The 144,179-nt window shown below is 38.8% G+C and overlaps 2 protein-coding genes across 2 annotated transcripts; both read right to left on the reverse strand.

Moving 5' to 3' along the window:
* Nucleotides 1–4,188: 4,188 nt before the first annotated feature.
* OTOGL (otogelin like) lies at nucleotides 4,189–102,083 on the reverse strand. Its single transcript, XM_075090822.1, is given in 58 exon segments — nucleotides 4,189–6,981; nucleotides 9,468–9,547; nucleotides 11,686–11,757; nucleotides 13,481–13,526; nucleotides 15,508–15,627; nucleotides 16,451–16,555; nucleotides 16,880–17,058; nucleotides 18,008–18,071; nucleotides 19,062–19,102; nucleotides 19,191–19,295; nucleotides 20,572–20,673; nucleotides 21,199–21,306; nucleotides 21,597–21,701; nucleotides 22,136–22,348; nucleotides 22,846–23,031; nucleotides 23,364–23,505; nucleotides 25,347–25,561; nucleotides 27,875–28,064; nucleotides 28,728–28,820; nucleotides 28,951–28,974; nucleotides 30,339–30,481; nucleotides 31,365–31,542; nucleotides 32,185–35,066; nucleotides 35,958–36,037; nucleotides 37,254–37,371; nucleotides 37,992–38,270; nucleotides 39,867–40,034; nucleotides 43,935–43,961; nucleotides 44,518–44,674; nucleotides 47,442–47,558; nucleotides 49,766–49,885; nucleotides 51,575–51,721; nucleotides 52,193–52,327; nucleotides 65,990–66,128; nucleotides 67,326–67,433; nucleotides 70,077–70,239; nucleotides 70,941–70,993; nucleotides 72,124–72,198; nucleotides 73,313–73,478; nucleotides 74,262–74,471; nucleotides 76,277–76,401; nucleotides 77,316–77,493; nucleotides 79,146–79,269; nucleotides 80,849–80,994; nucleotides 82,395–82,441; nucleotides 82,694–82,802; nucleotides 83,520–83,645; nucleotides 84,287–84,393; nucleotides 86,650–86,756; nucleotides 87,355–87,485; nucleotides 90,250–90,455; nucleotides 91,652–91,773; nucleotides 95,007–95,161; nucleotides 95,860–95,958; nucleotides 97,650–97,710; nucleotides 99,809–99,857; nucleotides 100,953–100,992; nucleotides 102,005–102,083. Coding segments are annotated over 58 exon segments (9,867 nt in total). The 3' UTR covers nucleotides 4,189–6,780.
* Nucleotides 102,084–108,065: 5,982 nt separating this feature from the next.
* Nucleotides 108,066–111,471, reverse strand: RPS16 (ribosomal protein S16). The gene is made up of 6 exons (XM_075080739.1): nucleotides 111,373–111,471; nucleotides 111,225–111,280; nucleotides 110,420–110,521; nucleotides 109,570–109,666; nucleotides 108,398–108,445; nucleotides 108,066–108,263 (listed from the first exon to the last, which is right to left on the reverse strand). Exons 2-6 carry the CDS (start codon nucleotides 111,270–111,272, stop codon nucleotides 108,118–108,120), a joined length of 441 nt encoding a protein of 146 aa, XP_074936840.1. The 5' UTR covers nucleotides 111,273–111,280; nucleotides 111,373–111,471; the 3' UTR covers nucleotides 108,066–108,117.
* Nucleotides 111,472–144,179: the final 32,708 nt, after the last annotated feature.

A 144,179-nucleotide genomic window follows, 5' to 3' on the forward strand; every position in this document is an offset into this window, starting at 1 on the left:
CTGTTGCACTTCGTGGTGCAGCAACCTCGTCCGACCCGCTCCGATGCCCGATTTCAGTGGTCTGTGGAATATGGACCCGTCTGAAATTCGCTACAAGCAGATGCTCCTCGACTCTTCTTACGTGTAATAGCTGTGTCTTCGGGGCTGCATGAATAAACGTGTGCAGAACATGAAAGTGGCTTTCCGGAGTACTGGCTTTAACTTGCCTTGGGAAAATTATTTCCAGTTGGGCGTTACAGAGTTTCAGCATATGCCTTTGGGAAGGGTTAGTAACAAATAAAATCAAAGCAATTAGCATGAAGTGCTGTGTTTTAACTACGAGACTCCTAACATACATTTTTGCATTCAAGATTTTACATCAGGGTTAAAAAGGTTACAGGGGAAAAGGGTTAAATCAGACCGCCTAGGAATAAAGCTTGGCTGAGAGATGAAGTTGGCCTCAGAGCCCGTACAACTTCTCGCCAGCCTGACACCAGTTTCCCACTGCTGAAGTCACTGTAAAGGTCCTAATTTACCTCTTTGGGATAGAATTTTTCCTTGGGGAAGAATTTCTGATTCTCCTTGTCGAGCTGTTGGCCTCTGTACAGAGGTCCCACACACGGTTACCAGTGCAAGCATCGATACACACAGAAGAGACAAGAATTTGTTACAGTAGGACCACCGATTTATTTCCCAAAGGCTACTGAACAAGAACTTGGCTAAGACAAGAATTTTGAGTGACATATGCCTTTGGCCAGATTCAAAGTAGTGCATTCAGAGGTAAACTTATCTCAATATAATTCCCAGTGCCCTAACTTTCCCCAAATTACCCTTTTTAATAGAAAATCAGTTCTCTGCTATGCTCTTTGAAATGAAATCAGATTAATAAACTGAGAAAAATTGTTTACTCATTATTTCCAAAGTGATTATGGAATAAATAAAAACTAGTACCACTGTATATATGCACCATAAAAATGAGCAACACTCATATTATTTACTGTGTATTTTCATAGGTGCTATCACATAATATATTGTTTCTGTCTTGAGCTAGTATCTTGTTCTTCAATGGGTTGTTCCTTATTTTTCCTAAAACGTGTATGCAACTGAACTTTGAATCATGAAATAAAGAATACAGTTCTTAATTATAGCTTTATTTAGAACTTCTAGTAAACAAGGCGGGATTAATCTCACCAGAAAAATACCATTTCGGAGCTATTCTGTTACCCAGGCTGAAAGGCAAGTGCAGTAAATCAAAAGCTGCTGCAATGAAACCCCTGATGTCAAAACAGTGAGTCAGTCTCTCTCTCTCTGAGAAACACACACGCACACAGAGCATACATGGATGTAGCACCTGGATGCTATTTTAGCTGTAAATGCCACAAGTTAGCTGATGCCTATTCAGCTGTTTCACGAAGCAGACATCTCTCCCCCACCCCCTGCCCCGGCACGTTATAATCACCGAGCACAAAGGGAGGCTTTATTAATGTGGTGATATTCAAGACAACAGCAGGAGCCCTCTCTTTTTTAACCTCATTAAATTAAGTGTGTGGCGCATTCCACCTTAATCAAAAGAACACTCCCCAAAACATAACTACTTTCCTTTTATTCAGCATTTCTAGTGATTAAGTTCTAACATCATTAACTATTGGCTTTCTCCAGAACGCAACATTAGTACAGAAGAAGCTCTTTAAGTTCCACCCATTCTTCATACAAAAACTACTGTGAAGGTAGAAACCACATGTATAAGGCCTTTTTTTTCAGACTGTCTCCTTCGAGTGAGATTCCCAAATCTCTGATTTTAGGCAATCTTTTACCACTGATTACACTGATTTTACCACTGATGACTACCTCATTGGTCTATATGTGGAATTATTTTTCAAAATAGGCAAAAAAAGCTGTTCTGAAGTGGTCAGTATGTGGCTGCCAAGAACTAGGCCATGAATCGTATTTGCAGTTGCTACGGTTCATTGTTCTTCAGCTCTGAATCTGCCCTTCTCCCTTAAACTGTGGTGACTCGTTAATGATAATGGATAGATAATTTTTCAAGCTTCGTTGTTCTATAGGCAGCTGCTCATTCCACTGCGTATTTCAAGAATGGTTAGAGAAACTGAAAATGTAGTACACAGTGTTACATATAGACCCTCTACATCATAACCTTTCCTCAATAAAAGCCTTTTTTAATTCTGTATTTATGTTCTGAAGTCTATCCCTTGAAAGATTATTTACGTTCAGCCCGTGAATGTTTGGGGTTTTTTTAAATATATTCCCCAGAATGGTTGGGAATGTGAAATCCAACCTAGTATCCAGAATGCAGTACCAGTATCCCACTGTGACTATAAAAGCTTTCTGTTGGTGTTCTGGCCTTCATGCTGCCCCTCTACTATCACTACATTTCTGTGCTTACGTGTTACAACTCATTTATATTTTGTCCCTGGTACTAGAACACACGTCTGTGGGATGTTTCCATAGGACATAGATCTTTTGGACTCGATGATCTTAAAGGTCTTTTCCAACCTAAATGAGTCTATGATTTCATACATGATGACACCAGCAGCATAATGTCCAAGTAACCTCTGGAAAAGGATTTGATGGGACAGAACTTGAAAAAATTAGTTCAAGTCAATGTTTCCCACTGCCACAGTATTCCTGATTGGTACCTACACATTGATTTGGCAGCAAGTTTTTACACAAAGTTGAACCTCTGTAGTATTTGGAAATTGGATTTGTCCCTTAAATTCTTACAAAAGGAAAGGTGGAAGAAAAACAGATGGAAAGAGCTATACAGAACCGATGCATAATTATTAAAACAATATCCAGGCCCAGTAAGCTGAGTTTATCAGCAGTGCTGAAGGTCAAGAGAAAAAAATTGGATTTGCGTCAGGAAAAATGGAGTGTGAAGGAAAAGGGAAAGGAGCCACATCTGATGCAGGATTTTTGTGACTGCTTAAGCACTGTGAACAGCACAGTGACTATTTGTCACCCTGGAGCGTGGTCTTGTAAACGCCTCCGCCTGTTAGTATAGCATGTGGTTTGTAACTGTTCAAACACCATACATCAGGCCTCATCCTGCTCTCAAAACTCGTAACAAAGACTTTGGTGCAAATGGCTTTTTTACCAATACACAGGTGCATGTATTTGGGAAGGTGTCTGCCTGCAATGTGGAAAAGTAGGAAATCATGCATATGTATTAAGTTTTACTTTCGATTTTTAGCATACAGATTTGGCTAGCTAAAAATGAGACTATTAGACTATAGACTATAGCTGTACTCTAGGTCTTGGATGTTATTAATGAAAACACACAGTAAGCGGTTTAAACACAATATTAAAAGCTGTGCTTCAAGTTCTAATTGTGTATTGGGGTGGGGATTGGTCTTAACAAATGACCCGGTAATAAGGCAATGTATTTATAGAAGTCAAATATTATAAATAACATGGCCAAAGCTTTACTATTTTATAGAGGCATATTCAGTTACAATCTGAGTCTAAGGACAGAGATATATTTACATTAATGCCTAAAAAATCTGCTTATCTTTATGGGTAAGCCTTTATATTGTGGAGTTCCTTTTGCAGGCACAGGTGGGTAGAAGAGAGAGCAGGGGAAATGTAGGCATGAAGGAGGGGTGCAACCAGCTATGAGTGGGGGAAATGGCAGGGCTGCAGCGTAAGGAGTGTGCTCCGTCATGTGCACAGCTTCTCCCGAGTCCCTCACATTTTCCAGTGGCAGCGTGGGAGTTTGAGAGAGGAATGCATTCCTAGCCTCTCTTTTAGGGGAGTAGAAATTATTTGAGTCCTAGTTTCAGAGGCGGTAGAAGGAAGGGAGCTCTTATAATCACTAATAAACAAACTAATTAATTTTGGTATTTAACTAGGTTAGGTCTGAGTTGGAGCAGTTTTCCAAACCAGCTCACAAGACGCCTGCACAGACAGGGTTACACACGGCTGGAGGCTGGGGGTTGAGGCAGGAATGCAGAGTTGAAGAGAGATCAGGAAACCGAGGCAGAACCACGAGCTGCATCTAAATTTACGTTTAAGTTACAGGCTGAGGGAATATTTGGAGCAGAAGGGTCGTGCCGTGCTGCAGGCTCATTCAAACCTTCTGTCCATTGCAAGGCCTGCGAGGGGTAGTTCACATATAAAGCATACCACATTATGCCAATGGCAGCTTCCTGGAGGTAATGGGGGTGGGATGGCTGTCCAGAAAATGGTTCACAAGTTTTAACAGATGTTCGCTTTCTGACCAGGCCAAACCAGTCTGAATTTGAAGTTTAATTGTAAAATGGAAGACAGTCTTAGTCCATATCCAGCTCCACTGAAGATGTAAGATTTTGCTGTAGGCTTCAGGGAGGATCCTGACATAGTTCCTATTGACTGTTGCACCTAAACTAAATTGGGTAAGTGGGAGGAACATTTCTGAGTACCATGTTTCCTATTGCAGGTTATCATGGAGTTAACTTTAACCATAACTGCTTTTAATGTCCACGTTTGTCTAAGATTTTGCATTATCAGTCATCTTTAATGACACAGGTAAATTAATTGCATCGACACTGATTTATTAGCATTCTGCCAAACAATGTTTATTAATTTCTCTTTAACTACAAATACAATTCTAAATCTTACAAAAGCACATTGCTTATAAAAAGCACGGCCATTTAATCAAAACACATCAAGTGTTCGGTCATTATATGGAAAAATGCTATCTTGTAGGAGCTTCCTTAAGTAATTTATCAAATGCTAAGTTCATTAAGAAGTTTTGGGCCAAACTCTGTTGATGCAAATATAGGATTCGGGTCCCTGTGTTAATAAATCAAAAGGCCCCAAGGTTGTACTTTCCGTTTAAAAGAACTTGTCCTTTTAATTTGCTGTATGACTACACAAACTTTATGGCTATGACTATGATTTAATTTCCATTTCTGGCCTGCAGGAAAAGTTTCTGTACACAAATGCCAGCAGCAATATCAGAGAATATTTTGGTTCTAGGCCCTAGGATATAACAACTTGAAATATCTGCCATACAAATCATAAAAACGTGCAAACAAAGCATATGCTTTCTCAGAACAGCACTTTATTTTGATCACTAAGTGATCACTGTTTCTTTATAATGGTTAAATATTCTACTGATAATACAATGGATTGCTCTTTAATTTTTAAACCGAGTTACTATTTTTAAGGAGGTGGACGAGTAGATGACAGTCTTGTTAGTAAAGACAGATTTCACTGTATATACTGTTTTTCTCTATAAGCCATCAAACTGAACACAGCAGAAGTATAAAGCTTTGTCACACGAAGTAGCAAAATAGCCTTGGATTTTAAGTTTCTTTAAATTTTATATTGCTTATTTTTCATTGTATAAGCCACTGTGATAATCCAGTCTTCTTGTAATTAAATGATGAGAGCTTGAAATAAATTATTTGTCAAAAAGTTTTCAGACTTTCAGACAAGATTTTTAATTCTGAAACAATTTCCATGATAAGGGAAATACTGGCCACACTGAGGTCAATGACAGAAACTCCCACTGTCATCATTTAAACCAGTTTCATTCAGTGAGTTTATAAAGCAAAATAATCTACTAAAAACAAGCTTAAAATCGTATCCTTAGTTATTAAGATAAGACTAGTATGTTTAGTAAAAGGGAGAGCATTTCCAGCTTAACATGCTGAATCGTGGACATTCACAGCCTGATTGGACATGAATAATGAATAGTTCACTTAAGCCCTGCAAAACATATATTTTACCTGGATTTTTTCCCTGGACTCAAAAACGATTAATCATAAATTCAGCCAATAGTCCAAATCTCAATATTTAAAAACAAACAAACAATTTTTATGTATTTTAGAAAAATATACTGAACAGAAATCTTCAAACTGGAAAACAAAGGAAGAAACCCATTATGAATAGTTAAAATGTGCAGTATGCTGGTTTTTTAAATAAATATATATATACATAGAATCTTATTCTACAGCTACTAGACAGGCAATTTCTTATTTGTGAAAACTGAAAAATGCATATAAAATAGAATCCTTCCTATCAGAAACAGCTTTTCGATATTTTTAATAAAGGCACAAATGCTTAAATTCTTCAGCCTTTGCCTAGTCATGCTTCATATAGTATATATATCAAAAATAAGTGTCAAAGGTTTAAAGACATTATTATGATTCCTCTATATGATCTGGAGATTTACTACAGGTACTTACAGACCACAGTCATGGTGTTTCTCAGTGACTTACAAGATAAGCAGAGTCCAGTCATTGACAACAGCTTAATGGACAAAAGATAGATCTTTCAGCGAAATAAAAAATATTTCAGTTGAACCCACTATTTTTGTAATAAATTAATTCAGTCATTCTCAAAACCCTAATATGCTTCTTTTCCAGTTAAATATGGGATCAGTGATGGTTCTTAACTGAAAGTTTCTAAGTAAAAGGAAAAGAACCACTGAGAAATTCTGAACTCTGATAGGTAGCCACAATCCAAAATTTTAAAACACTGGAAATGGATGTTAACCAGCTTTCAACAGCTCATCAGAAAGCTACTGAGTAGAAATAAAGGATGGCTAAATTATACCTTGTTCAAATGGCTTTAATTTTCTTTCTATACATGCCATTATTTGAAAAGAAAATTTGAGGAACAGCAAACAAGATCGTCTGTCCTAAATTTGTGAAAAGTTACATTGTAAAGCATAATTAAGGACTTTCTTTTTTTTTTTCCCTGCAAATTATTATAGCCATCCAAGGTCAACAAATAGAGTCTGGTGAAATGAAACTCATTTGAATTCCTCATATTAAATCGTATCCACAGTAATGTTCAGTTCCATTGGCATGAGCAGTCAATAGGCTCTTGAATGACGTACATAATTTCAGTGCCATTTCCTGAGCAGCGTAGTGGCACAGTCAGATTACGTGTTCCATTTTCTCGACAACATTTACAGAATCTTAAATGGCTATCAATATTGACATTGAAAATTGTTGCAGATGGGCATTTTCCGTCACAAGAAGCCACTTTTATCTGTGAGTAAAAGAAGAACTGAAGTTAGACATCTCAGATTCTGTTATAAAAATATTACATTTCAAACTTCTATGTGATTAAAACCCATTTTTACATTTGAAAAGGACTCTGGTCTTAAAAATTATTTTGTCTTCTAAAATTCATTCATGCTAATACTTTAATACTTCTTTATTAATTAACCTTTTTTTTGTTGTTTAATCATGTATACTCTCTTCACCTTGAGCAAAACGTTGTGCTGCGGATACTAAAATCGAATCCCTAGTTTAATACTTCAAAACAGCATAGATAAATTCACGTTCTTTTCATGTTCACTGCTGAAAAGTTAAATTCTTTTAAGCAAAACAAAGGAAAGTCTGTCCTTCTCCTTGAAGGCTCAAGAGGAAAAGCATATCCGTGCAAAAGCTTTTCCCTTTCTTATTCATACTGTTTGTGAGTAAGTGCACACCAGTATGAGCTGTGTTACCGCTGTAAAAAATATATTTCAAAAGTAGGTGCAGTAACAAACCAGCAAAGGCAGAGACTGGCTGTAAAATTATTTGTGCGCTAGACTTCAGCAGAGCAAAACTTTCTCTCGCATTACATTATGGGAAGAGTCTTCTTAGCTGATACTTGACAAAAAAGAAATTGATAATTTTTAATTAAAACTTAAGCAGAGTTGATATGCTCAGAAACTGAGATCTAGTTCGTTTTGTGATAGTTTTAAATCTGATTTCTTATGAAATAAGCTGTATGAAATGCTTTGATCCACCCCCTTCCAAACAGCTTGTGAACAAATGGGCCGTATCCTATTTAGACCAAAAGGTTACTCCTACAGCTTTCCTGAAATTTGACAGGGGAAAAAAAGACCTTGTCCTAAGCACTAATATTGTCAGCTATTAATTAATTAAATGTAATCATACTCAGCCCTATCCAAAGTTTGTCAGCGTTAATCTGGCCAAAGAACACATATGTAGTTCCAAAACGGCCACGGCATGGGGCCACTTGATGGGCCAAAATCATGTGATTGAAATAAGAGTGCCAGGGGCTTTGCGGTGGGGGAGTTGAAGAGGAAAGAAAGTGGAGCTAAGGATGTGAATAGAGATTTTGAGTACATGAAAACCTGGAGGTACTTCTGGGTGAAGGGTAAGGGAATCTGGACTGTGGGAAGGGTGGGCAGCCATCAAGGAAGTGGGGAACAAGAAGCTACTGAGGAAAGGAAGCTGTAATACAGGGGAGGTGGGAGGGATAGGGGTAGGTCTTTTGGGAAGATGGGTAGAGGGGAAAGGAAAGAGAAAGAATCTACACAGAAAGTCACAAAAAGGAAGGCTTCATTTGTTGTGCCATTTGTGGACTGTTCTGGCCAACATTCTCGTTGCTCATCTCTAACCCTCTCTAATTCTGCAGCAATGTAGAGAGGCCATAACTGCACAGAGCACCCTCGATAGTGCTGCATCATTGGCTCGTAAGAGACACTAGAATGAGTTTGTTTCCACTCCCTATCCTGTTCCCTAAATGTCATAACTCTTAGCCTTTCTGTCTGCAGGAAAGCATTTAACAGGTTTTTACAGAACTAGATTCAAGGGCAAGGTCCTTTTCAGCTAGCTTAAAAACCTGTGAGGTTTGACTAAATCTTTCTTTTTAATACTTTTTGCTTTAGTCAGTACCACGTCTTTATTTTGTCATATTGCTGTCCCTTAACCTAGGTTGTTGAAGTAACTGTGAACTTCTCCACAGTCTTCTCTCCTCTTAACTGGCAAATAACTGTAATTTCATCTACATATTTATACTCCCTCATTACTAACCCTTTTTCTGAAACTAAACCAATACACCACACACACTTACTTCTGCTATTAAACTTTGGGCATGTCACTGTTGACCTTCTAGCAGGATGGAAATTAACCTGCTCAGCTTCCAATCTGTGATGATATTTTGCCTCTTCCCTTATGACTGTTTAGGTTCTTCAACAAAATCTTATCAGAGGCCTTTTGGAAGTCTCAAGATACCGTGCCAACAGCTTCTCCTTTAAGTCCTACATGAGAAGCACATTTGCTGCTTGCACATGGCCTGGGTTTTGTAGATGAGGCTACACCAAAGCTGAGAAATGAGATGTCTTAAGCAGACCCATAAATAAATGGGATCATGAATTTATGATATGGAGACACATGCTATGTGGAGGAGAAAGCACCCAGAGAGTAAAGGTCTCCAAAGAGGAATGCAGCAGTGTTTCCATCACATCCTAAGTGGAAGCATTTCTACTCCTCTTTTAGAGTGGGATGTTATTTCATGGTGAGGAGTTCAATGCCGTTGTTGGTTCCAGGGAGGAGGGCTCAGTCTTTCAGCCATAGGAACAGCTAATTTACAAGCAGGATAACATTCCTAGGGTCAAAGGTCTGCTTTTGAGAAGATAGCAGCATTTTTTGTTGTTTGTTGATAGCCATAACCCACTTCTTAACACTTGATTTGGTATGCTATAGGCCCAGCATCAAACACGGCTCTTTTATGCTTACCGGGCTTTGACTTATACAATCATTTTTTCTTATGGTTGTCCTGATTGTCATTTTCTGGCAAATCCTTTCTTCCTTTTTGCCTGATAAAATACAGAAAATGCGTTCTCAATCAGTACACTTGTACTGTGTTTGCCACTAAAAAAGTGAAACTATTAAAATATTTTTAATAATTTTAATTTTAATAATTATTGTTTTCATTAATGTACACACTGAAACTATTACTTTCATCATTAAATAATATTTTAGAAAAAAATCTCTTATATTAATAAATACTTCCTGTGAAGAATTATCGATTTCACAGCCAGCACATATGAGGCATTAAGCTATACAGATTTTATAAATATTAAAAGACTAATACGATTTTCACTTGCACATAAGGCAATACAAATATAAGCAATTGGAAAAAAAGATGTCTCAAGTAATTTTGAATAGTATTAGAACTAATTCTGTTATAATAAGAATATTGAATGTAAATAAGATATTGATTCTGCAATTTAGAAAATCTTCAGAAGTCAACGTTGGAGAAGGTAAAGCTGTGAATGTGATTACAACCTTGATGTTATTTTGAATGTTTAAAATTTAAATAGAACTATATAGTTTCAATATATTTTGAGAAAGGTGTCCTTGAAGGAAACTTTGAAAGAGAGAGATGCATATATTTGCTAAATATGGTGCGGTTTTTACCACCAGAAGTGAAGTACGTAGTGCTGAGTCAGCATACAATTATAGGATTAGGGAAATACTGCTTTTTAAAATACATTTTAGGAGATATTGGTAGGAGTTTTTTATTTGAAAAATAATGCTGTACAGTGCAAAGCCATTTTAACATAATAAAAATCATAATATAATACTGAAACAATTAAACGTACAATCTTTCATGCTGCGCTCCATATCAGACTGTTATTAGTGTCTGTGTATCAGCAATTACTTAGATCTCCTATTTCACTGCCCATCAAAATCAACTATTAGTTTCACTGAGCAACCCTTGTGGACACCCAGCATATAAAGTAATAAGTGCTATTCAGCAGAGTTTCTCCCCCTTCAGCACATGCCTTCATGGTTGGGTGTACACAAAAAGAACAACTTTTCTGTTCCCCAGAAGCTTGTGAGCACTTTTATAAGGTAAATGAGCTCCGAGTAACCAAGATATTCTGCAATCACAGCTCCAGTGGGTATTTAAAAGTTAGGCTGGCTGCAGAGTACAGCTAGATTTTAATCTGTGCACTGCAGGATCGGCCAAGCTTCTGTTACTGAACTGGCAGATCACCGTACGGGCGAAGGTGTTAGCCTACAGCATCTTGGTTTTCCTTCCTCAGCAACACAAGAAAAAATGTCCTGTGATATTTCCATCAGATAGAGCTTGCCAGCATGGATAAGTGTACACAACACAGTCTTTGTACTTCTACAAGTCATACAGAGAGATATATGACATTTCAGCGTATAAGGTGCAGATGTCTAATGAAAACTCTGCTGCTATACTTTTCTCCCTCCCACCTTCAACTGTCAAGAAGATCTGCATTCAGTATCAGGTGTGCTTTTTTTACTCACTCCTTATTTCAGTAAGGAATTTCTATGACTTACCTATTCTTAAAAGCAAAGAATTATGATCATAATACAACAGTTTTGTAACATTCTGTAAAGAGTATTATTAACGCATGATTGTAATTGCATGTTTGCTCCCACCAACATTTTCATAACTCTGTAAAACATGTTATTTGCGACAAAAAAAAAGAAATACAGCATAAATCCATATCTGCAAAGGTGAGACCGGGAAGGAATGCACGCTCTTGCTCTATTTTACGGCAAAAACAGTTCCGTCATTAAATTCAGAGACCTGGGATCAGATTTAGAATCTCTTGGCAACAATATTCAGGATGATGATATTTTTAAAAATCAGATTTTGTATTATGACTACCCTGTGCAGTAAGTTCATGTATTAAAACCAATTTCAGAAATGAACAGGAGGAAGAACCATCAGCAGCATATACATATACATAAATGGATGAACCTAATTCTGACACGTGCTGAGCAGTGAACCCTAACCAGGCTTTAGAAAACCACTGATCTGGGAGGCCAACAGGGGATCAGTATCTCTCAGTATCAGGCCCAATACCATTAACTGCATTGAAACATTTAATGGTAATGACAGCTACATGCATATATCAAGCAGTGCTTACACTATTATTAAAAAAAGAAAATACATTATTAAGAATAATACCTGGTTCACAATTAATACTATCAGTAGGCACTACTGGACTAATGGCAAAGGGTAATAGACCCAATCCAGAACCTGGCAGAATCATTAGGAATATAAGTTTCTCACGAAATAAAAACATTTTTATATAAATGACATTTCATTAATTCTTACACTGCCAACTGCAATTTTTCTTATAGAAAAAGATGATGAGCTTTCCTGTTAGTCTTCCAAATTTAGAAACTCTGCAGCTGCTTCAAGTCTCACTAAAGATGGCCTAAACTTTATTACTCTCCTGGTTAACAGAAAACGGGAATGATGCTTCCTTGTAAACCAAACTTTTGCAATGAGTCTCTCTATGGCAAGGTAAGAATTAAATATATGCACTCACTTTGCATGCATTGAATCAAGCTCTTTCAGAAAGATTATTTGTTCCCATTAAAACCCCAAGGTGTTGCAAGCTCTATTTATAAGTATTCTTCTTAACTGCTTCACCACAGGGCACATGCTTTTAGTTAAAAATAAAACAAAATAAAAATAAAAATAAAATAGCATATCATTTTATGAATTGCATCTGGTTTTTAGCAGCCACCTCCGCAAGTATTTCTGAAGTATAACAATGCCTTTCCTGAGGCCACAGAATACGGCCAAAATTATAAATCTTCCTGGTCAACAGAAAATCAGCAGCCATTAATTCTTTAGACTAATTTTCTAAATTAAGCCAACCTAATTTGAGGGGGGTTATTGAATATTTTTCAGCATAGTTTATATCACTAGAGATAGAATATCAATAAGATTTTAGCACAATTCTGGTGTGTTACTTTGCTGATTCTCATTCCAAAAAAAGTATTCTGTTTTATTAAAATAGCTTTTATTTTCTATGTTTTGAATACAATAGAACAACAAGGCTTGCAGTTCACTTTCAAAGCTTTGCATAACTTGGAAACTTGAGTATTGTTCTGTGTTTGATAAGTATGAGCATTTCCCCCTATATCACCAAATTATTTACAATACACTGCACTTCTGAATTTTATTAAATAACTCTCCAAAATATTGTTATGTCTGTGACTTCCCATTCAATATTATTAAGTAAAGGTTTGTCTAAAAGAATTCCAAAGACTAATTTGTTTATGTATTTTAACTCTTAATATTGAACACAAAAAAGGCCAAAACAGGGGGAAGAGGATTTTCTGTGGCATACAACATGTTCTTGCTCTACACAATTAGTTTTACACAACAGTGTTTTATTTTTACGTGTACATAATTATATACCTTGATAATAAAAAGTTTCCTAGTGAAAACTGCAGAGAAAATCAGTTTGTTCTCAACTGACTTTTACAATTGCATAAAATATTAAACCTACAAGTTTGCTTCACAATTCATCATATTTTAAAGTTACACACTCAGAAAATGTGAATGTACTCCCAGGTATTAAAAAGCCAATTTGGATTTGGAGATGTATTTCAAAATTAATTGGGAATCAGTTTCAGGGTGGAAAATCCTTATCTTTTGTTGTGAAATTTCATATAGGCAATATTTTAGAGCCAGCTTAACAATAAAGAGAATGTTTTCATTATTTTAATCAAGATAACTTTTCATCTTCCACAGCTTCTATTTGGAGAGATTTGGTTATACTCCAGAACAATAATGTTAAAAATCACCAAGTCAGCAGGAATTGTTAGGTAACTATAACAATCTTATCTGATTTGTGGGGGGACTGCATGCTTTTTCCTTCTTTTTGTCACAGCAACTGAGGTTAAAAAACAAGCCTTCCAAAACCAAAGCCAAGCTAGAACATAATGCAGCCTTCATCACTTACAGGTCTTGCAGCAGCCATCATTATATGTCTGCACAATTCCTCCATTCTAGAAAAACAAAAGGAGAATATATCAAAAAAGACTGTGCCCGATGCAAAGGTGAATTGTATCTCAAGACGTTCCATGTTTTAAAGATGTCCAACTATTGAAAAATAGTATCACTGACATCAAGAGAATTACACAGATGTGATCAGCTGACGGTTTGGTTCACAAATTCTTTACAACCTCTGACATTGAAAATGAACTTGTCACTGCTTATCTGATCTGATCTGACCTATTCTCCTTTGAATAAGCCCCTTAGTTCCTATGAGCATCTTTTTATATCATCTACTACTGTTTCCCCACCGATGAGATTTATTAGGATAGTTTAAAAAATTCATGTATGCAACTGTGCTGATAATGTAAAATGATTTACACTGATCATATGCCAAGGAGAAAATTAACACCTAATAAGTAGCTCTTTACAACATTAAGTGTATGTATGTGTATATACACTGTTTTGAAAGAGATCATTAACTGCAGAATTTCAGAACCATTGGTGTGCTCAATTATTTTTCTCAGTTATAGTCTTTGTTATTGATTTCTTCTAAAGTTGCTTGTTAGCTAGAAATTAAAAATGTATGAAAGTGAAGAAAATGTCCTTCTGAAATTAAAAGAGAGCATGAGAGGGAGAGGGAGAGGGAGAGGGAGAGAGAGAGGCTGTCAGAATGGGTGCAAGCAAGAAACAGACACCCACAATTTTAGTGGATAGCCCGGAACTGCTTATCAAGCAGACAACTGGACATAAATAGCACTCTTATGATAACAACAGACAAAAGACATTTTTAAGCTTCCATCTTTTCATGCTATCATGTATTTTTAATCTCATTACAGAAAAAAATACTGAATAAGTTGTTCAAGAACTTCTTAAATGAGCACTTAAACTCAGCCTCTTAAATCCGTATTCCTAAATTATCCTGAGCTGCCTGTCAGAAAAGCTTTCTCCTCAGCTACTGGCTCAAGTCTGTGCTCAGTATCTCTGAAAAACAGGTCAGACTGAGTCAGGAAGTTAATTTTAGGGCCCCATTCTTTAAAATCTTAACCATTATTACTAAGGACAGATCCTAATAGACAGTGGCAAAAGGGTTCCAAATGTGAAACTGAAGCATAAACTCAAAGTAGAACAAGCATTAATTTCAGATAGAATACCTTCTTCAGGACTGGAAGAAATAAGGACTTTTTTAAACAAACGCAACAGGTAGGTAGGACTTGTGCTGAATTTACAATCTGTAGTCAAGGCAGCAATGGTGCTTACCCTCTCTACATGTATATTTATTTTATTATTATTTGCAGCTTATATTAAATATATGGGGTACTGCAAGTGCAAGAATTATAAGAGGTAGTATAAAGTTAGAGAAGTATTTAATTAGAAAATAAAGTTGTAAACAAATATGTAACGTGTGAAGCACCCACAGCCTTCAAACCACTTTGTATAGGTATGGCAATGTACGTTTTTAGATATATGATGTAGGTAGATACCCTTTCTTGTATGATAGATATTTTTTGTTGTGTTCCACAAAGTTTAGTTTAAGAGATAATAAAGTTTATATATACTCTGTCATCTTCCTAATCTTTGCACAGCTTAAGGAATTTTTAATATAGCCCACTTTTATATGCAGCATTTCTGAATAGCTGATCCAATTTATTTAGTGTATGTGTACTACAAACATGGCAAAGTGTTATTCCAAACTAAAATAAGACATAGTGAATAGCACTTTATATAGTGGTATCTCAGGCGTGATTCCAATTCCATAACACTTTAAAATCAATCATCATTAAGACCCAAACCAAACTTTCATACTCCTCACAGATATTTTGTCAGTCAAAAAGCAAACAGGAACATGGAAGACAAGACTGTAAGTTGCTCACTTACATGTTTGCACTTACCACTTTTTCAGTTTAAAGAGAGTGTGTGAGGTATGCGTGCGTTGTCAGGTGTAAGCCAAACTCCACATTAGTTATTGTCACTTACCTCACCCAAAGTACAAACCTTTGTACACTCAGTGTCATTAAAAGGAGGGCACACAACACTTGATCCCAGTATGATAGCCCCCACAGCAGTCTTTGCGCACTTGTAGTTGGTGCAGTTGGAGCTCCAGGTGCTTCCTTCCTGAATAGTTAAAACAAAACCATTGTCAGGAAAAGCAAATTATTTCAGCTTTATCTCCAACCCCAAACGGCTGTAAAAGTGGTGCCCTCGTGCTGTAGTACCTACTGGAGTAGAAAGTTTGTTGCAGACCACCCACAGGTGGCAAAGGGAGGGACCATCCTCTAACTACCAGTAGCATGCCCATATCCATGGCTCTAGTCTCCAGCATGCTGCTCAGCACAGCTGCCCTAGTACAGAACGAAAGGGCTCTGTGCCAGAAAAAAAGACTGATAGTTTCTTTTGCTCCAAAAGCAATGGGAAGCGTGAACCAAGTCATGGCCGCATCCAAGTTTCCTTGTATGTGGATGCTGGAACACACCATTGGGATCCTGAACCCCAGTGCTTCTGCTCACACACTTCCTTTCTGTAGAAACCAGAATGAAGAGAAGAGCGGCCCTGGGAAGAGGGGGACATAGAAGTCCTGATGTGAACTCAGAAGCTCCCAACTCATCTGAATCACAGTCATGAATTAGAGTTACAATTTTAACCCTACCTTGCACTTAGAGCATATCCAGCCTTAAGTAAATGATGATATTCACATATCTTTGTAGAAAATATTACAACCAATGAAATGAAGTCAAGTATTTACCTAGCGTGAAATGGCAGGTCTTCAAATAAACGCACTTTTTTCCTATCATATACCATAAATAGTCCCTAAGTGCGTAACCAGCAGTAAGGAGGTATGAAGCAAGACTCACAGCATGAGTTAGCTAAGAAGTGACTGTCAGGTACCCATATATCATATCATTATAGTTATTTTCTGTCTCTGTCCAGAGGCACTTACCTCATACACAATTAGTGTTCCATTCTTGGTATGAAAAGAGCAGGACACGTTTTGACAGGTACCACAACAAGTATGGTGACTGGAGGAAGGAATATATATTTGATGCTGGAAAGAAAGGAAAGCAAAAAAAAGGAAAAAAAAACCCTGTATTTTTTAAACATTCAGTATATGAAAATTCATTGATTTCTGAAACTAAAAATACCAAGAGAAACAATATACAGATGGATGGAGGGATGGACATGTTTACATATGCTGCTAGAAATTGCTCCTCAAAATAATCCTGGAGACACAAGATATACATCATCACTGTAAAGTTCTCAAGTTCTTTCTGAGCAAACAGGACTAGCAGAAGGCTTCACTTACAGTTTTATCCCAACTGCGTAGTTGCGCTCACAGATTACATCATTCCTGTTTTTTAAGAATACTCACAGTTTCACATTGCTGGGAACAGTTCACCATTGCAAAATGCATGGCATTGTATCCTGTGCTCTGATCTTTTTCTTGTAAACACCGTACAGTGTAACAAAGGTCTCCATCCAAGTACTGAATCACTGACTGTCCAGGATTCAGTACTGTGACCTCTTGGAAGATGCACACATCAGCCTTCTCTAACAGCAAAAGAAATAAATGTTACCAGAGGAAAAAAAATCATCAGACAAATTAACAGAATCACTGAAGACAAATATAGGGCAAAGTCCTATGCTCTCCAGAAGTTTTCTCCCTTTTAGACTTGGTTGGTTTGTTGTTTTAATTACCAAACCAGGGGGGGGAAGAGGTATAATTCAGCCTAAGAAAATGCTACAAAATGCAAAACTGCCTAACACTGATAGTGTTCCTACTATAGAAGTAAAAAAAGTTCTGTTGGTCTTACTTTTAAGGAGTTCTAATATTTAACATTGGGCTAAGTACACTATATGAATTATTCTGTGCATCACAAAATGTAGCCTTTCTGTCAATTAAAATACTATGTCTACAATTACCTATGGTACAGTAACATGCTCAAGCTTACTGTGCTCCCAGAGGCAGTTTAGCCTGGGCTGCAGTCAGGATTGCAGCATACTTCAAGCACCCCCATGCAGTATGGCTGAAACTGTGCCTGCGTGGGTTCGTTGAGTGAGAGAAGGGAAGAGAGGCCTGATTTAAGACTGGGCACCTACCCTTGTGCTGGCTGGACAGGTCTGTTGCACTGGTGTGAGATGTGATCTCATTTGTGCTTGACAGTGGACTGGGAGCAGTCATACCACTTCCACCCAGCTGAGGTTCATAGCCTGCTTCCTGTCTGCCTCTCACCAGAGAGACAGCACCTGACTCTGAAACCACGGGCAGTTTTACAACACTCCTACGCCCCGCCAGAACAGACACTAAATGGATGGGTTGGCAGATAAAGCATCATATTCAGGAAAGAAAGCATAATTGCATAACTAGGTAGACACCCATAAAATCAAGATAAAAACATGTTTATGTTTGAGAAGGTTATTATGGTCCTATTTCTGCTTTCTTTGTGTGCTCTTTTTACTAAAAACTAAAACAAAACAGCTAGGAATATTAAAGAGTTACCACAAATGTAGTGAGTGCATCCACAAGCACTGGAGACACTACTGTCTATTTTTTTAACTTCTCCCTGAGTGTAAAGAGATAAAAGAGTTTGCAAAGTCATGAACAATTAAATGTAGTGCTAAACAGAGAGTTTTTATCTAAAAATGTAAGATATTACTTCCATCACTTCCAGCTCTGCTTTCCTAAAAGGCAAAAAATGCAGCATAGTCAAGAAACAGTAGCACGTTCAGAGTTATTCGACGTATTTATCTCTTTAAAAAGGAGCAAAGCACTTCATTTTCTCTAGGAATGCATATGAACAGCAGGGTGGCTAAATGGCAATTTTCCCTGAGACAAAAATTATTTCAGTAATAAACATACTAGCAAAAGACTGCCTTCTATGAATTTTCTTCCAAAAGATAGGGGGAAACTCTTCAAATTTGCAACTCCTGTTTAGACTTTACATTATGCAGTCTTCACAGAAGGGGAAGAGAAGGACAAGCTACAGACATTTGATAGGGAAAATATCCCTGTCACTGTGGTAATAATGGGAGTTTGAACTCATAATTATTTTCCAGATCACAGTCCCTATTATGAGAAAGTATGTGAGGAGCAAAATATTTATGACTTCTCATATCAGCTGAATTCAATAATGTTAAGTCATTTTAATTAAAAGCATAAATGATTAACAAAATAATGCATTTCTCCAGATGATACCTATGATCATAAAGCTCATCCTTCATTAATTGTTAAAAAGTATTAGGAATTATTTAGGTAGAAAAAAATTCCCAGCGTGTTGTTTCAAGTCAACATTGAACAGAATAACATTACAGTTGCTTTTCTTCCTTTGACACATCTTGAAACACACAAAGTGAAATTTCCCCCGGGAATAGTTGACAACACTGTGCAGAAACTTGATGGAGTTACATGCCTGAGCTGGGGACTGGGAGGCAGAGTCCCAGCCTGTCCCTGTTCAGCCTCATCACCTTTTACAACTAATTGAAACAAGGAATGGAAAGGGAGGAATAAGAGGGCTGAACAGCATTAATAAAAGTATGTAAAGGACAGTGCTTACCAATTTACAGGTCAGCATAGTAGTGTTTTCACAGCTACATTCTGAGAAGAGAACAAGAAAAGCACATTAGTCGGTTACCTGATTGGTAGCTTGTTAACATCAGTGACTAAGGAATAAAGTAATCATTACCACAGTGCCATTCTGGACAACACTGCCCAGGGACTTTTTTCTTCACAAGTGTCATGTCATCTGTGCAATTCATAGGAGACTCAGAGCAAAGGTTTTCATCACAAACTGAATGGAGAGAAAAGACCTGTATGAGTATTTACTCAAATTTCCTTTGAATTTTCCAGGTTATATTTCTCTTGATAAACTATTCTAAAAATAATGACATCTTTTATAATTTTTATTGTGTTTCTCGAGCATCTCTATTATACTTGGAATTGAAAAATAAACAAAGGCTTTCGAAAGTGCTTTTAGTGCCTTAGAACAAGTTTACATTTTCAGAAAACATCGCACAGCAATCATTTAATGTTCTTGCTGCTTCAGAGTGCCTCAAGATGATAATGAGTACCAAAGACAACTAAAATTACAGCTTTTGGAAAGACATGCTTTTTTTTCATCTCAGCTTTGCTGTAAAGCAAATTTCTGTGAGGTAGCGGGAAGCAACTGCCCTCCTGGGATGACTCTCATAAGAGAATACTTTCCTGTCTTATCAGAGGAGACTTACTGGGACTCTGAAAAAAGACCACACACTAACTTTCTACCTGCTAGAAGTTGGCAAAAACAGCGACAAAAGCCTTTGCAGAAACTTTCACCTGGGTGCAAGTACTAGGAGAAGGAAAAGACCAAAATGTGGAACCACCTGAAGTAAAAATTACTAAGCTCCAAACTGACTGGAAGACAATTTAATTAACTAAAATTACCCGAAGACTATAATAGGACGAGTAAATGCAGGAATAGTCCATTGATCTAAATTAAGCAGTTACACTTACAGATATTAGTTAAGAACATAGAGCACAATTTCTGTGTTTTATAAGGCCAGCAAAGTGACTACGTTACACTGAAAATACTCTTCTTTTGACTGCTCATTGTTTGAATAGTAGGGAACCCAGCAGTATTTGAAACCCTTGGCCTACTCCTTCCCCTAAAAGCTAGAAGTGCAGAGAAAGTCCCCAAACACTAATGAATGGTACAACAGAGGAGCAACAGCAAGGAAGTTGTCTTCTTACAGGTGATTTAATACATGAACAATTGTATATTTATACACCAAGGATGGGATTCAGTTCCAGATTAATACATCAGTATTTAGGTCATCCTAGAAGTAGCTGTATACTGTTTGGTGAACTAAATAGGCTCTCCACACTCCACGGACTGCATTGGTTAGACCACTATTAAGTACATACCAAGAAATTTGAACCTATCTGAAATGTAAACACCCTCATTTAGATCTCTTAATCTCTAGCTGAAGACCACCCTAAATGCTGAATCAAAAAAATCTCCCCACACACACTTCCTGTCATTTTTACTAGATTTGGTAATAAGTTGCACCAATAGCAGTTACACTCACCGCAGTAGTAATGAGGACAACAGTAGTGTACGGTGTTAAAGTCTACAGTGAGAATTTCCCCTTCATTACACAAGGGAACAGGCTCAATACAGGATTCACAAACTAAATTTAAAAAAAAATAATCAGACATTTACAAAGTTTTAAATACTAGAAAGTTAGCACATGCGAATTCTATTGAATATTAAAAGTCAGATTATGTCTGTTAGTTGGATAACAGTGCTTTTACGGATTGTTGTTCAAATACAAAAACTTAACAAAGCAGTAGTGCATGCACCTAGGTGTCAGGGCTTAGGCTAGGTAGTAGGCAGTTTGGTAGTGAAGGACTACCGAGGCTGAGCTGCGATCCATGACACAACACACTGAAGGAATAGATCATAGGTATAACTCAGCTGTGAAGATCAGTGTCAGTTAACAATTTTATTCTGCAGTTCAAGTATGATGTTCAAACTGATGCTGGAAATAAAAGATTCCGAAAACCAAGAGTAATTCATGCTCCAGTCAGGCTGACCTGTGTGAAGTCCCACTGACCTCTCCAAGAATTCTTGGATTAAATTATTAGGTTTAGAACTTTAGGCTATTTTTAGCAAATGCTTATCTATTCCTTAGTTATCCACTAAGGCTTCTTACCACAGAGATAAGAGAAACAACAAGGATCTTCCTGTTTTGCTTCAACAATAAATTGATCTTCTCGGCAGTCCAGCTGGGAAGCATTGAAACAAAGTGAAGGATCGCATTCTGTAGGATATGAAATAATCAGTATTTTTAAAAGAGCTAAGAAAACGAAAATATATTCTTCATCTCCTTAGTAAAACAAAAACTCCAAATTGACTGTAAATCAAAGGTGACACAAAACACAAACACAAAAAATATTGGAGAGTGTGGAAGAGAAATACATTATTCCTTGGTGCAATTTACAATGTCCCATTCTGTTAACAGTCAAAACCACTTGCAAGGCAAACTTCCTTACAACACATAATGCAAGTGTGGAAAATGTCCCAGTAACTTCATTTTTAAATTTCCCTTACCACATCTGTACTGTGGACAGCAGGACAGGGGGTGATAGCCTGCAACCAATTTTTCATTGGTTTTGCATGTTGGAATAATGGCATCACACAATGACATGTTACATTCTGTGGGATAGAAAACAATCAACTTTGTCATATTTGAATAGATACAAGTACAAGTCCTATACAGCTCAAGATATTTATGCCTTTTAGCAGAGATGCACGAACTAACAACAGGCCAAGTCAGCTTACAGTGCACTCCACACTACTTCTATCATCAAGTGTTTGTCAATTTCTTTTGAAATTCCACCCAAGAGCTAAAACATTCATTTTTAACAGAAGTTTTGTTTCACTAGTGGACTAGTACAAAAAACCTTGGATTTCAGTGAGTCAGTTCTTACAAAGAAAAGAAGCCTGCTTTGCTGGTCCAACCAGCCGCAAGTACCTAAAAACCACTTCCAAAAAATGTTACTTTGAACCCTGTCTGAAGGTTACAATCTGCTGATGAATATCAAGCACTACCTTTTTACTTCTGTTACTGAAAACAATTTGGTACATACCACAAACTTTCTTTGGACAGCATGCCCCCTCTTCAATGACATGGACGATAACTTCTCCTTCTCTTTCACAGACTGGTGGTGGATCCTTGTCGCATTCAGGTTCTATGGCAACAATGCTTCCATTTTCTAAACAGTTGTGCATGCAACAGCCTCTGATGGACCCATTCCAGATCTCCCCAGCAGAGCGGGGTTGTCCTTTGTTATCTGTACATGCTGAGAGAAAAACATTTATATCCCTTCAACAGGTAGAAAGCACAGATCTCCTGCAACTCTGAACTAGTTTGCCATATTGGTAGCCTTCTTGAATAAAGTAACAGCACTGTGGGGCATTATGATCAAGGAATTCAAGAAAAGATCATGATCTTAAAAAGCTCAAATGAACAAATGCTCTGCTCTGGGTGAAAATAATCAGTGAGTGCAGGGGAAAGAATCTGCCTACACTATTCCATCCTGAGTACTCCAGGAAAGAAAGCCTGGGAGCTACAGAAAAATGACCATCATTTTTCCTCCACAGAAGTACGTCAGCACTGGGTCTTAAATCCAAGTGAAAGAACAAACTGCTGTAGCTTGAGATGAAGCTAGGCTCTGTTGAAGGGAGCTGTACCAGATGCACACCTACTGAGGACTGACATAGAATTTAAACATTTCTTACACAGAGCTGCAGTTAACATTAGCATATTTGGAAAACTACTCTGTCTTGATGCACTTACTACATTTTTCTTCCGGTATACAGAGGTCAGAGTCTGTTCTATGCAGAATAGTGCCATTTTTACACACACAGTCTTCCCTTAAATAGGAACAGGGGGAATCTTCATAGAACCACTTGTTCAAGCATGTCGTGGCTTCACAGGGTTGCACACAAGGCTGGTATTCCTTGCCCTCAGGACAACTCAATGCTGCAAGTCATAAAAATAGGAAACTGAGTGGTGCTATTATTCTTTCAGCATTTTGTTGAATAAAGAGGTAGTATGAACAAGTGAGTATATCACAGAAAGCACACATTTATATTCTTAACAGTACTTTAGGTAAGCAACTAAATCAAGATTAAAAATTATTCATGACGCTTTAACTAAAACAATACATCTTAATAACTTGTACCCTGATGTACTAATGCTGTGACAGAACGGGACAGTACTTCTAATAATAAAAGAAATATGTTTTTAAGTTATCACTAAACATTGCGGCATACAAAGCCACATTGGAGTATAGAACATGACTATCTGCTTACAACAGTAATCAGGTGTCCTCCATTTAATGCAGATGTTGTGTTTGTTGCATAAAGCCACATATGCAGAAAGTGCATCACACTCATAGTTCCAAAAGTAAGTACTGTTGATCCACATCTTCTCACAAAACTCCTGTGGTGACACCTAGGAACATATTGTAATTGAGAGTTAACATCTAGAAGAGCTTTCTGTAATTAAAGTAAATCATCAATTGCAAGAACTAATACAGCTGCAGGGCAAAAATCACAAGCAGTATATAAAGTAAGAAATACCTTTTTTTTTTTTTCAGAACACTCAAACACTCATTCTGCAAAACTTAAACTGCCAGAATTTTTTACACTCCTTAGTAGGCACAGAACACAGTCCTAATGAGATTGTCACACTACTAACAAGAACTTTTGCAGTACAGTCCTGTCAGCTAGAGGTCAACAATCTCAGCTAAACTTTGCTGCTATACCTTCCATAAATTCCTGCTGTGAATGAATTATTACTCAGTGCTCTGTTTCTGTGTCTGTAGGACCCGATAGCCTATGTTACTGGGTCTAAATGCAGGTAGTCCAACCTACCTTATTTCTGTTGGGGTTATTTGCATAAGCTTATAACAAGGTGGAAAAAGTCAGATTTTGCTTTATTCTGCCTGTTCGCTATTGTGGTGCTGCAATCACTCACTTCTGCCATAAAGTTCATTACACTGATGACTGTTAGCTATCCTTGTCCAGGTGCTTCACGCCTGTGGAGCGCACAATACGCTCCAGCCGCTCTGCCACTGCCACCGTCAAGTATATAGAAGAAAACTAATTTCATAATGGATGAACCAAGTGCTTGGCAATTTTGATGCTATGTAAGGTTTTGCTATAAGCCAGGAAAAGATGCAGTTGCATTGTATCTGAGACTACAAGAGTTCTCCTGAAAGCATATATGAAGTAGGAATCCTGACTATTCAGATTACCTTTGATTATTTCAAATGAGATATGTTAAAACAATTATGAAAAGCATCCTGCTACCCACTGGTGCTGCTCTCCCTTCTTGATTCCAAACTACTTACCACTGTTCCCTCCCATTAAGTTTCTGTGACAAATATCTATTAATCCTTTTTAAAAAAATTCTTTTTAACCCCTTCCCTTCAGAAGAACTCCCTCACTGTGGAGGGGTCTTGGGAGTTTGAAGGAAGGGGCTCAGGTGCCTGCAAAACCTTTAACTACATTTGTCTGTGATCAAAACCGAAGAGTAGCACAATACAAACTAAGGATGGAAAGGCAGAACAGCAAGAAGTGAATCAGGAATCTGGACACACCTATCTCTGAGAAAGAAAGGGCCAGTTGAGTAATTAATCCTTTTTACTAAGTGGGAAAAGTAAGCCAGACCTCAGAGGTTTGGGGCTTCCTCACTTCCCGTTCTGGGAAGCAGCTGTGCTGCACTACCCACCTCTAGTGGTAGTTTGCATGCTACGGCTATATCCCTATTACAAAGTACAGTGTCCAGAAACAAGTTGTGAATATTTCCATAAGAAATGCTACCAAATTGTCAAAGTAATAGTGACTACATTAAAATTTGTTTAACGGGGAATTTCTTTAGTCCGATCAGTCTCAGACTGCATTAATTGCTGTTGTATGCAGCAGAAGGTATGCAGCAGAAGGTGAGGCTTTCCGTTCTAGTAAACTGTGTCAAGCATTTATTAAAAATAACTCTTTTGGAATGTATTTGTGTTGAGATAATGATCTGGTGTCTCCCCTTTGAGCGTTGCCTACTAAATCATTTAAGAAACAGCACAGTAGCATAGGGATCTATATAGATGTGTGTTTACAGCGGTCAACATTATAAAAGCATTAAAGCTAACATGGCAGAGGTATTAAAGCCACCCATTCAGTTGTTACCTCATGAAAATAAGCAAAACATAAAGAATGTGCATATCTCTCTCACTCTTTTCTTAACTATACATCTCTTATTTAATTTGGACCTGGAATTTCTCTGATCTTCACACTCACTTTCTTGTGACAAGGGATGAAAACGCTTCTGCTCAACAGTTCCATACAGTATGTGCAGTTATCTTCAGTACAGTTTCTTACTGGCCTCCTGGTTGTTACATCAAGTGTTTTCTCAATTTCCCAACTCTTAATGAACATTTCAATCTCCTCCATGTTTGTAATTATGGTTCTGTTTTGCATTTTCAGGTCATCAGTAGGGTCTCCATTACACACGCCTGAAGACAGAGCATCACATTCAAAGCACAAACATGCCATATTACTTCCTTTGGGAAACAAAAGTGCACTTGATAAGGTAAGATCAACATTGTGGCAGGCTCACCTAGGAGTCTTAGTCATCTGAATTGATAAATGAAAGCAGCTATATGTCCACTGTAGTTCCAACTTTCTACTTGTGATTTTAGTTGTCAGCATCGAGCTGACAGCTTAGGAAAACAAGCTTAGCAAAACAAGCAGATCTTACAGTACAAGTAATGATACTTTTCCCAGCAATGAATTAACTCCCGAGAAAAACTGGTGCCAAAATGTGCTGTTGAGTGTAGCAAATTCACTGACACGGCACCAGATTCTGATCTCATTCTACTGAATGGCAGTCAACTCCATGGGAGTAAGTATAGATGGCTTTCAAATTAACTGCACATTTCTGATGATTTGACACTGTTTTGAAACTTCATTGAACATTCAAAATGCAAGAAGTTATGAAAGGAATCTTTTGATGAGCAAATTGCTTTCTCTAGAGAAAATATTTTTCTTACTCAATTTATTAATACAAAACTATTGAAAAAAATGCCCCACCCAAACCCTGACTACCTGACCAAACCCACTGGATACCTGAATTCATTATTGCATGTATTCAGTCAATTCATCAATGAAAACATATATTTCCTATAGCACGTAACAACTCATTAATGCCAAAATTTTAATCTTCATAATAGTGTTTTACATCCCAGGAACTAATCAACCAAAGTTCCTATATTATTTTTCCACTTTCCTTCCACATTTCTAACCACACCCTAAGTCCTTGGCTTCATGCTTCCAGCCCTGCATCCTGATACTCTCTAGGGTCCCTTGTTAGAACTGGGCTAGCCTGGTGTGACAGGCTGTTATTCTCTCAGCATGGGGGAACACAGAAGATGGTATTTGCATTATAAGAAGCATTTGACAGTAGCACCGCTTTCCAGTATTCTTGGCACGTCTGCTTCTTGCTGCTGTCCTAATGCCATCCCACAAACTGTGATGGCGTTAGAATTTGTAGGGCCATACTACAGGATTGCAGAATCAATGCAGCTTTAAAAATAAAGCCAATTTACCACAGTCCCACAATTTTTTTCAGTATGAGAGGGAGAGGGTAGGAGAATCCCAGACAGGAACAAACCACAGAGAATAGGAAAGAAGCACTAAAGGAGGCTTCAGGTTTTACTGCAAAATACCAGGTAGAGCAACACTTTACAGTGGAGGTTGGATTTGTCTGCATAGTCTTCCTCTTTCTATTTTTTCATGGCACAAAGAGTAACTATAATCCTTCCAGCATTTGACCTCCTCTCATCCCAGTCTTTTTCAGCATGAGTAGAGAAGATGGCATGATACTGGGAAAAGATGCAGTACATGCAAGGTCCAGCATTCACCTTCTCTCATTAGATCTAGGAAAACTTTTCTGTTGTTCAAGCAGAATATAGCAATGGATTTTAAACACTTAATCGGTTTATAAGTATATTTAAACCACATCTGAGTTGTTTTGCTTGCTTTTAAAACTAAAAGCAGTTTGAAAGATTATAAAAAGTTCCTTTTCCTGTTCAATATAGGGTAGATTCTGCAAAATTTCAATGCACCAGAAAATGAACATTTATGATAGAATTAAAGTAAGTCTAAAATACCTGCTTACACTTTTCTATATAATTCATAGTGGCAGAGTTATAAAAAGGCTATCAGGGAAGCCTGAAATGTGCTAAATTTGCTATCACTGTAATTTAAGTCTGAGATACTTCAGCATAGTTTTGGACCCTGGATCCAACCTTAAGAGGTCTGAATTTGGATTTACTATCCTCAGGGGTCTCAGACCCTTCCCAAGATACATGCTTTATCAGTCTTTGCATAGTGATAAGCTGCCACTGCTAAAGTCGGACAGTTTTTCTTTTCTCCCATAACCACTGAAATAGACTGTCACTACCTGAATTTCTTCAGCAGCCACTTCTCTATTGAAAAATTTCCCCCTTTCTATACTTGACTTCAACAGTATTCTTAAAAACAGGCAGAGATGAGTATATTTTTAAAAAGTTAATTAGATACAATGTAGTGATCATTACTTGCTCTGCAAGCCGCTTTATTAACAAGCAGTGCTTTGAAACAGAATTATTGATTTATTACTATTAATTAATAGAATTTTACAAGCCGACCTCAGATAGGATTATCAGTGTAGTTAATGGGGGTCACAAGGAGAGCTATAGGGACAGGAGGTCACAGACACAATAGGGAGATGTAAATTTGAAATGGGAAATTATTAAATAAGAAAAAATTTGCCACCATAGCCTCACCACAAAGTCCTTCTGTCTTCATCGACATGTTAGAGTGTAATCCATATTGTATATCTATGATGCCTGTAATGTGAGCCCACTTGATGCTAATACCAGCTGGGGTATCAATGACATACATTGCACCAGTATCCTGAATACTCAGTCCTTCTTTTGAAAATGGTAATGGTTGAATTACAGAATCCACTACTACCTAAAATAAACCAAATACATTTTAGGGATAAAAACAGATTGAGAAGATGTATTTTATCTGTCTTTACCTCTTATAGCAAAAGATACTTTTACAGCCTCTGCCACATACAATAATGGTCACAGTGCTTAAATCACAAGCTTCTCATCAGTGCCATTTCCTATAACTGCAAATGAAGTAGGCATGAGAAAAAATAATGATACAGAAATCTTTTCTAATTAAGAGAGGAATAAATCTTATTTATCACATAATATATGATAAAACAACAAAAAACTCTCATCTCAATTATTCAGAGTTACCTGTTCTGACATCTTATTGACTAGCAGGAAAGGCAGCTCAAGTATTTATCATGTCTTGGAACATTTCTGTTCAGTTCTAGGTTATCTGGAAAAATAGTCTCAAGTGTAAATGACTTTTGCAGCTTCTTTAAAATCTCAAAGGAACTCTGAAGTGTCATTTTGGGTAGATGACATATAATTGAAACATGGTATCAGAAATGTATATTTTTTGCTTCTAGCACACCATGAATTACTGAGAACCTGAACCACAAAATTCTAATCCTGTAGTACATTCACTGTAAGTCTGATCTATTGCATTCTACCACAGAATAGCTCTCCAGCTCTCTTTTAAGTGTACACATGCTACATACTGGTGATATATACTTACTTGTCTTGCTAAACGATTGATAAGTAATTTATATGTGTGTGTTGTTACATTTAATTTCTTAAAACAGAGCCCTGAAGTGCTTGCAGGGAGAACCTGGAAAGAAAAGTGTCAAACAAGTTTAGTTATTATTCTTTTTCTAATTCTGTACCAGTACTATAGGGAATTTTTTCAATGAGTGTAATATTAATGTATTTTATAATTTGTAAAAGAAAAAAGTACTCACTAGTTTTCTTATTGAATTTGCACTCTGGAAAACATTAAAAAATAGATTAGAAGTGCAATGATAATCAGCAGCATTCTTATTTGGCAAAAATAAGTTGACTGTTTTCTTTGTGTTTGAAGTTCTACAATCAGCTTCATAATTAATTTAATATATTCCTTACAAATAATTAAAAAAACATATTTCCCAGCTAATGTAGTGCACCTTTCTGTGAACTATTTTTAGAAACTTGATTTACCTGTTAAAGATTGAAATCAAAGTTGTTTATGTGGAAAATAATACAGAAAAAAAGAAACCCATGACCTGAACAAGTTGAATTAAAAATACATAGAAATACAATGGTCATGCCAATAAAATTTCCTGACCTAAATCTGATGAAACTGTTATTTTAGCAAGGCGTCTTTCTGCACAAGATTACAGATCATATGTACCATACCTCCACTGGCTTTTAACTAAACAGCTTTAACATTGAGAGCAACTCATTACCAGCATTACAAGATTCAGCATATGCTGCAAAGCCCTTTCAAAAAATATTGCTTGAAGAACTACAGCTACGGACTTCTAAAGCTCATCTGCTTATGTGAGCTGCTTTCAGACCTTTAGACTGCAACCAAGGGACAGTGAAGAGAGCAATTTAAAAGAAAACATCTAAAACAGTGTAAGACTTGGGACTTAAAAATCAAGTGTACAGTTGCCCAGTGAGAGTAGATAAGAGACAAATAGGGATGGGAAGGAAAGGCAAATGAAGTTTCTCATCAGGAACTTGTTTATCCACAAACCAAAGATGGAAATACAAGCCAGTTGTTCAAGGGCTGCATGATTTAGGACTATGGAAAGGAAATGTATGTACGGACTCTCAGGATGAGACTGATCTGACCTAAACTGGCAGTCTAAAAATAAAGAGGCGGGATCCCCTCTGTAGGCAATGCAGGGAGTTAAACAACTACAAAGAACAACTCATCACTCTAATCCCAAGCTCATTGATACATTCCTAAAATAGCTACAAAATATTCTTGTGACTATTCAAAATATTTTAGTATTTTGACCATACTGTAATGTATAAATTCAAGGCCTCAAGAGATTTGTGGGTGGAGATCCTTAAAGGAGACGCGCAGATTCAGAAGTTATGTTATCCCTGATAATTTAAAGGGAACCTACATTTGAATTTCCTTATAACATAATACAACAATTACTACGTAGCCTGAGATAAAATTCTTTAATCTAGACAGCGTGATTAAGCATGCTCCTTGAAAGTTAAATAACTTGCCATTTTCCAATGGGTATGCCTTTTATCTGAAAGTTTTAAGTGATATATTTTTGAAGAATTTCATGCCTATAACACAACAATTCAAGAAACTATTACAGCTATTGCAGAAATGCAAGAATCTTACCTGATTAGTAGGACATTTTTCAATATGAGCAACAATAACTTCTCCTGGTAACTTGACTAAAATGTAGGAAGCCATATTATAGAGGGCTATGTTGTTTCCATCAAATGTAATAACACTCAGTTCAGATAGTACAGAACATTGACCTAAAAAAGAACTGTCATTTAATGAGGTTACCAAAAAACCAAATATAGGACATTTCTAAAAATTTTCAGTTTTAATAATATTTGCTTTCACATATACATTCATATACACATTGATGACCTTGTTTTGTGGACAGCATACTGAGCCATAAGCAGAAGCAAGTATCTTACATTACTCAGTGGAAATACTGTAACCTACTGCTATGTACCCTGAGTAGGGGAGAAAATTTAAATTGGTGAAAATTTTCACTTAAGTCAATGTTTTACAGGCAAAGTCAATGAACCTGTACATTGTGAGTTAAAATATATGCATTAAAATCTACATATTTTGAGATACTGATAACAAGAGTCTGATCTGTCCTATCTTGAGACAAATATTTAAAAGTGCAATATTGGTTTTAGTAATGCTGCAACCTTTTTAATATGACTTTTCTTTGGCCTTTTCGTTCCCTTGGCAGACAGTCATCTTCCAGCTTCTGCAGTTTCTATGTGTGAGTGAAAACTGCAGTTACAGCTAACTGAAATTTGGGGGTTCTGTCTTTCAGAAAATGACAGTATTTAATTTGTTTTCTTCACAAGATGTTGAACTCTCAACATTTCTACTGATAGAAATTCTGAAAAGTCTCAGCTGGAAAATGTTGATGTTCATGTTGCAGATTTCATTTCAATGTTTTCATTCAAAACAAAATATTTTTACTCTCTTGAATGTTAATTCAAAGATACCAGAACATTCAGTTTATTTCATTCTGTTTTCCTGATGAACAACTCTTTTAAATTCATTCCAGTACTCAACATCATATTCCCACTGTAATAAACCCTTAATTTATTACTTGGAATTTACAGATCAAGGCTCTGTGTTTTATTTAAAAATAAAACAGTGACTTACAGGGACATTCCCATTCTGGGCAACAACTATCAGTGTTAACTTGAACCGGCATTCCTCGAAAACCACAGTCTGGCTTCTGCACATCCCTAGGGCAGTTCCTTGAAAGGTTGTATAGCATCCAACCGGTATTAACGCATACATACTGGCTACATTTGTCAACAGGTTCAAGGTATCTTGGCTGTCATATAAAGAAAAAACAACTAGAATCAGTTTTACATTCATTGCTCTTATCAAGTCCAAGTGGTCACTTGTTCATCACCCTGCTCTGTGACAGAATCAGTTCATTTTGGAATGAACTTCTTTTGTGTGGTTGTTACAGGTGGCAATGATGCACATGCATTCACCCACACCCTGGAATACCCTACGGAAAGCATTGTGCATTGAGGCTACACGTTATAGTCAGTAATGATCTGAAGCATTTTAAGAAATACAGAATCATGCATTCTCATCATTTTAAACTCTATGACAAAGAAACAAATGAACAAATGAAAGACAGGGTGAGATTATGCAGAAACCCTAAAATTCCATGGATTATAGCTTTTTCTGCACCTCAGAAGTGTATTTCACTATCTAGAATCAGCACGTGGTTTTAAAAGTCTCTTTTTCCAGAGCAATACATCCAAGTTGCGGAATATACCAGGGCAGTATAAGAGCATGGGTACAACAATCCTCTAAGAACAACTGAGTATTTTAACAAGTACAAATAATTTAAAAAAGGAGATATTTTAAAATATCTGGTACTGTACGCATAGCGTAACAGAATGGACCAAAAAGCAATATATATATTTTAACACATAGGGGCAAGTAAAACCGATCATACCACACATTCAGAAGATGTAGACATCAGTGTATACATCATTGAACCGAAGGAAGCCTTGTCAGCTATAGCTGTCCTTGTTTCTGTGCTTGTCAGAGAAGTTTGTGTTTCCACAGGCTCTGAAGAGGAAGGCAGAGCCATTCCACCACTAGAATGAGATAAATCTATTATAGTTCTGGTCTGCAGCGCTGTGGGCTCTGTTAAACTGAAATAAGGTTTAGTGGTTTTCTGTGTTGGGATTTCGGACCAATCTGATGTTGTTACATCCGGGACTCCAGAAAGAGAGAGATTTTTTACTGAAGTTGTATTTCTTGAAAAAGGAGAACTCTGAACTGCAGATACGGTCAAATAAGGAAAGGAAGATTTCTCAGTTGTAGTTGACTTCGTCTTGGTAACATTTCTTTGCTCATGTGAAGTGTGACCACTTTCTAAAATATCCACAGTTCTTTCAAATAAGGTTGTGTATTTAACTTCTGACGCTGTAAATGAGGTACTCTTTGTCTGTGATAATGGACTTGTAGCACCAGTTGTTTTCATGACCATCATTTTTGGAGTTTCTTTAGTGCTCTGTGAAGCTTGAGTCGCTGCAGAGGTGAGTAAAGATTCATGTGACACATGCATGGGTGTTTCTATGGTGGTAGGAACTGAAGCCGAAGCCATATAAAACTCCAAATGAGCAACAAAAGAATCAGTGTTTTTTGTAGTAATTCTAGAGGCTACAGTAGTGCCAGAAGCAACTAATACACTGGCTGAAGAGGTAGGTGGCATTTCTGCAAAAATATCAGATGCTTTTAAGGATGTAGCATTCACTGTTGTGTTCATGATCATTGGTGTAGTGGACTGAGCGATGATTCCAGCTGATATGGCTGATATTGTTCCATCTTCTTCTGAAGAACTTACCGAAGAACTCTGTTTTCCTAGAGAAACAGCAGAGATACGAGTGGTCTTAGGAGGTGGCGAAGACATAGAGACCCTACTGGACTGGCTTTCTAAAGTGGCCTCAGGAGCTCTAGGCATTAGTAAAGAGGGCATTACAGTGGATGTTTTTAGTGCTGCAGAAAGGCTGGTAGAAGGGCTTATGTTTAAAGTGAATGTAGAAAAATCTACAGAAGAAGTTGCGAAGTCTATAACTGAACTTTTTGAGGTTCCTTGTGTATCTAGAGATGGAACTGATGCTTGGGTAGCAGTTATATTTTGTGTTAATGATGATGTCCTACTGACTATGGGAATCAATTAAGAACTTGTAGTATGAGATGTCACGTAAGATGGTGCTGATATTGTTAAGAAGATTGTAGACAAAGATGATGACCTTGTAACAGAAGGATCTTTAGGAATGAAAGTGCCTGAACTTTGTGCTACAGGGCCAGTTTTCAATTCTGTATGTGAACTGCTTGGGTACTCTGTAATTTCTGAAGTGGTTATTAATGTAGTATTTAGAGGTAACACCATTCCCCTAAGAGGGAACGCTGTAGACATAATGTATTTCATTTTCTTTTCAGAAATGGATGACACTGAAAAGGAATTGGTGTGCGTTATGTATTTCTTTTCTGTTGGGGCTTTACTTGTTAGAGACATATCGGAGATTGTTGGATTGACTAGGAGAGTGGAAGCAGGAGAAGGTATTTTATAGAGACTTTCGGAGGCAACAGCGTCATCTGCCAAAGCTTTAGGCTTCAGGAAGGTAAACGGAGAATGCAGTGGTATAGATACCATGTGTGTTACAGAAGGGCTCGAAGAAGTGTTTATAGGGATTTGAGAAGCAACTTGAGGTGAAGATACAGTCATTATGGGCAAAGCAGCAGAAATACTGCCTTTTATTAATGGAGATGTCTGCTTGGTAACAGTCACTGGAATTTCCACTGAAGATAAAACTGGCTTTGGAGAAAAACTAACTAAAGAACTTGCATTTAATGATATCAAACAAGTTTTAGACAAGGGTTTTGCTGTTTCAAAATATGAAACTGTGAATGACTGAGGAAAACTTGCCTCAAAGCTAGCAAATCTAGTAGTCATAGGAATTTGAGGAGCAGTTGAAGTCAGTGCAGAAATGGATGTTGGGTGAACAGCAGTTTGACCAATGCAAGACCTAGTTCTAACAGACACAGTAGATGTAGGAGAAGTAGGTGTGCTTAGCGTCAACCATGAACCTGGAAGAAATATGGGTCTTGTGAAAGTTACTCTGCCAGCCAGCAAAGCTGACAAAGACACTTCAGAGGATACTGCTGCTCCCTTAGAATGACTTACTGAAGGACTACTCTTCCCAATCCCTGCAGGCAGCTCAGAAGTGGCAAAAGATGGCTTGGAGGTTAAAGGTGTTAATGCTGAGGTAGGGGGAACAGTTCCTAGCTGAGTGGTTGATATTTCAAGTGGAAATGGAACTACTGCTAGGAAAGTAGGTGTTAGTAACGGAGACCATGTTGGAATAGGACTTGCACTGAGCAGGGTTGTTGGAGTTGCTATTGTAACAGGTAAAGTTATAGATGCAATAGAACTGACAGTATGTGATGTGACTGCTGAGGCTTGAAGAGCAGTTGGAAAATCTGCTGAAGAGATGGGTTTGGAAAGGACAGTAGGGCTGGCTGTGCTGTGAAGTACATCAGAAGGCTCCACTGTACTTGGTAATGAAAATGTTGAATAGGTGGCTGCATTAGATGCTTCCAATGAATAAAAGTCTGTAACAGACTCTGCAGACATATTCATTCCTCTTAAAGTTGTGTTTGCCTTCATGGTTATTTTGTCTGTCACAGCAGTACGACTTGACTCAGTCCCTGAAGTAGCAAATAAAGGTGGTGTCTGAGGAAATCTCTCCACGGTAGCACCCGTGAGAGAGACTAACAATGAAGGTTTTGTTCCAATTGCTGATTCTGTAGGTGTCACAGGTATGCCTAAAAGGAAAAATGCATGTTTCACTGTCTTTTAGGGACTATTAGTAAAGCAAAATAGCAACATCTATCTCTACTCAAGTCCCATTTAAATATTAGAAAATCAGAGCATCATTTTGCTGAGAAGATAACTTGGCAATGGTTCCAGGTTGCCTGATGGCTTTGAGGAACTCAGCTGTCTCAGGGAGTTTTCTAATTTTCTTTGCAAATGAAGTATTAATATTTTTATTATTAGTAAAAACCTTGATTTTGCAGAGCAGTTTTGAAGCAACAAGGGAAATCCATGGCAAATTCAGTAAATCCAAAATAATAAAATATTTGGAATAAATATATCTTTGGAAGATAGTATACTATATGAGATAACTTTGTACTAGCAAATGTCAAGCGTAATATATTTAATTCAAAACTTGTAAAATAAAATAAAAGACAGTATTAAAATGCAATTGTTATCTTGAAAGAATACCATATCCCCAAAATAAGCAAATAATGTGGTATCTTCACACACCGTAAGTTATGAAATAGATGCACTGAATTTGTTAGTGGTGGCTCATCAACTGAAAAGTCTAAACTTTTCACCACAGCAGTATTTCTTCCATTTGGATCTTTCTCTTATATACATATTATATACTAGCAGTATATAGTCAAATATAGTTGTGATGAGTATAACACCACCACAAAAGGTTAAATATAACGCACTCTTAGAGAAATGAAAGAGTTCAACTTTAGATATGGCTTGTTTGGATGTAGGAGATGTATTTTGGATGACTGGGAATGGAGTCTATGTCCCAGAGAGACATTCTTCAACAGAAAGATGTTCTGGTAAAGCATTTAATAAAAAACTGGGATCTGTAAAGTGATTTATAAGATTAGATCAATATAATAAAATATACTTACAGTCTTCTGGATAAACACATTTAAGTGTGACCTCATCAAGGATCATGTTTTTGGGACAGTATGGCAAGCATCCTTCAACCCTTTAAAATATTACATAGTTAATTCTAAAGCCACAATAAAAATATAAATTAACTTTAAATTATTTTACTTTGGCAAAATGAAACATTTTAATGTCTTCCCATCAGAGTTCTGAGAACTTTCCAGTGTAATGGTGAACACAGCATTTTGAGGCATTTTAAGGTCCAAAAGTCATTGAACAGCATAATTCTGTTTCTAAATTGTTAATAATAAATTCTTTGCTTCGGCTGATGAACATGATAGCTTTGGACCATTCTGCTTCCACATCCAGGTGGAAGTTCAGATCCCTAAGGAGAGAGGTTTTCCATAGGGTGAAGAACTTCTCTACAAGACTGCTTTTTTACCCAGATGTCTCATATGAGCCATTAAAATATTCAGACTCTTTTGCGCTTTCAGCATAGGAGAGTGCAGACAAGTCCATATATTCCCTTACATTTTTATTTTGGGGGGATTTTTAGTAAGAATATCATGACATTAACAACTGGTGTGCCAAAACGGAAAAAGCTAAGAATACCAACAGAGAAAATTAGTAATATTCCTAATCGTAAACTGTATATGCCTAGGGAGGTAGTCTAAAATTCAAAATATCTTTTATTTTCCACCAGATTTTGTGCCTTGAGTTTTTAGGCATTTTTCCTTTTAGTTTGTTGTTATTCCATAGATGCCAGGGGAGATCCGTGGAACCCAGAAATCCTGTTACTAAGTAACAAGATAACATCAGTCCTGTGAAATCCCTCACCTCATGCCAATGAGCATCTCCTAGTATAAAGTTCCCTCCTCTTACAGGAGAGGGCGTAGTCCACCCTTACTATTCCTACAGTTTTTGGTCTGTCACATAAACACCATAAAGATGCAGGCACTTACAGCATCATGGGATGCTGGTTTAGGAAGTGACTGTAAATCCATAGAAGGGAATAGCCTTCATTTAATTTAAAAGCTTTCTACTTAACCACGGCCAGAAGCTAATCCCCTGGGCTAAATACAAACCCTCTTATTCTTGTGTTGAAAGATTGCCTGTAAACAGCAATATATACCGTGGGAAATGAGAGGCTTGTTACAAATGTTTTCACATGACTTGTGAGTTGCTCACAAGAGTCATACTGAAATCTGGATGAGTAAAAACGAATGGCTATTGCATCTACAGTAATTTTCAGAAAGCATATGGTACGTGTATTACAAAAAACAATATGGTAGCAAGATAAGCTTAATTTTACTTACGGAGGAAGGAATTTACATGCTGTTCCTTCAGGATCATTACACGTTTTAACACAAGGATTAGCACAAGATTCATATCGCCATTCACACATCCTTCTATAAGGCACAGATGCACTGAGTTCTGAGAAAGAAGGAAAAGGTATTATTTATTGATTGTGTAGTCAAGAAAATATAAATTTATAGTCTTTTCTAAAATGTACATTGGGATTTTCAGAAAAATAAAAAAATGAAAACAGTAGAGAAATTCTTGAGAACTTTCAAATACATTAGATTTTGTTCATTCTCAGTTTCAAGCATTTTAAATTCAATCAAGCTAAAAGACACAGAGGCTTCAAAGATAAAAACATCTACTCACTTTTACAATATATTCTGTTTAAAAATCTTAAAAAGCAGTTATACGTAGTGAAGGTACTGTTGGTGGCAGAAGCAATAACAGTTACCCCATTCATTTAAAAGAATAGATATCTACAGCTCCGTAACAAGAAATTATCATGCATTTTTTTGTGACAGGCCATGTACATTTTGAAAGAGTAAAGCAATGAAAATGTATTTCGAGGACAAAATGATCATCATATCTGCAATCTTTAGAAAATAATAGCATTTGGAGGCAGAATGGAGGACAGACAGAATAGTAATTAAAAATATGATAAAACATATTTGTTACTATTGCTGATGAAAGACGATTGCTCTGAAGGCAAGCAGAAAAAACGTGCTTATCCCTGGGGATTATGCAAAATTTACCTTCAATACTAAAGCTACTCAAACGTTTGAATTCTTCTGAATCATCGTACTTTGCCACTTTAACACTGAATGAGCTGAGAATGATGAAAAAGCCTTTTTTACTGTGCAGTTCGAAGGCGCTGAGCCCTGGACTCCAGAGGCCCTGGTGATGGAAGAAGGTGGCTCGTCTCCGAAAGGAGGCACTCTCCCGCCACTGTTCCAACCCAATGGTTTCATTGTCATGTACGTACAGAAAGTAGTTTGGTCTTTCAGCAGATTCAAGAGAAACAAGAGAGAGAGCTTCCACAGAAGAGAAAATAATAATAGTAAGATTTTCACAGAAAACAACTTAGAAGTGAGATTAAAATCTATATATTGGCTGTTAAGTGGCTCCTTTTAAACAACTGCTTTTCACAAAAAAAGAAGAGAGTCAGTTTTATGTAACACACAAAAAAGTTAGAAATGCAGGGTCTAAAGGAGACTTCAAATGATCACATAATCCAGAGCCACCAGAGAGCTAATCAATTAGATCAAAACTACATTCAGCCTACTGCTACCAGCCTTCAAAATTATTCATAAGCAGTCTTAGTTGGACTTGCTCAAATTGGGAGTTTTTTCTCAAATTCGGACAAATGCCTGATGATTCAGCTGTACCAAAATTTCATTAGTAAATAACATCACACAAATATTGTAAGAACATGCTTGACTTCACCTTGAGGTCAGGCTTTTTTTTACATATAATCATATCCAGCAATATAGTAAGAAAACTTGTGGCCAAATAAAAGAGACTCATCCTCTATTTGCTCTACCCAAGCCAGAAATAAAAAGTGAAGAAAATTCTCTCAAAATTTAAGAACTTAGAAGAATCCTGACTTCATATCTGGTTTTCAACTTGAATAAAATCTTGAAGTGCCTTTAATCTAGATTAATACTCATTCCTCACAGATATGAAAACTACCTGTGTACTGTACAGACATAATGAATGTTTTACTTCCACTTGACATCAGTTGGAGAATTGACAAGATTGAATTAATCCTTCTGTTCTATGTACTTTCTCATTTCATATCATATCCGAAAACCTGATTTCTCCACTGCAAAATTGCCGACTGCTTCTGAATATAGTTTCAAATTTTACTGTGAGGAGAGCTCTTCTCTGGGTCAATTTTTGCGGGTTTGGGATTTTTTCAACAAATTAAATTCTGTGAGAAAGCAATGACAAAATCTGTATTGACTTAATTGGCACAAACCCAATACGTGTGAAGAAAGGAAAATATGTACAGAAGGAAAAATATTTAAATATATTTCTTTTGGGTTCTATAGTTTGGATCAGTCTCTGATAAGTTAAAATAGAGTTTAGGAATAGCTGTTCACCTAAGAAAATTCCTTCCACATTGTATGGAGATACTACTTAATAACAATGCAGGAGACAGATTGGTTGTTCTAAGTTGCACATTTTATAGTCCACTGAAAGTCACGAAAAATGAGAAAAGAAAAAATAGAAGTGATTTTACTGGAGACAAAAATATCCTACATTGACATTCAGTGTTGGTACTTGCTAGATACACATGCAAAATTTTCCAGTTTACAGTTATAAAAAATATTTTTTTTTTCACAAAGGAATTCTATTCACTTGTATTTTTCAATATTTCTAAAACAATATTAGAAAAGTCAGCTTGAAAGCTGGCAGCAAGGCTTTCCAATATTTAAAGAAATTTTTTTAAAAAAATCAGTATTTCTCCTCAATTATGAAATAGGCTGCTTCACCCTCACTTATTCCAAAAACTAAAAATACCTATACTATTTTAGGAGATTTAGAAGATGCAGCAAAAATCATTCATATAGTTTGAAAAATATGTATTATGTATTGCCATCAGCAAAATTCTTGAGAACACTTACATAAATCCTTATCTTTGAAAAGACCTGGAGTTATCATGAAACTGAAAAATACATTTCCATATGCTCCGGTTCTAGGCAGAGGAAATATTCTTCTACTGGATATGTTAGCTCCTATAATTGTGTCATTGTCTCCATAACTTGCTAAAATGTAGGGTCCTTCACCAAGACCTAAGGGAAGAAAAATCAAATAGAAAAAAAAAATCCTCCTTGCATAACATACAAAACTTAAGTCTTAGTTGACACAATATATTGCCTTAAATATTTCACCATACCTAGAATCAAAGATATTTGGAACTATAGCTCAGTGCCTCAAGGTATTACGCTGGAGTAGGTCTGTATCTGTCTGCTCAATGTACTCCCTTATTCTTTGCTTGCTTCAGATACAACAGATACCAAGTGAGCACAAAAAAGTGTGGGTAGCTATCCTCACAAAATGACCTGTACGAGAAAGCAGTATCTGGGCTGCTTTTTAATGGTATTTAGTCTTTGACATGTCCTTATTTCTATACTTCAAAAGATAAACAGAGCAACATTAATATTATTCCCCAAATAGACACTGAAGCTGCTCTGAGATCTACAAGGCAATTCCCCCCAAAAAAACAGATTTCAAATTATAAGGCTGTAATTTGACTTTTGGCAGCAATATTGCTTCAGCAGTTGTCTGCTTCATCCTCTCCCACAAACCACTTCATGCTGCTTCCCTACGTCCCCATTCATTATGCCATCCAAAGTGCTTCAGCAGTGAAGTGATGTAGCTGAAAAATAACAACCTGATTTTTCCAGTCTGGTTCACCACATCGTCATTCAAAATCTCACACTGGTTTAACAGTGACAACAGCTTCAGCTGGTACTACTGCCAAAATGGTGCTAGCCTAACCATGCCCTGCAGCAAACCCCTGGGGCTATTTCTGCTGGGCTGGGAAAGCTCACAGGGATACAGCCAGATACAACAGCATCTGTCTTTGTCACTATATCCCACTGAAAGAACCAAGAGCGGTATACCTCTAAAACGTCACCTTGTGAGTAATAAACACAATGTGTAAGTTTTGTGAATGGTTTTAATCCTTACAGTGAAAAGACTGAACCCCTTTCCAAGCCTAAGACAGCTGCTTTCAAATATGACTCTTCAAGAGCAAATGAATTCTCATAATAATGAGATTTGGCTCAGCTAGAGGATAATCACAAATTTCTGAAGAAAACTGCATTAAAATAACAACAGTCTTTATGTGGAAACTAGGTTGGAACTCATATGCACATGAAGCCCAAAAGATTGCCACAAAATGACTGCTTTTAAAGAAGTGGTGAGGCAATTTATCTTAAAAAGACTCTTTATTCTAAATCACTGAATGTTTATCCCTACCTATTAGCAGACATTTTGCCTATGACTTGAGCAAAAGCAGGACTGAGCTGTAATTGATAAAAGTTTCCATAAAGATTCAACAGTTTGACATCATGCAGAACAAAAAAAGAATCAGAGAAGGAGCCATCCTATGTCCCAAAATGTGTTTTGCTGGCACTTGGTGGTGGAAACATGCATAATGCCATCCTTGACTTTAACCCTGGTAGGAAGCTAAGAACCACACAGCCACTTGCTCACTCCCCCGCCCCCCCCTCCCCCCCAAGAGAACTGGAGGGGAAGAATTGAAAAAACTCATTGGTTGAAATAAAGACTATTTAGTAAGTTTAAAGAAAAAAAAAAAAAAAAAAGAAACAAAGGAAAGCAAAACCAAGAAAAGTGATGCCAAAAAAACCCAACTGCTTACCACCAGCCGACCAATGCCTGGCTGTACCCCAAGCAACCCCAGCCCCAGCAAACTTCCCCCCAGTTTTTATTGCTGAGCATGACATCATATGTTCTGCAATATCCCTTTGGTGAGTTGGGGTCAGCTGTCCTGGCTATGTTCCCTCCCAACGTCTTGTGCACCTCCAGCCTGCTCACTGGTGGGGTGGGGTGAGAAGCAGAAAACGCCTTGACGTTGTGCAAGCAATCGCCAAAACATGGGTGTGTTATCAACACTGTTTTCATCACAAATCCAAAATATATCACCATACTAGCTATATGAAGAAAATTAAGTCTCTCCAGGCCAAAACCAGTACACGTTACTATTTCTAAAATAAGACAAAATTCCCTATTGCAAAGAAATTATGGAAAGTCAGCTATACCTAGCAAGCTCTACATGCTGCTATTGTACTGGGCCAGACTCCCTGGAGGAGAAAAAAATTAATCTACTGTATGATGCTCATTATAGCACGCAAGTCGCTGAAAAAGATGTATCAAAAGTCATATTCATATCATTGCATTTAGTCAAGTTTCCTTCCTCTTCAGTATCTTGCTCCCCACAAAGCACATGCACAGTATCCAAATATAAGAGAGGATGCCACAGGAATTAAGTCTGTTAAATGAATACCACTCTTATTCTAAGGAACTGCTCTTTACAGTACAATATTTGTGAGACTTGTATATAAAATCCTGTAACCTAGCTATTTCAAAAATATAATAGGTCCCAGTTCTGAAATTTACAGTACAAGCGCAAGCTAAAATCCTTCTAGAGCTTCTCCCGGACTGCCAAGATATTCTGCATGGTGCATTAATCCACCCCCACACTGAATATGATGAGGTTATTAATTGAGACATTAGGGATTACGAAGATCATTCAACACAGCTGGGCCACTGACCTTCACCAATTAAAAATAGAAGCAATGTTAAAACTACATACACCAAGTCAAAGAAAAAGCCCATCAATTACTTCAGTTGAGTTTTTAATTGAACAAGAGCAATCTCTTTTATATGAAAGAAGGAAAAATAAAACAAAGCAAGCTGCTTCAGAATTAAAACTTAGAAGATGATTGCAGAGTGTGACAAATGTTCATAAAATTTGAGACTTTTTTTTTCAAAAAATCACACCAAATTAATTTTTGTTCTGATTAATCTTAACAGTATTATCAGAGATGCATTATATCCACACCATTCATTTTTTGAGCAAAGGACTTGAATTTCACTGTGCCAAAGGCAATTAGTTCAGTGAGGTAAAAATTCAAATGTTAATAACCATGTAATAATAATAGCAATAAATGGTAATAACCTTCTAAGATACACATTAATGTGTCAGTATTTGAATTCCTTACTAATGTAGGATTGTCTTTGTTTGCATAGGACAAATCTCAAGTAATACATTAGATATTGCACAGAAAAGCAGTATTTTAGATACCCATAGCAGAATGTGAAGGAAGAAAAAGTCAGTAAAATGACATAATAATATTAAATAGAAAAGAATTATGTTGCAAAATGACATACAATACTCCAGGCTGTTCATACAAGTCACCTCTCCTTTCTAACGGATTTAAAGGTCAAGTGAGCTTGAGGGATTGTGACTATGCAATCCTACCCTAGGGATCGGGAGAACGGAAAAGAGATAACCTCCAACACTGCTGCAGCGACAAGGATTCTTCTCAGCACGAGCTACCAAGGGTTCTATTTGCAGTGTGCACTGTATCATATTTCATCTGAGATGCCAGATGTGTTGTTTTGCTTACAACTACGATATTTGTTTCCATGCCACCACTGTCCCTGGACATAGAGCAGAAAGGCCCATCAGGACTTGCTTTGCTAACTTGCTGAACTCACTAAACTCACATACCCAAATCAGGAGTACTAAAAAAAAAAAGTCATTATAACCTGTGAAAGAGAGAAATTACCAAACTATATTTTCTTCCAGGGTTAGTCTGAGTGAACTGATGTAAGAAAAGTGTCTCTTGGATATTTGTTTTTAAAAGAGAAACAAAATAGGGGAGGGGTGGAGATTAATATCTCAAAATGGCATCATACAGAAAGAAAGCTGATAGAATAGTACGTCAAAGACATCTTCCATATTCTAAAGTGGTCGATGTGCGGAATTATCTACTACTAAATGCTTTATAAAAATGGAATTCATTTTGGAACCAGGGAGTACAGACTTGTTTTTAGCACATAGCTAGCTGGTATGCTAGAGAACATGAAAAGTAACTGTATTCAGCAAGGTATATAAATATGAGGATAAATCAAAGACAGTAATATCGGATACCACATACCTTGATTGTAATAGTCACAGTCATATGCTAAAAGAAAAGGAAAACAAGCACATTATTATTATTATTACAAAGTAACAACAGAGTCTATACATATCTGCATCCTGAAAACATAAAATTCACTTTCATCAGAGGAAGTCTCATTTCCCATAACTTGTTTCAGCTGGTGACTTTATTTCCTTAGGCTTTTATTCAGTGACATACAGCTGTATTTAAATAGATGTGCCAGGACAGCAGACCTGAAGCATGAATTCTTCTAGAGCCAAGAACACTTCTTACTGTCAATGAAAAGTAGAAAGGACTGAATCGCTTTGCAGCAATACACAGAACGCTGGATGTACCCCAGATCCGGTATACCAGTGCCTTTCCTACAGTCTCTTTGCTGGCATACTCTGAGCACAGCCAGTCCTCTTCAGTAAAACAGCAAATTTGCGTTAAGGTGACTAACAGCTAACATACAGACAGCTTGAAAAATGTGAAGAAGTACATTTATTATTCACCTGATTCTGTCTTGTATTATTGGGCAGCAAAAGGCCAAAGATGCTTCAAAGATGAGCTCTGGTGCAAGGCCAGCCCAGGTACGTACCGCAGAGTGAAGGAGATCGCCAGTGAATCACTGCTCCTTGCTGGCAGCATTTGTGGGCATAAGCTGCAATACTGGTACACAAGCACTCGCAGTCCCCGCCAAGATTGCAGTTGCACGTATCTGTGTGACAATTTTTGACAAAAGAAGTCACATCAATCTGGGGGGTGGAAAAAAGGAAAGAAAAAGAGGGCTGGTGACTTAATCGCATGAGCTGTACAAATTCCTGTTGCACCATTTTCACCAGGAATGCTACTTCTGGACTGAGTGAAAGAATTTAACACAAAAAATAAGGTATTTTCTAAGGTTTGGGTACATTCCTATACAAAAAGTACACTTTGAATGATTAGCTTGTACCTATGCTACAGGCCAAGACAAAATTCCATTCAGTGACTATTAACGAGTATGTCTGTCAATACACTTCCTGTTCATCGATTTTGGAGAGTGTATTGAAGCTGGCAGTTTTCTATTTTTATAAGGCAAATACTGCCATCTGTAGTCGTCCAGCCAGTTTCGCATGAACAACATCAGAGCTGCAGCTCTGATTATCAAGTAATTAATTTGTAGAGGAGATTTTGGCCAGGGAAAGAAAGCTTGAGCATGCTGGTGGCATTTTGCAGCAAAATATTTCTGCACTTATCAAGATCTTAATAGACTTTGCCCACAAACCTTCAATAGATCAGAAACCCTCTTCCCCGCTCTAAAATCCTATCACATTTCATGGGTTTACATGATACATTTTTTCTTGGGTTTTAATCATCTTTTTTGTAATGTTGAGCAATGTTCCAAAACAGTGTTCTTATTCAACACGTGTAATGCTTAAAGCAATGCTTTTATTCAGTTTAGACTCGTTTTTAGACTCTGGTCTAGCGTAGTTATAGAGCACTCAAATGGCACATGTCAGATTACAGAAATACCATCACAGTAACAAAGCAGCACTTATCTGACACAGAGACAGCTTCTCAGCTGGCAGTTGCTAGAAGCTGGCAGGGATACAAAGACTGGGTTTCTGCCTTCAGTGGAGAGAGATGCCATTTTGCTTATATTCTGTTTCTTGTTTTGAAAACAGGGATACCACTGGGGTGGGGGCACAAGCATTAGCTCCATTGAAAATGGCTGTAGTAGCTTCGCAGGACCCACCAAACAGCATGTTGGCTCCAAAGAGCTCAACCTGTCTCTCACATCTGCAAAACAGCATCTCTCCAAGGGTCAGCAACATCCTGCTGTTGTGACAAACTGAGAGCCTAGGATCAAACCTCCTGCTGAGTTCAGGAGTTATGAGGAAGACCTTCATTTCTGTGAGTGTCAAGGCTCCTCAGCTCCCGCTGAGTTCAGTGCTCAGCTGGGCAACAGCAATCTGTCAGTCACTGCCAGCCAGAGATGCAAGATCTTGTCTGCCTGAAAACAGGGTTTTCCAGCCTCAGCTGAACTCTGAGGTCAACTGTCCCACAGGCAGGAGCTTGCCTCCATGCACAGCAGGATCCTCCACCACCCGCACAGAAGGAGTGACTGTAAAAGCACTGCTCCAAGTGCATACTGAAACCCACATCTACACTTTCTCTTCCTTCCGTGTCCCCAGTGTCAGTCTCTGCTTGGGCTTTTCTTCTTGGCACCCAGTTCCCAACCCGTGCAGCCAGCTGCAGATATCCTTGATACGAGGTCACTTTACATTACATTTGTAAGAGCCATATTTTCACATGCTGATGAATAGGTTGTAAAAACACCTGAAAGATGTTTGCTTTACAGTCTATGCCATACAGGATGGATATGTGCATGTGAAAATACTTGACTACTAATTAAATGGCATGTTTTACTCCTGACAAGCATTTTTTTATGCTAAATTTTTTGTATAATGTTTGTAAATTTTAATCACAACATGGATAAGATATAGAAAATCAATTCTGAAAACACCTTTCTTTATGAGTTATTATAGTACAGCTCCTTAAAAACTCTCAGAAGTTCCATTTTTATTTATTACTTTCCACTTTGAAAATACACTCATCACTATGTTCTCAGGCACATGCTCAAAAAATTCTTTACATAGTAACTAAAGTCAACATTAATAAATCTCTGGGGTTAAGCTACTGCAACCTCCTCCTCAGGCAAATTCCTAACCATGTTGATATCAAACTTCAGTCCTGAAAGTCAGGAGGTTCAGCTGGGACATCTAATGATCTCATTTAGTATTAATAGTCATAAAGAAAATAAGAGACAGAGACGAAATGTCATAGTGGTTCTTGCTTGCACAGGTATAAAGAAGCACCTTCAATAACTAAATTCCTTTGGGAAGCTAAAATCGGAAATAGGGAAAAATGTACAGTTCACGTCTTGCATTGATCAAGGGTGGACTAAAATGCAATAAAAGATTCTCACACAAGCTGTTGTTGTTTCCATCTTGGCTAGACTGAACTTAAGGACATTCTTGTAACTCAAGTTCCAGGCTCAGCCAGGTATTGGGGAAACCAAGGATGCCAAACCTGAGAGTTTTGATGAGCTGTCAGCTGATTAAAAATCCCTATAGCTCTGAAGCTGAAATCTCACTCTCTCATATTTCTTTCTACATTAAGCAGGACAGCTAACAAAAGAAAAACATTTGATCTAAGCTGTAGGCAGATTACACAAACGCTTATTTTAGAATCCTGCAATATATACAAAAGGCTTAAAAATTTAGTTACCTATATAAATAAAAAATATAAATAAAACCTAAAGAGAACAGAACCTTGATTATCCAGTCTACTAACTCATGGCTCCCAGTTATCGCTATTATGTTTAGGCTCCAGTCTTGAAAGGAACAAGGAGCTCTGCATAAACATAGCCCACCCACACAGACATACTTGCACAGCTCTACTCTGTATCCTCCATGGCACTGAGGCTGAGGGGAATGGCAAGAAGAAATTAATTACATCTTGGACATTTAATAAACTTACCACATTGCGACAAGGTGCAAAAACATCACTGTATAAAATTGAGCATTCCTTTTTGGCATAAGGGAACTTGCTCTGATGTACCTCACATGGTCTTAGTGTTTCATTTGGGCTCTTGCACTTAAAAACAAGCAAAAACACCACAAATATTTCATACAAAGGTGTGTTTACCATGTACTCTGATACACTGTAGTATCATATAATTCAATACCTGCATACTCAGAAAACAAAAATAAAGTTAAAATGCTATCTTCTTCATCTTCCCCTTTCCCTGGTTTGTTGTTATAATTGAAAACATTTGCACAAAAGACAATCTTTGTGTCTGTTCTGAAGTACTAAAATGTTCCTGCTGTCTGCTCAGCGCATAAAGACAAAATGTTTTTTTTGTGACACATCATAATCATTACCAGAGCAACCAACTGTAACATCACAAACAAATACATGGTCCAAATCCATCCCTGGTGGTTTTGCCCTGACTTTAAATGGAGTCACACTACAGATGGCTTTAGCAGTGTAAGTTCAAATAAAGAAGCAGCGGTAGGAAGAGAGCAACCCATAAAAAAAACAGAGTCAAAGATCATCATGATAACTCAAAAATGGCTGAGATACAACTCCCTCTCTTAAAGTCTCTCTTCAAGAAGAAAAACAAATGAACGGAAGAATGTAACAAAACGACACTCAGCTCAGAAAACATGAGTTCATCCAAACCCATACTCTCTTGGTGCAGCAGGGAAGCCCAGGAGGAGGTAATGATGGACCTGCAGGCAGTATCGGGGTGTCCCAGCACCTCAGCTGAAGTGCACTCACCCACCTACACTGCCCTCCTGTGTGGATCCTCAGACACCACTGTGGGGGATGTGCTGCCCCTCCCAGGAGGGAGAAACCCTGGAAGCATCCCGCGCTTCACAGTGCCAGTGCAAGCATGTTTGCCAGTAGCAGAGTTAGGTTCTAGGCCTCCAGCTATCAAATACTCCTTTACAGTGTTTAGATTTTGCAGAAAAGCTGACCAGGATACATTTCTATGAAGGCCAAAGGTCTTTCCTGAAAAAATCCCTAACACCTACTGTGGAGGCAGATGAAGTGTCAAGTCTGGCTGAGCGCAGGCTGCCTGTGAGACCATTACTGAACTCAGATCCCAAGTGCTCTGGCAGCCAGAGGTTGGAAGATTACATGAGGTTTTACAATTATATGTACGTCCACAAAAGGCAAGCACAAGTTTGGGCTGCATAAGCAAAGGTCATAACATCCTAGAAGTTAATGTGCTATGGAAACACTACACACTTTTTTAAAGTAGCCACTGAACTGGTAAACTGGAAAGGAAAATCCATACACTTCATACAAAGCATTTACACATTTCTTTATGTACCACCGTCTAGATGAGCAGTATAACCACCAACACTACGCATTTGCCTTGCTTGCTTGCACTATTTAAACATTTCATGTAGAGGGAAATGGATCCAAAGGGAGATATTGAGGGAGAGGAGCCTCAAAATCCTTACTCCAAAGCAGAATAGGTATCATATTCTTTCATGAGGTGAGAGATTTTGGTTCAATTTCCTGCTGTGAGTCAAGGAGAGAACAAATTAAAAACTGCTTCTCACAGACATCTTGAGGGAGTGCTTTACAAATACTGATTTTTCAGGAGGTTCACAAGGCTATAAAACCTTACATCTTCTCAGCACAAATTAATAAAATACCTATTCTCCTGTGTTATAAAACAGAATTGTGGTCATCCACTCTCTACTGTCTCTTCCTTTCTCCTCACAAACCAGGTTTCCCTACTGGTTTGTGCCTGTTGCTGTTCTGAGCCTTTTCTGTCTCGCCCCTTCACCACCACTGCTTTGTCAGTTTGTTCTCTGTTTACAAACTGCAACTAAAAAAATCATCAATTTTTTTCAGTGTTCAGAAAGAAACTTTTTTCCAGACCTTGTCTTCCAGCATTCAGATTCTCTTTACTTTCAATATCCTGATGTCTCCAACACCAGAGAAATTACAATTGTTTTTAAAATTGAGCTGAATCCAAAATATCAGAAGCTATATATCTAACTTTGTAAAAAACTGAAATCCAGGCAGATATAATAATTATAATATATTGGGAAAAATACATTCTTCCCTAAAGAGATGAGTTTCATTTAAATTCAGTGTTTGCTTTGACATAAGATATTATTAATGTATTTCGCATCTGCAGACATAAAAATTAGAATGTCCTCTTATACACTGACCATGAGTTTAGAAAAACCTTGTACATCAAGTGCTTATAACATGTTCATTTATAAATTAAAATTATCATCCCTTTTTTCTAATTTATTACTGGACATAGGACTTACCTGTCCTAACACCCAGCTATCTCCAAACACCTGTGCATTTCTCACCTCCATGTTATTTGATGTAGTCAGATCATTTGAAGTATATTTGTCAAAATTTCCACACAAACCTGCCAGTTTACCCTAAAAGAGAAGACAGATTATTTTTTTTACTTATAGTGACAGTCAATAATTGATATAGGTGACATACATGGAGTAAAAGATTCTTAAACTAAAAAAGTGAATGCAATTCTGACTTATACTTTGGAAATACCTGACACTGCTATGCTTACAGTTCCATATTGCAAATAACTTTTAATAGAAATTTATGTTTTCCTTTTTTCTTTCTGTTTTCCAGAACTTGTTCTTACTGTCTGCCTGTGAAAAGGGACTGAAGTCTAGTCATATTTTTTTCAGAAAGCTTAGTGGTGCATCCAGCCCAAAAGTCAAAAGTTCAGGTGAATTACCTCATGCTTGTGAAGTCTGACTAGTTGTCGTTAAAACTTGCTGTCTCTAATTTTAGCTCACAATAGTAAGAACATTCGTAATAGTAGTTACAAAAGAGACAGCTGCAACTTTCTTGTGTTGGGTCATGTGCTGCTGATGGAAAAAGTATATATACATGCATACAAATATACATACATAGAGAAAAGGATATTTCTGCACAACAGTAAAATGCAGAGTTGGATTTCTAGGGTACTGTGGCTCACTGTAATGAATTATTTTTCCCTAAGGTTTGCTGCAGACATTATCTTACTGAACTGGAGCCTCTGGAAGAAACAGTCACTGGAAACAGAAAAAGCTTGAAGTATTTGTGTCCCTGCATGCATCCTGTACAACTCAGCTCCCTGTTAGCTTACTCAAAAACTGAATATTTTTTTTTTCAACTGTGTATTGATGACTGATAAATCCGCTTGTATGTGAAGTAAGCATTTTAATGCTATTGGGAAAAAAAGCCTACAATAATGTTGCTTTAAAACCAGATTAGATGGTCATTGTAACTTTGACTTACACTTCAAAAAATCTGATATTGTATTCTAGCATAGAGTGCTTTCTTTTCTTTTACTGGAAAGAGCCCCCTCTCAATACGTGTGTTCATGGTTGAGATGAAGCAGGAATGTAATTCCTGAAAGTGCAGATAGGGTTATTCTGCCAGGACCCAAAGGCTGAGTTGCAGAGACACCAAGGCAGATGATGATGTAGGAACAGAACTGAGAAGAGCAACTGGCAAGAGAAGGAGCCTCATGTTCTTCCCTGCATCATGGCTGAACCCTGTCACAGTATACTTATTAGGTTTAAATGTCAGCTTTTGTCTAGCTCGTTTCCTGTATCTTGCCTTCTTAATTTAAAGCCAAGATGTGACTCCATCTGTTTATCTCAGCAGCCCCTACTACATCTCAGGATGCAGTTTCATCATCAGCACAATCCAACCTGCCATCTTCCATGTTGCTAGATATGGAAACTTCTTCTCCATTGGCTTCAGCAATTATGAAATCATGCAGTGACCTGGCTGCCTCAAAACTACATTCTCTTCCCGCCCCCAAGTAACTTTGAGTCAGAGCTGAATCACTGCATATCTGCAAGGTTGCAGTGTGTGGAGCAACAGAGTAAACAGGCATGTGGGAACCACCCCTTCTCTTCAGGAATCCAGCCATTAAATCACATTCTCCATCCCTTTTTACCTGGGAAATGCTAGTAGCTGAACACCATGATAAACAGCTATATCACTGGGAAAGTTAGTCATGAAGAAAAGACAATCACAGTTATTCAATAAGAGATCACATTAGCAACACAGAGAGTCACACAAAATCTCAGGCTTTTATTTTGGCTCACCTTCCAGCGAGGTCCAACTTTAACATGCATCATTGTCTTCTTATCCCACAGAATTGTAATGTCCTGTTCTGGAAAGTGTATCACAGTATAATATCCAGCCTTCCAAAGCTGATAGTTAGATTTGTTTTCCTGTCCCCTTAAGGTCCTCTGACAGAAATGAATATTTATTAAGACCTAATAAAGTAATTCTATAAGGTATGCAGCCAATTAATAACAAAATCTATACTGAAGAATATTGTATCTTTAGCATATAGTTGGATCAATAATATTACTAGAAATGTTGTTGAATGCTTTGATATTTTGTCTTTTCAATCATGCAAGTTTGCTTTGATTTTGTACGTTGGCTTCCCTTTCAAAACCAAGTAGAAAGAAACAAATGCCAATATTCTTCGACAGCTTGAGGCTTTTGAGCAGTCGTCTTTGTAGGACAAATAGTACTTGAAAAAAACAATGAAAAAATAAGATTCTTCCTGGCGCCTGCTGCTTTATCCAGGCCTAGGCCCTTGTACTATGTTAACCCAGACTGAGAGAAGTTTTACAAAAACATGCTTCATTAGAACTGTAACTTTACAATGCTTATCTTAAAGGGCAACCTGAAAAGGAGAGAAAATAACTAACCTGCTTCTCCGACGGTTCGCTAAAATAAATCTCAGTGTCTCCAACAGTGATGAAAACATTCTTTGAGCAAACAATATCATTGTCAAAGCACTTTTTGTTCTGAGCAATTATAGATATATTTGAGTTATCTGTGCTCTGCAATATGAAGAAGAAATCATTTTACTTAGAGACTCAATTACATTTCACTCCTGCAGATCTATTCCAGGCTTATCGTCACAGAGAGACTGATAACTTAGTATTTAGACATCTTTGAAATTCAATTTAAGAAAGCTACCAAACAAAGAAATGCATTTTTAAATTCAAAGCTGAACCCACAACCAACTTAAACTTTGGAGTTAAACACAAAGAGCCATCACATTCAGCTGTGAGTCCTCTTTCTGAGGACTTCCCAAACTCAGAGGATCAGCCTAACCCTAAAATAAGAGTCTGCTTATAGACTTTTAAAATGTGCTCATACATGGAATCCAATATTTATTGCACAGTACGGTTGTCATAATCGAGACATGCTATAAAAAGAGCTTTATTTTTAAACCAAGGTACATGAGATCAAGCTGTTTTCATATTTTTAAAACCAAGAGACCTACCATCTGTCAGTAGCAGATAGAACAATTTTTGTACCACCACCCATCAAAATTCAAAAAACCATGAGTCATACTCAACGTTACTGGAGGGGGCAAAGGTTTCTGCTGATATTTTTGTTTGTGTTTTTTTTCTTCAGCATTTAGAAGATTTGTCTACTCTGTTGTCTTTTGATTTGCTGGTGGTTTAGTACCCAAAATTCAAATTTACTGCCTTCCCAGTCTCATATCTTTTGGCTCTCCAGCCTGTAAATTAATTTTGCAATCTAGGCACATAAAATTACTTTTGCACCTTGTCTCGATGTGTCTGTTTATTCATCTACAGCTTTTGTGGTTCTTCTGTACACTGGGGGAAACACACATGCACCTTGTAATTCCCTGTGCTAGAATTGGTAGTGGAACAAAGGAGACCAGCCCTATTTTCAAAGTTGATAATACTACCACAAACAAAAATAAAGTTGAGATACTCTTATTATATCTTATTTTAATTTGGCTTTCAATTCATTTCTGTCCCAATCTTTGCAAATCAACAAGAAGCCATAACTGTAGAAAAGACTTGAAAGAGTTAACTTCATAACATTAATATAACCCAATAGCAGTGCTTCTGAATCCAGTTTAATTTTTTATCAAATTCAGTCCTACAGTCATTACAAACCTGAGACAGATACAAAACAAAAATCTTGGAGGTGGCAAGCTATATATCTCACCCACTGAGTCATCCAGTCTTACATGAGAGACTTGTGTAGTGCTGGAAACAAAAAGATGTTTAAACTTTTCTTACTCCCACCCTCCTTTAAACACTCTTTAAACACTTTAAACACTAGCTGAAACTAGTCATAGCAGGTGCTAATGGGCACAGTGGGCAAGATGGGAATGGTGGCTTTCAGCAGTTTCCCAGTCCTGGGAACTCCTCTTGGCTCCCAGCAATGGTCCTGGAGAGCTCCACTTGGCCACAATGGGAGGGATCCCTTGACTTGTTTAGTGCCCACAGCATGTATCCCCAGAGCTTTGCTCCCTCCCTTGGTCAGTGTACTCCTGAAAGATGCTGGGTACATATCCACTACCCCTCCACTCCTCCATACCACTAACTACTCCTTGCCTGTCTCACATTTGTAACCTTATTTGTTCTGTGCTCATCAGAAGTCAAGAACAAAAAAACATATCAGCAATTTTTCCTCACCAGTGGGAAACATTGCATACTGTAAATATGGGTGCTACAGGAGGCAGCTGTTTTTTCTTTCTTAATGAAAGTCATAGTGACCAAGCTGTTTAAAGAACACTTTCAATCTGAAAAATAAAATTAAAAAGAAAGCCCTTAATCCTAGATGATGGGAAGTGTAGAGGTATTTTTGTTGCCACACAGAGGAGGTGCTACAGCTTTGCTGCCCTTAGTCTAGCATGGCCCACAAGCCAGAGGATGCTGCTACTTGGCATAGAAAACACTCCACAGCAAGTGTGAGCAAATGTGACGAACATAAGGTATGGAAGACTGCCTGCAAGCTTTGTGTTACCCTAATGCCAAGGCTTAAGAAACAGGTGGTATGTGTTAGCAGTTAGCTTGAAAGACAACAGTTAAGGTGGGTGAAGTTAGCCACTGGCTGCTAGTGGTAACGGGGTATAGGAAATCAGCTCTTCATGATTTAGCAGGGGAACTGAGTTTGAAAGTACTGAAAGGTTCAGGGTAAAGCAAAGTCCATCTGTTCCATTCTGTTGTAAAGTTGTTTTAGGTTACACTCAGAATAGAATTGGTCACTACCTTTTTGGGAAATACACTGTGTTTTAATTAAGCCAGGATTGCTGCTGGAGTCAGTCCAGTAATTATTCCCCTCCAAGTCAGATAGCAGCTCAGAGCATTTTTGGATTTATTGGAGGTGATGTGGTAAATTAAAAGGAGACAAACTCATTTGTTTGGTAGATGGGATGCAAGCTGATACATTCTCTGCTGGCCAAATGAAAAGAGAACAAAGAAGCTACCTCCCCACCATGAGTCAGTTCAGAAAAGGACTTTGCTTGCAGTTTATGGGTCTATTTGATGCCTAGGACACTGTGGGCTGTTTTCATTGCAGAGTTCATTCCTCTTCAGTTAGCTTAGCCTCAGCAAAAGGGGACACACTGAGTTAATAGGGAAGCAATGTCTTCACTGTAAGAAAAGAGATGGAGGGCTTTATTTTAAATAAGGGTAGTTAATTCAGGCTAATTATCTCACAGTAAAAATACACCTTTTTTGGCAATGAAGACAAGTTCTTGGAGCAGCACAGGGTAGCTGTATTAGCTATGATAATTGAAGCTGCTGACTATGCTTTCTGACAGTCCAGGCCAATCCCTTCAGCTGAACAGCATCAACATACTCAAGTCAGAAGTTTTTGTGTATGGTTGGGATTTGAGCCAAGGGCAAAAGTTGAGTTATATTTCAAGTTAACTCTGCAGTAGAGAGAAGCCTGGAGACAGGGAGTGTTTTGCTGACCAAAGCCAGAACAGGGAGTCCTGAAGACATGCGAAGTACTTCCTAACTCATAGGACTGCATGTTGGTGTTAAATTACTAGGAACGATGTATGATGGGAATGCAGAGACAGTGTTGGTGGTTCAGTAGAGCTATGAGTAAAATAGACATTGAAGAAAAGGGGCTTTGCATTAAATCCTGAGTCTTCTGTGCTTTCTCTCTCTCTAATTAAATCTTAGACCTAAACCCAAATATAAAAACACCATTACAGACGACATATCTCTTGTGACTCAAAGCTTTCACGATAAGATTTGCTTTACATACATACCATTGCCATTCTCTCCATACACCTCAATAAAAATTAGGTCTTTTCCCACCTGTACAGTACCAGCCAAATTCAAAGTTGAATGACAATTTCTATCCTCATCTTCAACTTAGTCTGTAACTGCTATATATGCAGTCTCTGCTTTCAGCAGGGGAAAAAAAAGTGAAATTGAAACTTAGTAGTTAACTATTACCAACACAAAGAAAGAACAGGGACTATTTAGATAAAGTAAGGATCATCTTTTAATGTTTGTATAAGACAGTGAGGTCTTGGGCAAATCTCAACAGCTCTTAGGGACTGGGATATTGTAAATGATAATGATCGAGTTGCATCTTTATAATCTGCGCTGGATCCACACACGTATGAGAACAAGCTTTTGTCACTACTGCTGGAAGAAATGTCTGAGTAGTCACTAGGAGCAGGTCTAATGAATAACAAGGTGGGGGGTTTTGTTGGTTTTCCTTTTTTTTCTGCGCAGTCTCTTTCCAAGCAGAGTCCCTCTTTACCTTTTTAGGTAAAATGCACCCAACAGGGGATGTACTACAGTTCATCATGTGAAACCTACTTAGGCTGACAGAAACTAGAAATAAAATGGTTTTCCCACTGCAAGAGTATCTTCCCACGTAAATTACCATATCCAGCCTGTTCCAACTTAATATCAGTTTCTTTGTGATAACATGGAGTTGCCAAGCAACAGGGAAGACAGAGTCACAGCTCTGGGCAGTCAGTCAAAAGCTTATTGTCAGTCCTGCTTCTCAGGACATTCTTTTTCTAGACTTCACTGCACTTTTTTTCCATATTTCTTTCTAGCCGAAAAAGCAAAGCACTGCTTTTTTTTTTTTTTTTTAAGTAGAGCTTGGGAATGCTAGGGTTTATTTTTGTTAGAAACTTTCTATTTCAATATCCTGTTAGAAATTTTCTATCACTATTAACCAATAACAACACTGTGCAGAATGCTTACCTAGCCAAAATGCAGCCTGGGAGAAGACAATTTAGAAGTGGCTGAATTTATCTTCTTTGAAAGTTTCATTAAAATCTCTCTAACTGTTCAGTAAAAAGACTTATTCTTTTCTGTTCTTAATAGTCTGATTTCCCCTTTTTGTTTTTTTTTTTGTTTCGTTCCCTACAGTAAGCTAACTTGTGAACTAGGGCGGCCCTAAAAGCATCTAGGAACATACTAGGAACTGGACAGAGATAGATTAGCCCTATTTTCCTTTTCTTTTAATGACTCTGTAGAGGTTTTCATATATAGCCACACACACAAGCAAATGCAAAAAGCTCTAAACATACTGAAAAAAAATATACAGTCGTTTAAAAAGTTGAATTCACTTTCTCCTTCCTACATATTTTCAGAGATACCATTAGCTCTGTTCAGACTTAACATTTCAGTAAATTTTACAGAAACTGAGAATCAGTTTAGTTATTGTTTATTGGACTCTGAGTTTCTTCTGAAGGAACATAACATTTGAAAATATTACTTCTAGAGACCTTGATCCTAAAAGTAAAGCATCTTAGCTCAAATTTAGTGAGCATTTAGGCATAAATATTTAAGTGTTTCTGGACAGCAAACAAATTTCTTGACACCAGACATGATCTTACTCTGTTAGTTTCTTGCACCATTTTACGTGGGGGGTTGTTCTCCAGGTAATCAGTGAAAACATATTAATTACGCAAAACTTATTCACAATTTAGACCAAGAAGCATCTCCTATTGGAAGGCTTCTTTCATTTTGCTGGTGTGTTAATTTCTTCTGTACCATTTCAAAATTATGTACATACCCTCTGCTTAACTTTATTTAATCTCTGCTTTTGCATCCTGCACAAATTTGTAGCATCCAATGCTTTTCCCCATAGCTATTCAAACATTGGAGCAATATTGCCTGGAGTCAGCAGGTGGCACTGGTACATACTGTCTCCGTTTAGGAAGAAATCCACGTGAAAGTTGGGAATCAACACTACAGGAAAGACAGTAGGTGATCCTCTTACAGGAGAAAGAAAAGGAATAGTCATATTACTTATTTTTCCACTGATGTTATGCATTTCTATACAAGTATTTAAAACCCCCCACATTTAGGAACTAAGAACCTAAGAGGTAAATTGGTTATGCATACACACAGGCGCATAAATTCTTTTCCTCAGCGTCTTCTACAGTGCTGCAGATGATGTGATTATTTTCACCTAAAATATGACAAAGAAATTTGCAATACACCTGTAACATATGACACATTTCCAGCATTGTAGCACAGTTGAGTAGAAATGGAGGAGAGCAACACCATTGAGTAGATTCACTAATGCAAATTCAAAGGGAATGAGATTCTTCCAGCTACTGACTCACCCTCAAACAACTTCCAGATGTCCGCTAATGCATCCATGATAACACTTTCCTATTTCTTTAAAAGTAACTTCCCAAAAGGATAGTCCTCAGGCAGAATAAACTCTTAACAACTTTTGAGAAAGATGCATTACAAGTATCTGTGTGTCTGTATACAAGCAATAGCAAAATTGGATATTAGGAAAAATTTCTTTACTGAAAGAGTGGCCAGGCACTGGAACAGGCTGCCCAGAGAGGTGGTAGAGTCACCATCCCTGGAGGTATTTAAAAGACGTGTAGACATGGCACTTCAGGGTATGGTTTAGGAGACATGGTGGTGTTGCGTTGATGGTTGGACTTGATGATCCTAGATGTCTTTTCCAACCTTAATGATTCTATGATCCTATGAAAAATAAATCATTATATTGTATTTTCTTTATTATATATAGGTTTTTTGTAGTAGATTTTATGGCAATATAGAGTTGCTGGGTGTTCTGAGGTTTTGTCAACAGTATTTTAAAAATCTGAATAATTTTTTTAAATCTGCTAATAATGAAAAGTACATGACGGAATATTTTGCTTGATATACCTCAAAAACTTGTTCTAAGTCAACATTCCTTAATTTTGAAAAAGTTGATTAATCAGATAGAGATCACTGGAAAGGTTTTGGTATTCTTTTTTATATTTTAAGAGAACTATATTTAAAAGTTTGAGAAAATATCATTTAAAGCAGATTTTCTTCTGTTTCATTTACTTAGCTTTGCCTGCTTGTGTATCAGATTTGGCTTTTGCACAGGTCACATTACTGCAATCCCTTTCTAATTAAAAATGAGATATTCTGAAGATTAAGGATTTGGGACATTCATATGTTTGTTTCCAAGTGACACATTCTACAACACGAGCTATTCTGAATCACGAATCAGCAGCACAGTTGATGGTCTTAGTTTTAAGGATCTAAACAGGTGTTTATATGGCACCTATTAGTATTATTTTATTAGTAAGTGCATGATAAATTTCAATTTTTTTCATTTTCAGTTGTAATGATAAAGCACAACATAACAGGAAAAAAATAGACAAGACATAGTGGTGATAAATTTGCCTTTTCTGAGCTCCAGCAAATGATGGCAGGATCTAGAAAGCTGGAACTTGCACAAAACTTTTATTTTTCTGAATATCATGAACATTAAATGTGTTCATTTACACTGCTGAAGTTTAGTTTCTATGCATTCAGAAACAAAAACACTGATATCCTGACCTAATCCATGGTTCTCGTGGCTCACCAACAACACCCAGAGTCAGACGCCATAAACTGCTGAGCAGTATCTACAGGTGACTAGCCTGAACATCCTCCCACTTCAAACACAGCAAAAGGCTTTCATTTTACTGCTGCCAATGTACAGCTTCCTGAAACAGCAGCACATGATGCTGTTTTTTGCTCATCTTTTACTTCTGTATCAGTAGAAGATGGACAGCAACAGTCCACAAAGCTGTACCCACCAGAGGCAGATCCAACTCAGGCAGTCCTTCTTACAGTGAACTGTCTTTTCAGGCAGCCATCAGATTATAACATTTTAGAGTCACTATAGCCAAAGCACTGTCGGATGCTAAACATTAACCCAAAAGCAGAAATTCAAGGTAAAAAGGTCACTTTCTTCAAGCTGTGTGGTCACTAAATGACAAAATCCTCAGAAAGAGGGTCCAACTTCTGAGTCACACCATGCAAACACCACCTCCAAATTGCCATTCTCATGGCAAGAAACTTTTCCCCAAGCCTTTACTGGAAGCCCTCCATGCTAATCTGCACAAATTGAAAGAAATCTTTCCTTTCTTGAAGAATAAAAGTGATTCATTCACTGCATAATTTAAAGGTCTGGAGAATCAGGTGGTGGAGACAGAAAGGCATATAGAGGTAACTGAGTCTGAAATCATTGATCTGGAGAAAATGGAACCAGAGCATAAATCCATTGCCAACTGTAATCAAATCTTCTGCTCACAGAAGGGGTAGAACAAATGCAAAATGAGGTACAAGCTAACGTTATCTGAGCACTGTGCTTCCCAGCTGAAGACAAGCATGGAAGGGGATGCCTCCCACAGGGAGCTCCCTAGTGACCCTTACAGGACTTTCAGAGACCCAGAAGAAAGGGGTCATCGAGAAAGGTTTCCTCTGAAATCATGAGACTGATGAAAAGCAATTTGTTGCTATTCTTTCTGACTAGAGCAAGGCAAATTATTCACAGTAAATTATATTTTCACTGAAATGTGGTCTCTCTTTTTAGACATAAATTTGCATGCAAATTGTCAAGAAACATCATTATTTCTACACAGTTACTGTTACTATAAATTATTTGACAAGTTGTTTAGGCGGACGTATTTTGGCACATCACTCATCAAACTATTTACTGGAATCTGGCTTTAAGGATCAGATACGTTAATTAAAAAATTACAGGCATTTTGATTGGAACCCCATATTACAGTTTTATCCCCTAAATAGATGAAAATTACTGTTAGAGTCAGGTTGCCAATTTAAAGCATTTGTAATTTCAAGTTCTACATTTTTTACTTTCCCTCTAAAATCTTCAGAGTCTATTAAAAGAAAATATTTGCCTTAACTATGAGCAGTTGGCTTCACAATGTTGGTTAACCATGAACCTGCAGCTTTAGTCCTCCATAGGATGGCTGAAGTCAAGCAGAATGTATTAATTTTACAAACAGGCTACGAGAGAGACCATGCAAAATACTATTTCACCCTATAGGTTTGCCAACTTCATGGATCTACAGACTGGCTACCTGGCACAAATAATGTTGAAAAAAGCTGCACAAAAAATTACGGATATTCAATAAGTAGAAATCGGATAAAGGCTACTTCTGCCTCCTTACATGTGACAAATGAATAATTGAAGAATTTTTGTGTTGTGTGTGATTGCTCCAGCTTATGGCCAGTCATCATTTAACAAATTTACGAATCAAGATAGATATATCAGCAGGTAACAGATAAAGATTTTGAGTGCATCAACCAACTTCTGTATTAAGCACTCTAATAAAAGCATCATAAACTAAGAGCTTTGAACCTGCCTCAAGTTACAAAATAAGGGATATGCAAGGAAAGAGCTCCCTTGCTGTATTCCCCAGGGCAGACCTGTTAATCTAACACTGGGAACTGTTCATCAAGAGAATAGTCATTTGGGAAACTGCAGCACCGGTTCACCAGATCATGTATGTTTTGTTAAATGAACCTCTGCCTTAACAAATGGTCCCTCATGTGCTGTCTCCTGGCCCAAAAGAGTTACATCTGCACTTCTAATTGGCACAACAGTTCAATTATTTGATCAAATCCCTGGTTGTTGCTTTCATAATCGTCCAACACACTAAATCTGGTAATAACTTTGGCTTTAATAGAGCCTTCATGGTTGCATCAAAAAGATTAAAAAGGTGATTTAAAAATGGCCAAACCCCCAATGTCAGATGAAAAAAAGTGAAAATATTTTTATTGCATCCTTTAAAGTTAGGACTAGTCCATAAAATGTGAATACTTGAGGATGAGGGCTTAGTTCTGCTGACGTCCATCTTTCAGAATACAGAAATAAAACAGTCCTTCCTTTTCTTGGCTTTAGGACCTTATTGACAACCTACTAAAGTTAATGGAAAGGCTTCAGTGGGTTGTTTTGGCTTTTTTTTATTAAAGGGAGACAAGCATTACAACACAGCTCCCTTTCATTCAAGGATATTCTGACAGGTAGTATATCCCTCTAAACTCTTGCTTGGAGACTCCCCCAAATCAGAGAAAATACAATTCTGCTTCTCAGAAGAGAACAAGTCTGAGGGGCTCCAAGGACACTGACCCTACAAGCCTTAATAAACACACTGAACTGCAGGAATGAAAACCACCACAAAGCTAGAAAATGGCCAATGCGTGTGATAGAAAGACAGCAATTTTCCTATAAAAGCAGAAGTCTATGAAACAGGCAAGTGGAAGAAATAGACTGCAAGTACAAATAACATGCAGTAAAAGCTTGCTAGAAAAATAACACCATTTTGTTAGGGAAAGAATGCAGCAGCCTAGAAGACAGAAGATAAGCAAGAAAATGGAAGAAAGCAAGATATTTAAATCTTTCTAAGAAAGAAATTTGTTGGCTTAAATTCATCAATATTCAGATAAGCTAAAATGAAGTGTTTACATGACCTATACTGATAAAACTTAAATGAGCAGGTCTGCTAAGATTTTTCCTTTTGCCCTTTGAAATTACTGAGGTTTTAAAACGTTAGAAGAAAATATCGGTGGTCTCTCTGGATTGTCATTTATCCATACAGGGCCTTTACTTCTCAGTGTGCAATGTAACTCCTAATTCCTTGAAAAAGGTTATCATTTCAGGAAACATTACTGCCCTGATTTTCTTGATTGCTGAATTAAATCTTTTGGGTCATTTTCTGACTGATGAATTTATCTGTTAAACTAGTTAGAAAGGGCCTTTTCATACACCTACTGTCACCTTAAACAAAAAGGCCTGACACATGATACTGATGTTGAAGTTTCATAATTGGCTGAAAGTTGATACTTTAATTTTCTCCCATAAAAGCACAAGAGCTCCTTATTAAAAGCATAGTAAAAGGTAAGGATGACTTCTTTGTTTGGTACAGTGCAATACAGTGACAAATTAAAGAGCTGTTCAAACAGATCACATTTAGGGAGGCTAACAGCCAAATTAAACAGTGAGGGCTGGTAACGTGGATGGGAACAGTGCATTATCATGCCACTGGGGACATGCGATTCAGATTATCATTCTTGGACTCAGTTCTATGTCTAGGAAGAACTAGTTTGCCAACAGGTTTATTGTAGTTATCATCTCCCTTATTGTATCACTACAACACCTTTGTTTAGAGTATATAAGATCACAGAGGCAAAGTGGTCCACTTCTCACAGGAAAAATATTAGTAAAAGGCAAAGGACAAAGTTATTACAGTGTTGTATACACAATATTACAACCACTTCAGCTGTTTCAATTTCAGGTGTTTGGTGAGCCTTTTACATTTTATCCATAAAAATCAGCTTTGTAACAGCACTGCGAACTGCCATTAAGTGAATGCATTGTGTGCTGGCAACTATCAAATCTATGATGTTCTGTAATACCTTACAGGTGGGGAACATGAAGCACATGGCACGTACCTCCCATGGCAGGGTGGGTTGGACTAGATGATCTGTAAAGGTCCCTTCCAACCCAAACCATTCTATGATTCTGTGATTTAAGTTAAAAAAAAAATATGTTGGTTTGTAGAACAGGTAGCACGGCTTAGGTGGTAAGACTGCCAAGATGTTAGGCAAGGCTTTAAAACTTTTGCAGCTACATATACTTTCCCACCTTTCATCTGGCTTGTTTATTTGGATAATAGGCTATGAGAGACAAGCAAGAGGCTCTCTTGCCTCTTGCCTACCTTCTGAACAAAGAGTAGCTCAAGAAAGACTAATTATATTACTCTGACACTACTATTAAAAAATGTCACTGCACATGGCCACAATGTAGGGGAGGATGATTATGAAGAGACAGCTGTGGAAACCTCTGCTCTAGGAACAAAAAGCATATTTTAAAAAAGAGCAGTCTCATCATGCTATCATGTCTGCTCATATAACGTAGTTTAATCACATCAGTATGTGGTACAACTGTGGTGTAACTATGTACATGCAACGCATACGTGAAATTGGAGAATGGATGACACTTTGGATTATCGCTCAGGCTGCCACTAGAAAGGTGCCAATTATATCTGTTTCGTATCTTTTTCTCACATAAAATTCCATTCCTGCATTTAGTAGCTAATTTAGTGCCTATCTTCACGGTAGCAAAGTTACAGTCATTTTTTCTGTTCACTGATATGCACATTTCATTGTTGAATTTCATCCTCCATTTTATCATGCAGTGTTTCGTGCCATAAAATCTTCTGAAACTTTTGGTGGTCTGTCTTTGTTTCAGCTGTTCAGACTGATTCTTTACCATCAGCACGCTCCACCTCAATCATCACACCACCTTTTCAAAATTGTTTCTTAAGATGCTGAATGCAGGTCTGAGCATGGAACCCTGTGGGATGTCACTGGGATTTCTCCATTCTAAAAAAACCAGGCCATTTATTCCTATCTTTTTACTTCTAACTTTTGTGTCTCAAAGAATCTTCACTCTCGTCCTATGAGAGACTAGTCTCTAAAAAATATTTGTTGAAATCCATCTCCAAAAGGTCTTTATGTTAAAATACACACATATTGACCTGATCATCGTCATCCATATGTTTATAGTCTTCATGGAATAACTCAGAAGGTTCATCATGCATGAATCTATTTTACGAAAAAAAAAAAAGAGTTCAACTCTTCCACAACTGTCATTTCTCCTTATTATAATTTCTATTAATTTCCTTCATATGTACATCAGACATATTGGTCAGTTCCTGCCAAATTCAGCCATGGAGTCCTTTTAAAATATTTGGTTAGACTGCCATCTTCCATTCCTCTGATTCCAGGGTTGCACATCACATAGATCATCTGTTCTGTGTTTTAGCTCCCTCAAAGTTCTTGGGCATCTGCCATATGATCCCATCCTTTGTTTCTTCCCCCTCCCCAACTTCTCCAAACATTTCACAGTCAAAAATGAGCCCACAGATACATCATCTGTTCCACGCATAATTATGCAGTGCCTAATTTGTAATAAACAATCCTTCAATATAGATCATGAAAGTTTTCCATATACTAAAGAGGAAAGAAAAATAATGAACAAATTAGGCCATTCTTTCTCGCATCAGCTAAGTCTGGGGGAAAAAACAGTTTGAAAAGCTGAAAAAAGTCTGGAAAGCCTGAAAAGGAGATCTACATAGGCAGCATTTTTGTCATTTGTGTCATCACGTTCACCTGAAGAAAGGCCTGTTGGCAGTGTGCCACATGCCTGAATTATTTTCTTGGACTCCAAATGTTCCCATTGGTGTGTTTCCAGATAGGTACTTTCTTATGCAGTAGAGTGGCAGGTGACATTTGATTGTAAAAGCAAGACATTCAAGTATCATACTAAGATTTGAAAAAGCAGCATAGATTTGTCTTACACATCTCTCTGGCTAGATGACATAAGAATTAAGAAATGATAATCCACCTTTCCACCTCATCATACAGGCAAGATGATTCTACAGGTAAAGTAAGCCCTATTTTTTACATCTTAAAGGAGGAAGGTTTGTGCAAAGGTTCATAATCCTCTAAAAGAGCTCTTTTATGAGACAATGTGATACATGCCAGGAGTTTGCTATGAGGTATTCTTATTATCTTCACCAAACCTCTCTTTTTTTTTAAACAAAGAAAAAATCTGGAACCAATCTATTTTATTTCACAGCTGTGAATACTCTACTAAAGCGTACATGAAATAAACTATTTGCAGTAGTCCTTGTTGAGAAACCATGCTTTTTCTTAAGGTTAGACAGTCAGGGTTGACAGAAAATGAACATTCTTCTAAACACATTACTGAAACTCAGAAGACAGACTCTTAGCTGTAATAATAGCAACAATGATAATAAACAATAGTGTTGTTAGAATATATTTCTAAATGTCAGTAATGGTATTTTTAAACAAAAAAGGCTAACAATGTACTGCAAATGTGTGCTATGAGGAACATTAGCATGTAGCTGCCAGGCAATCTCAATGAAGGATTTCATTGTTGAATTATGAAATCATTGTGTTTGATATTATTATACACATACACCCCAGATCTGATGTAGATCACATTCAAGAAGGATTCCAAGCAGCCTCAGAGGTCATAATTAACCCTCAGCCAAGCAGAGTTAATAGATAATTATTAAATAAATCTATAGATTATACCTAGTTCTAAAACAGTTTCTTTAGTGTTATTCTTCACTCATTGTGATGAAAGTGTGGTTAAGGTAGAACAGAAACCACTGTTTTCTATTTTTCTCTAGATGACATAGATTCGTAAGGACACACCCATGTACAATATTCAAACGGCTGAGCACGAAATGTCATTTACAGATTCTTCCTTTCAGACACATATGTTCTGCACCTGGTTTCTTAATATTTGTTTCTATAGATCATCTCCTGATGTTCAAAATACTTGCCTTCTCACGTAAACTTTCACTTGGACACATGGAAATGTATGAACAATCCTCCTACCTTTAGCAGGTAAGCTTGGCAGTCACTGACATAATCATACTCCAATCCGTCAAAGGTATAATAATGTCGGTCTCCATAAATAGTGCATACAGAAGGACAGGGGTAACTGGTGCAATTGAATATCCCTCTCCGACAAACACTGTAAGGAAAATTAACAGTCAGTGTCTTCTCATAGCACGGTCATTTTCCTTTCATTTTCAAGAAAAAGATTTCTTGGGTTCTTTATTTCAAGTCATACAGAAATTCATGAAAAGAAGAAAATTCTCAGACCTTTAAACAGAGAGTTATTCTGTGAATTGCTTCTGAAGTTATTGGTGATGCCATGGCAGAAGTGTGTTGAGCATTTTGCCATCAGCACACATGTACAACAAAAATGCATAAGAAATTAATCAAAATCTTAACATTTTTATGGCTTATGCAAATATTTCAGTCACTGCCTCCAGTATAGATAGAAGACCAGGAAATTTTTATGAAATTCTGCACATATTCAATGAAAAACACCTCCAGTTGCTACCTGTAAGAATTCAGGGTATCAGACAAGACTGGAATGAGTTTAAGAAATAAATGTCAGCTACATTCAGTGATTTACATTAATTTGTATGAAGGTAATACTGACATCCTCTAGTTTTGCTTGTGTAAGTGTATATGCTCATCTGATTTGCCAAAGAAGTTTTTAACTGATTAAAAGCTGCCGTGCCAAACTTTTTTATTATTATTATTAAAGATATACTTAACTGAAGATAAATATTTTGGCTAGCAAATTATAATGGATGAAAAACTGGTTTGTGTCAATATAAGCCAAGTAAGGCTCCTTAAAAAAAGATGCTGGGCGCCAGCTAACCTTCCAATTCTTCCAATTCTAATGCTTTTTTATTGTCTTTTTTTTTTTTTATTGCCTATCTTCTGCTCATGCTGATTGATAACTCACACTGCAAACAGTCCAGTTCCCAAAGGAGCAGACTATTTACCACTGTCATACATTTAATTTGTCTTGTTTTCTCCTTGGTTGTCTTTCATGATATTCTATTCTCCAAAATGCCTAATGTCTTTTCTTTCCAAGATAAACTGATATGTGTGGAATCAAACATTTGTTCTTGACTGTTTTTTAACTTGGATATCTTCTGCTTCCTTTTCAGACCTGAAGAAGCACTCACCCAAAAGTCTGACTACTCTTCCAAGTCTAGTAGTGAGCCTGATAAAAGATATATCCTGCAAATATCTATAAGCAAGCATATACATTTTTGATTTTCAATGTACTCAGCACGTTTTCTGTATTGATCTCCTTTTGTGGCTCGACCCAGATGATGTGGAAGCATGCAAAATGCGTGTCACTCACCAGGTGTAACATGGCGTAGTTATCACTTCTCCTGACAGAAATTCCCTGTCTTTCCAGGTGCATGGACAACTGTCAGGAATATAACATTTCCCTTTATGCTCAGCCATCCTTCAAAAAAAAAGAATTATTAAGATGAAAGTGTAAATTCACAAGTAGATCAATGTAACTGAAACTGTAGTGTATAATCTAAACCCCGCTAATGGTAACTGGTCTTCTATCCAGCCAAGGACAATTGTTTCAGCAGCAAAAGCTGTCCAAATCAAATGACCCCCACTGTGCACAAGCTGGAGACCGCTCAAAGCTCACAGCTGCAGCTCTCCTTTTACCTCAAAACGGGTATGTTGGTATGAGGCAGCAGCTCCTATGCAAGAGCACAGGTAGTGTAGGTACTCCCCCCTGCAAACTGCAGAGTGTCTGTGTGTTATGCACACTGCTGAGGCTGCAGCCGGGCTGCCCTTTCCTCTCTGCTGCTCCCTTGTCCTCCTGTCCCAGGGAAGCAGCTGGACTGAAGTGCCTGCTCCTCTGCACAGAACAGCAACCATCCTGTCCTGAGCACAGGATAGTGAGCGGGGCTACAGCAGCTGCTGCAGGGTTAGGAGGATAAAAGAAAGACAGTTTATGAAGGGCAGCAGTGGAGGTTACCTGCCTACCCCAGGGAAGTGGAAACAAGTAAAAAGTTTAAGACAAAACAGAAGCATTTAATGCAAAAAGCAACACACCTACTTAGATCATGAATAAGTGACCCAGAGATGTGGATGTGGTTAACCTCTTTTTGCTATCTCCTCATTTCCATCTGCTTAGCAACATTAACTTTAAAAAAAAATTCACTGACACTCCCAATGCTGCTCTTTAGGGGAGCAATTCCTGTAGTTGTCATTGCAACACACGGTTGAGAGTTGTGTTTTCAAAGTACGATCTTGAGATTGCTTCACTTGAAGTTAAAAGGAATACACAGATCAGAGTTTTCTTCTCCCCATAATTACTGGTTCATTAAAGATTAATTGGTTTCAAGTAAGAGTAAAGTGTTCAGAAAAAATTATTAAAGACAGGAAAGAACTAGTACAGATGGTTTGGGAAGTCATGTAGAGTCTCTGTCAATGGAAGTTAAATATCTGCCAAAAATAACATAGGTATTGCTGATGCTACCGAAGGGCAGGAGAATAACTTAGCCCCATGAGGTCCCTTTCCATACTACTTTTCTGTACTTCTGTAATTTAACTCTCATATTTGCAGCTCAGTGTTAGGGTGGCTTTCAGCGTATCTTTGGGAGATGAATTTCCTGTCATTCTCAGCTCATTTCCTCATGAAATTTTGAGCTATTCTGTTCCATTTTTATAGCATACCAGAGACTTACAGTGTTTTATTCTTTGTCATCTCTTTAACTACTGTCTAAAAGTACCACAAGCTGTCATGCAAGAATTTTAACAATAGAAACTGTAAAACATTTTTACTTTAAGAGGACCAATTTTTGCATACTAGAGTTCATCCTGTCATGGGTTTCCAAAGGAAAGGGTTTCAATACCATGCACAAACTGCTTTACTTTGTGAGCACCATAAATACCCAGGATGCTGGAATAAGGTGCCAGTCTCCAGGAGGATTCAAGATTCCACCCCAAAAGGTTAGGTTATTGGGTCAAGCAATGGGTAGTGATAGAAATAAGGTGGGGAAAGAAGAAACAAAGATAAAAACAGGATCTTGAGAGAATTAAAAAATGACATAACAGTAAAACTTCTCATAACAAGGCTTTAATGAATTGTCCATGTAGATTTAATATCATGAGGTATATGCTGAACATTTTCTTGTATAAAAAAGATAACTTCTGAACCCAATTTTTAAGCTGGCCCTGCTGGTCCCTTCTTAGCTAAAAGCCATACTCACTTCTTGGAACCATGAGCCTGAAAGGCATAATGGCTCCAGAAATACAATTTAACACTGATGATGGTACTAACTGCACTAAATGTTACACATTTACTTTTCTGTTGAATAGTAAAAGAAGTGTTTATTCTCTTACTTAACAAAATAATTCATGTGTTTTACTCCATTATTTCACAGAAACTTGGGATTTGAGTTGTCTGTACCCCTTTTATAGTTTATCATTCAGAAAATAATCAAGTGACATTCAATTTGAAATGGTATAATACTACTTGACTGTGAGAGCAGATATTTAGCAGTTTTTTAACTTATATTTTAATTATTTCAAATTTTCAAATGAACTTTCATGACAATGCTGCTAGTTTGTTTTCATGCAAATATGGTGATGTTTCAGTAAAAATTTACTGGTTTTTATATGATGCCTTGTACAGATTCATGCATTTTTGTGTTAAAAATAATTATTTATTCCTATAACACTAATGGTCTTGAAAGCTAACTCCTCAGCTGAGGCAGAGGTTTTAGAGGACTACAGAATACCAGGCAAGAACAACTAGTGAAGTCTTAAATAGTTATGCTTGAAATCTATGAACATCACAAGTTGCTGGAAGAGGAATTCTGGCAGTCTCATTACACTCTGATCTGTGCACAACTGATATATACTCAGGGGCCCATTAGCTACACATATACAGTGAAATAAAATTAAATGTTGAGAAAAAACAGGGAGCACTCCACCTGAGGTCAGATTGCAGCAAAAATTTATAGAACGATAACTTCAAAATTAGAGGTGTGCTACCACTGGAATTTAAAAAGCAAAAAAAAAAATATGCAGAGTTAAACTGTGAAAAATATGTGCTTCAGTTTCTTCTACCAAAGCTTACCCAGGGGGGCAAATGCAGCCACTTGCACAGGGTGGTGAGGGGACACAGGAGAAGTTCATGGCAACGTTCGCACAAGAGATCCCGCAACTCACACCCGCTGCTGGTAATCCAGGCACAGGAGATCTGCAGTCATAGTAGATTTTTCCTTCAGGGCATATGTGAACTTCAAATGCAAAATGCAGGTTAAATGAGATCAACTGCTCTTTTACACCGATGGTTTTCCATTTGTTTTTGTTCACAATCTATTTGTTTTAACGTACAGATACCCTACACTACAGTACACATAAGAACACAATCTGAATAGAAGTCTATAACTTAATTTGTATTACAGAGATATAAAATTAATATAAGTTTTAATGTAAAAAAAAAGGAGCAAAACTTGATATTAAACGTCTGGTTCTATGCACCCTGGATCTGATACACAGCCCATTCTTAAAGATGGAATAATTATGGCTTAGGTAGACAGAATCTTTAGAAGTGGCATAATTTTCAGTGTACTGAACTCCCTTCTAAATCCATTAGAAATTAAATAAAAATTTACTTTCTAGAAATCAAGATCTTAAGGCTTCCTAAACATGGATAGAGAGGCTAATTTTAGGTATTCCCATGAGGACATTGACCTACACCTCACATGTAATTATTTATTTTTTTCATTTCTCAAGTGACATAGTAGTTAAATTTGTGCTACAGAAAAAGGAAAAAGAAAAAAATCAAGACAACTTGTGCTCCTAACCACCTATTTTAAATACGTCATAACATTAAGTATCTCATAATGAAAATACGTATGAGGAGAAAACCAAATGACAGTTCAATGTCAAAAACTTTCTCTGTGCAACTGTAATATGAGACAAGACACTAAATTACCTGTATTTTCTGTAGTGACTTCAATACATTTCACTGTGCCATTCAAACACTGACTGGAAAAGAGAAGCAAACCCATCTTTATTCAAGGGGAAGATGTTTTGTAGCTGCCATGTTAAAAAAAGATGATACAGCTTAACCCAATTTAAGCAACAGAGATCAGGAGGAGAAGGAGCATTACAACCTGAAAGCATGAATTCCGACCAATATTTTGTTGGTGTTTTCTAACCACTGATCCGTAATGAGGGCCTAAACTCACAAAGGTGTTTACGTACTATTTAATTGCCTAACTTTCACTGAAATAAAAAAGAAGCTGGGTATGTCAGCCTCTGTGGGAACATATGGCCAGGTCATTCAGGATGCTGGCATTGTAACACAAAACCTTATCTGCCTTGGTGAATATGGAGAGATATAGTATGCAGATTTCCTGTTGCACAGACATTAGGATACACAGCCTGGTTCTTTTTATGATAAAATACAGAACTGCAGAAAAACACATTTAACAGTATACCTAGTACTCCTTTTTTTCTTTTCCTTAAAAAAAATTGTGGAAAAAACCCAAAGCATTGCAGAGGCATAGCAATGGCAGAAAAATGAAGCCCCTAGTCCCATCTCTTGAACGAAATGAATACCAAGCTTCAGTTCTAACAGCTATAATATATGACCTCAGCAAGAATCAATCCTGACACTCAAGTCACAGACATGATTTTAAATCAGCAGATTGAGAGCATTTCTTGTAAAACGAATAAGTTTCACCAAGAAACCTGGGAGGTTTCAGTGAGGTCAGGATTCCATCATGAATTAATAATACAAAATGACACAAATATAGCTCCCTCCAAGCCTTTGTTTGAAAGACTTCCCAAAATAGAATCACATTGTTTATTCTTTTGAAACCAGCCTCATATTGCTATCATAATGCCACCAGGTCTAAGAACAGAACTCTAACCTCTATGTGTGTGTTCTGAGATACTCAGTCCCTGGCTTACAGAATTTTCCAGGTATCCTGTTGTTAAAATAAGCAGGTATGTAATCCAATTTATTTTAGGCTCCCTTTTGCTAAGCATGTAACAAAAATTTAAATCTTGATACAATAGACCTTCATTTTATATGAAAAAATTATCAGGGCTCTTGGGTAGCATCCAAACTGTGATACATGAAAGATAAAACCCTTGGCGTTCAAACCTACCAGGAGCCTGTTGGCGTAGGGAGGATTTCTCCAGGCTGGAGGGCTTTGCCCTTGTAATGACAGCGACAGGCAGATCTGTTAAAAGAATATTTATGCATGTAGATACAAAAGCAAGATGAAATGGGATTTAAGGGCAATCCATTTATCAAGCTTTTATGATAAGCAGGCCTTATCATTCATTAACACAACCTTTATACTTACAGTGTACTTCTAAAGGCAAAAACTAAAGGATGACACTCTGACAGTATTGAAATCAGTGGCAAAACTCCTACAATCTTCAACAAAGCCAGGATTTTCCTCAAACTCTGTATTATCTATTTGCTGTTTCTGTGCATTAGTCTTACAGAAAGCAGCTTTTCTTCCCGGTCATGGGAGTAGTATGGCAACATGTAGTTCCCATTCAAAGTACTGTCAAAATCACGGGACAGAGGAATTATCATAGCAAGATCCATTAACTTTGTGATAAGAACCAGATGGGATAGAAGTGGCAACAGAATTCCCTAGAAACCATGCAAAAATATGGGAATACCAAGTTACCCGACACTAATAGTTTGAAACAGCTTTTATCCCTACAGTATGAACTTTAGTGATCATTCCAAAATATATGTTGCAATGAACAGCAATAACTCTGTATAATCCAGAAATTTATATAAATACTCATTCCATTATTTAATTCAGTACCTGAACTCAGTAACTCCCCATGGTGGTAAGCTGTAAAATTTTGGTACACAATGTACAAAAACTATTTCCTTTCATTGACCATTTCCTTCCATTTAACTGAAGGGAGCTGCATTGTAAGACAGAAAAAAACCCACTCCTAGTCTTTCTCTCCATACTATCCCTGACTCTGTGGATTGCTACTGCTTAGATTCCTTCTCATTTTTTCTTAAGTGTTAAAAACAAGGTTATCATGTGAAAATTATTCCCCAGGGATTAAAAAAGTTGCATCACCCTTCTCTAAAGCAGTGTGACATATCTTCTCTGAAGTGCAGTAGGTGGTGGCTGTACACACAGTAGCAGATGAGGCCCCACTATTGATTAGTACAAAAGAATACAAATTCTTTGCATATTGCTTGCTATCCTGTTTAGGCAGTCTACATCTTGAGGGAAACAGCAGAAAAACTACTTCAAATCTTGCTGAAAACAGGAAAATGTTCCTACCCACATATTCTATTTTCTTATGACTTACATTGATACACAAAAGTTGACCGACTCTTCAAAATATTTCCCATCAGGACAATTACATCCTTCTGCACAGTCATCGCCACAGATTTTTGCCATAGAAAGTGAAGCACAGGAGTGTTTACAAAAAGAAGAACACTGATGATAAAGCATACCACTGTGACACATCACAGCTGGAGGAGAGGGAGAGAGAAGGGAGAACAACATACTCTTAAAATGTGAAAAACACAAAGCAGTATATCATGGGAGTGCAAAACAGCAAAGCAAAATAGTTTCTTGCTGCGCTGGGCGAGTTAAATTGCATGAGAAAAATATGCTATTTTACTGATTTCTTAAGTTAGAAATGTTTAGATCCAGGTGGGTTTAAGTTAGACAATTCCTTGGCTGGAATTGTCTATTTTGTAAGCAGTAGGTGTTTATATATGTTAAGTGTGTGTGCATGTGGTGGGTGTGTCTATCTAGTAACTCAGGCTTTCAAGACAGGAAGAACGGGCCAGTTAAGGTTGAGGCATTACTCTATGGTTTAGAAATGCCTTGTTTTACATCATTGCTATATCCTACTTGGCAAATCACTGCCCACCCTGCCCTGCCTGCACTGGGGAGCTCCTGACACCCTGGCTTGCCTTCCCTTAGGGAACAGCTCTGCTCCTTGCTGCTCCCTGACTGCTTTAGCCTAATAGGGGCTTCTGTATGACTTAGGGGTTCAAAGTCAGAAATTTAAATTCTGTCTGTAGCCAATGGAAAGGGACAGACGCCCCCCCTGAGGCAGCTCAGGGTCCCTGACTCAGATGCTTAACATAAAGGCTATTAGCATTCTCCTCTGAGTATGTCATTAGCCCATGGCACAATTCTAGTTTCCAGCAAAAAAGGTCAATCCCTGCATTTTGTGGAGTGAATGATATTTATAGAATTGTACACATTTCTAAAAGATACTCTGTTCTGCAAACATTACTCACCACAGTAAGAAATATGAGATCTGAAGTCAACGGTGATCCCGTGCTTGCCACAGACGTAAGCATAGTGTGCCAAAGCATTACATAAACAGCTGCTTCCGCATTTGCATGCGTCAAAGCGGCATAGCTGGTAGTATAATCCTGGACTGATGTAGGCATGGCAGGGAGCAAAAACTTCTTGATTGATGATATCACAGTGAGATGCATACCCAGCTAAGAGAAGGTGACATTGTTTTACCCAGATCCATTTTAATAATAGTTAGTCAAATGAATGGCACAAAGTATTAAAACCAAACATAGCCAGTTGTGCAACAAAAACTTATATACAATGTCTTTCTGCAAAGTTCTGTAGTTTAGAACTGATATTGTAAGCAGCTCCCTCTACAATAAACTCCACTTAGGATAAAAATAACTATATAAAACCAGTTATGCCTTCCTCTAGTAGGGTGGGAAACTTCAATAGTAGAATAATATATTTCAAAAGAGTTAGCTAAAAGAGTCTTCCAAAGCTTGGAATATGGTTTTTCCTACTTGATGTTTCATTTGGCTTTGAAATCAACAACAACCATATACTTGGCATCTCAACTCAGGAAGCATTACAAACTGGAGCTCGAGGGCATGAAAGTCCCAAACTGGCCATATACCTTCTAGTGCCAACAGACCCCCCTGAAGCACTATGTATGCCACTGAAGCATACAAGTGGTGGAATATCTCAGGAACACCATAGTGTGGATCATATTTAAGCCAATTCTGCTGCTAAAAGAGTGTCCCTACCCTTCATCCTCCCTGTTCATTCCCACATGCACACACTGACAAAAGGATTTCTAGAGTCTCTCAGTAAAGGAGATTCAAGGAGTGAACTTGGCTTGGTTGAAAAGTAACCTGACAAAATAAGTAAACAAACAGTCATTAATTTTTCAGTTTCATAAGGTTAAGGTCATCACAGAGCTGGAAAAATGCTTGTGCTGGCTCAGAACAGGTGGTAGTGTGGGGCAGGACCACTTACTTAGGGACTGTTTTTTCCAGTGATGATTACAGGATCACAGGAAAATCCAGGCTGGAAGGGACCTCAGAAGGTCATGTAGTCCACCCTGCTGCTCTAAGCAGCTTACATTTCTGTCAAACTCCACCTTCACTGAGGAAGCACAGAACTGAAGGTGAGGCATGAAGTATCTTGGAGAGAGCTAACTTGGCTGAGATGTACGGCTTTAGAAGACAGCTAATGCTGAAGGCATAAACAGTCTTAGAATGCCCCAGATTCTTAAAGGTTTATGATTATTCCCAGCTTGCTCCCACAGGCTCTAAATATGGCCAAATCCCACATCCTTAGTGAGGCCTTAAGTCTGAAACATTAGAAATATTAGACTAAATTCTGTCAGAATTGGCAGCTACTGTCTGCCCATTGTCTTCATTAATTGAAAAGAACAGCAACATGGAAAGCAGGAGACAGTGAAAGTTCAGCACAAAACATAGGCACTTCAACCAGCCAAAACTAAAACTACTCCAGACCTTGAACAAATCTGTGGATCTCAGATTGTCTGCATCATTTTATGTCAGAGAGCATAGATGGAGGATAAGGAAACTTTTAATGCAACAAGCATGGAGAAGCCAGAGGCAGGACTTTTGATCTGAACGCTGTCTTGGCAAGACACTGTCTCCTGTACTTTCTTTGTCAATCCACAAATGTGCATCACATCATTCCTCTTCACTGGCATAATTTATAGGACTACAGATGGTGTTCTGCTGAGCACTCCGCATATATATTTGACAGCAGAATTTAGGACTCATGGCCAGTACACCCAGCATTAAATGATCAACTAGCTTGTATTTACAAAGGATTTCCTTCATTTTACATGCTAAATGTATGGAAAGAATGGTCTTTGCCAAAAAAGAAAGAGGAAAGAAGGAGTGCACATCTAAAACTGAAGTTGAAATGTGCAACTCATTCACAGAGGAAACAAAAAGTGTCCTGTAATAATAAGACACAGCTAATTCTAGACTCCCATGTGAAAACTTACCATTTTGCTGATTAATGTTGCAGGGATCAACCACAGGAATATTGACAGGCACAGAACAAGCTGAGGAAACCTTCCATGCATTGGCATGAAGTTGTGGGGTCCCTTCTATCATCCCCGCTGGAGAACTGAAAAGGAAGAAGTCAACACTGCATGCGTCCTGCTGACCTTATAGACTATGCAGGTGAGGACACAAGTACATCAAAAAGCCTTAGATGCATAGCCACATTGAACATTCAACGTGTCAAAATAATTTCCATCTGTGAGGTATAAAAGAGGGCATGTGAAGCTTTTTCCTCAATATTTTACTCATGCAAAAATATTCTTACACTTGAAGCCTGCCCTCACTTACGCTTGATTCAAGTACTCTGAAATCAGTTGGAGGAATCAGTTGAAAACAGAGAAGATTTTGGCCTTTATTTGAGTACATACATTCAGCAAAACGTCAAAAATTTGACCTGTTAGATAATTTCAGTGTTCTAGACGGGGGCTGTTTGCAATTTGATGCTGGTTTTCACCAAGTATTTCAAAAGCACTTATTGCTAGAAAAGTTTTGTGATCTTATAGCTTGAGGAACCTTGGAGAAAATGAAGTAAAGGAATAAGGAATGTGTGCCCTTCTAATTAAACTATTCCTGTGGTTCAGAATTACATTTTTTTCCATTAAAATGTGATGGGGGGGGAAATCAAGCAGTAGTAAGGGTTAATCAGGTGAGGGGGATACTAGTATTATCACCCAATCTTTTCAGCAGTGCTTGCATATTTGCTCTGATGATAAGGGAGCAGCAGGGAGGAAAAAAAGTGCATTCAAGCAATATCATCATCCAATAACTTCTATAAAAAATATAGTCATTTTCTAGAATTATTTGGCTAAATTGACGAGTTTCATATTTTTAAAAGTTACTTTTTAATTAAGAGATTTTATGTTGGTTATTTTAATAAAGTATCAGCATGTTAATGACATGAAATAATCAGATTATTACATTCAAGAAAAATTTTCACTTGTTATGAAACGCACTCTAAATGTACAACATGCAACTTACAGAAAATCATCTCTTAAATTCCCATTGTACGTTCCACATAGTCCTAATGTTCTTGTCTTCCAGCTGACATCAATGTGAACATAGATCCTTTCTCCATCTTTAGCAAACAGTATCTTCAAACCAAAACTAGTTTTCAGTTGAACAAATAAAGAAGATATATTCTGAATTTCAATAGCCCCTACACATAGCAAAAGAAAAAGAAAAGCAAGGTCACTGAAATACAACTTCCAGGTTGCATCAGTTTACTCTTTAAACAAAATAGATTTTGAAAACTCAGAAATAAAATGAGAAACTATGCACAACCTCACCTGCAGCCAAATAACCTCACCCATTCTCCATCTGATCTTATGAGACTACATATCTTTTTCATTAGCAACACAAATCAGGAATTGCAACTACTGTCGACATTAAAAAATCTCTCACCTTTCTGTACTTGTGTGTTATCCAGAAACCACTCTCGAATTTTGTTTTTTTTTAAGAAGAAAGCAATGCAACAGCATGCCTCTGGCAATGAGAAGACAAGACAAGAAACCACTTGTTTCTTAGTCTCCAGGGATGTTATAAGATTAATTAACAGATGTCTGTGAAGTGTATTGCAATCTTTAGACAGAAGTTTCTCTCTCACTGCTATTGATATGACATCAGTATAGCTCCTTCATTAGACTGTGTGTGAACTAGGGCCCTATCAAATTCCCAGCTTTCCTTCCCAGCAAATCCATTATGCAAGGAAATGGAAATTTCACAGTCACAGCATCATTTGCTACACATTGTTGGGCTACTTGCAGCTGCAGGCTTAAAGCAGATCTACCTTCACAAGCAGCCGCCACACATGCACACACACACGCTTAGGTGCATAAACTGAGAAGAGGCAGATAAAATGCTTATGTGAGCTTAAAGATGTTCTTAGCTGATAAGACTTACTAGATACACCCAATTATCAAGAATGTGACACCAAAATATTTGTCATATTTGTCAGAGACTGTAGAAAGATACAAGAAAATTAATAGGGACTAATTCAAAAGACATAAAATGGAATTATCAATGGAATTATGAAGCAGAACTGTCAACATAACTGAAAGTGTAACTGAGCTATGAAACTTATTGCCAGAGGAATCTGTGAATGCGAAAAGCAGAACCGTGACTGGACAAATTCAGTGAAGAAAAGACATAGCTGTAACCACCAGCACAGAAATCCCTAAATTCTCTTTTGCCAGAGGCTGGAGAAGGAAAGGGAAACTCCCACTTTACTCTTTCAGAAAGAGACAAAAAATCCAGTAAGAGTTTACTACTGATCACTGTAAGATATAAAATTTAGCAGTATCATTTCCACATTCAGTAATTCCTTTTATAACATCCTTTTAAGGCTGATTTATTTTACTCTCCTGTCCAAAACGGTGAAGTAACCTGCCTGAAATCACAACATAAGTCAGCGCTGAATGTAGATCCCACAGAGCACATGGATTCTATTACATGCCATTTATTCCAAAAAGCTTTAAGGGAGCTAGACCTTAACATCACCATCCAGACGATGTCTAACTTCTCTTCACCTCCCTTCTTTTTCTTACCTTCTCCCCCCTAAACACAAACAAAATGAGTGGAATTTCTATATATTCTGCAAAGAAATGAGGGCATAATGAAGAACTCTATTTCACAGACTGAAAAAGTACATTTCTAGAACCATTACTAAGGTTGTAAGTAAGTGATTGTATATTTCGTAAGTTATGTTTGAAGAAATTCTTTTTTTCATAGACAGATATTATTTAAAAGCTTTGGAGCATATAAAAGAAAGAATGCGAACCCTGGTAAAATTCTACTCCATGCACTTCTTACCATTAAGGTTAAAAAGTTGGTTAGGGCCAGTTTGGACTTGACCATATCTTGTGACAGTTACTTGTTTGCTCACATCATCTTCAAGAACTAGTGTTATAGACTCAATGCAGGCGTGGTCAAAGTTCTAGGTAGAAACAAGTTTCACCATCAGAAACAGGCAAAGACATTAATATTACCATGGAAAACAAAATCAAACAAACAGGAAAAAACAGTTGTATAGAAAGGAAATACCAGAGCTGTCATCAGGTAAATCAGTTTTTAACTATCACTCAAAGCATTAACTAGAGCACCCAAAATTGTACGTAGAACATAATAAAATATTGCATATGCATATAAAAGTAAGGAGAATACATTTTATCTATTATGGCAGTCTAGTAGTAAGTGGACAGAGGTCCCCAAGTACTGATACAGGCTTCAAAACACATACTTGCCCAGCCACCCTGGGTACCCCTCACTGCTGGGTTAACCAGTGTTTGAGCAAGAGTCCAACCCCATCTATATCAAGCTGGTGCAACCAGCGCCCAAATGTAGCAATTCAGGAGAAAGGAACTGTTGCACACATGAAGGTGCTTCTCTCCTTGAAACGTAGTCATGATCTGACTGCAGACCAAAAGGATATAATTTCTCCAGAATTATACTACAATAATTTATAAATATCTGACTATCAAAAAATGGTGACTTATGAACTAACTCACAGCCAACGTTTTAGAGTGCTGTCCAGGCAGAATTTGTGAACCTAAGTACAGGACAAAAGGTGACACATAACCTGCTTAAACCAAGCATCTTATGCTTCCCAGGGCCCCTATATTTTCACCCAGAAACTTTCCAAGGTGCCTAGAGTTGTGCTAAGAGTTATTTCCAGTAGCATCCTTGTCTCTCAGGGACTACCTAACCAACAATTTCACACTTGAGGCTACCTGAAATGCAGAAACAGAAACCTCAACAACTTTGCAGGAGAAGGAGGTGCTTACAAAAAAAGCAGAGGCACCAGCTGATAGGCTAGCTTTTGAAGGGACCTGAGAGACAGTCCCATAGTAGGGCAGCATCAGTGCATCACTCCCTGCTGGTGAGTTGAGGTGTCCCAGCCCTAAGCACATGGGCAGCTGTGAGTCACTGTCTCAGAGCCCCTTCTCCTGAGAGACTAAGTGACTAATAACATCATTAAATCCAGCCTCACAGGTAAGTACTTTTTATAAGCACCTCTGTTTATAAAGCCTGTTCTTGGATACCTGTCAAAATACTTTCAAACAAATATGTGTGGTGGCTAGTCTCTTCAGTAGTTTTCTAAAAGGCATTGTTCCAAAAAATTAAATATGCTATAACATATCAAATAAAAATCTAAAGCTACCACCAAAAAAATCTCTTGCCTAACTAGTAGTGTATTAAACCTGTTCAGTGCTGCCAGTAAGAGCTTTTCTAAAGCCTAAGACATCTGTTTGTACCATAACCAAAGATGTATATACTCGTTTAATGTGCATAAATGAATAACTCTTTAGACTTTATCCCTCTGACAATGCAATTGATTTTACAAAGGGCAATACAGTATGTGGCAATACAACCACTTACAAAAAAAGCTGTAAAATAATTTCAATCTATATTTTCGGTTAAAGATAACCCCTTAGTTTACAGTAGAATCTATACAAGATTGCCTGAAATGTGGATGGACACGTTTGTTGTGAATGTTCAACAAAAATGTGACTTACCTGTCCACAAGGTGCTTTCTGTAAAGTGATTGTGAATTTGTTTTTCCCAGTGCCTTTTACCAGAATATACTGGCAAATCCCAAGAAAGGTAAAATGACGTCCATCAAATGTTGTGAAATGAGAGCTACCTGTGATGGAGCACTCAGCTGGAAAGAAATAGGATAAACAAGAATGATCACTTGCATAAGAATGTATCATTATTCTGTAAACGATCGAACAGAGCTAAATAAGAAACTTTCTCCTTATTTCTAAGCACATAATCCAGGCTAACTTTAATCTACCTAGCTATTACGGCATTTCGAAATAAAACGTTATATACACCTATTTCCATCAGGTGCCATCTCATATTGCACACACCGATGTGCAGCATCTTTTGGTTCTAACTAGATGAGATGCCTTTGAGCCATGAGTTCTCTGAAATACAAGAGTTTTCTCTTTATTACAACTGTGAAGTTTCCTTGAATCTTCTTCCTCACAAGTTTTTGGCATGACTAAGTGTGAAAGAGGACAAGTTTCTTTCTCCTTCCTTCTAGGTACTATGGCACTGCTTGCTACCACAGGTATGAAGAGGCTGCAGGTATCTGTCTTCAGGGTACATCTATATTTGTTTTTCAGTTCAGATCAGGAGTGCACTGTTGAAGCAAGTCTCTAGCGCACCCCCACTTACTGCACTTTCATTCACACCATGGGGCAGTGTCAGGGCACAGGAACTAGATTCTTTTTGGCTGCAAATACTGCAGGAGGTGTTCTGTGGGAGCACATCTAACCCCTTCCAGCTACTAACAGGCATTCAGTCCCTAGGCTAGACTTGAGTTGTCATAATTAACCCACACACACACCATGTGCACGCCACACACACAAGACACATGGAGTGGTTCTCAATGTCAACAGTTTTAGACTACAAATCCACCCTGTCAAGCCTTGCTTAGTAACTGTTGAGCCTTGTTTATTACCTCATTCAGAGGGGCCTCCTTAATTTGGAAAAAATTCTCCCTTCCACAAGTTTCACAGTATAATTTTGTGTAAGATACAGAACTGTCAAGGGACTTTCACTACCTGACTACTGCATGTTTCCTCTGAGTAACTAATTACAAAGACATGCAATATTTAAAGATAAGGATCTTTATCCAAACAGGAACTGCTTTTACAAGGGAGAAAACGCTGCACACTAAGCATTAGAATGACGTTTTTCTTATTATTTCCATTACAATTGCATCTAGACGTGAAAAGATCCTTATACCTGGTCTAGGTACTGCACAGCCAGCAGAAAACAGCCACCTGCCCCAAAGAACACGAGATAGAAAATAGAGCAGTGGATGTAACACACTGAATTAGGGAAGCAAATGGGAAAAGATAAAATGACTATGATCAGGCAGTTAACAACTTCACCCCAGCTGGCCCACTGCTACTCTCAACATCCATCTGCTTAATCTTTCTTCTTAAATTAGCATCCCAAGCCCTTGGATCATATTTGGTTCTGTTGTCTTCTGAAAAGTTTATCCCTTATGTTCACTAAGGAGAGAAAAGAATAATGCAGTACACATACCTGGGCAATCGTGATCAGTGCAGTTCCAAATGCCACCAATACAAATGCTAAAAAGAAAAATCACAAAACACAGAAATACAGTGTTCTGATCTTTAGCAAAAAGAGCAGCTTTGAGCTAATTAATGTCTTGAATTCACCCTTTCCATAGAATAGCCTGCATATTTAGTGATACACAGGGCCCAGACTGTAAAACGTAGACACTATCTATTTTTTTAAAATGTAAGTGTGGCTATGATGTTAAACTAACTACGGGCAGCAGTCGCAGGGAGAGGAAACACAGACGTGAGGCTTTCACATACCAGTTGCTACATTCTTGTTCAATTTTTGAGCCTACAGGGAAGGCAGTTCCATGATAAATACAAGGACAATTCGACACTGAGATACAAGTTCCGTTTTCCATAATGAGACCTATTGGGAAGGAAGTTAATAAATGAGATAAAAAACAAGTTAATGAACTCTGGGTCACTGCTCTTCCCCCATCTGAATCAAGCATTCAAATCTGCCAGAAGGTGATCTCACCAGCCTTAACCAAGGACCAACTAAAAGAGGTGCCCAGTGAGTACAGAGAGCTCAGAGTGATGAACAATGAAGGTCTCTTAAAGCAGCTGTCACTCTAAATAGCTGCTTTATCAAAAATGTCTGCCTCAAGCATATAAAACCGTACAGACTCAAAAATGAAAAGATTCTGAGATCACATAATCTTTAGTCCTTCTAGAACAGGACCGTTCATAGTCCTATCCATAATTTTTATTGAGTACAGGTCTCAGGAAGCTTATTTTCTTGTACAGAGCATAAGACACATTCTGTTTAAACAAAACCTCAATAGATTTTGGAATAATTCAAATAAAGTGGATTAAATCTATGCAATATCTAATTGTAGCAAGCATTAGTGATGGCTCCAGATTTTAATTGATATTTCATTCTTAGCCACCTTTGTATTCTAGACAAATGTTTAGAACACAATAAAAGGAATAGTCACAGTGAGAATAACAGCACCTAGAGCAGAATTTACAATATTCATATTTTCAGGCTTTAACTTTAAGCACAGTCTATTTAGATAGTTTTATTATGCTGTTGGATATTAGCTTTACACATATTTTTTCACATAAAATTGACAGTACTTACCATCTGGACAGTAACAGCCATCTAAGCAGTGTAGGTTGCTACCAAGACAATCTTTTTCAAATGTGCAGGTTGGTGGGCAACAACTGATACAGTCACGGTGTACAAAGCTGTCATCACACTTCTCAGCTAGAAAAAATACATGGTACATTGAACATTAGTGCAATTTCTCTTTCCATAACAGAGAACCACTCTCAAATAGAGAGTTGTGCATCGCTTCTGGTGTAGGTAATCAGGTAAAATGGATCATCTGGAGAGGTTTTTACTGAGGAACTGTGGTGAGTCTCTCATCAGTATTTAAGTCTTTACAGCACCACTCCAAAAGAAGTTTCTGTGACACATCTCAGCTCACATCTCAGCTAGTTCAAAGTCTTGTGCATGGGACTGAACTGCAATTGATAGGTGGTGCTGATAACTAGAAGAGGCTGGATTAACTGTATTAAGTCTGGGCCAGTAGAGCCTGAAAGGTCATCTGGGAAGAGGGGCAACATCAGTTCTCCACAGACATTTGTTCTTTGTCCTAGAATATGATCAGCACACTTGATGTTTCAAGCGATCTGCGGAAACATGAATTTTGTATGGATCTAGATCAGATCATAATGGAATTAAAACATTCCTCTAGCAAGTCATTGAATTCATTGTTCACCAGCAACAGTGAAGCTGGCTGATGTACTTCAGTGTCAGGTTTGAGTCCTAGAGTGACAAATGTTTTCAAGACAGAATTATTTGAAATGAGTACGTGGGGTATCTCAAAGGTCACATGGTCTTACTACAGGCAGGAAAGTCATCCCTCCAGTCCCGCACCGGGGACCCAGCGTGAGAGCATGCTCTAGTGTACTCTGTCACAGCCCTGCAGTATGTTTCATCATCATCCACTCTGAAACGATAAAATGAGAGAGTAATCAAGGAACTCAGATCCCATCTACAAATCTCTGCCATAGGACACTGCACAGGATATTTCACACATAGCTGACACCACTCAGTCATAACAGCACACAGCAAAAATACTATGAAAGAAACACGGTACACTGAATATACTGTTGTGTTTTTATCATTTGATCTCACAAAAAGCTATTTCATTTTAATACTACCACAGTGAACAAAACCACTGATTTTTTACCAAAAAAAAAAAAAAATGCTGCTTTACGGTGAAAGAAAAACATGGCCTTGTCTTGAAGACAATGGACAACTGAACAGACTCAAGATCTGCACCTCAGGCCCTCTCCCTCCTTCATTACATGGAAATTTGACCTACACTCATAAAAGACATTCCAGTCCAAGTAACAAGTTCAAGTTTCCAATTGCCTGTCAGTCTTTGAACTTCGGTGAGAAGAACCCTGTTGGTGGACTCCTGACCTTGTGCTGAAGTGCTCAGCACCAGAAGCATTATCCGCTGAGTACTGTAGACAGGCTCAGGGATTTACAACAAGACCTTGAGCAAAGACATTATCTCTGCCTTAGTCTATACAGAAACAGCTGTACAGTGTGCTTTTGCCAGGATCAAGTAATGAAAAATTATTCAGTGTTTAGGTAAACTAAAATTTTATTCAGATGTAAGTCACATAAGGCGAGATACCACCAACCTTTTGTTACTGTGAAAGTCCAACAACTCTCATCACTCACTGTGGAGGACTTGATGCCAAAATGAACTAATCATAACACATCATTTCTATTATAAGCATGACTGTGACAGATCAGCTGAGTTTGTCTTTCAGCACACAAGATCATGCTTCCAAAATTAATGGTCTTAAGAATATATTATATTGTGTTTGTAGCCTGTATTTCTGTATTTCAATACATCTGTTATCAAATCAAACACCACTATACTCTTTGCTAGAGTGATCAGAGTCTCTCCAGCTCTCCTTATCTAATCCAATTAAATGCGTCTTAATAGAAAGAATACTTGGCATATACTATGGCTCCACAAAAAACTTCATAAACTGACACTAAGCCACAAGAAGAGAGGTCTCTTTTATAAAGAAAATAAGCCTAAATTAATGAGGTTCTGAGAAACAGAAAATTCCTTCAAGGTTTTTAACATTCATACAATTCACATCAATGCACATATGCATGTTGACAAAAATCAAATCCGCCATAACACTGTGACACTCATACAATATCACATTTGAAAATTCACTTTTCATTATTCTTATTTTGCTAAGAAAAAGTCTCAATAAACTCCTGAGTTACAAAGAGACCATACAGAGCCAACTCATCTCTTCTCTGAGAAAATCAATGTACAGATCATAAACTTCAGGAAGCACACTTTGGAGATTTGCCTACAAACACAAATTCCTCCATCTTGACTTTAGGGCAAAGCAGAAAACTATAAATTCATCAAAAATGAATGAGTTGCAGTGGATTATATTGAGTGATTCTTACTCCTAGTCTTGTGATCCATTCCATATGTTTTTGATTAAATTGATGATACTCTAAGAAGGCCATAATAGTATCTGGTAAAAATCCTAAACCCCACTAAAAAGGAAGTAGTACACTGCTCAGTTACCTATTCAGTTATACTCTGGAGCACCAGGTTAACTTGAAGGACAAGAACTAAAGAAAAGTTTGGAGACCTAAGGGAAAAACACCAGGTTGCATATAATGCCAGTAGCTGAGAGGGGTAACTCCCAATGAGATTTTAATTTCTTTTGACAACTCTGAATTTACATAAATAAAACAATTTTGAAAAATTCTACTAATCTGAATCATAGTGGTTGCTCATCAAAACAGTCCACTGTGTCAGAAAAATGGTCCAGCTCCTCTAGTATCATTGATATTTCCCTCTAGTATCATCTCCATGTATTTTTTATTCAGGACATCTAGATAGAGCTTTCAGGTTTTTGTGATTAGCAGCTCCTCTTTTGTCATGCTTCTCCATGGATTTCTCTTCTATGTATTTGCCTAATATATATTTGAATCCATGTAAACCTTTAACAATCAAAATATCCCTTGGTAGGCTGGTTCTGTTCCCTTTGTTTCCACACTTAAATCACCCACTGAGAAACCCCATCTTTTTTGCTTTGAACTTGGTTCCTCCTAACTTCCCTCAATGCTGCTCAGTTCTGGTCTCAAATGAAGCAGTCACCATTCATTTCATGCATCAAAAATAAATACATAAGAACCCCAGTCTTACCTGCAAAGATCATTCATACAGCTAGAAATATAAGAATACGGATCTATGCTTTCATGACAGCTGAGGAAAGGAAACTGTAGCAATATTTGGCACTTGAAGAATATGTCCTGCGCATAAAAGAGAATCAGTAAACAATTTTTAGCAAATACTTTCTTAACAAGCACACTTCTTTTTAGCTTTGTTTCCCTAATCTAAGGTCCTTTATATCGCCATCAAAAATTGAGAATCTCACAGTCTCACTTTATTATTATGTCTCCTTTATTATTCTTCCTAAAATTTGTTCTCTCTGCCTAGGTTGGCTTGATTGCATGCTGCTCCTAAACCACCAGGGATGAGTGTGAAATGACAAAAAATAGTGTTTTGTGTCAATGCAGGAGCTGAGCATGTTACTTTTGCAGTATTTCACAATTTCCAAAATAGTGAGGTGTAAGATGCCAGGACTGGAAACTGAACCCAGGTCTAACACAGAAATGAAGAGCTGTGCCACTTGGCACATCCTGTCTGAGCCTTTGTACTTTTAAGCTAAACATCTGAAGATCTTCAGACATTCCCTAGCAACAGTCCTGATCTGAATCTTCCCTTTGTCAAAGCCTCAATGCATTTAAGGCTTTTTTCAACATGGTGTAAATTGCTAGATTCTTGTACAATCACTAGGCAGTGAAGATTAAGAAAAAAATATATATATATAAAACATGATTAATTTACCTCAGTGGATTCTGCATCAGCTGAGCACGGACTGGAAAAATCTGAGGCAGTAGGTATACAAGTTACATCATCTGAGGTTTGCACAGCCCAGCTATTTGCAAATTCAGCGATGTCTTCTCTATATTCACCAACTGCATGAAAACATTGGAAGAACATCCAGGAAAAATAAAATGTCAACACAAACAAAAAAGACAACTTGGAAATTTCTGGTAGTTTTTCAATGTGTTCTGTACCTCAGTTACAGATGTGTTCAGAGTATGGGTGGTGTAGAAAAATGTTACTTTTTTATTTTCAGGTAGTATCTTATACTACATTTAAATGAAAAGATTTAAAAAATATATGACAAGGTGCTGGTTGGGATATTTTTTAAGTGCAACCGCTGACAATTTTGTAACAAATATACAAATAAGGACAACCATCATGCATGGAATACTTAAGAAAAAATACATTTCCTTAAAACAATTTAAGGCTTTCACCATGTTTCACAAAGGTCTGTTAGCACTATTATCTCCCTCCTTTTCCCTTGCTGCAGAAGAGCCCTACAACAAACACACCGCTACATGCCCCATTCTCCTCACAGAATGAGCATGGGAGAATTAATGAACAAGATGCATGACTGGAAGTCATGGCAACAGGCTGAGGAAGACAGACAAACATACAAGAAGGTTGGCAGTAAAGAAACAGACCCAAAATTTCCATGTTTTTGCAGCAGGAACTAAATATTACATTTTCTCTGTGTTCTTACGTATGTCAAAAAGGGTATATTGCCTTCACCTTGAAGAACCTTATGGTAATTGGTATCTATGCTACGGTTATTTATATCTATGCAGGGTTAGGAGATAGGAAATGTAAATGAAATCAGCTACAGTTTTTTTCATGGAGCTATACTATCCAAAACTTAATTTAACTTCTTCTAGCACAAGATGTACAGTTTGTCACTCTTCAATGTGGAAAGCCCCAAAGCACACTAATCAGATATTTGTACTTCAATCTCCACAAATAAACAAAGATCCTAACCACCAGTCTATTTTACTTAAGAGCCAGAGAGACTTAAAACATTTCTTCCTCTCTGACAGAATAGTTCTTTAGGCAGAGAACCCTTCCCAAACATAAAAATCTGGGTTTTGATCTAGAGGTGAACCTGTTAACATAACTCTGCTTCTGCAAAAGAATTAAAAATATTTTATTTACATTTCAACATGGCTTGAAAAAAATTTCTAAGTCCTAAAAAAATGCCACAAAATAAATTCACGTCCTTGAAACAGTTCTATACACAGATACAGCCTTGTATATTAAAGCAATACAAAGATGCCATTAAAGATGAAGATAAGGAAACAGAAAAGGGGTTTGTTTTTAAACTGTGCTTTGAAATGGAGTATTACATGCCTCTCAGCAACTTATTTATTTGGGGCACTGCAAATAGAGAGCATTCAGATTCTGGAAGACTTAGGATGGATGTAAGAGCTTTCCTTACACTACTGGGGGAAGTACTTCAGCTGGGGGAGATGACTCATCATCCCAAATGATTTATAAGATTTGGAAACACTTAGGAAAATGTTGCGGTTTAGAAGTAATTTGAATTATCAGTCTGGTCTTGTAAAGAATCAAAACTTCATGCTTTGTATTTGCACAGAGTCAAGGCACCATGTTATACAGCTGGTTAAAGGTTAAAATGATTCATAGCGCTCTCTAAAGTACACTACAGTAATATTATAATTTCTGATAAAGAAAAATGCTAGAAGAAATTATGATGGTGAAGAAATGTAGCTCTGGAAATGAAGAAAGCTAAGAGCTGGAAGTCTTTTATAACAGATAATAAAATTAAAGATACCGAAATTACTATTTTTTAGAGATCATGTGAATTCATTATCTCCTCCAAACTCCATTTTTGTCCATTATTACAGATCACCAGTTTTAACTAGGTATTAAATATACTCTGGTGTGCAGAAGCTAATGTGTGAAATGGAACTTACTGCCCTCACGGCAGAAGAGGTGTGAGAAGTTTATATTGGGCAGATTTTTAAAGACAATACAAAGGTAGATACACTGCATCTTCCTTCACTTAGAAAGTCAAAAAGCTCTTCCATCAACTGTAAAAAATGGGGGGAAAGAGAGAAAGGAAAAAAGTTACAGTGAGATAACTTTTGTGACTTAAGAATATGCAGGGCCATGGGACTAGATTCTCTCAGCAGTTAATGGTAACAGTAAAACAGTCCTATCTTTGTTTCTATCAGAGACGGAGAAAAATATTCCTCATATTCTCAAGCTTTTTTTTTTTCTCCACATTAGTTGCAAGTAGGACAAAAGTCCTTATAGAGTATTCCCTACAGAGACTACAGAATATTCTACCAATTTAGCAAGTCATCTCTGCCTCAGATGCAGAATTGGGCAACTCCTCATCCTACAGGGTAGGTGCAGGAACATAATACACCATACCAACAAAGAGATATAAGAAACTCCCTGGCAACAGCTTTAAAATTTACATATGTCAACTAGCATTTCTATGATGCTTATATAAACAAATGATTCTAGATGGTGCTTTTTCCAAATATTAATATTTTGACTGTTCTCTCCTTCTCCCTCTATCCTTAAACATAGAGAAAAACCACAAGCATTTGTTTATCTATTTATTATTTGAAGGCACTTTCATCAGCTAAGATAAACATACCCCAAGTGCTTTGCTAAGCAAGAAAAGGCTTAAACATACATATAAATACTTCCTTGAACCGAGACTTTTCCCTTAGCATATTTAATGATGAGGGAAAGTAGAGCAGATATTCTATTTTCTACTGAAATAACTGAAACAGGACTATGCCTTTTTACAGTACTATATTTAAAGTGAACACAGAAGCTGTTCACACAAGGTAAGGGTGTATTTCTAAGCTATTTACTTACTATTTTGCAGTATCAAGTCGTCATATTTATTGCCATTAAAATTTCCACAAAGGCCACAAGGTTTTCCTTTATGATCTTCTGTCAGCTTAATATAAATACCAGAGTTTCCATCCCAAGCAAGAGAAAAGCCAAAGGTAGTCTTCACCAGAATATAGTCAGCCAGTCTCTCAAGGAAAGCATTTCCAACTGTCTGAGGCAATATTAATCTGGAAAAATAAACAGCCTGCTTCAAAGATCTCAGATGACATGAGGTTAGTGCTAGAAAAATACCACATAAAACATCACCTTCTAACTCACTAAGCCCTTTTCCCCAGGTTTATACAGTCACTTCCATTCATTTCTTCATCATGTTTTTACTATCTTTTCTTCTCTTTACTTCTCTATATGGACCATCAAAAATTAATGCTTTTCTGCTGTATACCTATCAGCTGTACCAATTATAAGCCTGAAAGAATAGTGAAACTCCATTTTCAAAGCCCAGCATGGGCACATTGAGGAATACATGACTTCATGACCATGCTGCATTGCACAAGGAGCTATGTGACACTATGACCCATCAGCAGCCCTTCCGGGCACAGGGTCCTCACTGTGTTATACATCTGCAAATGGAGGAACTTACAGTACAGAAAATACTATTGACCAAAATACTGTATATTTTCCTCCTTTGGCCAAAGACCACTGGACAATAATGTTACAGTACAGACCTAATCCTAATCTTCCAAAATTGCTTCTGTTGGGATTAACAGCATCACTGTAGCTATCAGTCTCAGATGCTAACAGCTATTGCATTACAAAGGGGATGGTGAGAACACCTTAACAACTATTTGAAGTTTTCTATACTTCATCAACCAGTGAAACACACTTACGATAGCCTTGGACTCATCTTTTTACTTATGAAAAAAACAACTGGTAAATTTGGGAGTTTGATGTACTGCAGAGACGTTTTGTGGAGTTTTTGCACCAAAGGGGCAAAGGGGACTTAAGATCTTTGATTCAACTAATTCACAGTTTGCTAGAAGAAGATGATGTCTTACAGCAAATATAGCTACCAAGAATAAATAATGACTGCCTTGTTCAAAATGGTATCAGGATGCACCAAGGATTAGCTAGAACTGATGGAGACTTTGTCTGTACAAAGTAGGGATGGGTAATCATTAGGTTACAGCTGAGAAGTTCAACACAAGGTTCATGTGGGGAGTGCATGATGTCCTCATTCAGGTATTACATCAGCACCATTACATCTCCTCACACAAGAGCTCTATCAGCCCCCATACAGAACAGCGAGGGATCGGTAAATACATGTATCAAATTATTTTCTCTGGCTGGTGTAAAAGAAATCAATTTCCCAAATGCCACACTATCTTTTTGCAACAAAATGTTAAAACCCATTTAGAACGCTTACCTTATTCCTTCTTTTCTTACTTCATGTCCTGAAATAATTATTTCTTCTTGGTTTGAAAAAAATAAGCTGATGGACCTCTGACAAGTATATACCGAACCGTAACAGTGAGGACTGTTATGAACCTTAGAGGGGAAAAATACACACACAATCAGAATAAATGTTTGTTCTTGATAATTTCACACAATTTTTCGTAAACTCATATATGATATTTTACATTTCTATGCACCAATCACTGAAAGAGCTTTACAAATAATACTTAGAACATTAAAAAATCATAATTACAAAGATATGCAAAACTAGAAGTTCACGCTACCCAATACTACTGAGAAATACAGGTACAGCAATTGTTTAATAGAACAAAGCATCACAATATTGTGGTTTAAATACTGGATGAATTACCTATGTATTTTATGTAGATGAACTTCAGAGACACTGCAGTGTCTTATAACTTATAGGCTTATAACTGCCAATATAGGAGCTTGTTATTTGCAGTGAGGATACACCCCTATTGCTCTGTTTCTAGAGGTCTGATCTACAAGAGGGGACTACAAACCAATAGAAAACCTCAGAGTAATACCAGCATTCTCCATGCCAGCTCAGCCTGGCACCCAGCTGAACTACAATATGCCTTCATGAACCATTCAGGATTTGTTGAGATTTTGGAGTGTTCCCATGTATTACTGCAGGCATCTAACTTACACGGATCTGTTAAAAGCTGTTTCACACTGGCTTTCCAGCCCTGCTAATGGAGAAGGACAGGCTTTTCTGAAGTCTGCCTCTCCCCATTATACCTATATAGCAAAGTGAGCCAGAGTATTAGTTTGAACCATATATCAGCTTCCCTAGTTTGAAAACAGCAATGCAAATACAAGTTTCAGTCAGTCAGAGAGAGATTTGCAAAACTGTGCCTCAGATATTGGCAATGTGTGACTTCCACGACTGCCCACTACTAGAGAGAGGTGTTAAACAGATCTCAGGCGCATGCTTCCAGAAATGAAGACCATGCAAGTCCTATTGCAGCATGTCAACAGTTGTATGGCAGTGAAGCAGATCTCACATTAAAAAATGAGTAATCAGACCTCTGAACAGGCACGATAAGCCAGCACTCTTTGTTTTTACAGTTTGGCAAAAAGGAGAATACCCCTGAAGTCAGACTTCCTTTGCATTCCCAGCCTTCATTGTGGCAGAGCACAACTTCTGCAGGATGGTCCTTTTCCCCAGAGACCACACGGCTTTCGTGGGCCAGGGCGCACTCTCAGGACTTGAAAACTTTGGGTTCAGATTTACTCTGATGATAGGGATATAGGTCTCCAACGTTTTGTGCATATATTCTAACCAGTCAACTGCTACAGTTCTGAATTACACTCACATAGTCTAAGTGAGTTTTAAGCACATACCTACTCCAAAAGCTTGAGCAAAGCTTCAACAGCTTTCATTAATCTTAGTGGGGCTGAGCCACCCAAACCTGTGGGATACACTAGACTACACTGCGTCAAAAGCCTGTGAGCTGATTTTAGACACCACTGAGGAGACAGGGGAATGGGTTTTGAATCTTAGATATCTATCATTAGCTAAATAAAAATGTAAACAGAGTTTAGTTAGCTCAAATATGACTCTAGACTCATATGACTATGAGTGTGTGTTACTATTCGCTGAGGATGGGAGTTGCATTACCAATTTACTTGGCAGTGCTGTGAAGCTAAATCGATTAGTAACTAGGAAACATTTTGCCAGCATAGTAATGGAGGCTGTAAAAGTAAGGAGAGCTATCATTTTTGTAGAAAAGCTCTGTTGGTAAACACATGCAGTTTTAACACGTACTCAAATTAATCTTCCTAAATGGACACTTAATCCTGGAAGTAAAAACCGGTTAGTGTTTCTTTGAGTGAAATAAACCAAACCAGGAAAAGCATTAGAGATTTTACATGTATAAAGAAAATCATAATTAAAGACATCATAAATGTTACTAGTGCAAACCTGGCCCAAGACAGAAATATAATCAAGGAAAATCAAAATAATTTTTCTGGTTTTTTCTCCGCTAGAGACATGGATTATTAAAGCCAGAGGACCATAATGTGAGGATTTGGCAAGTATCTTGGCTCTGTTTTGCCCAGTCTGTAGTAACAACTGCAGTGCTTCAACATTACTTATGACTTTTCTGAGTAAACTTTTTCAGTATTTAGCAAAACATGGCGTTTGTTCCAGCAGTTGAATGGTAGCTTCTCTCTTTCCAGAGCAACTGGAATCCACTGAAATATTGATTCTAGATTTTAATATAATCTTGGGCTTTGCTACAGCATTTTCTAAAAAATCCTAAAAGATCATAGCCACACACAGAATCCAAAGAATTAAAATGAAATCATGGAAGGCAGGTGTAACAACATGTCTATAACCTGAGTGAATAGAAATGGCAGTTTTAATGGCAGATTTATCTTCACTAGATGCTATTATCTGAGGGGAGAGGAGGTCATGTGTTTATAAATGAAAACTAGTCCTTGCAGCAGAAATCAGCATCTAGGTCTGCCCTTGGCCCTGCAAGTACTGTGACTACCAGGGCTCAGAATTAGGACACCTTTTGTCCCATCTCCCCTGCACAATCAGCACCAAATCCCAATCATTGTGTAAAAAGCCACATAATGAGCTCATACCCTCTCCCCGCAGTAACCAACAGCCTGATAAATAGGGCATCTCCCTTCAAAGAAGGTATAGGTTTGAACTCTCCCTGACCCAAAGTCATCAAGTATGGATACTCAGCAACTTGACAAAATTACTAAAAAGAATGCCTTCCATACCTAGGCCAAGATGAAGGCTTTTGAGCTATTAATCTTTTCTGCATGACGTAGAGGTAATCCAAAATTAGAATGCAAATCCCCAGAGGGAACAGAGTTTTCCATGGACCAGGGACGTGGCTCCCCATACTGTGACGATGGCCGTGAATCAGGGCACAGTACACTCTGGTGCCCCGCTATCAGGCAGGTGATAGCTGTTTGCACTTTATTCAGCAACTCAGGTTTTTTTACAGTCTGACAGCTGAAGTATATTGAAGTTTCCAAGGTCTGCTTTAAGACCCATTTTTGCTCTCAGAAAGGAGAGATCAAAGATCATTTTTAGGATAGGGGGAGTAGGAAATACTATTTTTAATATACTGATTCTGTTGATTATCATTTCATCAGTGTTTTGAGCCACTGCACAAAGGCTTAGACATTTTCCAGCAGCATAGCCTTATATTTAAGTAAACAATGCAATAGTTTGATCCATTTATTGTCTCTCTACTTATTTCACTTATGATGAAAAGTAAGTCCTGTAATACAGGAACAGTCAGTGTGTTATTTCTAGTGTATGCTCACATACTTACCCAAACAGTGTACTGGGGTTCTGGAGTACTGCAGTCTTTTGCAAAAATATAGGAGCAGTTTCCTGGGAAGTAGTAGTAGATGCCATCAAATGTTTCAAAATTATATTGTCCCCATGATTTGCAAATCCCATATCGGTCCTTACCGGTGTTAGGTACTGGAGACAACACACCAAGTTTACAACATGAACAGTAATAAAAAATTGACAGGTGTCACAGGCATCTACAAAAGTAAGAGCTCAGAAAGGAAATAAGAGCTTATAAAGGAAATACATAGCAAGGACAAAATATAACCTCATTTCTTCAACTTTCAATAAAGTCAGTACTTTTTTTTAATCCTTAGGCTGCAGTTTTAGTCACGTGTGACCATCATAAATTTTGAATTTGCTTTAGTGGAGACCTTTTAATTATAAGTAGAAGCAAGGGATTTAGATCTACTGCAGATCCTGGAAGACAGTTCTTGTTGATCCCTGCACCCAGCAGGTTCTGGAAAACAGTGCTTTGAAATAGTTGGTAATTTTATTTCTGGTAATTCACTGTTTGTTAGAAAAATGCAGTGAGTTTTTGGTTGTTTGGCTAACAATAAAAAAGCTGGCTAGTTACTGATGTACTAGACAGTGATCTATCTGTTATAGTATCTATGTATCGTTACAGCCCGCACATTAAAATGTAGGCATTCCTGACGTTGCTTTATATATATCCCTAACACATATAATTTTAACCCTCTTAGGTACTAAGAGAATGACAGTCATACTACAGAGGAATCATAAATAAGCTGTTAAAGGTATTCATTTAAAAACTTGCACCTTAAATCTTACTTGAAGCTGAAACTTGACTCTTTTGGCCCAAAACTTACCAATTTGGCACCTGCTTCCTTGAGCCTGAAACAACTGACAGTCACAGTCACCTGCATCTGTGCAGGCTGCTCCATTAAGGCACTCCTGAGGACATGAACCTGTAAGCAAGCGTATTAGCTTTTTAGTAGATTATATTGCAAATAGGCTGAGAGAACCTCATTAAATCTGTTTATTGTTAAATCATTAGCAGCTATATTAGCTAAGAAAAATTAACCAACAAGAATCTCCATTTTTAAAAGTATACTTAATCTTATCCTTTGTGTTCCTTGGTTAAAAGAGAAGCAAGGTTCTCTCTCGTTTGGTTTGAGACTTGTAAACTAACAAAGGAGCAAAAGGTCAACCTCCTCCCAGCAAACAAAAGGTCAAGTTCCCATGTAAAGAAACAAAATCCCAGTCCTGTTGGTCTCAAAATACACAGGACACAGATTATTTTAATTGACCAAATTCAGTGCAATTTATACATATGTTCAGCTCCTCCCTCCTAAGCATTACAGCAAAGAGTACATTCAGATTATGAACAGTCCAGAACATATAATTTACAAAGTCAAAACCAATTATAAATAACCTTCCCCCATGCTAAAAAAAGACAGTTAAAAGGTTATTTCTGCTTCAGAGGTGACTGAAGTCAGTGACTTGAGATTCCATGGGAATGGCTTGATTTATGCAATAATTAGTAATTGTTTCCAAAAGCAGTTTCATTAAAGGGTTCTATAGTCTGTTGGGAGGCTAAGACCTCACTGTCATCTACTAACCATTTGTTAGGGTGGCTCCAAATTATAGTTCCCCAAAAGTGGGGAAAAAAAGTAGTTGCAAAGCAATATTTCATCAGGTTTTGCAGATAGTTGCTCTCATTCTTGGTGAAGGTTTAAAACCCTGGATACAAATGCTTACAATCTTGCTGACCAAGATTAAAAAAGCATTGCAAAAAGCAGGAAATAAATGAAATTAACAGGCCCTTCCACTCCCAGTGAAGCCATGGTAAAGCTGCTAGTGGCATTAAACGGTAACAAAATGGGACTTTTACAGTAAAGCATGCACAGAAGTTACCAATGATTAAGACTATCAGCCTTCACTGTGAAAACTCCTTTCCATGCTTATTTTCGAATTTTTTCCACTTAAGAATTGCTTTCCAAATATACACAGATACTCTAAAAATACCAACAAAGCAGAAAATGTTGTTTATAGAACAACACTAATGTGGAAAACATCTTTGTTGTTGTTAGAATTGTGAGCTGTAAAATTACATATATTCATTTACATAGAAAAACATGACAGAAAGCACCTACCCAGGCGTATGTATTTTCCAAGAGGATACCAAAGTTCAGTTGAATACAATGAACTTTTCTGCAAAAGAACTTCTGTAACTTGGACCTGCTTTATGTGTTTGCAAAATGCTTAAAGCCCTCCAGGAGTAGCTGCATACTTATTGCCTGAGCATCCTTGTCCCATTGCATAACCAGTTACACACCTCTCAGACATACTTATGTCCTCTGCCAAGGCCAGAAAAAGTGGCAGAAAACAAAAATTGCAGTGAAACTAAATTTTTTAAAAAATCAAAGTATTGCCTTAGTTAGCTGTTCAGATTTGGTTGTAAGGCATTATTTTGAAAGTACATTTTTTAACAGGAATTTTCCATGATTTAACATGAATAAAAAGACATGGGACAGGGTTTTGTAGGGGACATAATGAGAAGAGCTTCCACAACCCATGGTAACACAGGAGAACTGGTAGGAAGGCAGCATTTTCAGGACCATCCCTCCCTCCTGCGGGTGAGGAGCATGGCACTGACCTCCTGGTGGACTCCGCGTCAAGGCCCCATGAAAGTGTGATTGAGGAGAGGCAGCTTGAATCTGTCAGAGAAACATAAAACATTGGGTTGGGACTTTAAGTACAGAAGAATAATTTGTAGCTCACCCAGCACATGGCACAACCATGGGTGCTGCAGGAGGGATTGGCACCCTGGACCAGCAGGGAAGGCAGTGACTGCAGCAACCAGCACCGTGGGGAGGGGAAGCATGGCTTTTGGTGGGATGGGGAAGGATATGCCTGCCTTGTAGGATCACCGCTGGCCTCCTCTCAATGCCCTCCAGTGCCAGTGAACCAGCAGGGCTCCACCTGGGGAGTTCTGCATTTACATTTGAAAGGAAGAATGAGGGGATGGAAAGCCCTTGTGCTCTTTACACTTTGGTCAAATATCAACAGTTGGGGAGCTTGGAGATGCGACATCCCTCCATTTCCTCTTCTCCCCTAACTCATAATCTGTGTCCTATCATCCCACTGTGGCCACTCCAGCTGCAATGGATTTCATGTCCTCCTTGAGGTCCTGCATATTTGCATTTCAGGTCATCCCAAACAAAAGAGGAGGCAGATCTGGATCTGCTTCCTGTCTTGTTTAGGAACTGGGGAGCATCAGACTATAAGGAAGCCCTGTATCTGACCCAGCGCTCTGCTACTGCAGTTTGTCACGTCACATCATCCCTTCCAAGAGCTGATCCCACTCCAGGCTGAAAGCACTCTGGGGTTTTTGCCCCCACTAGTCTGACTGGAGAGTTTACCAGGGTGAAGTGCTGGGTAGTTAGGTATTTCCCTCTTACATTTATTCATGGCCAGTTTAAACCCTTTTGATTTATAAAGCTTGGCCCTTTTGCTTAAATAGCTCTTCTTCCCCAGGGTTTTTATTTATTCCCTCTCTGATGTACTGTGAGAAAACCCTTCTGTGCTCTCCACAGATGTATACACCAGCCTCCAGCTGCACGACTAAGCAAAACAAATTGTTTAAGTCTTCACTTGTTAAGCTAATTTCTTTCTTCCCTCCTGCCACCAGTCATTCTCCATGTCTGGAGTTAGAACTAATGGATCTTTAAGTGAGTGGCACTGTGCAAGGAAGAGGTTAAGCTAAGTCTCACTAATGCCTCGTACAGTGACATAAAAACTTCCCTTTTCCAACTGGAAACACTTTGTGGGATGCATCCAAGTGCACAATCTGTCTAATATCAACCTGAAACAGACTTCGTTAGATCACTGCCCAGAAAGCCCACACACCAAAACTATTCCTGGTCCCCGTGGCTCATCGCTAGCCAGAGAGGATCCTTTCCCTCCCTGCACAGCAAGACTCATTTCCATTTCCCCTGATAGTTACTCTGAGCTATCCTCCTCAGGAAAGCAGCTTTTGGCCTTTGCTTTATTTCAGGGAGGTATAGCGTCCTTGCTATGACAGCACAGTCCTGCTGAAGGCCCTCTCTCCTGGGACACCATCGCTCCCCAGATCCTGTGTCCCTCAGAGGCTCAATTCACCTTAGCACAGTGTTTCACACCAGCTACCTTCTGACCCAGTCAGGAGACACGTAAACCTCAAAGGGACTGTGAGAAAATCACCCGTGGTTCAGCTGCAGGCTCCCTGCAAGACCCTGAGGAGGGACTGCCGTGGGCTTCATGCCTGCCCCCATTGAACAGGGTCATAACCCTTGCTTGGGCTCCGTAGCCTGAGACACGTACCAGTGGGGGAATGAGATTCCCCCATTTACTATTAAATTTCAGTGCAACTTTGCTGGGATGTAGCGTTGAGGCAGTGGTGGGGCCAGGCAGTGGGAACCAGGGCCAGGCCGGAGCCACCACCGTACCATGTGCAGGAGGGAGCCTGGCTGGCAGCACTGCCACTGTGCCTCCCATCAAACACTAACAGCTTTCCAGGGTGCTCTGTTCGCCCTCACAAAAGACAGAGGCGTTGCGGGTGGTTTTTTTCCATGTTGTGCATCAGTTGGTTTGTCAGGGTCCAGGCACTTTGCTGAGGCGGGGGGTGAGCAGGTAGGGAATAGTTACTCCTCCTCACTGTCCTCCTGTTACCGCAGCCCTTCTCCCCACAAAGGTTCCTTTGTAAGGACAGCAAAGGCCCAGAGCAGAAAAGGGGGAGGGTTTCTCCTCCCTTCTGCTTTTGGAGGTATAACCTACCTCAGCTGTTACGAGATCTCTCTTCTGTCGAGTTGCATTAAACTCGTTTCTGGAAGAAAACAAAAAGGATCTTGTATAAGCAAAGGTCCCTGGAGCAACCTGAATAAGCAGCTCCCCCGAGAGAAGTGTTTCTCTCTGATTACCATCACTTTATCAAAGAGGTCTTTCTCAGGTTAACATTTAAAAAGGTGCTTTTTCTTTTTTTCTCTTTTCGTGGTCTCATTTTACAGAGTTGGGCAGCACTCCGATCTCTGCTTGGACAGGAAAGTACCTGGAGCTTGTAGGGGAGACGTAAATAGGCAAAATAGGCTTACATGACAGGATACAAAATTGTAAAGCAGCTTCATATTTACTTGACTCTGCTGACTCAAGTGAGTGGCTGCGAGTTCCCCCAAGTGTTATTTGGATACACTGTGATGGTACTTTTAATAGCAAGAGATGGATCTCCAGTTGTAGCTGACTTAAATTTGTGATTAAGTTTAGAAGCAAAGGCATCAAACTATAAAATGTACTTAGTTTTATCAACAGTCCAAGATGGCATATAATTTGATGTGCATGTGTGTTCACTAGATGTATTAGAGGTCATTAGATATCCGAAGCTACATTCAACTGGATGCTACCATTGAAATTGATGGCATAGTTCCCATTTAATTCAATGGGATCAGGAACATTCCCTAGTTTGGGTTTTGTTTGGATTTCAGCTTCTACATGAAAACTTGTATTGAAAATGTTTATTTTAAGGCTGTATAGCACTTACTTTTCTGGACTTCACATAGCAGCTAGGATTTTATCATGCAATTAAAACTGTAGAAGGATACTCATTTAATGTATTTTTCCAGTCATGAAATCATGATCTCATCCTGGTTTCATTCCATTATTCCTCTAAGCTTTCTCAAGACCATAGAAGTATCATTTTTCATACGGACTTCCTCCATTTTTCAAACAGAGGACCCATGGCCTTTATGTAAATTCTTTGAAAAGAGTCATAAACATTCTGAAAGTGTGTTTTACATCCAATGTACATGCACATGACATTTTACCTGTCAAGTTCAAGGCTATATTTTACTTTTTAACTTGCACTGCGTCAAACTTATTCATTCTTGTTCTGTATGTAGGGCTTGACAAATAAGGAATTAAAACTTACCTTGAAGTTCTTCTCAAAAGAGAAAGCTTGCAATAAGATCCTGTAGATTAAAAAGTCATCAGGTTAAATATTTTTGCTACAGCCTCACTCTGCATTTGGCAAACAACAGTTTGTCAAGTGTAAAACAACACTATTGAATTTTGTTCTTTACTGATCCTAAGATTTCCAGAACATCTTTACACAAACTTTTGTGTACATCCCTTCCAAGGGATGTAGAACTACATGCTTTGCTTCCTTAGAGTTTGATTCTCTCAAGTACTCATCACCTGCAAGTTTCCATGGTCTCAGTTCTGGTACATGCTACCAGGACAAAAAGCAAAGGGCACACAGTTCTTCAGAGGCTCAGACCAAAACTGATAAAATACAAGAGGTCCTCAGAACTATCCAGAATCAAACTTCTAGGGTGGTTACCTATAATTTCTGAATGTTACTTGTAAAATTCAATTGCAATCCACATAAAATTCAATTGCAATCCACATAAAATACACTAGAGTCCATGCTTGAAAAAAAAAAAAACAAGCAAAACAAACAAAAAACTCCTTTCTCATATTGCCTTAGAAAATTTTGTAACTGCTGCAAGAAATCTACAAGATCCATTTGCATTACATAGAAAATAGGATCATTTCTATAACCAGAAGAGCAATTATTTACCCTAGCATTTTAAAAATGCTTAAACAAACTGCAGGTGCAGTCTGATCAAACAAAATCATACCCCATTGAAAATCATTATACACTTACTCATCTGGCAGTAATGGCAAGAAAGCCAAGAAACTTAAATTTTATTCCTAAATAATTGTTTTGTAACAAATTCAGACATAAAAATGTATCTTTTAAATAAAATAAGAGCTATATTTTAGTTTGTACACCTGTGAGAGAGAATGGCAATATACAGTTTTTTAACCTCTGTTAAAAAACTTTTTCATTTATGAATTCCAGCAAGGGTCAAAAAAATTGCTTTATAATGACAGAAGAATAAGAAGCCTTATTATTAAAATATGTATAAAAATCTTTTTAAAGTTAGTAGTACTACAAAAATAGAATAAAGTTCTTACCTTGCAAAGAGGACAGCAGTGAATGAAGCAAGAATACACTCCACGGTATCATTAAACTGAGCTTTCCCACGATGTTCATTTCAGTATAACTTAGTAATAGGAAATTTATCCAAATAAATGGCCTTGATTACGATGGCATCTTAGAACTATGTATTTCTACAGTGTGTTTAAATCCTTTAAAAGTTAGATGGTTGGATGCATTATTTAAAATAATGCAATGCGAAAAGGAAAAGAAACGGAGGCATCAAGCTTGGTAGGTACATATAGCTTCAGGAGCTTTGCAAGCGTTGCATGCAACTTTCTGGCTGCATATCTCTCATTAGCAATGCATGGTAACTCCTCAGCAGAGCCTGTATTAGTTACACTTTCACTAGACCTGCGAGTATTACTCCTCTGTTGAATTGAATCAGCCCTTTATAACATAGCAGACAATGACACAGAAATGTTGCCATGTCATGATGGTTTGAGAGTTCCTTCCGTCGTCACACACCTTTGTGTGCTGTGAGGCTTGCGCTGAGCACTGCCCTTTACTGCTTATTACAGTGAAATATTTTTGCAAGACCCTGCAATGATGGTACTGTATAAATTCTAAGCAGATAGTTTTAGGCATTAACATATTAATGTTCCTCATCTGTTCTAAAACGAGAGATACAAACTTCCATTAAATAATACACCTGGATTTTTAAGAATATTTTAGTTGCATTTTTGTGTATAGTTTCCTTGTATCACAAAAGAAGGCTTCCCAAAGGATAATTACTTTTTTTTTTTAACAAAACATATTATGAAAATCCCATATTAGCAAAAAGGAGAAAGAAGCGAACAGGGCCAATGGGGTTTGGTTTTAATTTTCATTAAAATATAAAAATACAATTTCACCAAAATTAAAAATGATCACATTTTAAAATAGAAAAATCTTACCTGCTTTACCCTAACATTAACAAAATCATTAAAAAGCACAGCTTTAAAGACACATATAATGCTAATTGAAACTGCTACTACTCATTTTATTTTGCAAAGTGTGTCTTTTGCCTAACCCTCCACTCTTCCTAGGATGTGCTTTGTGAGACCCTCTGAGCATGCTACAGAAGGTGGGTTTGGACCAAAATAAAATTCAGAAGTTGAGGCAACTGAGTAGTTCTGATAAAAAGTTCACCCATCATTTCTTCTAGCCCTTTCCCTTCCCTGCTCCCCAGCTGGACTAGAAGAGAAGGCAAAGGAAAGCACTCCTCCAACCACAAAGACAAAACCCTCTGTCCACACCACAGCCAACAGTACTCATGCAGGTTTGGGATCACTGGTGACCCAAGGATACTTACTGCAAACTGATATACGTTCTAACACTACACTATGTTTGGACTATTTCTTAAGAATTATTTTTATTACTGTTGGATCTGAGAAGCTGACATTCACATAATTTGCATTTCAAGAGGTTTTTTGCTTTGTTTTTACTTCTGAGTAGGTATGGTCTGGTCCCATGGGCTGGCTGCTCATCTGCAGCTGCACTGCATATCCCAGCTTACAGAAGCAGAAGTGCGTTCCTGATCCAAATTAACACACTGATGTAGTCAGACTCACAGTCTGTGAACTATTATGTGGACACCTGTCTTACAGGAGGTGGCAGAGGCTACTCAACATTTCACCCTTTCATAAATGTACTGTTAGAGGATGACACCTTAGATTGCTCCAAACTGAGATGAACCCAAGCATTAGGGCTTCCAAATTCCATTATCAGTCTCCATGTTATCTTACTTTCAAGTTAAATCTGGATTAGAAACTGTTTCAAACTCTTCTGAGAAATCTGAGCTGGGATTCTTCCCTTCCTCGAGGCCATATTTCACATCATGCTTCACAAATAAATCTTTTCATTCATAAAAATGAGCTCTTTTGGTTTAACAAAAACTATAAAAAATAGCCCTTTTTTAAAACATTTTTTCTATAGCAAAATTGAGGGAATATTTGGTGCATGTTAGTATTTCACAATTGTTTAACTTCTAATATTTAAAAAGTAGGCCAAGCCTCATCAGCTGCAAAGGGACTTTGTAGGAGTTAGAGCAAGAGGTTTCATTAGGTGTGGGTAACTCTGCTCAAGGCAGGGTAGGAAACAGCACAGTCCCAAGCCCATGAAAGATCTGAGCTAATAAGGAAAAAGAATTATTCAGCCAAGTACACTGAACTGTAACTCAGAGGATTATATTACGAGAGAGATTTAAAAAATTAATGAAATTATAGCGAAGCAACACCACACATTATCTACACAAGTAGTATAGTTTGCACAGATTGGGACTTCTGAAAAAATTGAATGGAAAAAATGCATTAGAAAATAATCACTTTTGTAAGAGAATAAACACAGCACAGAACACACTGGTCCATAGTTAAAAAACATTAGCGTTACATTTTCAAGTTACAGGTTTTTCTTTTAAAAAAAAAAAATTTAAACATTTAAATGTTAATATATCTGTATATTACAGTTAAAATTAATTTGCCTCACATTTTCCAATATGGCACGTGAAAGGTCTTAAGTTTATATACAGGTTACACAGTTTACCAGGATTATAAACAATGGGTGAGAAAATAACCGGCTCCAGTGCCACAGGTACAAGGTTGCCCTGGTTTGGAACCAGATCCACTGTTGTCATTAACAAAACATGGTACTTTTTAAAGCTCACCCTCCAGCCTTCTACTGAACTGGTATTTCCAACAAAGAATTCAAGTGAGGCTGCATTTTCTTGCGTGCACCTGATCTTCCTAAGGATTAGCACCAGTGAAACTAATGAAAGAGCTGGACGATATGAAGTTAGGGGCGCTTCTTTTCCGAGAACCACCTCCACAGCTGCTCAAGAGCCTCGCCAGGGGCTTGGAGATTAAACTGTTACTATTCCTCTGTGGAAGTGTGTCTCTGGCCAGAGCGGATGCTCAATGGCAAGAGCTTGGTTGCCATCCCGGCAGAATCGGGGCACCAGGAAAGGAAATATTTATATGCACAGGTTTTCCCCTTATACCTTCAAACTTCACGGGAGTTATGCTTCCCCAGTGAAGTTAAGCCCTCTAGTGGGTGATCAGTAAGTAACCATTTGGAATAAAAATCTACAGCCACCCAGACAGACACCAGCTCGATTCCATGAACATTCCTCATTTAGAAACCAAGTCTGTGGGGATGACATCACTCTACAGGATTAATGGAACATTTTTATAGGCTCAGAGTTCAGTTCAGAAGCATTTTTATTATGCTAAGAGCCTTTTGGTTGAAGAAATGACAAGCAGATATCATCTCTGGATATATTAGTAGCAATGTGATTTTTATTTTCAGCCTTTCCATAAAAAAAAAAAACCACCAAAACAAAACCCCCTAATTGTTTCAAGCTGTTCTATGGGCAGGAAAACTGATACATCAGGTTTCCCTGTAACTGTGACATCTACCCTGAGGGTTACAGGAATCAGGTATCGCATCTCCCCCTGCCTCCCTGAGTTTCACACCACATCAACTTTGCGTCCTTTCTTTTTCCCTGCATCCAACTGCTCTAACAACTAGGCAAGAATCAGTTTTGGACAAGCCACGGCATAGGGTACGTATGTGCCAACTGGCAGGCCAGTACACATTTCCTAAGCAATGAGTGAGCCATTGCTTTTCACTCACCACACAAGCCAAACAACTAAAAGGCTTATTTTTTCCTCAGCTGAAGCTAATTAACATCTATCAAGACACCAGTTTTCACAAAACTCATAGGAATTCAAGTCATCAAATCTGAAGTTAGCCTGCATAGCATCTTTTCCTTAGAAAGCCAGGCTAGGAGGCAGAACATCAGAGTTTTCAGCAGCCCAAGAGTTAGAATAATTTGTGAGCAACTCTGCTACAAGGTGCAAACTCTGAGGAACTCACTGGACAAGGAACAGGTCAGATCTGAGCGTGCAAAAAAAGGGGGACTGAGGAAAGCAGACCATGCATCTTGCCAAAGAGACAGCAAGTGTCTGGAATAGAACACCTCATTCATTTAGTGTAAGACAAAAAATCCTGGTATGTAAATCAGCGAGAGAATGTACAACAGTCCCCTCCACTTCCATGGGAGTGTGAGGGGTTTGAACAGGAGTATTCTACTTCTATTCAGGTCATGTTATGCAGTATTTTGTGGCAGACACTGGCAGCTAAAATGGGAAAAGGATGGAGAATTCATTTTCAGAAGACATTTGTTCAAGCTGCACGTTTAACTCTTGAATAACTACACTTCAGTGAAGGTGCCTTAAATGTCTTTCTACAGAAAAAGTAAACATAATGAATACCAACACCTATAAAAAGCCATGAGCACCTATTTTCCTAAACTAGACTAAAAGGGCAAAATTATACCATTATTTCCAATTCCCCAATCCAACTCACAAAGGATGCCAGTTTAACCTTGTTTTGACCGAGTACACTGAAATGACCAACTATAGAACAAGTAGGAGTTAAAAATAGCACATTAATAGAAAGCCCAACAAGAATCTCAAGTACCAAGCTGCTCCTTTAACAATTTCAGTATTGGCATACAGGTATATGACACACAGAGATACCAGGTGTAGAGAGCAGTACAGCAGAAGCTAGGCTCTCAGTTGCTTCACCTCCAATGTTTCTTCCAGCTTGCCTCCGAACTGGTTTTCAAACAGAGGAAACTACAGTCCCAGGCTGTTCCCATGCCTGTTGGGTCAGCTCGTAGCCAAGGCCCCACTCAACTACTTGCAACTCTTCCAAGGGACAGAATTAGCCTTTCCAACAGCCTTTTGTTGGCCCATCCAGTCTCTTACTCAGAACTTCTTCATCCCCCTGAGATCACTTCTAGAAAGAAAATCTTCAGTTTCAATGGATGAGAAATTGGAACTTCTCCATTTCTTCTCGTGTTTGATACACACACACCCTAACTACATCTTTTGAGAATTACTACCGTATTTTCCACTCCAGGTTTTTCCCACTCACCTCCCTATGGCCTTTGAATTGCCTCACCTAGCTCATGACACAAGCAACTCTCTGGCTTCCAGAGGGATTTTTCTGGCATTTTTATAAAATCATTTAATGTTACATCCCTCTGTGCTTGTACTGTGTGAACACACGGTTGAAAGATGAGTAACTTAGACCGAATCTTGTTTGTAGCACAAATTCCTTTGTTTTACATTTAAAAAGTATTATTTTTTAAACAGAATATATATGTTTTGTTATCTAAATAAAGTTTCCTACATTTAGACATACTAATCCAGAAAACCCTGCCTCTATTATCTGGTATGGCGAGAGTTCAATAAACCTCCTTCCCCTGTCCCCATTGACAATGTAAACTTTAAATACTGACATCAGAACTGCTGCCTGAACACCCCCTTCAGCACTACGCCAAGGGCGTTACCCTCAAGGGGATACTTTCCTTGCCACTAACTACTAAGCAAGCACACACATGGACGATACTCATTGCCACATCATATTCCATAGTGGTGTTTGGAACTTTACTCCCAGTGTGGTATTTCAGGTTAACATATAAGGAAAACGGAAGTCCTCTGCACAAACTGCCAGCACTGTGAGAAAGGCAGAAAGATGTGAGCACTGCATTACGCTAGGGCAGCACGCTAAAATAAGTCACCTAGCACACGATATAGAAGTTACCAGCTGGGAGTCAGATCCACACTCTCGTGTGTTACGGACAAAACCTATAATCAGGCCGAGACATTTTCAGGTGGGAAGAACACGGGCGAGTCACATTGGTTCATAACACCATCAGGAGTGGCTGTCCAGGTACTGGGAAAGGTCTGCGTTCATTTAGATTTACCAGAAAGGCAAAGATTGAACTCTGCTTTTGTGAACTGCTACGGTGTTGCACGTACCCACAAAAAACAGGACAGAAGCTTTCTTTATGTTCTGACAACCATGCAAAGATCTCTGCTCCCAAGACCCTACCTATCTAGACTTCCTTACTGTGAAGGGATAAAAGAGAACTGCCAACAGCTCTCTGGTTTTACTTTAATCAGTTTGTGTCTCAATCTTATGTCAACACACAATAAAAAAAACTACTCTATTTACCCACATAGAAAAATGCAATTTAGAACCATGAAATTTATCAAATTCTCTTCATGTTTATTGACAGTCACATGACTGCAGGACAATTTTAACGGTAAGACTTCTGGTAGCGTGCACGAGCACCAGGTCCCCCAAATTTCTTGGATTCACAACGGCGAGGATCTGCAACCAGCAGAGTCCTGTCATACTGGATTAGAATATCCTTGATCTCTTTCTTGGAAGCTTCATCAACATCTGTTTAAAAAAAAAAAATCTTCAGTTTAAGAAGTTTCACATGGAACAAATCCATATTAACATTTTTTTGCACCAGAACTACCAGAAGCCATACGTTGGTGCTTAAGGCTAATGCAACAATCAAAACAACTTACATTTTTGATAGTAAGCCACCAGTGCTTTGGAAATAGCTTGACGGATAGCTGTTAAAAAAGATAATGGATCAGTGAGGAGTGCAAATATAGTTACAACTTAAAGACAAGTGCCAGTTACCTGAGAAACTTGCAGCCTTGTTTTCTGCCAAATTGTCCTTCCCCTCCTTAATCTCCCCTCCCACATATTCCACGTGACCTTTACTTTGGCAAGTCTGAAGGAATTTATGCCAAGAGGCCACCCACAGCTCACTCATTAATTCGGCAATTGCCAGCTAGCCAAGGAACTAACTGTACAAGGGCAGTCCCGTTCACCTTCTCTTCAGAGCACAAACATAGGTTTATCATCAACCTACAAGCAGTCGACTTGCAAAATCCTTAGAAACACAACCCTCTGAAATGTCTATACTTGTCAACAAGGATAAAACTAATCAGTGTGTTCAAAGACTAAGGAGGCAGAAGGGACAACAAGACGTTACGAGCAGTTCATCCAGCACACCTCAATAAAACAAGCCTGTAGCACACTCACACAGCGATCAGAACCCAAACCAGGAGCATGGGCGTAACTGTAAGATTTTGTTAGGCTGTTACCTGTCAGAACATTAAGGTCAGCGCTTTGGGGAAAATCTGAATTTTCTGGAAAAATGATTGAGACTGAAACGTGTCCCTGCTCTTCACACAGCTTCAGCTGCACTCCACTAGCCTACACCCAAGCCATAACAGCAAAACAAATCTGTCATTTGTAAAGAGCAGCTCTATCAACAGCTAATCAAGTACATTCTCAGTCTGCTCAGCAAGGGAAAAAACTACCCAGCTTTGCAGGTGGACTGAAAGATGCTTCTGAACAACAGGGAAACGTACAGCTAAATGTAAAGTTTCAATGGTAAATCCCCTTTTCCCCTCCCAAAATCTTTTTTCTCAGCTGCACTTCAACTGTCCTGTCACACAGCAAGATGCAAAGATCGTTTCCTTGCATTTCCTCAGAATTTCATCAATTTACTTCACTCATCTCACTCTAGATGTTGCATCTCTGCATGTAAAATATAACCAGTAATCCCTTAATAATAAGAAACAGAATATGGAGATGCGCAGTGTTACTATTCTAAACCCAAGCCTCTTCAATATGTGGCTTGACTTGTTCTGGTCCACAGCTAAGGCCCCACACACAACCATACCGTAGATTTGTGCTACGTGGCCACCACCCTTTACACGGACTCTGATGTCAACGCCAGCAAACCGTTCCTTCCCCAGGAGGAGGACAGGTTCAAGCAGCTGAGAAACAAAACACAGTAAGAAAATTCATTTGTGGTCAGAAACAACAAGGATTAGAGCTTGTAGTAGGTTTATCAAACGTTCTGAAAAATGGACCCTTGATTTTACAAGCACACACCCAAGTTCAGCACACCTCTTGCAGAGTTCTTTGACATCTACTAGCACTGTTGTAAAATAAGCTTACTGAAGTCTTAAATTTTTTTTTTTAAGTTTCAAAAATCTTAATAGCAAAGTATATGTACACGGGAATTAAGAACAAGGGGATAGTTTAAGTAGAATGTAGTAATTACATCTGCACTAGAAAAATATATCAAGTTATTAAAATTGAAGATGTGAAGTAATTTGTGGGCAGTTTTCTCCACTATTTATTACACTTTACATTTCTCTAGTCCGTTTTAGATTCTCATAGCAATGTTCAAACAGCTACTGTATTAAGTCCTTAATCATCTTTTAAAAAGAAGGGGTTTACATCACCCATTTCAATATCAAAGATTGATGTGAAGTGCAAAATACTTTGTTACATTAATATACGTTAATCCAATTATGCAAAAATCCCACCTCTTCCAACAAGAAGATCACAAAAAGAGTTTTCTGAACTTTCACAACAGCAACTACATTTCAAGTGATCAGGTAACACACAACCAAAAATTTAGTACTGTCGATAAGGCAAGCAGCTCTCCACCGCCAAGCAATTATACATATACGGGTATTTTAATACCCAAGAGTGGTGGGGGAGGCTCAGTGGATGCTTACTTTATACTGCAGAGTTCGGGGCTCAATCATTTCCAGAGGTCTTCCATTCACTTTAATGAGGCCATTTCCTCTCTTGCAGTGGGCAACGGCAGTTGCTGTTTTCTAAAAATCCAAACATTTGTTATTGCAGATCCTCATTTTTGAACTAGTGAATTTCTATTTAACAGTCTAAAAAACTTAAGTTTTAAGCCCAAGATTAACATCTCGCACTGAACAAAGCCATACCATTCCTTACATTCCGCGGTATTCAATCAAGATATTAAGGCGCTGCCTTAATAAAATTACATTTATAGTTATAAATGCTACAGAGCTATAACATTTAGTTATAAGTAACATAAAGACACGCTCTCCATTCTGCAACACAGTATTTTTGTGGGTCGTTGCTCGCAAGAGCCTGTTACCTAGCATTATTCGAGCCACTGGATCCCAACAGCGCCAACTTTATCCTCCCACCGCCGCCTGGTAACGTGGCTCTGGGCCACCGGCGGTGATGCCCCGGGCCCGGCGGCCTGGGGAGGGCAGCGGCAGCCGCTCCCGGCAGATAGCAAGCAGGCAGAGCTCCCACCCGGAGGCCCGGGCCCGCTCCCCAGGGCAGCACACCTCCCCCCGCCCCCTGGCAGCCCCACCACCGGCGAGCGGGACGGCTACACGTGGGCCGCGGGGCAGGCCCCGCCGCCGGCCTCCCCGCCCGCCAGCCCCGCCGCTCGGCCCCGGCCCGGCCCCACCGCCGCACCCGTAGCGGGGCCAGGGGGCGCCGGGCGCGGCGCGTCCTGAGGGCTAGCGGGCGGCAGCGGCCCGGCCTCACCTTCCGCCCGAAAACCTGGACGCTCTGCAGGGGACCCTTGGCCGGCATGACTGCTCCTGCAAGAGAGAGGGAGGCGGCATTAGCGCGGCGGGGGTTGGGGGAGTGTACAGAAAGAGAAGGCGGTTGGACCGGAGCCCCATGCACTCACCCTCCCTCGGCTGCGGCACCGGGAAAAGGCCGAACGGGGCTTCCCACCCTCTCCTCAGGGGCAGCCGGGCCGCAAAGCGCAACGCCGTCTTCCGGCAGTACGACAGAGCGCCCGGCCACACCGCCCCTTTCCTCCCCTGGCCGGCCGCGCTTTGCGGCAGCCTGGAGCTGGGCGGGAACCTGCCGTTCGTCGCCGCCAACCACAGACTTTCCGCGCCGAGCTCCGCAGCCGGCCGGAGGGCCTTGGCAGGCGCTGGGGTCTGTTAAATGGGGCGCATGTAGAATATCTCACTTTATCCTTTTGATGTGAAGGGCGGGAGCCCCATTAGGTTCTGTCAGCGCTGGGCAGGCGCCATCCCCCTTCCCTGAAGCCAGCGTCTGTCACCCGCGGCTCGTACAGCTGCCCTAAAGCTGCTGCTGCCGCCGCCTTTGAGCCTGCCGGTGCGGCCCCGCCGGCGGGACGGGGGTCTCCCTTCCCCCGGCCCCGGAGGGGTCGCGGGCGCCCCCCGGCGGAGGCCGAGCCGCGGGCAGGTGAGGGGCGCGGCGGTCCGGGAGGAGCAGGGCCCGTCCTCGGTGGGTGAGGTGGGGACGGGGGAGCTCACCCGCTGCCTGGGAACGCGTTACAGCAGCCCGAAGGACTTCTTGAGAGGGACGGGGAGGATGCGCAGCCTGCCGGGGAGAGGTTTTTTTTCTCGAGTTACCGACGGAACACTTAGTGCTGACACCATAGTGTACCGTATCTTAAGTGTCCCGGCCACAAGCAGGACCCAGCTGGGCTTCTGCTGTAAAGAGAGCAAAATTATACCTCCCCCGGAAGGCTTTCAGGCACTCTTTGTACCTCCTTGAGGTGCAGCAGTATGAACGACATAGCTTTGTTTAGTTTTAAAGTTTGGTAAACTGCTGGAGAAGATGAAGCGTGAAAGCTTGTATTCCTAGCATCGAACACAGGCATGTTCAGGCAATGCTTTACACCCACTTAAATGGTCAGGGACCGTTACGTTTAAGATCAAGCCAAGGAGTTCTTAGATTCAGGGTATCCATGGAGCACCATCAATTTGAGCTTTTATCTCTGTTTTCATTCTTTAATGTCTGTCATAAAACATGGAATTTAAGTCACTTTCAGGCTGAAAATATTTTACTTCTAAGGCTTGGCATTCAGAATGTGAAATTTTCCAGAAGGACAAAAGCAGAATCTATCAATGAAACAAGGTCACGTTTCTTAGGTATTTTAAATGACACATATTTAAATGATCATGATTAATTAGAAAGTTGACTGCTCAAATGAAACAATCAGTTCCTTTGTCTTTGGACGGGATTTTAAATACTGAACATTAGTCATCAGTCATGTGAGGATTTAAACAAGCACTTAGCTTTATGCAATTTGAGTGATTAGTTCTATTCAAGTGAATAGCACTGTGCAGAGCACGTAAGATTTAACAGATCTCAAACCCCAAGTTGTACAAAGCTTTTACATGTGACCCAAAAAGTGATTTTTTTTTTTTTAAGGCTGTTTCCTAAGGAACAGCGTTTATGCAGCCACACATGTCTATCATCCACTCTTTCCCCATCACTGGGGGAAGGGGGATGGTCACTGGCTTGTTGGCCAATTTCAGTTAGTTTTTACAGAAGAATGGAAATTTCAGGACCAATTTAGGTTGTACATATTTGGTGAAAATAGGTAGTTCTTTTTAAGAGAGATCTTTTACTTGCATAATGAAAGCACCTGCAGGAGCTGAAATATTAGATGTTACAAAACCTTTATTAGATGAAAAAGAGAAAACATAATACCTAATTAACCTGCCAAAAGGTTCAACTAAGACTTACAATCAGTCCAAAGGTGAGCCATCAGTAACTGAGTTTTGTTGGGTGGTCAGGGCGCTTTTAAAGGAAAAGAAAAATCTAAATCTGTTCCTTTTCTGGGCATTTGCTGAGGTCTGCTAATGATGACCCATGTTTTATATACCAAGGACACCATTAAATGGAGGTAGGGGAGTTCAAATGTATGCTTGTATAAAGGTTACCTTTTGGGAGCATGCTTGCTTAGGTCCTGCATGCTTCATCCTCATTCGGGTGTTCATCTGCTCTTCCTGGAACTGAAAATGTTCATCCTAGAAGAACACATATATAAAACCAGTGATACGCCTACACATACATATCTTTCTGTTATCTGTTAGCAAAATAAGAAGATACCCAACATATATCAGTAGCATAGCCTAGAAAATAAGGTTAAAGGTTTTGTGCTGCTTGTTTCCTTTGCTTTCTAGCATAAAAATGGGAATAGAAGCTAAGAGACATTTAGAGATCACCTACCACAGAAATTAGGCTGTAACATGGGAAGAGAGAATTAGATCATAAATATCATCATATACAAAAGAAAGATAACAGAATGGGAAAGAAAAACCATAGGTAAGATACTACATTTTTAAGAAAAGTCCAAGCACTAACAATATCCTTACTTAGTTTTACTGAGCACGGAATACTTTAAAATGGTAACATAGCTCTGATTTCAAAATAGCATAGTAGGAATCTCCAAGCACCACCTACAAACCCTTGTCTTCACTTCTTTTTTATTTGTAAAATAACTGCACCTGTGGAATGTAAGGCACTTGTTTGGCAGCCTTTTTTTTTTTTAAACCTTACTTTGCACTGGTGTGAAGAGTGCATACATGCAAAACAGGGAATAATCAGGCACAGAGAAGTTAAGGCATATTTGCTGGTAAGCTACTCTTACCAGGAAGAGCATTTCAAGAGAAAGCTGGCAGGTTTGAACCCATCTGGACAGGGCGTTTTTATTATTTCCTAACAGGAGGGAAAATATTTGGATTTGACTCAAGTCTGAGTCCTTGATTTCACAGTGACTCTGTGTTGTACTTACAGATGATCTCTTGTGTATCTTTGTACCAACAAGTATCTTACAACTACTAAATCTTTCACATGGGTGTTTAGTGAGGCTTTAAGGGTTTGAGAGTCTCTCACTGACTGACCTCCTCCGCTGGAGCTGCTTTCACCTCGTTGCAGGCTGTAGGCTGTAGGGTGAGGTGCTGCTGTGACCTACTCTGCTTCCGCAGACCAGGCATGAGCACTTCTGCTCTGTCAGTTTGCTGGAAAAAGCTGGGTATAGCAGTTGGGTATGGCGCTGTCGGGGAACATCTCCAAGGACGCCTCCAATTGTTTCATTGCTTTGCGACAGGAGCACAGACCTTGTGTAGGTGGTGTGGCTCCATGGGTAGGAGGGCAGGAGGGGAGCTGCAGGAGATGGGCAAAGGTGGAGTCAATAAGCTGGGCTGAGCCAAGCAGCATCATAGCTCTTTATTTGGAAATTTGCCAGCGCAAAGCATATGGAAAACTGCAGTACAAAACCTGGGTGTCAGTCCACTGCCCCCCTATACTGTCAGGCTGATGAAGTGCAACCAGTGAATTTTAAATGTCTACTAATTTGTTACTTGAATGCTACCAGAGATTTTATTTCTTGTCCCTGTGCAGGAGTCAAATCTATTGAAGATTTTTGCTATTTATGTGTTTATGTAGGTTTGGGTTGGTTTTTTTTCCTGGGATTTTCTGTAGTTTGGAATTTAAAATAGCAAGTGACTGGGCTTCCATGTGAAATCATGATGTTGGTTCTCCACTTGGACCTTGTCATCTTTCAAAACAAACTTACATGGAAGTTCAAAAGGTAAACATTCCAAGAGGACGGCATTTTAGCTTCCACTTAACACAGAAGTATGTAGCTACTGAGAGTGTAAGGCAACAAAGAGTCAAGGTCAATATGTTAACAAGGCCAGCTGTAATGTGACTCTAAATTTCCTCCTATTTAAAGGAGAGAAAATGCTCTCCATGGAAAAATAGTGTGAGAATTAGTGAGATTATCTTCCTCGTGTATTATCTGAAACATTAATAGAAAAGTGAGAGCTATGGCAAAATATGGTCCGTTACTTCTGTGCATGTTGTCGTAGAAAATAAAAAAAATCACTGTAAAAGTAAAGGGGCATTTAGGGGAAATAAGAAACATTTCTTCCACATAGTCCATAATCACATTTAAAAAGCCCCATGCCTTCTACCAAAATGTCCCAATTTGCAATTGTATTATACATGGTAGGATTTTTTGTTAGCAGAGCGGATAATTTTGACCAGGGAAAAGATTTGTTCATATTTCATGCATGATAAACAAAGCATATTCCCTGAAGTTTTTACTTCAGACAGCAAAATCGTCTCTATACGCTTCAGAAGGCTTCTGTCTTGTATGGATTTACACCTTTTGAAAATCAGTGGGTTCCTTCACCGAGAGGTATAAAGTATCTCAGGAAAGAAGGTACCAATGTGCCTTTTTTATGGCAGCTCTTACAATCTGAAAGATCTGGGATACCAGAATATAGTTCTCATATTACATTTACGACTGATGCGTGTTTGATGATAAAGTGTAATTAGCTAATGGATGCCATTATTTCTGATGCTTTCTTTTCACAGATCATATTCACCCAGGCAGCAGCTGAAGAGTTTTCTAAACTCAATTAGTGCAAGAATGCTGTGACCAATGGAAAAATGTTTGATGCATGCCAGAAGACAAATCTTCCCAGCTCTTGGAAATATGTTCTGAAAACAAATAAGGATCACACACAAGATTTTCATATTAATATTTTTTTTCCCTAAGAAAATACTTAAAATCCAAAGGAAAATTTTTGGTTTAATTATCCTTCTCTAAGGAAGGTCTGTAGCATAAGCTCTGGAACATAAGGATATGGATTATCCTGATTGGTGTGAATACTGACTCCTATTTGTAGATTATAAATGTTAATGTCACACTGAGATTGAACACACAAGCCAATTTGTCATGTGGAAATTGACACACCGATTGGCATGTCCACACTGAAATTTATTGCATGCAAATAGTTAGCAATACAATAGGTCGCTCAGGACCCACTCTTAGCATTGCTACTCGGGAAAAATCACAATTAATGATTGTCTTGACTTTAGTTTTGAATGAATAGGATAGCTCTTCCAGTACAGTAAACAAAAGAAATATAAAGCCCATCTTGGATGCGAACATCCAGACAGACATTAAGGCTTATTGTTTTAGCTCCGTTACCTGACTTGTTTCTGGAATCCGATACGATGTTGTGACTTAAATTTACAATGTGCATCCTATTTGCAATGGCTGGAAATGCGTATATTCAGCTCGTATCGTTTACTTGGAAAGTGTTAGTGTATTAACTGCTCATTTTAGAATTCATCCATATACTAAAGGATTAAATCTAAACATCTAGGACATAGATTTGCAATGTGACTCCATCTATGTTTGACTTCTCTTGCCGTATACAAGGCTTTAGTGACATTTATGGACAGTAAATTAGAATTACTTAAAACTCTTCTCCTGTACATCCACAGAAGCTGCTCTGAAGTATGTATGCATGAGCTCATAGACTCCCACTCTTGTATATCAACAGGAATCAAAGTCGTAAGAAGCTGACCGGCAACAACCCAGTACCCCCAAACTACACAAATAAGCTAGCAAGTAAACAGAATCACGTTCATGAAACAGTTTATTTTTTTAGAACAGAACGGCATCTCCAAGCTTCCTGCTGTATTTTGCTGCCCCTGGAGGCTGCTCCTCGGTTTAGTTCCCTTTTTTAGAAACTAAACACAGCAGGGTCCAGTGGGATCCAGCTGCCCTCTCTCAACTCTTCTGCAGAGAGAGGAGTTGTCCTGGGTCTTAGCTTCCACAGGCCTGTTGGGGTCCTTTTTACTTTCCATATTAAAGAAATTTAGGGAAGAGTGATGGTAGAAATGGACGCCTATTTTGCACGTCTCTCAAATTACAGACTTCTGGCCCCGTTGGTTTAGTTATGTACAGATTATGAACATGGTAGCGCACTCTGTGATCTGTGGGTCTACATTTGTCTTTAAATTGCACTTTTGATGTTAAAGCATACAGAAAATTGCTATCTTCTAGGTAGGTGAAAAGGTGTGATTATTGTTATTGGCTGCAGAACTGGACTATTAATTATGCACACAATTTGCTGAAATATCGGTCGTGGTTTAGAGCAGAAAGAGGTAGGTTTCTGTGAAGTTATATTAATCTCTACTGAGATCATTTCTATTTCTGATTTTGAGTCTGTTTGTTGTTTCAAGTGAAACATTTTCCATTGCCTGTGGTAAGAGGGCAGATAAGGCAGAAGCATCAGAGCCCGTGAACTGCTGTGTACTTACTGACCTACCAGAGAACTGAGATATTTTCTTCAGAAACTGGAGCAGCTGAACTCTGAAGGAGAATGAACCCTTTTGGCAAGGCTGTAGAAGGGCTCAGGATGGAAAATCTTGTGTTTATGAAGCAGAGAGAGTGAGCAGAAATGTAGTGACTGTCCAGCTTGCAGCATTAAGGGAAAATAGTAATGCATTTTGTTCACACAGGGCTGAATACGGCTGGATTGTCTGGACGCTGCGTGCTACCAGGAATCATGGAATCATCAAACCCAGCAGAGTCCCCGTCCAGTGTAGGGTTGACAAAGGGGTTGTTACGTGTTACCAGCTGTAGCTCTTGAACTAGGACAGAGGTCCGTTCTCAGTGCTTGTTAAGTGTTAACAGCTGATGTGTTTTAAAGTAATCTCTCCACCCGCACCTAGCCCTTTGTTCAGGGGCAGCGGTGAGGAAGTCGCAGGATCTGGTATCTCCAAATGTCTCTTTTGCTGTTCTTTCCTCCACTGTTCCCAAGAGAATCTAGCCTGTAATATCTACCCACTAGGAGATCTACACCCAGTTCACAGAAACACAAACACATGCAGTATTACAACACACGTATTAAAACGACTTTTTTTTTTTTACAAGATCAAAAACAGAAAAAATAAAGTGCTGTGGGAAAGCTTTTACCAAATAAAAATGTCTGTGGAGGCTTGATCATATGTGGGCCTGTGAATAACACTCAGGAGACTATAAACTTTAGACAAACCAGATGGTTAGACAACAAACCAGATGGTTTTATTTATGCAGACAAAGTTCACATTTAGGGAGGTACTTTGTTCTAAAGAAGGTTTCACACACAAAATATAAGTGTCCTATGATGCTGGTCTGGAACATCCATGCAGATTAAAGTCTCATCAAGTAGCCCACTGCCCTTTTGATAGAAATATCATAACTACATCATTGGGGTACTCATTGGCTGATCTTGTACATGGTGGTGGTTCTTTCTGTTGCAGTAGCATCCAAAGGCTTTAGTGAGGATTATGAGCAGCTTTTGTTAGGTGTTATAAAATTGCATAGGAAGTTACAGTCCTTGCTCAGAAGGTTTTGGTCTAAGGAAGAGGAAATACAATACAGGAGTTGACCAATGGTAGAGGAAAGTAAGAGAGAGAATAGGCTGTTACTGAAAGAACTAACTCTCCAGTATCTGTGAAGTTCACCACACTGACCTTCTAGTACTTGGGTTTTACTTTTACTGCAAACCCAGAAAATACATTTGTGTTAACCATAAAGTATGCGCATGCCTACTTTTCCTCCTCTTTTAAAAGCTGCTTCATCAAAACCTGTCAAAATCTCAAGGTCCCTTGAAATACCCTGTTTTGTGAATTGTCACCTGTACTCATTCAGCTGGGCTTCAGCCGCAGCAAGAAGCTGTTGCGCTGTGTGGTGGAGGTCAGTTCTCTGACAGAATGGCAAACAATAGGTGCATTCCAGATTATTTCAATGCAAAGTTAACATCTTGGGTCAAGAACCTTACACTGGCAGTAGCCTCCAGCAACACAGCAGTCATAGCAGCTGATGATCTATCATGTCTTAACACAATTCTTTTTTGAGCATTTATCTGTCAGAACTTCACAGGAGCTTTTGACCCAGATTTTTAGGGTTTGGGGGTTTTGGTTTTTGTGTTGGGTTTTTTTGGTTTGGTTTGGTTTTGGTTTGGTCTTTTTTTTTTTTTCTGATGGTGGTATCTGCTTGCTGATCGTAGGAAAAAGTATTTCTGGAAAGTGTATTTCTACAACCTAATGTAGGTGTGGCATGTAGTGACACATATATTGTGATTAGAAAATTAAGAAGTGAGAGAAATTGCTTTGGTGACTTTCTTAATGTAGTTTAAAAAATAACCCAGATGCATGAACTTTTACTATCCACTTCTTATGAAGAATTGCACCTTAATTGTAAACACCTCTTGAGCAGAGATCCATTCTGGACTCTCTTCATATCTGCGTTCCATCCAAATTTCAGCTTTGCTGAAAATTTCAACTTATTCATATTCTTGTTCAGCTACTGGTTTTATAAAAATGCTCCTTAAGGGTTACGACTTCTCAGTAGAGCTGTGGAGATTCAGAAAATGCAGAGCAGATAAAATATTTCTTTTTCACTGATAGCAAAAGTGTCAGGCTGATCTAAACATTTCAAAGACCACCTCATGATTTTTCCTGGGAAGTATTATCTTTCCAAAGTAAATATAGAAAAGGTGGCACTAGCATTGCATCTATGAACCGTGACAAAAGGAAACGTAATTTTAAAAATCAAAATTAGTTATTTAATTTTATGGCAATCAAAATTCAGGAAAACGTACGATATCTCAATTTGAGAAAAAACTGAACTGGGAAAAACATCAACACATAAATTATATTTGCCCTTCAGAACAGGAGACCCATATGCATTTCAAACTGTAGAAGAAGTGAAGTAGGATTTTCCTCTAGTTAGAGAATAGAGATTGAATGTACACTGACTGGAGAAATAATAATACCCTTGCCATAGCAAGGCAACCCTCACAGCGTGAGATACGCACGCTTTGGGCATGGCCCTTCATGCTCTAACAGGCACCTTGGATGTTGTTTCACTTCTGTAAGTCAGATGCTGCTCTGGGCTCCATGGGAGTCCCTGAGTTTGGCACCTTTTCTTCACGCACCTCAAGTACTGTGTTCAGTTTTGGGCCCCTCACTACAAGAAGGACATCGAGGTACTGGAGCATGTCCAAAGAACGACAATGAAGTTGGTGAAGGGTCTAGAGAACAAGTCTTATGAGGAGCGGCTGAGGGATCTGGGGTTGTTTAGTCTGGAGAAGAGGAGGCTGAGGAGAGACCTTATCGCTTTCTACAACTACCTGAAAGGAGGTTGTAGCGAGGCGGGGGTTGGTCTCCCTAGTAACAAGCGATAGGACGAGAGGAAATGGCCTCAAGCTGTGCCAGGGGAAGTTTAGGTTGGATATTAGGAAAAAATTCTTCACCGAAAGGGTTGTCAGGCATTGGAACCGGCTGCCCAGGGAGGTGGTGGAGTCACCATCCCTGGAGGTATTCAAGAGAAGGATAGACGTGGTGCTTGAGGATATGGTTTAGTGGTGGACTTGGCAGTGATAGGTTAGTGGTTGGACGTGATGATCTTAAGGGTCTTTTCCAACCTTAATGATTCTATGATTCTATGAGGAATTAAAATGTGGTGTATCAACCATACAGCATCAAAGAAATATTACTCAGAACAGTGAACAATAATCTTCCCACACTGATCATCGTTGCCTGTAGTCTTGCACAGTGGAAGATGCTGTTGATGCAAGCTTGCAGCCTTCTCAAATGAAGGAGTTTGGAGAGTAAGATAAGTATGGAAATAAAAACTCTGGTGATTTTATACCACGGAGAAATCAGTAGTTAGATGGGAAACGAACCCCTGGTTTCAAAAATGTTTACGATGTGTATGGCATGTAGGTGCCTAACTCCCAGAGGAATACAAAACCTCCGTCTTTAACTTAGGAGCCTGAGTTCTGTTTGTGGAATGACATAGATTCATGGTCCATATATAATTGAAAGTTAATTAGACTAGTCAAAGTATCTGTAACTTTTGAAATAGAACTTCTCTTCATTATTACTGGAAGCCCTTGGAACATTTATTTTCTATGCAGCCTGCTCTCTGTAGTGAGTGGAGGAGCCCTCTCTGTTCTAGCAAATGTATTATTTGATAGGAGCTGAAAGCAAACAGGTCAAGTTTCTCACAGACAGGCCAGGGCTGTGCTTGGGACAAATGCGGCAGAGTATTAAGGACCGAAAGAATGTATTCCATTGGATTTAAAGATACTCTGAACTGTTATTCTTACATAAACACTTCTTCTTTTCCTTTTTTTTTTTTCAGATTGGAGTTAAAAGCTCTTTAAGTGTGTTTACTGTGCATTCTGGGCTCAGTTGCTAGTCATTTATTTTAGGAATTAAAGTATTTTGACAAAAAAGTCCCATATAATCTCTACCATGTGATTCCATTCCATGGTCAGTGACATTTTAGATAGATAAGCCATCAACGTAATTTTTCACAATCTTCATTTGTCCCAAAATCAGTTTAATGAAAATTATGTATTTTTTCATGTCATATGGAGCTGATATCGATATATTTCTTTAATCCATGGGTGGCATCAGGTTTTAAATCTGTTGGAGTTTGATTTTAATGTGGTGTTTATACCTTTTAAATTAAAACAACAGACCACATGAGATTTCCCATATTGTATTAATTTTAAAAACATTCATACAGTTCACATTTAATAGAAATAATTTTAATCATGCTCCAATAAAATATTAAAATTGATCTATTATAATTTTGAACCTAATTTTTTGCAGTTAATTGTAGCTCATGAGCTTGACAGGGTATTTGCCTTTCAAGAGCACAAAGAATCAAACCATCATTTGCGGAAAAAGAAAAAAAAGGTCATCTTGTCTCTGTGTGTTCCCTGCCTGTGCATGTGTGAATCTCCTCTATGCAATTATCAAATCCTCTGAATACAAAGACTTAAACAAACTAACCAAAACCAATAGCTCTGACCGAACGTGCACAGAGGCCTTGCCTTCAGCATCAGAAGCTGTACAGCCCCCATCAGTCCTTCTGATTTAATTTTAATTCAGCGCCTTTGTTGATTGCTTGCAAAATGCAGCCATTTGGAAACCGTAGCAACTGAAATCTTGCTTTCTGTAAAGCACGGCACAGTGTCAGTGCAAACTTCTCAGCTTAGACTTTGCAGTGCACATTTTATCTAAAGTCTCTAGGTTCCTATTCATGTCTGCATCTTTGGATTTCAAATTTTGTTGGCACATGTGCCCAGGTGGTGATGTGACAACTGTTCAATATGTAGCTCTGGTCCAAACAATATAACTCTGCTTTAAAGAATATATGTAGTTATCCTTTCCCAAACATCCAAAAGAAATAAGCACTTTTGGGGCTGTTCTGAGAATGACAGGGTAATCATGAAATGCACTTTCTTTCTGCTATTCCTGCATCAACTCTCCAGAGGAAAGACTGGGCAGAGGGTTCAGGTCAGACAGAGAGTTTACATCCTTTGCAGTGCCAGCTCATACCACTCGAACTAGACTGTAAAGACCAACTGATGATTTCACATGTGACCGTTGCATAACTATCTAGAGATCAGACCTCCAGCCCTTCTAATTTGAGCTAGATGTGAAATCAGCTCACTTAAAGTGACCTTTGCCACTACTGTCATCTGTTCAGGGTCCTGTAGAAGTACTTGTTACCGAAGGCCTTCTCAAACACAACTGAAAACTACGGTAGAGTGTTTTTTTCAGCTAATGATCTCTTAATCTCTTTCGCACTCCACATATGTATTCCTTCTACCTCTCCCCTCCTTATCCTTTACCACTTTGTCTCGCTTTACTTTGTCAGAGGATCGTGACAAGCCTGGAACAGACTCAGTGCTGATCTAAGTGCGTGTGGGTGGTAGGGGATGTGGAGGGCAAAGCCAGGCTAGTGTGCAGCCAGCCCTACGTAGCTGTGACATGGGACATGGAAGGGGGGATCACAGCAGGTCGGCATTACTGCCAGCTGCCACAGGGGCGAATGCTAAAGGTCCCTTAGCTTTTCCACGAACTTCCTTAGCTTTTCCATCACCACCAAGCAAGAACTGCACCTCAAGCACCATCATTACGTAGCAGACAAGCCAACAGAAGTGTGTTTGCACTAAATCAAATTCATATCTACTAATCCCCACTAGAGAATGACTAGAAACCAGCTGATTTGCATTAGTTTCACTAACTCAGAATAATGCTTGAAAAAAAGAAATAAAGTTTGACGCGGATCCAAAAAACAACGCTCTTCAGGCTGACTTTGTCAGGGAGCAGGAGGAGCAGGGAGCTGAAGGTGACCCCAGCTCAGGCAGTGCCCTACCAAAGGGGCACCATCCCACGGGGGCTGAGCTGGGGCCTAGTAACAGGGTCCGTTTCGCAATTTTTTATTATTTTGTTTTTGCAAGCATGGCTTTCTTTTTGATTTGTCCATTTCCGTGAAAATCCTGCAAGCCCTGGATCTACCCCACCTACTAATCAAGAGAAATACTTACTGCCCTAAATTGTTGGCGTTTAGTATAAAAATATTGTGAGTTGATTAACTTTTTGTGAGCTTTGATCCTTTTGAACTCTCCTATGGCTCCTCTGATAGCTGCAGCTGGCAGTCTGAGAAACACTGCTCTAGCCAATGGTTTATATTGTCAGCAAACTGCTTCGGTAAATAAAAAAAAAATATTAGCCTGGAAGTAATTAGGCAGCTTACTTGAACATGAAGCCACTTTTACTGAGATGCCTGCTGGCATTTAGATAAATGTAGTATTTATTTGTAGTGAAACTGTCTCTAGAGGCCTCCACCACCCTAAAGTGTTTGCTGTTCTCCTTTCCTTAGGCACGTGCATCCGGTGTCACCCCACAACCAAGAGGCTTGAAAAGAAACAGGAACCTGCCAACAGTGGGTGGGGAGGAAAGCTGTGGGCCTGCCGGAGGGACCTGGTAAAGGACGAGCTGGCAGTGAGGGGCAGAGCTGCAGGCTCAGCTGGTCTGAGCCCTCACCTGCTGCTGCCCTCACTGAACTCCGCTCCCCATTCAACTCCTCCGTTTGCAAACCATCATTGGTGCTTATTTGCCTTTTTTTTTTTCTTTTCCCATGACTTAGTCACAAAAGGTTGTTTCTGCTGCCCCAGGAGAGCGGCAGGAAGCCCCAGCCGCTCTGTGTTTCCCCATCTCACAGGTCCAACAAAGCCCTGGCTGTGGTGGTCTTACTTGCACACCCTGGGGTCCCTCTGTCATCTTGTAAAGAGGACAGGAGGGATTCGGGTTTTCATTTGTAGCTCGTTCAACAACACTGAAATACATGCTTCCTCTACAAGCTATACCCACCTTTGTATTTAGGTTACTTTGCCCATATATTTTATGTTTTCTGACAAAAAAAAAAGGTTTTTGCTGGCGCTCCAGCAATGCAAAGCCACTGTAAAACCTGCTTAATTGGGCAATTAAACTTTATGACCACTCTGTGTCCCTGAAGCAGTAAAAGACAGCCAGAATACAACAAGAAATCTCGCCTGTCTGTTGAAAAAACTAAGGATGCACAAGCACCTCCTCAGACCAGCCCCCAGCCCATGCAGAGCTGGCCACACCGGCCGTAGGATGTCTGGAGGACAGGTGTACACAGAGTTAAGGCAGAGTTTACCTTTGCAAGAATGCAGGCATAGCCCTTTCTTCTTTAAAACGTTCTTTTCATTGTTTATAATATAAGTCCACTAAAGATAATGGTGCTTGAGGCGTAAAAATTGGACCCTGATCTTGCCAAATCCCTAGGCTGTGTGTGGGCAGAAACACCGCTGAAATCTGTGGTAATGTTTTTAGGATGAAATCTTACTTTTCAGGAGCACCACTGATGTAAAATTTTGTCTTTGCTTCTAGTAACCCATCTGGAAATAGAAGAATAACTGCTGGCAGTCTCATGGCCATTTTGTTAGTCTTTCATGGAGACTGTTGCAGTCACTAGCATTGCTTAAAAAATGAAAATAACAGAAGTGGTCTGAGTGCAAGAGACAGTTCCGGGAGCAATGCTGGTCCTGGTCTGCACTCTGAGTCTGCTCCTGACCCCAAGGGTGACCTTGAACCAAAGTCCTGGGTCTCAGCACTACCTCCTTTGGGAAAGCTGAGGTCTGGGTTTGAAGCTTGCATTATAAACCTACCTCTTCAAATGTTTTCTCTAACTATCTGGCAGTATTGCTTGCAGTGTCTCCAGAAGAGGCCAGGAATATGCCAGGAAGGGGTTAAGTGGGTCTGGCTGTTTCATAAAGGCAGGCATTTTGTTATTCCCTAAGGAAATGGGAGCTACTTTCTAGCGAAAGAGGGGACATGAGCTGTGGACGGTTCTGAACTACCCACAGAAAGGCTCAAGCTGAATTATGTAGAGATTGTTATAGGAATTTGAAGGTATTGCTAATATCGTTGTCAGTGAAAACTGTTTCTAGGAAGAAGAGGAGTTTTTATTCTAAAGCAGGAAGATTTAGTTTAAGATTATGTAAGTAAAGCACCCACACAAAACCTGCTATTCTTTTTCCTCACTCCATTCACCTTAAAAATATACTTGTTCTGTTATAAAGGACTTGTTTTGCACTTACTCTTAGTAGCGCAAGTAGCTGGGAAATGTCCCTTTTAGATTTTGTGGCTGCTTAGTTACCACAGCTTCTTGCTATCCAAATAGACTCGCTCTGTCAGGGCTGCGAGATGAGGAGAGATAAACACAGGGAGCAACTGTGGCTTCCTGCCACCAGCCCTGCTCAGAAAGCAAGAAAGCAATAGCGATGAACCGTTTCTGCAGTGGCGGTGGGAAGCTGTGGCCTCGCAGGAATAGGGCAACTGAAAAACACAACCAAATATCCTGAGAGCAGGATAAGTAACGTCAAATAATGTGTCCTCTTCCAGTTCCACTTTGCTTGTGCAATAGTTCTGAGGCAGCTGTTACTCTGCCAGAAAAAGAGTCTGTTTAGATATGCAGAGAAAGTGTTGGGTTTGAGGTAACACAGTGGGATGCTCTAGAAGCAAAAACTACAATGGTGGCAGCCAAATTAAAAATGATGCAATATAGTCATTTATCAGCTGGGATCGTTGCATCGGTGTTGCCTAAAAGTAACTGTCAGATGTTGACTTTTGTCACCCAACCATACATTTTCCTTGTTTATTCAGTTTTGGAAACTGTGACTAGAAAGGAACAAAAAGAAAATTATCTGATGGGAGAGAAAATAAGAAAAATTAAACAAAAACAATAAAGTAGAAATTAGAGAAGCAGCAGTGGTGTGAAAAAGGCACGATCCAACCCAGCCTTTCCGTTCACTTTCGTGAGACGCGGAGCGTGGAGCAGGCAGTTTTCATATCAGAAACTGCAGGACTCGTTTCTGCTATTGTAGGGCTTTGTAACAGGAGTTTAATCAGACCCGCTTTTTCAGAGGGAGGGAAATAACATCATCTGTTTGTTGTTTTTTTAACTTTCAGCGAGGTGGCATGGGGTGCAATTAACTGGTGCTAACAGTAGCTAAGCCCAACCGTGTTTCATGGTAAAGGAAAGTTACACAATGCTGTGGGTGGCAGAGTATTTCTGGGAGGCACACTTCGCTGCAGACTTTGCTTGCATCACTTCCTGAAATAGATTGACTGATGTGATATATTTTTATTTTTATTCAGCTTTTTTTCTCAAACCACACGTAACACCCGCATGCTGTTTGCAGAGTTAGGTCTTGAAGAGAAGACCATAAATGCCCAAACCAAGGTGGACTGTATTTTATCTTAAGCTCCCTCTGACTTTTCAATTTTTTTTCTGTTTCTCTGGCATCTCAGGATGGAAACTCTGCTAAAGCATTGAATAAAAAGGGAATGGCTTTATTGAATTAAAATCATCCTTGCAATATTTATCATCATTTTAATTCACTTTACTTTGGGCTGTCCTTGACTTGGGCTTTCTTAATGTGCTGCAGATTTCTGAGTTGACAGCGGGTAACTGTGAGGAGCCACGAGCTGGTCGGCATGCGCTTGGAGTTTTAACTCACAGGAAAGTGTAGGAGGTAGTTTAGAATTTAAGGGTGTTTTTTTCCATGGGAAAAAAATACCTCTTCTCTGTCCCCTGCGCATGGGAGAGATGTGAAAGAAGGGAGATCTGGCAATTTCCTGCTTTCCTACTTAGCAAACCCATGACAGCAACTGTCAGCGTCCTACCCTTTAGCCTAGTATTTACCACTGACTGAGTATTTTTGATGAAATGATTAACAGAAATGGATTTAATTATGATATATTACACACTCAGATTCAATCTCATCCAGGACTAGAGAGGAACGCAACTCTGGGAAATGGTGTTTCGATTTGTCTGGTGTTTCTGCGTGACATTATTTAATCAAATCCCATTTGTTTTGTTGAATTAATCTTGATTATGTTTTTATTATTCATGTGGACTAGGCAACAAGTTTAGCTTTGAGAACTAAAATTTATTCTTTCTTTCACCCCAGCAGTGAAGGATATGGGATGACAATTAAAAGGAGACATGGTTCATCACTCCAAAATGACAGCTCATCAGCTGAGCACTCTTAACTAATGAAAGTAGAAATGTGCTTTTTCTGTGGTTTAAATCCATATATTTAACTTCTTACTTTCAACTCATGTATAGCTAATGAAACAGCTCAGAATCCTATTTCCAGCAATGGTTGCCTGAGAAAAAGAAAATTGGAAGAAAAGGCGTGAACCAAGAAATTTCCTCCAGTGAACAGCTAGCAATTAGCTCTTCCTCCAATATAAACCGCACATGGATTATCCTGTTTAATAGGAAGCTTTGGACCTACACTTCATTAATTTCTCTCACCTATTTTTCTTAACTCATTTGTACTTTTAAGTCCAAAATCTGCAGTTCAGTTACTTTTGCATTAAGTAAAAAAAAAAAAATAAATTTGTGTCCAGTTTTCTGTCTACCAGTTTCACTGGGTGTCCCTTATCGTAAGAAATAATGCATTGTAATGTGAATAATTCTATTCACCTTCTTGATCCCAACCATGTTTTTTTGTAGGTCCCCAGCATGTCTTTTTCACATGCATCTTTCCCAAGGTGAAAAATTTGATCCATAAACGTTCTCACACAGGACCTGGCCAGTATCTGTTGTTCACCTCTAAGACACTTGTACCACCGCTTACCCAACCTGATCACAGTAGTCACATTTGGATCGTGGCAGCACAATCATCTTTTTGTAATTTTATTTGGCTTTTTACTATTGCTGACCATTGTGGCATTTCCAGGTGAATATCTGCTAGGTATTTTTTAGATTACCTTTAGAGGTACATGCATCTCCCTGTGTCCTAAGGTGGGAACCTACCTTCCAGACATGGTTCTGTATTGCATTGTGATGGCCAGGTCCCTAATCTTATGTTGTCTGCTCTGAAATCAGTATGTATTCAGAGGGTGGAATAGTGATCTTCAGTTTAGGAAACAGAGGATCATTAGAGAACTTTTTGACAGCAGAAAAACAGTCTGCATTAAAAATTAGCCTGCTTTGTGTCTTTTGCTCCTCTGCTCAATAATGTGTCATTTCCACAAAGGCTATGAGCCATTGGAAAAAATGACCAGGAGCCCATGATATTTATTAATTAAAATTATAACCTTAATTATTCTGGTCTTTTATATCAGCATTGAGGCGTAATATTAAGATCCTTCATTTAATGTAGTGAAGATAGCAGATCTGTAACAAGGCATACTAAATTGCATTCCATTTTTTCCTGCTTGGTGGTGGTCCTCATTGATCCCTACTTAACTTACTGCCTATAAAAAGAAACTCTAAATGAGCAGCACCTGGGAAAGTCAAAGAATGACTCTTTGAAAACTCTTGCTCAAATATATGCCAACAAGAAGTGGAGGGAAGTTACTGTAGTGCTAGCACAGGAATTTGTAAGAGGTAAGGAAGGCAGGCTGTAGCCATATAAGGGCTTTGGAAAAGGCATGATTTTGCTTCTTCAGTATTGATTGCATCTGAAAGATCCTGTTTCCCTTCTTCTCCTGCACACGTCTTCTACAGATTAGATGGATACCTATTTACACAGAAAAGGGGGTTTGCCACTACCTTAGCTCTCTGCCTGTCCTGCATAATAACAGCTGCTAAAGGAAAACATACATTTCTTGCTGCTCTGCCCCGTAATCGTTGATGGAATCTGTCTTATTCCAATTAAAATGATAAATCACGGGGCCATGGCAAATTTCCCGTGCTTTAACAGAGCCTCACTCGAGACAGTTGTGCTCAGTTTGTTGTGTTGTGCAGAGGCTCGTTACTCAATACCTCTCAGTTTAAATGAAAGCTCCTTTTGTCTGGGAGCAGGAGCTGGAATGCCAACACACGGCACTGCGGCGGCACGCGGCTCCCCTCGCTGCCACAGGGAATAGGTGCCGGGCTGCTCAGCCACCAGCTTCCCTCCGCTTTCAGTCAAGATCTGTTGAAATAAGCACACCTCTCTCAGATGCTTCACGGCTCTGGGAGTTCTAGGTCAAATCCATATCAACCTGTTATATTTCACCTTTTATAAATGCTGCGTCTCTCTCCAATGATGGACGAAACAGTTTTGTGGGGCGTCCCAGGACCATTCCCCGTCTCATTTTTGCCCAGAATGGTGCAAGTTCTGTTCGCAAAGTGTTCCCCAAAATAAACAAGCAAAAATCTGGAAATATTTAATGCTGCCATTGCACATCCACAGATGCAAACGGTTTATGTCATATTAGAAATAATTTTTCGTTCTGGTCAGTATTTTAATTTCAAAGATCTTTTCATAAAAATACTGATATAGTTTAATTTTCATCAAAATGTTGATTTTCAAAAGCATTATTTTGCCCTTGGAAATATTCACCCAGATTTTGCTCAGAGTTTTGGGGATGTCAGTCCACATTTTGCTTATAATTCTTTTTTGCCTGAGAAAATGAAGAATAGGAAATACAAGCATTGCTTTGTCTTCTTTTCTAAACATCTTTTGTGGTTTTCCACCTTGCCCATGAACAGAGGAAAATAAATAAGAGAGAATAGTCTTCTGCTTCCTCCATTGTTTTTCATCTTTTCCTAGCTCTGAACTGTGCTTGTAGAGAATCGCACCAATAGTTTGGTAATTTGTTGTTTATCACAGGTTTTTATTTGTTTGTTAAGCTTTTAAAGCAGTATGAATTACTCAGACAGTGAAGCTAAAGCTAATGCTGAAACACTATTATTTGTGTTTTAGAGGGATAGTTTAGACAGTGACATTTTACAAGATCCCTGCACATGATCATTAATAATGGGGTTTTTTAAGAACACTCTCTGCTTCTTATAAAACCAACAAAATAAGAGATGGTAATCATAATCATATTATGGATATAAACAAACAATAATCCCTCCCCATTTTGATTATTGACATGTAACAAAATGTTGAAGATCTTATTTTGCTCCATACTTTTGGTCGTAGCTAAAATCCACCAATGAGTACAAGAAATGCTCCATTGGTTTCGTTGGAACGTGGATGAAATCCTATAGATCTAAATTATTGTGCAGTTTTGAAGAGAATCAAAGTGAAAGTACAAACAGCTTCTTTAAAAGCTTTCTGTAGTTTTCATGTTTCCAACAGATGGCTCAATTAGAATGCAAGACCCAAGAGTTGTATTTATCTTTGAACTGTGAGCCTGCTGTACCAAGGGTGACTTAGATTTTTAAAAAATAAAATCAGTTTTTCTGTCCTCTTCATATGCTAACACATCAGTGAGCTACTGTTTCGGCACACAAAAGCAAGAGGCATGAAGTTTATTTTGATTTCTGAGTGCTTTTACATTTCTACATCCAAAGGGCAGGAGTGGTAATGAAGTGCTTTAAGTACTTGGAAAAACAATACACCAGGATTAACTATTCAACCAGTTTAGAGATCATGATGGGGACAGTCTGGGCTGTTTCTGAAGTTGTGGAGTTCCCTATTTTCTGAAAGAGGAACAGTTTGAGACAACAAATAAAATAAGCAGATTTCACCGACTTTAGAGGCTGATAGGTGAAGTCAAAGGGAAACAAATAAGCTGGGAGACTGGAGGATGGGAGAGCGAGCCACCACTGCGGAAGGCTCTGTGACCCACCCAGGTGCAGAAGAAGAATGCTAAAAACCCCAGCGTGGCTGCAACAGCAAGAGCACAACACGCTATTAGGGAGGAAAATAGCAGAAAGGCTATGGCTGTAAGAAGTAACAGGAAACCCTTCTGTAATTGCACTAATAGTAAGAGGAAGGCTGAGAAAGCTTTGGTCTGCTGGGCCAAGGGCAGGAAAGATATAAACAGATGATGCTGAGAAGGCTGAAGTGTTTAATGCCTTTTTGCTGCAGAAGTCTCTGCAAAGGACATCTGCTACCAGATGGCTGGCACAAATCACCCAAGTGACAAAGGGCTAGGGTAAAGACAACACCAGCACTTAAGTTTAAGATTCACAAATCAGCTAGTGAGAACATCCCGTTATAATTTATCCTGAAGCATTAGACAGAGTAAGCCTAGATCTGCTATGGGGGATTAACCTCATTTAAATGTTGCCAACTGAAAGTTTGGCATCCAGTGCCAATTGTTTCTTTATTTTAGGGGTCCCTGACCCCTCCCCGGGGCTCCCCCCACCCTCCCCACAGGCCAGGACACCATTTCAGCCCCTTGGGACCGTCAGTCCCTGCTCCAGTGATGTTGCAGCACGGCCGGTCTCCACCTCCCAAGAGCCCTGCCCTGCCAGAATACTTAAGCTTAAAAATATATTACCAGGTGGTCTCACTCCTTTTTCAGTAAATATTTCTAAATATTTCTAAATAGGGAAGGGAAACATCCACCAACCCCTGTAACAATGCAGATTAAATCTTTTCCCTTGCATGCTCCAAAGTGTGGAAGAACCATTCCAAAATATCTGCTTCTGCCACCTGTTCCCTCCACATCCTGACCCCCATGCAAAATGACTTTGTTTTCCCAGTGTGTCATTTAAATGAAGGTATTCGCTCTTCACATATCTGTAATGCTTGCCCAGCTCTTAGAAACGGCAAGTATTCTGCACCTGGCAGATTGCATAATCCCGGCCGATGAAAGAGAAATATGGTCAATAAGTCCCTAACATAACCCTTTCATCTCTCTTCTTGCCAGCAGCTTCTCTCTCTGCAGTTTCCTTTTACAGGGTGATTTGGAACTTCCTTTTGAGTAGCTTACATTTTATCTCTGGTTGGACATGAAATAACTCCACACGCTGTACTGGAGGGAACATGTTGTTCTGCTGTCATAGGCACAGCTGCCTGGGCAAAGGAGACTGTTAACAATGAAGCATCCAGATAAAGTGAGTAGATACCTGCAAAAAGAAAAATTGCTACCTCATTAGAGATATCCTATCTTGCAGCACAGCTCTCTTGAGGTCCCATTTGGCTAGTGAAATATGGAATGAAAGGACAAATACATAGATGATCCTTTTTAATCAGTTTAATTAAAAAGGAAGGCTAGTACCTACTCTTACTTCCTTTCATTTTGATCAAGAAAAAAATGTAATGTAATTTGTGTACCACAGACAGCCAAAATAGTAGAAAAAACCTGCTGCACAGTTTTATCAGCTTAATCTTTTTCTTCTGAATGTCATTTGGCATTTGGTCTCAGAACTCATATGGACAAAAACCTTAGAAAAATATTCAAAGGGAACACTGCCAAATTTGGTGGCTGTGTCCTAGTTAAGCTCTCTTTCCTCTTTTAGCTTTGTATTGCAGGTCTCAAACAAGACTGTCCGTCTGTGGAAAGGTTGATTACAAAGGTGCCCGACTGCTATATCAATAGAGAGGGAACTGTGATTTATTTATTTCTAATGGAAAGGTACCAATCCCCCCTCAGATGCACTTCTTGTTCAGCAGATGTGACTGGAGTGGTGACTGCTGAAGAACCATTGCAATCTCAGTCTCCCATTACCCCCCTAAGTCAGGAAAGGAGCCACTAACACATGTTCAGCTGCTTCCCAAGTCCTCTGAGCCTGTGGCTGAGTGTTTCTGCTTAAGAGGCACAAGCTGGAAAGATCAAGGATATTTATATTTCTTTAGCTGTTCTGAAGGGACTTCTCTCGCTTCCTTACCACGCTCCTTTCATGTGATTTTTGACCAGCAGTCTTTCCGGATCCAAGTTGTCACTGCTTAAAATGTATCTTTTCTAGAGCCTCTCTTGCCCTTGAAAGAACTCAAAAGAGTTAGTGTCTTACTAACTTTTCTTCAACTGTTTTTAAAAGTTATTGAATACAGACAGGCCTTCTCATTCATGTAAATCTGAATCCCAAATGAAAATTGGTGTGACAGTCTATTTGCCTTTCAAACTGCCTCCAATATAATGACTAAAGAACTCTAAGAGAGAGAGAGAGCGTGTGAGAAAACGTGACTACCTCAGGTCTTGGTATACTAAGAGAAAAAGGTGACTCTGTGGTGGTATTTGGATAGTTTTCCTGTTACTAGGCATTGCTCCAGGAAAGAGGACAAAGCCACTGCATAGCCTTTCCTCCTTTGCAATGCCTCTTGCCCCTGTCTGTTTTTTATCATCTTTCACTGTTCATTTCCTTGTTTGTACAACCACCTTTTGATTTTATTTTTTTCTTTGTCTTCTCTCATTTATTTTCTGGGATTTACTGTGTGTATTGAGAGCCTTTAGTACCAGAAGGCAGATGTCCAGCAATTGAAAACTGCTCATGTCTAGTCTCTTCATAGGAAAAAACCCCGTGAGCCATTCTGGACAGAGATGCATTAGCAGAGTTGTATGGGCAGGTTTACCCATCTGAAATCAGTCTTGCTTAAGAAGGCAGGACAAGAGCACACTGCAGAATAGTTTGGGTTTGCAAAATGTCATAGCCTAGTGCTTCCCTGCCTGCCCTGGTTTCAGGGTGCTGATGCTCTTCACTCCTTTCCACGGGGGTTTAGGTTCCCTTCTATCACTGCATTTGCATTTCTGTGACTCTTCCAATTTTGCTCAGAACTGTTAGTTTGCTGCATCGTTCACTCCTCGCAGAAGGACTTTGCCTCCTATGGGGCTTCATCATGCCCTAGGAGAAGACTGGCACATGATTGTGGAATCAGGACCTCTTTGCAGAGTGGTCTGGGAAATGTTTAGCCAGAAGGCACATCTTATCAAGCTCATTGTTTACTCACATTTATAAAATTGCCTATAAAATGTCTACACTCACGTTGATCTAATTTTAGAAAACAATTATAAAGCATTCCTTAGGTCCAGTGTCAAGAATGAAGTATTCAAATCCTTGTGAAGTTAACTTTTCTCCTTCTTGACCTTATACACTATCTTTAAATGTTTTCTTATTCACTGCGGTGTTATTGAGAACCTTACGCTGTCAAACCAAATTTGTTCACCACTCTAGAACAATGATTTTATTTTTTAAGTCAAACTATATCTTTATAAAAGAAGCTACTGAAGAGCAAATTCATGGAAGTCAGCAAAGAAGATGGAATTGCCTTTGAAAAATTCTGCAGTGCCTGTGTAATACGGACTCCAAACAAGCTGTCTGGATTTGCAGGCCACTGGATGTCACTTTTGCTTTACACTTACAAAACAAAACCTTGATTTTTAAGGTCTTTTGGTTTTTATGTGTAGGTACATTTCTGATGCAGTGCTTGTCATAGAAGAGGACGGCACTTGGTGTCCTCTACTTCTTGATTTCCAGACAAATCTCTCAGGATTATGCATTCCTCTGTGTCGTATCATGGTAACTGAGGACAATAGTGGTAAAACAGCTTGTAAGAAAAATATCCAAAAGCAGGGAAGATTCTGTGAGAAACGTTAATCCAGGTCCTTTCCTAAGGGCTATTCAGTAAAGAGTGGTATATAGATGGCCTCTTCGATCACATTGGAGGTGACTGTAGGCCCCCACTCAGGATCAAGGAGGAGGCCGGACAGAAACACAGCCTGAATATAATTTTACAGACCCAGTCATGCAAGATGATGGGTTGTTCTGTTGCTTTCTTATACTTGAATTATATTAATGAAAGACACGCCTAGGAGAAAGCCTGAAAGACCCTGCTGATGGTGAATTCTTCAGTGGCTGAGAAAGAAGAACACTAGCAAGTAACTAATACCTTAAAATTGTTGTAACATGAAGCTCCCTGCATGGATATTCAGTTTTACTGACAAGACTCTTGTCTGTACTTCCCAGGAAGAATTTGAATGTTAAATTTTATAGTAGTTGGCTATTGAGGTGGAAGCAGCCTAGGACAAGGAACCAACTGAAGCATAAGAGAAGTCTGTTTGTTTGTTTAACTTGCATGAATTATAAAGGCTTGGAGCACAGAAAAGCTAAAGATGTAGAGCGAAGATCTATGTATTGGAAACCAGCAAATTTCATGAGAGCACAGAGGGAAATACACTACTGGAGGTGGATTAATGTGGAAAATTCCCTTCACCTGACCCATAAGACAAGTGCCTCTCACTGAGCACACTGCCGGATGGTTCCCACAGAGTGAGCTAGTGGGATCTGCACAGACGGCAGTATGGGGCTGTGGTCACATACCCATGTCCATGTACAAATTCATTGGAACGGGCTCAAACTTACGGGCTAGCAGCTCACAGCCACTGGTGATGCACCTACAGGAAAGCCATATGCACATGGGTGCTACCAGAGTTGCTGCTGCTAAAACTCCAGCTACCACTGGAGCAAGGACTGATCACCCTCAACCTGGATCATCCCGATGGTTTGTCATATGATTTTTTTTGTGTGTATTTAAATGCTGTGTATACAAGGAGGTGAGAAGGAAGACATTACCTCCTAGCAAAGAGAACTGCTGATTACCCTGCTCTTGCTGCTTCGTCCCCTCTGCACCAGATGGGACCCACAAGCAGGACCATGCTGCACCCTGGTATCAGGGCTGCGCGGGACCTCGAAACCAGCCCCAGGCAGAGCGGGTGAGCTCGGCTGGACACACATCAGGCATAAGTGGCAAACCTCGAGTTTCATATCAAGCTCCTGGACCAGACCAGGACTTTCTAATCTATTATGATCACTGTTTCAGAAAGTGGAGGCAACTCACACAGGAAAATACATATAAGGTTATTCTTTTAACTATATTTATATACTTATAAAGCTGTGAAGAGAAATAAAGGAGGTTTTTAATCCTAGGTGCTTTTTTATATTATTAAAAAGCATTTTATTAAAAAACTTGTTATTTAAGATAACATACTTGAATACGTATGAGTAACGCCTTTTTTTAAGATTAACATGATTTGATTTTGTAAATCCAGTAGTAATGTGGTATGGCAATTGACATCCCAAAAGCATAATTAAGTAATGAATTAGTCATGCTATCAAAAGAAGTATGTTCCTGAAAATAGATTTTCATGTATGGTCAGGAAGTTTAACAGAAAAAAATGGCATATTGTGGTATCTCTATAATGATCAGCATTTGCAAAAAATGCCATACTTGAAAATTACATGAGGTTTCATATATGTTCTGGTACTTCTGTAGGCCTCAGTTGCCATAGGAACAGCTTTGAGGTGCTAAGTATTTTTCTAGCATCTGTACTTTACGATCTATTTCCTCCTGCAAACATCATTCTCAGCAGCAGCCAAGGATATGTAGCAAGCAATGAAAAACAGTAGGACTATAAAGTAGGAGCACAGTATGTAAGGTGGACAGAGTCACCAAGGAAAGCAAATTTTTTTAAAGTGCAATGAAATAGTACCACAATTGAACCACTGCTTCAGTGTTAATACGAAATGCTAAAATGTGAGGTACCTGATAATGTTTTTTGAGTTATTTACAGTGTTTGACATAAAATTAGATTGGAAGCAATTGCACATGAAATACAATACAGGACTGCAGACTGAGGAATTCTTTACAAGATCAATAAATGAAAAAGGAAGTAAGTGATGCCATTTTTACTCTTCTTCAGTTTCTATGGCTACTGAAACCCAAGCTTAGAAACTGAATGATGCGTAAGTTTAATATGGCAAATCAATAAATGTGTAAGTAACAGTTTACTTCTGAACATTATTCTAGCCTCCTGTACCTGAGGTTCCTTTATGTGAGCTAGAGATGAGGTAGACCATAATTACTTGTTAATTGTTTTTCGGAAAATAGACTGCAAGAAGAGGTGAACAGCACCAGGAGAAGTTCACAGGCATGAAAATATTGGTTTATATTTAAGCTGAACCTTCCACAACACAATAATATGTTTATAATCAGCTGTTGAGGCTCAATCCAGTTACCCAAATCTAGGCATCTTGTGTAACTTCACAAGAACCAAAGGTCATCTGCCCTCGTCTCTACCTCCTGCTTGACAAGCGTGTCCATCTCCCACAGCTCTTGTGTTATCAGCTCCGATGGGTGGCTTAGATACCCCAGAGCTTCTTGAATAGCATCAGGCACCCAAGTTAGGCAACTGAATTTCTCTCTTAGTGACTGTAATAGGCTTCAGGCTACTAGAATGACAGCTAAACAAATTCTGGGGTTATGCTCAGGCAGCAGGAATTATGCTGGGACATGTTAATTGCATTGAGGAATTAGCAGACAATGAATGGAAAAATACATCTGGGAAGGGAACACGAGGAAAATAGTTTGGGAAATGATGCATTGAACACAAAAAAAGAGACACGGGTTTTGTGTTCTGATAAGATCACGACAACTGATGTAACCTGCTTGCCTCTTGATGTATCAGATCATACTGGTACAACTTACATGCATCAGAATGATTGTCTGGCACAGAATACTGGAAATGATTCAGTATTTAAGTACTGTAGCAGGCAAAACTCCTTTTTCTTCACAGGCCTTACACCTTGGCTCTCTGAGTATTCCTCTTGTAAACACAGGCTTTGTTTTTTAAGGTCCTATGCAAGTCCTATGCTGAGACTTTGTTAAACATGTACGTTGTTTAGTTCATAGGAACGCATACAATTTCTTCACTGACAAAAACCCCCACCCCAATATATAAATAATCGCTTGTTATAATTAAGGCAATGTGATCTCTTCTGGTTTGGCCCTGCTCTTTGCTGCTGCTGCTCCTCTCCCTGCAAGGCCATCACCCACTTTTTAATTCGCAGAGGTATTCCTCTCCTCGGCCCCATCCTCCAGTTCCCACATGCTTTGCCTGGAAGGGCCTCACCTCCGCTGGCCTTGTGCCTTCATCCGCCCTACCACACGGTGCTGAAATGGCAACCGCGCCAGCCTCACAGCAACACCTGTGGGCTTCTTCCAGTTACAGTCTGTTTCCTCCTGCGAAGCGTGTTTCTCTTTTTAGTAATCGCAAAGTTTCTCTTTTAGACCACACCTATAAGTAGAAATCGAAAGGTGTTGTTTAAACTGAAATTATGAACTTGCAACAATTTATGCTTTAGGAAAAATCTCTACCATGTAGTAGTCCTTTGGATCTCCTCTGTGGTTTTCACCTTCCTGAAAACTTGGTATAAATCCAGCAGCTCATTTATATGAGTATTCATTTAAAGTGGTGCAAATGGCACTAACTCTGTTGCTTTTTTTCCATGTAGGAAATGGAGAGGATTTTGTGTCAGATGAATTAATTCAATTAAGACATTGTGTGAACACCAAAATCACCTTCATCGGGCATCAGTGTAAAAAATAAATTAAGAGTGATAGGTGGTGTAGTGCCCTGCCAAGTGAAGGTATTCTGAGACTCTGAAACATAACAGGGTCCAAACATAGCGCATCACATTTATTCGATTTGCCAGATGATATTTCCTTTTGTTTTCTTTTCTCATCTTCATAGCTTGATTTTCTTCTTCTTTTGAAGCCATGTAAAGTTGTCCCGGGTTCTATCATCTGATTTCTTTTGGTTAGTTTTCTTCTGTTTTGTTTTGTTATACATGCAGTATGTGAGGATGGATGCTAAATTTTATCAAGATTACTTCAGTCATGATAGGAGAAAAGCATGCCTTCACTGGAGGATTTACTGTAAAGTGTGAGTACACAGGAGAGGTTTCATTTATAAACAAGTGATACTTTATTTGAATCATTCATGGAGGTATCCAGCTGTGTGAGCATATAGCTCATGCTGTCCTGTGAACTGTCCTGTGAGCTTTTGGCTGTTATAATGTGCTGCTGTTGGGAAGGACTTCTTTGACACTTGCATTCACATCTCTTTCTTCCAAAATATTCCAGAATGCTGATTAACAGGGATAGCAGTAGCGAGCAAATATGATGGAGGAAAAGGCAGTAGATTAAAGAAACACAGACATTTTGTCCAGTTGGTTTTGTTTGGGATGTTTAAATAAAGAAATGCACACTGTACAATGGGAGCTTGGCAGAGGCTTGATATCTGAAATGAAACGGCTCCCCAGCTACAAAGAGGGGTCCCAAACAAATCTCTTAAAAGCTTTTTTTTGCACTTCCTTTCATCAATGTAAATTTACAGGAGTGCATCTAAGACAGCCATTGTATTAACATTTTTGCCAGTATTTAATGTGAGAATGAACTAATTCTATCACACGGTATGAACAGCAGTGTTCTGCTTCTTAAACTTTTATATTTTTTTTAAATTATTAGTATTATTATTATTATCATCATCATCATCATCATCATCCGAGAGTATAATTATGCTGGCCTCCAGCAAGGGATTGGGCAATTTTCCCTGTTTGAAGGGAATGATGAAATGTTGGAAGTATTTGAAGCCCAAAGAGCTTCTGAAAAGATTTATAGAAGTAACTGCTATAACTGTCCAGCCCTGGAGAGCTGCCACTTGGAAGGGCCCGGCTAAGACTTTGAACTTAATTTGTCAGCATCACATCTTTAAAATGTAATCTGCAGCTCTCCAGCTGTCTCCCCAAAACTATAACACCAGTGCGCTGGTAAATCAGGGCAGATCCGCGTGAGCCCAGGATCCCAGAGGAGTTGGTCATGAAGAGATTCCCCAAGAACAGCAAAAAACTCATATGCTGTGTCTTCGGTCGCTCCCTTGCTGCACGCTATTGGCACACGGCAGCCAGAGAGCAAGGGCTTTGTGGTTCCTTTATGCTCCAATAATCCCTGGCTACTAAAATAGCCCTTTTGAGACTGCTGGCATCTACACTAGCCTTTAAACTCTCTGCTATACACCAGTCCCAACAGGGTTCCACAACCAGGAGAAAATAAAGTTGGCTTAAAGCCGGTTTTGCACAGCCTGGGTGCTGCACTGAACACTCTCTTCACTCCGATGATCTGAACTTGGTTTTGTGTTGAAAAGTTTATGCAGAAAAAGCAAGACTGCATTTTTATGTAGTAAGCTTGTATTATTTTCTTCCTGCTCCAACTGAAAGCCTAATGGTTAGGGGGATAGCATCTGTGAAATGTTGTGTATTATTGGGTAGTACACATAGCTTATAGTATTACTGATGTAAGCTCCAAATTCAAGATGCTGTTGTTGGGTGTATTAAGAAGTTATTAATCTTCATGGTGTCAAGTGGCAATTTAATTTCTTTGGCTAAAGAGCACTACTGATCAGCTGTCACTGAAGCGACACGTTGCTTTTTAAGACAGAAATCATTGGCTAATGTATTCATTTGTTTTGTCAGGAAAAATGCCTGTGTGTTGTGCCATCCACAGAACCCTATCCACAATTATGCATAACTTTATGCATAACCTTCTAGCACAATTAGAAGGGCTTCTAAGACAACCAGCCTTTGACATTGGCAACTTAAGCTGTCTACTCTAGATTGATGCATGGTCTAAAATAAATCATAGCTATGTCACAAGCTAAATATCTGGAGTCTGTTTCTCTCTCAGTAAAAACAAAATCTATTCTAGATGTGAGTTGCTGAATTTTTAGCAGCAAAGCTCTAACCAGGCTTAACTTAACTGCCTCTGGGTATTGACCAAGTCATTTTACATTAGGATAGAAATGAATGCTTTAGATACTTGTAAGTTCAGATTTCTCTCATTTGATTTTTAAGCCAATATTTAAGATATTCTCCAAGAAATACTCATTGAGTGAAATCCTGGTCCCAATTAATGTAATGGCAAACCTCCCGTTGACATTTGTGGGGCTGAGGTTTAACTTATAGCCTGAAAGCTGAGAGTAACTCTTGAATTCATTGGATAGAAACCTGAGATCCAGCAGGAAGGGCATATATTAAATAGATAATAAGTTTATTTCTAGCCTGTATGCCAAAAAGCAAGTAATAACATGTTTATATCATTTGCAGTGACACAAGGAAAGCAACTACTCCCTACAAGTAATACAAGATGCAGCAAATATTTGTCCCACCCTATTTTTTCTATATTCACAAAGACAGCCTATATTCTGAAGTATTTAGTATTACTTCCTGAACGAAGATAATAGTCACAGTTTTAAAAAATATTATATCTTTAGATAATGCCATTCATATATAAAGTGCAGAATTTTAAAACACACAAAATTAAGTAGGAGTTTTGATTTTGTTTATTTTATATATATATATATCCACAGTACTTTAAAAAGATTCATCTGCGTTTATGAATACTTTACAGATTACTCTTTAAGTGCAAATTATAGCATAGTTGTCAACTAATAATTAAATGAATTAAATGAAACAAAAAACAGGAAGCTTTCTAGAGTCTTAAACTTTACTATAGAGATCTTGGGAGCCACTTCATTATCTTTGTTAATATTACATGTCCCTTTCTCATGGCATGATCTGTCAAAACAGCAAGGAGACAAATAATTTCAAGAGATTTCCCCAGATTCCCAGCGCAATAATCAGAATAAAAGTAGATATCCAGCCACTGCAAGTACTTACATACAAAATTACCTGCAGTGAACTCGGAGGGAAGAGCACATGTTGCGGGAAGGCAGAGCTTGGAGGCAGCACAGCCAGGCAAGTCGTGTGCATCTGATTTGCTAGCTCAGTGTCCTGGGAAATGAGGCTGTTAGTAAAGAGACAGTTCAATTTTAGAAACAGGGAGTCCTCTCGTGCTGATGTGCAGCATGCAGTACGTGAAGCAGGGCAGTCAGAGGAACATTTCCAGTGTCCATTAGTTTCTTCACCAGATCAGCTTGGCAAGAGAAGCTCATGGACACAGAAAACAGAGAGGCTGCCCGATTATAAAAAAGAAACATGCTCTTAGTCTAAGAGAAGTTCTTCAGAGGCGTTTCCCTGCAGAAAAGGGGTTCCAAGGAAGAGTTAGGCCTGCCTACCTTTCGAGTGAGATATTATCTCATCTCATGTTAACATTTTTCTCACCGAGTGTAGTGCTCTGGTCCTATGAACAAGTTATATTTTGCCTTTCTCAGTCACTGCGTTTACCTTCTCGGGCCCAGCTGCTGAAGGGCAGTCTCTGGCAGACATCAGATCCAGTCGGACCTGCTGCAGAGCGGTGGCTGGGTGCCACAGGAGCCAGGGCTGTGGGTGGGAGAACGCCGCGTCTCCACCTGGGGAAGGAGGGAGGGACGGAGGGCACAGCCTGCCACGGAAATGGTGGGTGTGGGACAGACTGGCGAGGCATCGCAGGGGCAGTTTGGCTCGTAGGTATGGAAATAGCTGCTCTCGCATGCTGCGCTCCTCTGAAGCCAGGGTAAGCGGGCAGTGGTCATCCTGAGAGAAAAGAAAAAACAAACAAAAACAGAAACAAAAAAAAAAAAACACACCAGAAAAAAGCTCCAGCTATGTAAGGTGTACCAGAAACACTAACCATTCTGTAAATCATGTACACTAGTTCTCAGCTGATAACCACAGTAAACAGGACAGCAAGTGTTTACTTGCCTCTAGTCAAAGTCCTGGCCTCTTTCTTGAACGTTATGCCATAAATGAGTATTCCAAGGAAAGGAGCTTTTCAAGTAGCACACCACTTCTTTGTTTAATCTTAGTATTAAAATTAGCCATAGAAATTTGAATTATGTCAAAACTTTCTCCAACTTCCATGCCTGAATGAAAATGGAAAATTAAGTTTTCTTGCTGTTTATACATCATGAATGAAACGGCTACCAAAGTTGTTCAAAGATCCATGCTCAAATAAGACACCTAAAGAGCAAGTCCCAGTAGGTGCTTAATTAACATACGCGTCTTGACCCACTGAAGTAAATAGTAAGATTTCCATTTGCATGAGTGAAAAATGCATCACTCAGTCAATTTACCATGCAATTTCCTATTCTAGGGCTAGACCGAGAACTGGTCTAGGGCTATTCAGTTTGGTTACCTTAGCAGATTTGCATTCAGTAGGTCTTGTCTCATTGGAGCAACAGATAAAGATGTGCCAGTAAGAAGCCAGTTTAGGAAGTGTCCCAGACTCCTCCACCACCACTCCCCACCTACCTTTCATTGCTCTCCATTCTCTTAACAACGTCATAGCACATACACCCACATCACTTCCCTGCAAAGCCCCTTCCAAATACATCTGGTGTTTATTCAGTCCTGAATGGAAAGGCAGGCCACTGGTTATTGGTTATCACTGGCCAAGATATTTTATTTGAAGTTATTTGTTTACAGGGAAACAAAAGCACCACCTGTAGATACAAGAAACAGTCTCTGCACTTGCTTGTCTTTTTGAAGTCTGGAAGCTGAAAAAGGTTGCCTTTCTGCTTTCAGACACTTCCACAGCACGTGTGTGGGCTTTTGTGTTCACATCCAAAAGATCTCACCATTTTCTCTCCACCTTATCATTAGCCCGCAACTTCTAATCATTCTGTCTTCCTCTGAGCTGACAAACGTGGTGAATCAGTGATTTAATTTCAAGATAGAGCATCCTATTTCTAAAAGGTTTGCTCAGAAAACAACTCATATGTGTTACTTTTTTGTTTAACTTTCCAGTAACTTCCTCTTCAGAAAGATCTTATGTTTCCTTACTATTCAGTCACAAGCACACATAATGATGTAATCCTATCTTTAGAATATTACATCTCAGCTACAGATTGGTTTAATGACACACACGTAATTGCTTTCAGTCAGGGTCATCAACCACTACAGTCTCAGAACTATTACAAATTCATTTGTTACTCACATGAAACTGGAGAAGCAAAGTACATACTCTGGGTTCCAGGGATGTTGTGAATATAGGTATAGTCTTTGGGGTTGGGCAAGAAAGCCCCAAGTCTGATTCTGTTTGGGTCACACACAGAGGGTGCATCGATTTTCTAACATGGCACTGGAAAGTTGTTCCA

This window comes from Phalacrocorax aristotelis, chromosome 1, assembly GCF_949628215.1.
Source record: "Phalacrocorax aristotelis chromosome 1, bGulAri2.1, whole genome shotgun sequence".
Taxonomy (NCBI): Eukaryota; Metazoa; Chordata; class Aves; order Suliformes; family Phalacrocoracidae; genus Phalacrocorax; species Phalacrocorax aristotelis.

Bases quoted from the DNA above. Each gene is read 5' to 3' on its own strand.
- RPS16 (XM_075080739.1), bottom strand. From the start codon at position 111,272: ATGCCGGCCAAGGGTCCCCTGCAGAGCGTCCAGGTTTTCGGGCGGAAG. The intron at 110,522-111,224 runs GTGAGGCCGGGC...TTGGATTTTTAG, and splicing joins TCCAGGTTTTCGGGCGGAAG to AAAACAGCAACTGCCGTTGC. The intron at 108,264-108,397 runs GTAAGTTGTTTT...TTTTTTAAACAG, and splicing joins GGTGGCTTACTATCAAAAAT to ATGTTGATGAAGCTTCCAAG.